The following is a 136,358-nucleotide window of genomic DNA, read 5'->3' as shown; positions in this document are numbered from 1 at the left end:
ATTAACGTTTTTATAATTGTTTCGCATATAGGTGATACCTACCCCGAGGACGAGTGTGGTCACTCGAGGCTAGGGGGCTACGACCCTTCCACATACCAGTGAGTAGGCTTTTGGTTTTCCGTATATACTTATATACTTATACTTTTCCCAGAAATTGTTTTAGAACGTTTATTCGTTTATATGCCATGCATTATGTTGCCGTTTGTTTATGCATTGTTAGTTGCATATATATACATATATGTGTATTGGTGTTGTGGACGCACAGGTAAGTACCAGGTGAGTTATAATTACGTTTATGTTCAGTAGTGTTTTGAGATGCATATAGAGAGCTCATAACCTGCACCCCCGGTGTCAATGCTCCCGCCCAGAGTTGGGCACAGTCTTTCACGTGATGTTCACCTCCCGCACCACATGCTCATCTTGGATCCAAGTTAGGTGCACAGTCCTATCGTACAGACCACTTTAGGTGGTTCCGACTCGTATGTGACCCGCGATTATTCGCCCAGCCTTCACGTGATTGTAGCACTTGAGAGTACTTATATTACACCCAGGCTTGTCGTACAGACCACTTTAGGTGGTTCCGACTCGTGTGCAGGTATAGTTAGTGAGATGGAGATTTGAGCTCTAGATTCAGCCGTACAGGTCACGTTAGGTGACTCCGGCTGACAGATTATATGATATTGATGCGATATTACCTGAGCACTTGCATTTTTACTTCGAGGTTTTGGCATAGCATATTTCTGAGCATGACTTATATATATATATATATATATATATATTCTATTTTCTGGGAGGTATACAGGTTTTACGACGAGGGGTTAGAACTTATTTATTAAATGGTTTTCGAAAAGCTTTGTTTTTACCCACTCACGCTTTTGTTTTGCGCCCCTCCAGGTTCTAGTTGGCTAGCATGTTTGGTGGCTTCCCTGAGGATTTTTCTCGGCATATCTGACAGACCACCACCAGTGTAGGACCACCTTCGGGTGTGCTTTTGTCGTGTCGTTTTCTTCTGGACTGCATTAGGCTTTCATGCTTTGAACTTAGAGTTCACACTTACGCTTACACATATCTATTAGTACTTTGTGTAAAGCTGGTTTTATTTATTCGTACTATTATTATTATTATTTTATTAGCTTCCGCACTGTGCACATGGTTACGTCACTTCCACGTGACTACCAGCATGCGCTGGTCTCGATCGGGGTGTGTCAACAGAGGAGTACCGTTAAGTTTCATGAATAGTATATTACTGTTAAATTTCATAAACAATGTATTAAGTTTTATAAACAGTGTATTAAGTTTCATAAACAGTGTAGTACTGTTAAGTTTCCTAAACAATTTAGTAAGTTTAATTAACAGTTTGTGCACGTCAATTTTTTTTGTTTTAATTTTTTAATATTAAAATTATGTATTTTTCATTAAAATTTAAGTTCTTTTGTCATTTTTATTAAAATTTAAGTTCTTTTGTCATTAAAATTTTAGTCTTTTTCATTAAATAAAACTATAACATTGTTTTTTATTAAAATAAACTTAACCCGAATCCTTTTCATGAAAATTCCCTTAAATCTTTACGTCTCCAACAGTGCCAAGCTAAATATAGAACCGAGCTCTTTTTCATTTTACTTCATCAAAATATATATAGTTTAAAGAATAAGTGCATGATTATAATTTCATTTCCAATTATGTAGGAGCTATATTTTAGTCTTTTCAATATTTGTTGATTTTTAGTATATTGAGAAAAACTATGGTAAAACACTTATACATTCTACTATTATGTATTATTCACGTGATTCAACTACTATGTATTATTTAAAATAATTAAACTACTATTATGTATTACTCATACATTCAACATATGATTTCAGATATGACACGTGTAGAATTGAGAACCATTTAGCAAGATTCCACATAAGATTTTAGTTCATAAGACACCTTATCATAATTAAATCTTAATTATTAATCAGATATGATTTCAAGTTTTACGTATCAATTCGTGAGTAACTCTTCAGATTACTGATTAAATTTTTGTCGATGTGACAACTTTTAAGTTTGGTTGAAAAATTAGATCAAGTTGAAGAACAAATAGCTGAAATAAACCAAGTTTTACATAAAGCATCTTCATCACTTCCACTATCTTTGTTAGAAAAATTAGAAAATTTAACTTTAAGTACAAATAATCATATTAGAAGACCTAAGATAAATCCTTTTGATAACAGAAAAATGAAACTCTTTAAGAGAAAAGGAAAAGAAGTTGTTAGAGCTGAAGATATTTACCAAATGAAGAAGAAGCACAAGAATTTATTAGAAGAGGTTTTGAAAGAACACATAAAAATAAATATAGTTCGTATCAATTAGGTTTATTTGAAAATAGAAGCAGAATTGTAAGTAGCATCAGTCAACATGAAGTTAGCTATATTGATAAAAAAGTTACACTTAATTTAATTAGTAAAGAAGCAGTTACTCATTTGAGAAAATCACATTTTAGTCAGATTCATATAGGAACAATATTAATTGGACTAGTAAGATTAACCAGAGCACAAGTATACACAAAAACTTTAGTGTGTGTGTATATATATGATAGATGAGATAATCACCAACAAGCAGCAATAGTAACAGTTGAAGTAGACTTAAGTTCAAACTTAGCAGTCATAGGATGTATTCCAAATTATGTGATGACAATTAGTGAATTTAGTAAATATATTAAAGTAAGTATAAGAACAAAAAATTATAATATGAAATGAAAGTATAAAAATTTGTGTATAGCTTAATGTATATTGGTAAAGTGTCTGATAGATATAATCATAAGTTTAATTTAGAATTTCAAAATTTAGTTCAAATATTTGGTAGTAAACATGTAAATATAATAGAAGCAAAACCCGTAAATAATAGTTTTTTAAAAGGAACTCAGTGGACATTACCTACTTTACAAGTAGCAAGAAATAGACAGCCAGATAAAGTACAAATATATGAAATTAGTACAGGTCAAGCAACAATTAGGTTTAATAATTACAAGAAACTAGAAAATATAGAAGAGGATGAGAGAGATAAAAAATGAGAGTATTCATATGACTTTTGATAATTTAGATATTAATTTAGTTGAGCAAAATTTTGATCATATTGTAGATAAACTTATAGAAGATATTGATCATTTAGATGAAGAAGAGTATTTAGAAAAATATAAGACATATGATTTAGGATTACATAAAATTTCAGATGAAGAGATGAAAAAAATTAATTTTAGAAATAGGAGTAGAACATATTTTAGGATCAAAAGAATATAATAATTTATTAGAATTGAAAGTAGAATGTAATCCAGCAGAAGAAAGTAGTACATCAAGAGTAGAAAATCCAAGACATTCAAGTAGAACTAATCAACAAATGAACAATATAATGAAAAAGCAAGAGTAGATTATATAGACGAAAGTATGATAAAACCACCTAGAAGAAATAGGATTCCATATTTGAGAGGGTTAGAACAAATTAATATAGCAGGAAATATATTAAACTTAGATAATGTAGATCCACAAGATTGGGAGAGAACAATTGAAAGATGGGAAAAAGGTTGCGTACATGCAGCATTAATGTTAGATTTTAGTAATTCATAAAATATGTTAGATTATTTTGAACATACTTTAGATGGCTTGGTTTTTTATTATTTCCAGTCATGGAAAGTTCAAAATCCAGAACAGCATCAGGCAGCTAAAACACATTTTAATATTGATGGTTTTGTTACTTTGATTAAACAAGAATTTTTACATCATAATATGTGACGGCCCGTCCGGAATTAATATATATATTTTATTCTCGAATGCGTGGAAATGACGATTGTGCCCTCGAGACTTGGTGACGGGGATGCATGTACATAATTTTAAATTATTTTTCCCGTGGATGTAATTGAATTGTACTTGACGTCACGAGAGTGTTGACGCGAGTTAGGGCCAAGTCAAGTTTGTAATTACAATCCAACCCCTCCAGCCTTCAAACACCATCAAACACTCACGGATCGAGTGATTGGAGGTAATCATCATCTTCCTTGCGGCTCCACGAATCTAGTGACACCTTTGGAACGAAGAAAAGTTCACGGGAACTCGAGAACTTAGGAGCTCCGTGGGGTACCCTATTTCCCCGATGTGATCATCGAGGTTCCACTTGCTTTTGAAACTCAAAAAGGTATCAACACAACTCCTTTGGTGTTTTAGATTAGTTTTGGTTAAGTTTTGACATCAGAATAAGCTCGATTGTGGGTTTCCAGGTTTAGCCGAAATTTCAAGGAATTTTTGGACAACTTCTCATCAATTATAGGGCTTCAAATAGGTAAGGTTAGGTTTTACTCTCTAAGAGCTTCAAATCCATATAAAATTCATGAATTTTGGTTGAAAAATGAGTGAGATATTGAAGTTTGAAGTTTTTTCCAGAAACCGGCGACACAAACAGCAGCCCCGGTGGATCCGACGAATCCACCAGAAAAAAAGGGGAATATTCCGTCAACTTTGGCGGAATATGCTGACGGTGTCAAGTAACACCATTAGTTTTTAAATAGAATATTCTAATATTTAACAGAATATTCCCTAATGCCGTTAGGGATTTCGTCAGTGTGTCAGGCATGTGCTTGCACATAGCCAGCGCATGTGGCCGTGCCTTGTCCAACGTGTGAGGGTGCGTGGAACATTGGAAAATTATTCTAAAAATATGGGGATACTCGTGGTCTTGAGTAGGCCATGACGGTATATTCAAACACACCAATTGAGCAACGTATGAGAAGTTATTGCACGATTTTGGTTATGTGCTTAAAATTAATGTTGAATTAATTGTTTTCACTTATAGGTGAGACGTTCTCGGAGGATGAGCGTAGCCAGGCGAGACTTGGGGGTTACGACCCTGCTACATACTAATGAGTAGGCTTTTGGTTTATATATATATATATATATATATATATATGCGTTTCCCAGAAAATGTTTTTAAATGGAATTTTGTTTAAAATGTCATGTCATGTTTGCTTTACATTTTAGCATATGCATTAGTATAGCTTTGCATAATTTTGCATGATGCTACGGAGGCCTAGGTAAGTTCAGGTGAGTATATATTGATGGTATGGTTGCATGGTAGTTGATTATGAGTTGATGCATGTAGAGCTCATTATCCTGCACCCAGGTGTTAGTGCTCCGCCCGTGCCCAGGGCCTAGCCTTCACTTGATCGTTCACCTCCCACATCGTATGCTTAACTTGGATCCAAGTCAGGTGACAGCCTGTTGTACAGACCACATTAGGTGGTTCCGACTCATAAGTGACCTGCGATTTGTTGCACAACCTTCACATGATCGTAGCACTTGAGCGTACTTATTTACACCCAACATGCGTACATAACACATTAGGTGGTTCCGACTTGTGTGCAGGTTTATTGCCGTACATGTCACATTAGGTGACTTCGGCTGGATTGATGAGCAATAGGTTCAGCCACACAGGTCACATTAGGTGACTCCGGTTTGCATATCACTTTTACATTGATTTACATCACTTGGCTTACATATTTACTGCTGAGATAGTAACATGGCATATACTTAATTTTCATTACTCTTGAGCTTGATTTCTATAAATACATATGTATTACTATTTTCTAGGAAATTATACGGGTTTTACGGTGAGGGGTTATTACTTTTGGAAAGAGAAATGATTTTGAAAAGCTTTGTTTTTACCCACTCACACTTTCTGTTTTGCGTTCCTCCAGGTTTTAGGTAGAAGTTCATGTTGGTGGCTTACGAGGATTCTACGGCGATTCTGACAGACTTCAAATAATGTAGGAACTTTACTTCTTTCATATTCTGTATAATTACCTGTGCTTTGAATATGTGTATTTACACCTTAAACACTTTCCCTCGCACTTATATATTTATCTAGTATAGATTAGCTAGTTTGGTTTTTATTTACCCACATTTCCATATCACTATCACTTCCGCACTGCGCTCATGGCTACATCACTCTCACGTGACGGTCAGCATGCCTCGATTTAGGTCGAGATGTGTCACAATAGGTTAGATGGCAGAAGCGAACAAGAACAAATAAGGGCAATTAGAAATTTAGAATAATTACAAATTTGGGATTTACTGTATATAGCTGAGTATACTACAGATTTCATTTAAATATTTAGGAAGAACAAGTAGAATTAGTGATACTAATTTATTAAATACTTATATGTCAAAAATTAAAAGACCAATAGGTGAAAAAGTTTGGAATGAATGGCAAAAACATCCAAAGAAAAATGATATTGCAATACGATCTAGAATTCAACATGTATATGATATACTTAGACAAAAGTGTAGTCAAATAAAAGCTAAAAGACAAATTAGGAAGCAATTTTATACGAGCTGTAAAAATATAGATTTACCACAACAATATGGTTGTCATAAGAAAAATAAGCATAAGAAAATATACAAAAAGAAATATAGGTCATATAAACCCTACAAATAGCATAAGACCTTCAAGAGCATATAGAAAGAGATAATATATTCCAAAACAATTTAGAAAAAGAAATGGCAGACCTTGTATTAGAAAATATAAAGCACCAAAAGATAAGAGTAGTTGTAAATGTTATTCATGGGGAGAGACTGGACACATTAGACCTAACTGTCCAAAATTAGGAAAACAGCCGAGAGAAAAAATACATTTAATGGAGTTATTTAAGTTAGAAGAAGATGAAGATATACAGTCAATATATAGCTTAGATAATTTAAGTGATAATGAGAGTATTTATAGTATAGAGAGTATAAATATGATAGATTCAGACTCGGAAGATTCAAGTAGCACAAATATTGATTTAGAAGAGTATATGTGCATTCATAGAAGAATAACATGAAGAAGAATATAAATACATTAATTTAGGTTGGCCAGAAAAATGTCATAAGTGTAGCAAGTTTGGTGCAAATAAATACTATAATACATATTCGATATTATGTGAAAAGTGTTATAGTAATAGATTATTAGAAGTTAATTCAGCAGAATCACAAAAAAGTACTGAAATATTAGGAAATATTGTTTATTGTATAGAAAAGCAAAAAAATAGTTCTTTAATTACTATAAATTGTGAAATAGAATTAGCAAAAGAACATAAGATACAAATAACAGCTATGATAGATACATGGAGTACAAAGAGTATCATAAAAGAAGAGTTAGTACCAGAAAAATATAAACAAAAATTAGCAAAACCAATGAGAATAACATAGTTTGATAAAAGACCAATTTATTTAGCACATTGTATTAATAATGAGTCTATTAAAGTAGAAAAACAACAATTTAATTTACCATTAACATTTGTTTCACTAGTAGGATTATATCCATTCATTTTAGGTTTAAATTTTTTGAGAAGTTTACAAGGTTTTTTTATTTATGAATCCTAACATAACATTTTTCAAAAGAGGATAAGCACAATTTAGTGTGGTGTATGCTCACCACCTTATAAGGGAGCATTTTTGCTTACCACCATTTAGTGTGGTGTATACTCACCATCCTATTTATCACTGTTAGATGAGTTTGAATTTGGAGATTCGTGTAGTGGATAAACACAAATCTCAAAATTTAAACTCATCTAACGGTAATAAATAGGGTGGTGAGCAAAAATGCACTCAAAGCATAAGTATAGAAGAATCTAGTAGTCAATATAATTATTATTTAGAAAACTCAAAAGCAAATGATGAGAATAATAATATAGAAGAGTTTGATGAAGAAATATTTGAACATGAATATCCAATTTTAGAAGAAGGAACCCGTATAGAAACATTACAATTAGATAGATCAAGGAACTATAATAACCAAAGAGTTTGGAAGAATTATTATAATTAGCAGAACAAACTAGGATTATAGGAGAAGACCCACAGTTACATTGGAGTAAAAATAAAATAATAGCAAAATTAGATATAATTAATCCAGATTTGACCATTAAGACAACTGACATGCCTTGTAGTTTAATAGATAAACAAGAGTTTGAGCAACAAATTAAAGAGTTGTTAAATTTAAAAGTAATTAGATCCTCTAAGTCTAGACATAGATCAGCAACATTTATTGTGAGAAAACATTCAGAACTAAAAAGAGGTAATGCTAGAATAGTTTATAATTATAAGAGATTAAATGATAATACATATGAAGATAGTTATAAGTTCTCGAATAAGGATGGATTTATAAATAAAATTCAAGAGGGTAAATATTTTAGTAAATTTGATTGTCAATCAGGATTTTGGCAAAGACGATTAGCAGAAGAATCAATTGAGTGGACAGCTTTTACTTGTTCAGAAAGACATTTTGAGTGCCTTATTATGCCATTTGGACTTAAAAATGCTTCATCGATCTTTCAAAGAAAGATAGATCAAATTTTTAAGAAATATGATAATTTTTGTAGTATTTATGTAGATGATATTTTAGTACATAGTAAAAATAGAAATGAACATAAAAAGCACTAAGAGATAGTTTTACAAGAATTTATCAATAATGGAATTGTGATTAGCAAAAATAAAATAGCATTAGAAAAGCAAGATATATAATTTTTAGGAATGTATATCAAATCAGGTACAATACAATTATAAGATCATATAACTAAAAAGGTCTTAGAATTTCTAGATAAGTTAGAAAATAAAAAGCAATTACAAACATTCTTAGGATTGTTAAATTATGTAAGAAATTTTATCTCTGAATTAGGAAGAAAAATAACAGTATTACACAGTAAAACTAGCAAAACTGGACAAAAGTATTTTAATAGTGAAGATATTAAATTAGTTCAAAATATAAAAGAAGAAATTACTAAACTTAAGCCATTAACATTATCATTAGATGATAATTACAAAATAGTTGAAACAGATACTTCATCATTAGGATGGACATATATACTATACCAGAAAAAAGCATAAGGAGTCACCAAAGCCTGCCGAATAAGTTTCTAGATATTCATCAGGAAAATTTAGTGATGTACAATCAAGATTACCATCAATAGTTTAGAAATTTTAGGAATAATTAACTCGCTTGAGGCATTTTATTTGTTTTTACATAATGAAGTATTTACTATTAGAATAGATTGTCAAAATATAGCTGCTCATTATAACAAGATACATGCTAATAAACAGGCAGCCCAAAGATGTGTTAATTTTGTTGATTCAATTACAAGAAATGATTTTAAACCAATTTTTGAACATATAAAAGATAATGACAATACATTAGCTGGTATCTTATCAAGATTAATTTGTTGAATAGGAATGAAATATCATGAACCATCATCCTCAATTGGCACAAGACCACAAGGCAGAAGGACATCTGTCAATAGCATAATGATGCATTATGGACCTCCACCATTTAATGGATTCCAAAATAGTATAAACAGATTAGCATTACCACCAGTACCAACTTTCAACTTTAATGGCAATATTGTTGAAGGAATAAAAAATCAAACTCTGAGGTATAGGTCAAGAATACCAGAGCTTTTTGATAGGCAGCAGATTCTTCTATATAATTTTTAGAATATCCAAATCAAACAGCCAAACATAAAGTTAGATCATGAAAAACTAATAAGAACCTTAGAATAAGAGTTTGATAGCTTTAATTTTAATTTCCATCAAAGCAAGCATCATATTCATTCTTTTGAGCATAACTTTCAAGTCATTTTTAGAGACCATGAGTCATTACTTAGTAAGTTTACCAAAATGAACCAAGAACTTCAATCTCTTAGAATACAACAACATGAAAGTGACACATTGAAAAGAGAATTCAAAATAGGTTTGAAAACTGATCAGCATAAGAATAAAAAAAAATAAAAAAAAGATTATTGAACCTATAGAACAAGTGGCTAATGAAACCAAAGAAGAGATTAAGATTGAGCTCTTAGAAGAATACATTGAAATGGAGCAGCATCAACATCTGAGTAACAAAGAAAAACAAAAAAAATATATGAAAGTTTTCTTAGGAATATATGTTTAGACTTAATAACAGATGATATCCTATTAGAAGAAATTTCAAAAGCAAAATTAAGAATAATGTCACTAGATATGCAAAATGAGATCCTGAGTAGAGCATCACAGTCTCTGAAAGTTACAATTACAATTACAATTACAATAACAATGTGTTTTGTATCAGTCCATCTTTAATCCAAAGCCAGGGATGAATATTATTACAAAGATGTATCCACCATGTCTTTGTGATAGTACAAAAAATTGTATTTATAAATCAGAAATTAGTATAGATGTGGTCAGGATTAACATGTGAGATTTTAGATCATGACATTTTAGTTATGAGCATAAAAAAAAGCATAATGTGATAGAAGTTACCTCGACCTTACTATTAGAGTTTGACTATCTTGATAAAATATTCATTAAGCATATTTCCAAACTAAAATCATTTCCTAAAAAACTTATAAAAGTAGCAGAAGATTATCTGGAAAGGTGGAAAGAAATTTGCATAAGCTTTATTAGTAGTCCTCCAGATTGGTACATACATATGCATAAGGAGAAAGCTAAACATATATCCATGATTAATGAGGAGTCATTTAGACTATCCCTATCTCCTCACATAGATGGACTCTTTCATACAAAAATATTCTAAAATTTCGAGGAATCCAAATGTTAGTTTTACATGAGTTTGAAGATTTTAGGTATGATATGATATTAGTAGCAAAAGAAGAAGAAATGCATATTTACAGTAAGACAAGGTTTAGTCATTAGCCCTATTAGAAGCCTTAAATTTTCAAAGAAGAAACAGCAGAAATGTACTATAAAGTGAAAGAAGATAGAGAACGAGATACAAAGCTAGTAGACGACAATGAACAGTACTGGAACAATTTGACAGAAGAAGAGCTGCGTAACATCGATAACATGATGAAAGCATGAAGAGTTGGCAGCAAATTAGCATAAGTCGAATATCATCATGTAAAATAATGTATTTCCAAACAAAAATGTCAACATCATGATGGACCTTACTACAATAATAAAATAATGACATAAAAGTACATAAAGAAAGGAAATTGATCCATTATGAATTTTTCATACATAAAATATCCTTTTGATTAATAATGAATAGTGCTAGATCATTTTCGTTAAAACTCCCCTTAATTTATTCCATATTAAGACATAGGTTGCACTGGAGAATCTCCAGACCCCGCATTTCCCTATTCCCCAGAAATCTGACTCCCCATATAAAAACACTCGGCAACTCTACTTTATCATACAGACATCAAAATTGAAGGGTAAACCTGCTTGAATATTCTAAGGCCCTACAAGTAACAAGATGGACGTCCACAAAAACACTGCACGAGTTTGCAGTCACTCGTTTTTGGCAGCCGCAACTTGTCTTGCACCAACAGAAAAGAACTCGGTGATAACTTCGAGGGGCATGCCTTTGGTTTCCGGAACCTTCAAGAAGACGAATACAAAAGAAATGACACAAACCACTGCGTAAATCCCAAAGGCACCGGATAGGCCCATTGAATCAAGCATCACAGGTAGCGAGTAAGTGATGATGATGTCCCCAATCCAGTACACCAAGGCGCAGATGGCAATGCACAGGCCACGCACCCTTGTGGGAAATATTTCAGAGCACAGGATATTTGGAATCGGGCCATACGCCATGACAAAGACGCAGAAATAGACGACAACACAAATGGTTGATAGTGCTGCATGAAGAACTGAACCCAAGGTCAAAAGGTTGGTAACGACGAGAATGATGAGTGATACTATCAACACTGGAATCGTAGTCAGCAGCAGCACCCTGCAACATGGAATGCACCAGTTAAGATTTGAACTCTACACGTGTTCCTTGTCAGTTATTCCAATTTATAAGCGATGTAGCTAAAGATATGACCTCGAATGTGAGCCCCTAACCCAAGAGTTTGAGCTCAGATTATAAAAACAAATAAAAGTAGAGAAGAATAAATCACCTTCGACCAGAGATATCCATGAGCTTTATGGCGACAGCTATACAAGGAAGCATCAACAATGTTGTGAATGCACTTATAAGGAAGGATGCAGACGTTGAACTGAGACCCAAGTCTGAAAGAAGTACTTCAACGCCTGCCTCCTCAAGAATTTGAGGAGTGTAGTAGAGAACCCCATTTATGCCAGAAAACTGCACAATTATTTAACACTTCAGTCATTAGCTTCAACCTAGTGAAGATTACAAATTGAGGTTAATTACCTACTGAAAGAAGAGATTAACTTAACTAATTGCCCAAAAAGGGAGATACTTTAACCGTGAATGTATTTGGAATTATTGTTTATAAAAAGATAGAGATGAAAACTTCAGAATTATCCGTAACGATTTACTACCTGCTGGAGAATCTGGATTCCCATTCCAACTAACAATGCATGCTTAACTCCTGGTTCAAGCAGAGCAGCCCATATTGGTCCTTTTGAAGCTGTTTCCGCTGGATGAACCATTGCAGGTCCAACAGGATGCTTATCTATGAGCTCTTTCGAATAAAGAGCCGGCTGACTAACCAGAGCAGCAGCCTGGATAAACTCACCTTCTGCAGGAACATCACCACCAGGAAGTGACACAAGGGACCCACGACGGGAGCCTGGGCCTCCCTCCTGATGCAAATATACCCTTTTAAATCCTCCTTCCTTCTTTCCATCCTCGCCTTCTCTCTCAGACCACTTCCATGCCAACTGCCATCCACCACCGATGCCTGTGCTGCCAACTGTCTCCCCTGTTCCTTGCATGAGACTGCTGTGCCGCCTCATGCTTAGAGCACTGCCATGGGAAGCAGGGGGCACTAAATCCTTTTCCAGACTTGTTGCCTGACGTGAAATCAATGGACTATGCAAATTGTCATCTGAGTCTCCCGCAGCACCATCAGATCCATAGCCCTCACCTTCCCCGTGCAAACTCTCTTCATCCCATTGGTCAGTCTTAGGCCGATCTGCTGTGCTGAACATGCTGCCAAAATTAGGGAAAAGCATGCTTCGGGTACTTGCAGTCTCTGGGAAATTTTCATGAACACTACCAAACAGAGTGACAAGAGGGTCCATTAAAGGCACGCCCTGGTTTACCATGCTTCCTTGGCGAGAAACAAGACTAATAAGAGAACCCTGTCCGGTGACAGGTCTGGCAACCCAGGAAAGGCCTTCTTCAGGTCCATATAACTTGATTTTATCTTTGTCAGCTGGATCCTGACTATCGCCAAGCTCATCAGCTGGGCCTATTATGTACTCTTCTATCGATGTTTCACCCCCAATTCCAAGACCTTCAACCAGCAAAGCCAGTTCACCTATAAACCATATGTGTTAGCAAAATTTACAATAAAGGGGCATAGATTTACACAAATGGAAAAACTTGACATTTCTATAAATGCTCAATCTTATATTAGAGTGTACTTGTCACTCTTAAAACTCCTAGTCCAGCACAATATCAACAGGTCTATGAAAACAATATTGATGTGCAGCAAACATATAACAATCTGAGCATTAATCTATATGTGGCAAAGAAAGTGAAAACAAAAAGTAGAAACAGCGATGACGAATCAGATTTTTATGTGAAGCAAACATATAACAATCTGAGCATTATTCAAGAAAGCGTTTGGATTCGATCAAAAAAAAAAAAAAAGAAAAGAAAAGAAAAACAAAATGAAAGAAACCATTGGACCTTCTTGTGAACATGTGCACACCTTCCTAATTCCTATACTTGTTTTTCTATTATGTTTATATATAACAACCAGAGAGCTGTGGTATGCTATACAGAAAACATCTGAGAACATAATTTCTTCTTAAGTAATACAGTTTCCTACGAGCATTAGTAAAAATTAACTAAATGTCTAAACCATTTTATACATGTGAAAAACTATTTGTCTAAATAAAAATAGCATTAAATGGGAAACCAAAGGAAGCAATGAAGGCATCTCCGAGCATCTTTTACACATAAAGATATTATGCAGCCTTTTAAACGCTCTGGTTTATCGTACTAAATTTCAGTGAATGCTGCATGAATTTGTGATATGATGAAGTTTAGCATGCAATACCAAGCGCAATTTAACGTATGAGTCAACGCTAATTAACAAGAGATAGATTCTATGCAATCTGAAAGTGGATCTATGCATACAAACAAAATATTGCAAGCCAATAGTAAGGACCAAACCAGAAACATCTTCAGTGCCACGTAACTGCTGGAGAACAATCTTTGCCTCAAGCATCCTGCCCTTACTCACAAGCCATCGAGGAGATTCAGGCAAGTAAAACACCGTTAACCCAAAGTAGATCAAAGAGGGGATGGAAAGAACCCCAAGCATCAATCTCCAGCTTGGTGAGTCCATTAGTGACATCCCAAAAACCATACAATACGACAGAAACATGCCGCCTGAACCAAGGAACTGCGGAAGAGTATTCAAGGATCCCCTTATATCTGGTGGGGCAGTTTCAGATATATAGAGTGGGACGAGAGTAACTGCTAGGCCGATTCCAAATCCATCTAACAGCCTTGCTATACATAGTACATAGACATTGGGTGACCACACCATTACCAAACCACTCACAAAATAAAAGACTGAGGATGCTATTAACATTGGCCGCCGACCAATCCAATCTGATATGGCTCCTGAGCAAGTTGTAATAAATGTTGCTCCGATGAGTGACATGGCCACAACAAGGCCTTCTAAAGAACTCCCCAAGGAGAAATCTTCCGTTATGTAAACAATAGCCCCTGGAAACGTACAAGCAAGAAATAACTATATATTGGCTCTAAACTGTGATTCGAATGAACAAACCACGCAAAATGACTGTGAATGGGCAATGCTTAAAATTCACTTCAAACATGGGTTAGTTTTAAACTCGAAAAGATATTGATATCGTAAATCTGTAGCGGATAAGTACCGGCAATTGTGGCATTATCCCATCCTTGCAGCAGGTTACCGATTGTAGCAGCAACAGCCACCAGCACGGCTCCCTTCTTCATCTTTTCGCCAATGAATTATGAACAAACGAATGAACGAATGAGACCACCAATCTCAAAAATTACCTGAAACGAAAAAGTAGCCACATCAGAGAACTTGAAAAATCATTCAAACAAGACCCAGATCCAACTCACTCATAAGTAGCCACTCCTCACTGCAAATGGGTAAATAGGTCTGCAATTGCATCTCCCATAAGCACTTCAAAGTAAGATGCTTGATGCTTACCTCTTCCTTCAGGGGGTCAGAGAGTTTCCTTTATGTCAGATCACTCACTACTGAGTTCAATAAAAAGGGCCGTTGGAGAGAGAGAGAGAGAGAGAGAGAGAGAGAGAGAGTGTGTGTGTGTGTGTGAGTGTGTGTGTGAGTGTGTGTGTGTACGCACTGCAATCTGTGCTTCCAGAGCAGCAGGGTAAATATCCTAAAAATGGGTGATGGGTGAGGACTGGCTTCGGTGGCTAGCTGGCTGGTCTTAGGCGGAATCTTGGTATAGAGACAAATCCAGCCTCAAGTTTTGCAATTTTTTACTAATATTATTTGCAGATTAAGATCCAGAATGGCTCCTCAGATTCCTTTTCTCAATCGAGACCGATCCACAGCAATTTAGAGAGAAGAGAGAAGAGAAACAGAGGGAGAGAGAGATGGGTTTAAGAAGCAGTTGGCCAACAACCCTTCAACATCCGTCAGCCACTTCACTCGGTCTCTAACTACCAACTGAGTTGAGTTCTGGATAACTTGGACAATTGTCAAACAATTGAGCAGGAGCCCACCCACAACCAGAATTTCATGTACTAATTTAAAGAACAGATGAACATTTAAAAAGGGTTCCTAACTTCCTAGTTCCTAATACTACAAATGCTACTGTACCACTATAACAGTGAGAGAGAGTGACAGAGAGGGAGGGGGGAGAGTGTGTGTGTGTTGAACTTACTCATCTTTGGAGTCCAATCATAAGCCAATTGCAAGAGTAGATGTAGATTGCTTCCACTTTTATTTTTTTATTATTTTTTAAGTGATTGAAGCTGCCAAGTTCTTGACTTGTCTTGTTGTCCGTCATTATTTTTATCTTTATTTCCCGGTCACCTGTTAATCAGTTAGTTTTGCAGCTGATATTTTTGGTTTGTTCGGACTTTTCTCCGATTCCGCCTTTCTCCGCTTCTTTTCGATTCACAAAATTAGTCGGGGCTCGCAAAAGAAATTCCCTTAATATTTGTTTTGTCCGAAACTTTGAAGAGGACAAACAATGACAGATGCTTGCATATTCACGAAGGAAGAAAAAAAAAAAAAAAACCTAAAATTAGAAAATAATGATGGGCGACGGACCGCAAATTCAATAAACTCATATCCGAATTTATCACGAATGATCTCCACTAGTTCCTCGCACCATTTTATTTCTAGTTCTTATTCGTATCAATCATCCCTTTAATCAAATAAAACAAAAAACATAACAAAATGAAAAAAATAAATAAATTAGTTTTGAATGACACGAAAATTGAATAACTTTTTTTGGTTAAAAAAAACAAAAGAAAATTGAATAACTAAGATTGAAGATATACGTGCATTGTAACAACAATTAGCTTTTTTCAAGTCTCTTTTATAAGTTTATTTTAATGTTAGAGTAATGTCAGGTGGACCTATAGCCTAAATTTATAAACAATGTGATTTGTTACTAATATGAAATAAGCATATTAATCAACACTTAATTAATAATTTAATCATCAATAATCAAATCATATAATTTTACAAAATATGATCTAAATAGATAACTTCCCTAACATTAATATTGTGTTTTACGTTATTACCCACAAGTTTACCTAATAAATTTCTATAAAAGAAAAGTTAACACATCAAGGTACAACTTTTGAGATATACATCCATCATGAAATTTTGTTGACATGTGGAAAGATATGAATTATTGAATAGGAGCTTATTGTGCAGAAGCACACAACGGACCGCACATGCACACACAAGTCGGTATTGGGAAAAGATTCCCTTCAAATCTCTCCCATCAAGTCCTAGGGATTCGGAGATCCGGATTCTTGAAATTTGATCTAACGGTTACAATTATTATAACTTTTAAAGGAGCCCATCAAATTTCAAGAGTCCAGATATCCGAATCCCTAGGATTTGGTAGGAGAGATCGTGAGGGGATCTCCTCCCGTTGGTATTGACGATATTCCCACCATTTTAACCGTCTGAGAGAAATAGGTATGAAATTTCACAAAAAGGCCTCGACAATATATGTGTGTGGTATCATTGCTCATAAAGTACTAAATAACTCTCCTTTTAGCTGATGTGGGATACAAATGTGGCTCTAATCTCGGATTTGGATCCCATCCGGATCCAAATTGTGGGGATCTTAAGGATCCTCACATTATAACCATTCATCGTACATTGTGTGGTCAGAAGGCATTTGAATTTTTTATTTAAAATTAAACACATATAGTACCTAACGAAAACTGATCGCACAATATACAATAAACGATTAGGATGTAAAGATCCTCACAAAAAAGATTCGAAGAGAATCCTCATGAGCTTCCTTGTAAAGTAGGAGATGGTCAGTCCATAGACTTTGTTCCGATCCTTACCTACCACTATCTTCAAATTTTTGAGTTTCTTCTTTCCTAGATCCTACCGATTGACACTTGTGTTAATGATATTACAAGTGCTCATGGTTGTTGGGATTTATATCTTATATACCAAGTTTTTCTAAAACCGCTTCCATTTTGTCGTGTCAATTCCTTTGCCTAGTTTACAAAATTATGAAAAATTGATTAGGCACCATCAAAGCAAGAGTGTTTATTCTGTTAAAGCTGGATATATGGTTGCCCAAGCTGCTGATGTATGAAATTTTGTCTTGGCTTGTATTGCATTTGGCTTATGACTAGCGGGTCAAAGGTTGGAACATAAATAGCATATCTCTAGTGGTAAAAGAAAAATATCTCATTTCATGGATTTGACTGCGGTGCTTCTAAGTAGTCGAAAGTTTTCGTTAACAAAGAAATTTCATGTACCTTGTAGATTTTAAAAGTTTCGTCACCAACACCTGCTTAGCAAGCCTCGTTAAATCACATTTTGAAAGCACAATTATCTTATTAGCTTGCTTCTTAGACTTGTAACGTAAGTCTGTAATTTATGTTATTAGATTTTAGGTTGGTCCTAATGTCTAGATTCATGAGTTGGAGGCTCACTCAGCAAAACAAAATAAGAGAAATCAGATCTCGTGGATTACGTAAGTTAAAACTCATGGGCATTCATAAGAAACTATAAATTAAGAAATTAAATTTTATTAGGAGAGTGTGATCAAATTAAACGAAATAAATGATAATAATTAAACATGAGTGAAAGAAGATAAAAAAGGTATATGAAAAATACTTCCCTATATATGTGTGTGTATAAATCAAAGTGAAAAGGGAAGAAAAGAAGGCAAATGACGTTTTACTGTAGTAGCAGAGGACAATAATATCTATGCACTATAGTGTAGATTTCATCCTGCCGATCCTCCTCTCTTCCACCATTGAACAATTTAATCTACTCGAGCTATTAAATTGTACCAAAAAAAAAAAAAAATTAAAAAAAGGAAAAGAAGAGATCTACCTGTCAAAGCGTATATGCCATAATTTGGTTCTTTGTACCAGGCAGACCATTAGCTAAAATCTACATGCAACGTGGGTACCCAAGCAAAACTACAAAAATCGCACCGCCCAATACGTGCCACGTTGTTTCTAAGTTAGGCATATGACATGGACATGGGAGACGGATTTGATTTGAAACCGTGATATTGTTCTCAATTGACTGATAGGTTGTTCTTTGGTCGCAGATCCCACCTGCCCAAATTCAACAAGTTCATATAAACCTTTTTTCCACACAGATTTGCGTTTCAATATAAAAATCAATACTCCAGATGACACATGTTACTACCAATTTTTTTTTTCGGTTCGTCACATGTTACAACTTTTGAAGTTTGAATTATATTCCTTACACGAAGACGGCAATCCAATTCAATCACACCATTAATTACTGAATACATGCATGATATTCAACTGATACTAATTTCATATTTACTTATCTAAAATAGAAAAAAAATCATGATTCGGAGAAGGAAAAGAAGGAATCAGTATGAATCAATTAGCATTCCTAGTTGATCTAATTCCCAACTCTTCTATAACTGGAATATATTATGAAATTCACGGAAGAGGCGATAATTATGTATTTATTTTATGTGTTTGTAAACACTAGGGAAGTAAGGAAATAGAATCATTTTTATACCAATTTTTAGTAAATTATTTGTACCATATTTATTGACTGCCTCTCTAATAGAGGTGAATTCAACCAATATATATTGGAATGAGCGGAGCCACAAATTTAAATCTGAAGGGGCACCTCATAAAGTTCAATATATTTTTTTGTTATGTATTCAAACAATATGTTTTCACAACTGAATCTAGTTAATATATCATAATGTAACATGTATGATCTAGAACTATCCTCTTAACCTAAGAAGCTCGAGTTAAAAAAAACACAAAAATATAAAGCTCTTGCACAACACGGTGTAACAATTCACTAAAATATATAAAGGTAAACATACTATCGGACAAAGCAAAAAAAAAAAAAAAAAAGGTTATTCGATGGCACAATGTCGAAAAAACTTCAAAGGTGTTGAACCAAAATCAACCGATCTCCAACATATAGACCGAACTCAACCGGACATGTTAAACAGCAACCAACCGAACCTAACTATTAAGACATTCGATCAACCAGGTCCGAACGCCCTTGGCGACTACATTTCAAGTTTTTGTTCAAACCAGTAATTTTCACTTTATCTCAACCCTAAACATTACATAATCAATCCAAGCTGTATTCATACCCAACCAATCTCAAACTCGTTAATATGAATTTAAATTATAAGTTTTAAGATCTCCAATATCAACTCTCCAACCTAGTAAACTCATACTACCAATATATTGAGGAAATTAATGAAAAGTTATACATTTAAAATGGTGTTGGATGTGAAGAGATTGCTCGACGTCAAGAGTTAAAATTGGATGTGACTAGAAGCTTACAATAAAAACTAAAATCATACCATTGAACCTCCTCGTCCCACCCTTTTTAATAGGACTTGTACCTGAACTACGGCTGATAAGGAAAAGCTTCTCGACCTACCACTGACCAAGGGAGCAAAACCTTGCAACTAAACCGACCCAACGAACTGAACTCGACGACGAAAGACATCATGCCACATTTAATATCGACAGAAACCTTAAACCCCAAAGTGATTAAACGGTCGATCGGAAAGGGTCAACGTGGTAGCCCTCATTTTTTTATCGAGAAAAAAAAAAAAAAAACCGTAACTTTATGATACTAACCGTCTAGTTTAGTGCTCAGACAAGATATGTATTGTCACAACAAATTAATTATAAGATTTATAAATGAAGTCCTCAGATACCCTCATTGCTTATTCTCTAAGAAAAAGAAGTTCATGACTCGTAGGCTTTCCACCTCCAAGTGGCATTACTCCGCCAGGCTTTCGCCCATGGTCTAAAGCTGGAGGATTGGAAGGCTGTCGCTGGGTTAATTGGATGCATTCGGTTATCGTTTCCAATTGGATGATCCATTAGTCCAATTGACGGAGGATTATAAATGGATCAATTTTTTTTTTTTTAAAATTCTCTTCCTTACCATTTTTGTCCCGTGGCATCCACTAATGACGGAGGATTATAAATGGATCATTTTTTTTTTTTTTAAATTCTCTTCCTTACCATTTTTGTCCCGTTGCATCCCTTCCTTTCATTCTGGACAGTTCAAAAGAAATTTGATGACTTGAAGCTATGTCACATATTTAATGAGCCTTTTTTTATTTATTTGATTGTTTTTGTTCAATAAGAAAAATTAAATAAGGCTTGTTAAATATTTGGCACAATTTTAAACCATCAGATTGCTTTTAAATGGTCAAAATTAAAAGTTGGGGATGAGAGGAGACAAAAATAGGAGGGGACAATCCTCCTCCTTTTACATAACGAATCTTTCCTATACCTATGTGTTTGGACCTGATTTTACACAATCGGCCCAAGCGATCGAGGCCGTTGAGTAAGCATGGTTCTTAATCGTCGAATAAGAAAGTTACGATAATTTGCTATTGTTAAGAGATAATATTATGGTTTTTAATCATAATAATTATCTTTAAATAAATTATCTTAATTTTCTTATACAAAATAAATTATACAGATTCTTAGACACTTCACATGGCCTAACATGGATATGCAAGCCGAAGATAATGGTGAATAGGAAACCTAATAAGGTTAGGTGATGGATGTTAGCTTGGTATCTAGTCGGCTGCATGGGGTTTATGGTTGAATGGACTCGCGTACAAAGCCACGTGGAACAATGGGAAAAGATTTTACACGTGGTGGTGATAAGGTGGCAATACAATTTGATCAAAATTGGGATACGTGGTCTTCATGTATGCATGGGTAACTTGCAGATGAGATGAATTCGAATTGCAAATTGGATAGGCATTTGCAACATGTGGGGGATACGGATTCTTGAGAAAAGTAAGGTGATTGCTTTGGGAAGTGAACTGTCTTTCCAATTAATTATCTTTCCAATTAATATGTTAAGCTAATAATACAAATTGGAGCACAGTATTGACACTTTGACTAAGGCGAAGTGATATTATCAAAGGGTTTTATTAACAATATCCGGATGTAGAAGAGTTAGAGTGGAATTGGGAAAATCTATTTTGGCAACGGGGCACTACGAATTCTATAAATACAAGGCTTTGAACGCTGAGAAGGCCACCTCTAATTCAACACACAATTGCCCTGTGCAAACCTCTCAAACATCTTGTGATTTTTTATTTTCTTTTTCCGCCAATACATCTTCAGTTTGGATAAACAGCATTGTGAAGGCAAGTGGCGAACATCTTCAGTTTGGATAAATAACACTGTTGCCGTAGAATCAGCCGACAGAGGAGCACCTTCAGTTTGGATAAACAACACTATGTCGAGGCTGACTGGTTACCTATCCAAGTCTCGGTCGAGAAGGGTTTCCGAATCCTTATTGGCAAATGTCATCTTATTAGCCTTCCCAGCGAAGTAAGGTGTTACAAGTTTACATTAGGTGCATTGAACGCTGAGTGATTTTATGATTGGATACTCACAAGTGAGTTTTAGAGTCGGCATTCTGATGGCCGAACCATATTTATCATCAAGACATACATCTCCTTTGAGTACTTGTGTCCATATAGTCTGGTGTCGATTCGACGTGCTTATACTCTTACGAATATAATAATTGTGACCGAATCCGGCACCTACGATTCGTGAACTTCGCAGAACTAGCAGCTTTGTCTTCAGGCTCGAGAACCTGAAGAGTGGGCACACCCCGCATCAACCGAAGGACGTAGTTAACTCATTAGTTACTTGGCATGCGTGCCACGTTGGCTTTGTAATTTTTAGAGTCAACAATATGTCATAATCAAAACTGTTTATTTCTTAAATCATCATTTCAATATCATTTGTGCAAAAATTCAAATAAATTAGTGATAGTTTAGTCCTACATATGTCATAATATTTGAAATGCCTAGCCTAAAGATGTCTAAGTAATGTTTTATGGACCGTCAATTTTTTTTTTTTTTTTTTTTTGGGTTTTCATTTGGATGTTATTCACATATGAAGTTCTTTTACATGAAGCTCCAACAGAGAACCTATGCTGGGGCAAGTCCACTCTAGGCAGTTGGCCATCATTAGATGAAATTGAATGTGTAAGTATGATTGGGAAAAAGTTGAGGGATTTGGTTGAGCAGGTATGCATAGGTTCTGCATACAAATTGGTTTATAAGCATGTAATGCACAAGCTTCATTATAAATATGCTACATCTTTTCTTCGTGAGCATGTTCATTGATCATGAATTAGAATTTCAAGATGACGACAAAAAAAAAAAAAAAACAACCATCCTACCTATAATTATACGTACCACTCAATTATATAAGTTTTTGTTTGGGCCCAAAATAATATTTTTAGGCCAAGCGTAGGTTCGACCCAAAGCTTTTCCAGATATACTATGGGCTGTCTGGTGGTCCCGGGCTGTTCAGTAAAGGTGGTCGAGTCCTATTGCAAGAAAGAGTAGTTTGGATGAGTAGATGGGTCAAAGAAGTCCCAATACAATAAGGGGGCCTAGTGCAATATGGATTCTCGACCGGCAATGAATACGGCCTGAAAATGGGGGTGAGTTCAAAGTCTTAATAGGAGTAGGATTGGTCGAGATAAAGTTGGAACAGAATAAGAAGTTCTAATCTGAATGTGGGTTCAACTTGATCTCAAGGAAGATTTGTTGCTATAAATAAAGAGCAGAGTGCATCATTCAGACGACCTCCAATTCAACATACAATTGCCCTGCGCAAACCTCTCAAACATCTTGAGATTTTTTATTTTCTTTTTCCTCCAACACATCTTCAGTTTGGATAAACAGCACTGTGAAGGAAACCGGTGAACATCTTCAGTTTGGATAAACAACATTGTTGCCGTAGAATCAGCCGACCGATGAGCACCTTCAGTTTAGATAAACAGAATTGCGTCAAGGCCGATTGGTTACCTATCCAAGTCTCGGTCGAGAAGGGTTTCCTAATCCTTATTGGCAGAGGTCATCTTATTAGCCTTCCCAGTGAAGTAAGGTGTTACAAGTTACTACATTTAGCGCATTGAACGCCGAGTGATTTTATGATTGGATACTCACAAGTGAGTTTCAGAGTTCAGCATTCTGACGGCCGAACCACATTCACCATCAAGACATACATCTCTTTTGAGTACTTGTGTCCATATAATCTGGTGTCGATTCGACGTGCTTATACTCTTACGAATATAATCACTGTGACTGAATCCGGCGCCGACGATTCGTGAACTTTGCAAAACTAGCAGCCTTGTCTTCAGGCTCGAGAACCCAAAGGTCGAGATTTGTTCCTTCCTCGGCCGCAGTTGCAAAATCAAGGAGTCAGCAACGCGCTCAACGTAACATTAACAAATTTTACTCCTCGGCTAAGCTCGGCTGACTAGTTGGCACGCCCCGCATCAACCGAATGACGTAGTTAGTTCATTAGTTATTCGGTATGTGCGCCACGTAGGCTTTGTAATTTTTAGTGTCAACATTTTGGCATGCCCGGTGGGACCCAGTGCTAAAACCTTCGGAGTTCATGACTATTGAGACACGGTCAGTAAAAAGAAAACAATCATGGGAAAGTCAACAACAGACTTGCCAGTACAAGGCTCTGGTCAAGATTTGTTACAGTTGCAAAATCCCCTCATTACTATGCCACCCAAGGCTGCAAGTGTGACACACCGAGAATAGGAAGTTTGTCTCGGCAGCCAGCCTCGCAACGCAGAAATTCCCAACAAAACTATAGGCATTTTCATCGAAGGAATAATGGAAGATTGTGACGAAGATGGTGGGGAAGGTTCTGATCCCCCGATTAGGTCGTTTCTTCGAAGACGACTTGATGAGAAATGTCGGCAAGTTGAACAGTCAATTGGCCAGAAAATGAACAATTTGCTCGAAGCAATACAAAACAATAGTGATACGTAGACTAGATTGCTTGAACTATTGGTCATTAAAGCCTTCGAAGATGGCCATGTCGGCCAACCTTGACAACTTCCATTTAAGAATGTTCTACTACAAGCCGAGACAGGATCCGCTCGACTCCAACCAATTGACTTGGAAAAAAGAGGGGGATTTAGCAGTAAAACAGACGGGCTCGACCAGGGAATGAAGACAACATCCGTCAATATGATCGAGGTCCAAAGGATGATAGACTCAGCCTTAAAAAAGGGGTCGAAGTTCCCAAAGTTCATCCATTCGTACCCGGCTTATGTGGAGAAGTTCGAATATCCTAAAGGCTTCAAGATCCCAGACTTCAGTCTTTTCGCTGGAGAATCATCCTTATCTTCGTTAGAACATGTAGCTCGTTTGACTGCGCAATGTGGAGACGTTAATAGCGACTTCCATAAACTACGACTAGTCAACTTCTCACTAACAGGTTCAGCATTTGCTTGGTACATCAACCTTCCACCTAACTCCGTCCAGAGTTGGGAGGAATTGGTCGAAAAATTCCATGAACAATTATATCGACCGGGAATGGAAATGTCAGTCTCATCATTAGCTAGGATGGCTTAAGCCTCAAACGAGTCGCCAATTGAATACTTGACAAAGTTCAAGTCGACCAGAAATTGGTGCCGAGTACCTCTCCCTAAAGTTGAATTCGTCAGAATCACTCGAAATGGCTTGGATGTGGAATACAAAAAGAAATTCCTGGGGGTAAATATCTGAGATATGTACGAACTGGCACAGTGCGTTGAGCAGTATGATTATTTGCTTCGAGAAAAAAAGATCTCAAAGTTCCCATCCTGGGGAACGATATACAAGAATCCCACAGTTAGTTACGCATTGGCCGAAAACGATGATCCCCAAAACGCCAATGTCGACACGATTGAAATAGTCATAGATAAACCATATGTTTGCAAGGCATTAACTCAAATCAATTCCAAGGATGCCAAAACCCGCTCGGCCTCTGAAGAGACGATTAAAACATCGAAAGTCTACACTTTCGATATCACCAAGGCCGATGCAATTTTCGACCAGTTGTTGTTAGCAAAGATCATAAAACTTCGGCCAGGACACAACATCCCTAAGGCCGAAGAGTTGAAAGGCAAAACATATTGCAAATATCATAATTCAAACAAGTATACCACCAATAATTGCGTCGTGTTCCATGATGCGATTCAAAGTTGGATTGATAAAGGTAAGTTCAAATTTCCTGAGAAACAGATAGCGATTGATGTCAATCCCTTTCCTTAAATGACAAATGGCATGGTGGATGCTCATCTACCTAAAAACAAAGGGAAAGGGAAGGCTGAGTTCGTCCCAGTACAATATATCCATACGTAGAACTCTCAGCCGAGACTTAAGATTGATTTATTTTCAAATGAACCGCCCATGGACTTTTCGGGACAGGCCATAGTCGAATCTATTTTAGGTTCTAATTTCGAAGAAACTGATGAACCAATGGTTTTATGCGATTGTTGTAAAACATGAGTTGTCCTAACTGAACCTGAAGAAAGAATACCTCAGGCTCCAACTTCATGTCAACCGTCCACAGCCGCAGCAAAACCGCTGAAAGAACTTGGTGCTGGCCAACACCAGTAGGTGTTCGAGAGACTCGGCCCACAGGTACAAACAAAATATCCAACCCCAGTCAGACGACGTCTTGACTTTGATGCGCCATTCTATAATGAGAATTATTACTCGTGTAACTTCATCAATGCGAGTTCATCGGTGGGCCAAAAAACCTTCAAGCCACCTAAGCCACGCAACCAACGTTGGTATAGTTACAATTCTCTTACTGGTATATATACGGCGTTATCTAAGCCTCAAAAACGTCGCCACCAGCAGATAGACTGCATGGCCCGACGACTGGAAGCACAAGCTAATTCGAGTACCTGGTGGCAGCCAAAAGAAGCAGCGGGAATCAGCGACGACTGACCTACCCAGACCATTATGGCCGAATTACTTCAAGAGAAAAAGACAGTTGATCGCGACTTTAAAACCACCATTGAAGAGTCCGAAAAACGCATCAAACTCCTTCTTCGACCTGGAGAGATGAAAGCTCGTCTCGAGCATTTCAGACAAGAAGCCGAAAGCAAGTTTTCCTCGTTACCACCGCAAGAACCGTTAATAAAAGTTCGACGAAATCTACACCCTCTATTTCTCGATGAATCCTTGGAGTACATGCGAGAATTTCATAAGAAACATTCCGCCAATAACTTGTACGGACTGCCCAAGGTACGTCAAGAAGCCCTCGACGTAGCACTGACCTGTCCTGATGCTGAATAAATTATCCAGGAAACCACCGATCCAGCAATAAAAGCTAGGTTCCAGCATATACATGAGGCTCGAGTCCTTGGCTTTGAGGTCGACCCATACACAGATATAGACACTGTCGAGCTACCTTTTTCCTCTAAGACCTTCAGCACTTGCGATATCATTTCGAAGTCTTCTTGGTCATGTCTCTCTTCTGCATTACAGCCGATAAGGAGGATCATGTGGCGAGTTTAGATGCATACCTGGACACAAAGAACGCCCGAATCGCCTACGAAGAACAAAATCACTCTTCGGCAACAAACAAGTTCGAGGACGACGACCGGAATGAAATAGGTTAAGTCAACGTGCCACAACAACAGGTACATAACGGGGAAAAAGATGATTTGGACACTTTAAAGAATGATACCACACTTGCTAACCTGGAAGATAACAACCAAGACTCGATAGGTCATTTGGTCATCGAGCCCTTGGAAATCAGCATGGTCCATGTCTTGTCGGCTGAATTTCAACCAACCACCCACCAATCAAATTTTTTGGATGGGGACGTGGTTTCCGAAGAAGTAACACAAGTCGATTTCATCGCTACTAAGAAGGATGGGGAAATCAATAAAGACGACAAACTTAAAGCAGCCATAGCCGAATTGTTTCCCCGCTCTCCTTCTATTAATCTCCAACATCTAAAGCCATTATACGTCACGGCTCAAATTGAAGGATACCCCATTTCCAATGTGTTTGTTGATTGTGGAGCCACAGTCAACATCATGCCGATTTCCATCATGAAGGCATTACGTCGCTCAAATAACGAGCTCATACCATCAGGAATAACAATGTAAGTGTTGTAGGTCACAACCACATGACTGCATTCTTTATAATTGATTCAAAGACTGAATATAATGCATTGCTTGGCCGCGACTGGATCCATCAAACGAGCTGCATTCCCTCATCGCTATACCAAGTTCTCATCTTTTGGGACTGCAAATCGGTGGTAGTCCATCCAGCCGATAATCAGCTGTTCGAGACCAACATGTTCAGGCCCACTATTATGACGATCACGTCGGCCACATTACCCTACAGGGTTTTAATGAGGATAGACGATCGACTCGGATCTTAGTCCAGAAAGCCATTGAGGTAGGCGCCGAGACTGTACACCAGGATTCAGCGAGACTCGGCTTAGCAGACCTAATTACCAACACCGATGACTGACGCCGCCAAACAAGAAGGTGTTTGGCCACAGTTTCATCCACCATGGAACGTCTGCTGGCTCATTGGTATGCTATTTCCAAGCAACCACACTCAGGCATAAACTTAATCAAATTTTTAGCTGAGGGAGATAATAGCCCAGTTTTATCGTTAGACAAAGTTCAGACTGCACCGGCCGAACTCGAAGACAGTCGGTCCCAAGTCAAGGACCCATTAAAAGAGATAAATGTTGGCACAGCTGATGAGCCTCGGCCGTTGTTTATTAGTGCGTTGTTGCCTCACCCTATGAAGGTTGAACTTAGTAAATTACTCAATGAGTTTAAAGATTGTTTCGAGTGGAATTATCATGAGATGTTGGGCCTTGACTGAAACCTTGTCAAACATGAGTTACGTATCAAAGCTGGTTGTAAGCCTTTCTGACAACCTCCTCGCCGATTCTCAACCGAAGTACAGCTCGACATAAAAGACGAATTAGTTTGACTTTTAAAAGTCGGGTTTATTCGGACCGTTCGGTACGTCGAGTGGTTGACCAATATCGTCCCAGTGCTAAAGAAAAATAGAGCCCTAAGCATCTGCATCGATTTTCGTAATTTGAATCTGGCAACTCCCAATGATGAATATCCGATGCCGATATCAGATTTGTTAATTGATGCCGCAACCAATCATGAAATATTGTCCTTCATGGACGGCCATGTCGGCTATAACCAGATCTTTATCGCTGAAGCTGACGTTCACAAAACTGCCTTCTGTTGCCCGGGGGCACTCGGTACATACGAATGGGTCGTCATGCCATTTGGCCTCAAGAACGCCGGTGTCATATACCAACGAGCAATGAACACGATATTCCATGATTTGATCGATAATAGAAGTATATATCGACGAAGTGGTAGTAAAATTAAAATGTCGCTGAACGCATCTAGATGATCTTCAACAAGCATTCCTTCATATGCGCCAGCATAATCTAAAAATGAACCCGGCCAAATGTGCATTCGATGTATCGACCGGTAACTTCTTGGGTTTTCTTATGCACCATCGTGTCATCGAGGTCGACGAAAATAAAGCCCGCACAATCATTAACGCTCCACCCCTGATGACCAAGAAGCAACTTCAGTCGTTACTCGGGAAGATAAATTTTCTCCGCCATTTTATAGCTAATTCGGCAGGCAAAATAAAGCATTCTTTACTCTCTTGAAACTTAAGGACTTAGATAGGTTTGAGTGGCGAGAAGAACATCAAGCGGCTTTCAAGCAAATCAAGGTATCCCTTACCACGCCACCAGTACTAGTACCGTCTCACCGCGGTGGGCCTCTCAAACTGTACATTTCGGCAGCTGACGGATCCGTCGGTTGCCTCCTCACACAAAATAACGATGCTCGACGTGAACAAACTATCTTTTATCTCAGTTGGAATCTGAATTCGCCTGAAATCAATTATTCACCCGTCGAGAAACTTTGCTTGGCTTTGTTTTTTGCCACATCAAAACTTTGACATTACATGCTTCTATCAGTTACACAGGTCATCGCCCAAACAGATGTTATTCGTTACATGCTTACATGGCCTATCGTAAAAGGTCGAATTAGGAAATGGACAATGGCATTATTAGAGTTCAGTTTGCAGTATGTACCCCAAAAGGCCGTCAAAGGTCAAGCCCTAGCCAATTTTTTGGCCCAACACCCATCTCCTTATGGTTTTAGAGGTAGCGAAGTCGACATCGATTTAGTCGAAACACAAGACAACTACTGGATAATGCATTTTGATGGTTTTAACACCTCAACCTCGGCTGGCGTTAGCATCGTCATTCAATCTCCCGACCACTACCGCTGATATTTCTCTCTCAAGTTAGACTTCAGCTATACGAATAATCAGGCCGAATATGAAGCTCTCATCATCGACCTTCACGTCCTCCACGACTAAAGAGCAACCCGTGTCCTTATCCTTGGTGATTCCAAACTGGTGATTAACCAACTAAGCGGCGTTTTTGGTTGCATGAGTTGTACTTTGGCGCCCTATCATATGGTTGCCACCTATTTGGCCGAGTAGTTTGAAAGAATTACATTTGAGCACATTTCACGTGTTAGAAACATTGACGCAGATGAACTCACCCAAATAGCCTCTGAAGCATAACTCTATGGGGCAAGTTAGGCCGGGCAACACCCATAGAATGGCGATCTTACCCAGTCTTGGTTAATCAGCAAGTTCTCTAGCATAGTCAAGTGATACGTGCACGAGTGATTTCTTTACCATCATTGCTAGAGCGAGGAGACCTTGTAGATGCATGTGTCGTTGAGACGTTGCCAGATGATTGGAGAACGGCAATTATACGATATTTCGATAACCCAAGCGACAAACACGACCGCAGGACAAAAGTACATGCCATAAACTGCGTGTCATACCATAATGAGTTATATCGAAAGGGTGATGATGGTTTTTTGTTGTTATGCCTCGACCGCAGGCCAATCAATGGCCGAAGTACACGAAGGGATTTGTGGAGCTCACCAATCCGGACGTAAAATGCGTCACTGACACGTCTACTTTTAGTCGAGTATATTGAATGATTGCATTGACTATGCACGAGGATGCATACAGTATCAGATCCATGGACCTATACATAGAGTGTTAGCCGAATTACTTCACTCAGTCACCAAACCATGGCCGTTCAAATTTTATAATGCCATTTCGAGAGAAAGGTCAAACGTTTGATTTTCAAAAGCATTTGATTTTCAAATTTTAGGGCGCCATCGACCGGGAAATCCCTAATCATTATGGGTATCTTGGGAATCTCGGGGGAAAGATCGAGGTTTTCATGGTTTGAGAACGCACGATTGTGTGTTACAACGGATTTAAAACATTAATGTGGAAGAGATGTTTTAGCTAGCGCATGCTTTCGAGGGTCATGATTAAGGGCTACTAGGTTAACTAAAGGATTGACACGCGGCAAGACTTGTAGGGAAATTCGGATCGTACGATCGTGTGTCGTAAATGTGCTTGACAGTTGAGATGTGTGAGGCTTTTCATTATCCCGTAGTTATCTTCTGGGGTTCGCTTCTTCAAGGTCGAAAATCGGCTAAGGGTTTCTAGGCCGAAGACTTCAGAAGCGAGGGGGCAATGTTTTGGCCCAAAATAATATTTTTGGGCCAAGTGTATGTTCAGCCCAAAGCTTTTCCAAATATACTATGGGTTGCTTGGTGGTCCCGGGCTATTCAGTAAGGTGGTTGAGTCCTATTGACAGAAGGAATAGTTTAGATTAGTAGATAGGTCGAAGAAGTCCTAATACGATAAGGGGGCCTAGTGCAATATGGATTCTCAACCGGCAATGAATACGGCCTGAAAATGAGGGTGAGTTGAAAGTCCTAATAGGGGTAGGATTAGTCGAGATAAAGTTGGAATAGAATAAGAAGTCTTAATCCGAATGTGGGTTCAACTTGATCTCAAGGAAGATTTGTTGCTATAAGTAGATAGCAAAGTGCATCATTCAGACGACCTCTAATTCAACACACAATTGCCCTGCGCAAACCTCTCAAACATCTTGAGATTTTTTATTTTCTTTTTCCGCCAACACATCTTCAGTTTGGATAAATAGCACTGTGAAGGCAACCGGCAAACATCTTCAGTTTGGATAAACAACATTGTTGCCGTAGAATCAGCCGACTGAGGAGCACCTTCAATTTGGATAAACAGCACTGCATCGAGGCCAACTGGTTACTTATCCAAGTCTCGGTCGAGAAAGGTTTCCGAATCCTTATTGGCAGAGGTTATCTTATTAGCCTTCCCAACTAAGTAAGGTGTTACAAGTTACTACATTCAGCGCATTGAACGCCAAGTGATTTTATGATTGGATACTCACAAGTGAGTTTCAGAGTTCGACATTCTGACGGTCGAACCACATTTACCATCAAGATATACATCTTGTTTGAGTACTTGTGTCCATATAATATGGTGTCAATTCGACGTGTTTATACTCTTACGAATATAATCACTGTGACCGAATCCGGTGCCGACGATTCATGAACTTCGCAAAACTAGCAGCCTTGCCTTCAAGCTCGAGAACCTAAAGGCCGAGATTTGTTCTTTCCTCGATCGCAGTTGCAAGATCAAGGAGTCAGTAGTGCGCTCAACGCAACATCAACAAATTTTACTCTTCAGCCGAGCTCGGCCGACGAGTTGGCACGCCCCGCATCAACCGAATGACGTAGTTAGCTCATTAGTTATTCGGCCTACGCGCCACGTAGGCTTTGTAATTTTTAGGGTCAATAGTTTTATAAAAAAAAAATTAGTTGTTGCAAATATCCATTATATTCTTATATACGAAATCTAATCATTATTATTTTATTTGTACAGAGCAGTACGTACTATGAAATAGAGAAAGAAAAAAAAAAGATAAAAACAAAAGAATTAATGTGTCATTTGCGCAAAAAGCAGATACCATGTATTCCTCAAAAGAACCTAGCCATCTGGAGAGCATGCATGCTAATTAAAGGAACCCAATCCCAATCTTATATCAAGCTAACATCAAAATTGTACGACCAAATCTTACAGTGCCTTTGATACTCATGGCGTCACATTGGACACAGAGAAAACCCAGTTGATCTTTTAAGTTAATTAATTATGAGTTTTTATCACTATTAACAGAATGTACACCTCAACACTCAGTTAGATTGTACACCTCAACATTTGGTTAACATAGTTACTAAGTTTTCTAATATGACAGTTGTAATTGTGAAAGTATATATAGTTGGATAACCAATTGTAAACATTAAAATTCTTCACAGTGAAATAAATAGCTTGTTTCATACGATTTTCTCTCTCTCTCTCTCTTGTTCTTAGCTTTTCTGCATTTTCTTAATATCTTAAATGTCTGAGATCTTAAGATCATGATTTCTTCTTAGTTATCATGGTATCCAGAGCTTAGGTTCAGTGAATCTAAGGAGGTTTTTAGGTCGTGATTCTTGGTGTTTTTGTCGCCAACTCGAAAATTGGGATTCATCGATTCAAGTTTTGTTTTTCTTTGATTCTTCTTCGTAAGTCTCATCGCTCTTTGTGATAATTCTAGAGCTCTCTGATTGTGTTGTTGAGTATGTTGTTTGTCTGAAGATTGATGTGGCGATTTTCTAGGGCACGAAGCCTTTGAATTAATTGTTTGCGATTTGAGATTGATCTATGGAATTTGAGCACGAAGCTCCTTATAGTTTTCAATTTGTATGCAAATAAGTCTCTCAGTGTTGATTGTTTGATGAATTCTGGAAAATTGTTGCCGTATGAGTTTCTGTGGAATGTGTTAGTGTTTGGCACGAAGCCATTTGTTGATGTTTGATTGAGCATGAAGCTCTTTGAAGACGTTAAGTTCGATGTTGTGTTACGATTTTTCTCAATTGTTGATTTGAGATAAACTGCTTGTTCATCTTGTTGTATTCGATCCAAATTGGCGATATGGCAATGAATTCTATCAAGCTGGATGGTTTATTGGGTATGATGACTATCAGACTACAGGATGATAATTTTGTTAAGTGGTCTTTTCAATTTAGATCAGTGTTAGAAGGATATGATCTATTTGATCATTTTGATGGCTCTTCTATCAGTCCTCCAAAGTTTGTGTTTACTAAAGAAACTAGTATTACTACTGAAATCACTACCGCATATAAGGAGTGGATTAAACAGGATAAAGCTCTTGTTAGCTTACTACTAGCTACACTTGGAGATGAAGCAGTTGAGTACGTTGTAGGTTGTAAAACTGCACATGAAGCCTGGAGAAACTTACAAGATAGATATGCCATAGTTTCTAGGGCTTGGATTAATCATTTGAAGACTGAGTTACATACCATAAAGAAAAGTGCTGATTGTGTGGAGAAATATATGCTCAGATTGAAAGCTCTTAAAGATCAACTTATGGCAGCAGGAGAAGTTGCATATGATAATGATATTATTGTGGCTGTTTTGGCTGGTTTACCTGCAGAGTTTAACATGATTCGTAATGTGATTATGGCTAGAGAGACTCATATTTCCTTAAAGGAATTCAAAGCACAGGTTCTGGCTGCTAAAAGAACTGCTGAAGAATCTCATTCTACCTTAAGTTTTTCTGGGTCTGCAATGTACTGTCAAGGTGAATCATCTAATACAGGTCAAATTTCTTCTGATTCTTCTCAGTATTTTAATGGTGGGTTTGGTTTTGTAATTGGTAGTAGTGTTGTCTCTCACTTTCCTGCTTCTAAACCAACTAGTGGTGTTGTTTTTCAAGCAAATTTGCCACAGTTTTATCAGTATGGACATGGGAATTTTCAGAATTAGAGAAGTTATCAGAACTATAGAGGGACTAATGGAAGATTCAACAATAGACCACGGTTTACTGGAAATTCTGGCAGGTTTTCTGGGCACTCCAACTATTTTCCTAGCAGTTCAAGCAACAATGGAGGTTCTAACTTTGGCACAAATGGAGGATCAAATTGGCAGAAGTGGAATGGCAATAGTGGGTCAAAGTCTACATTGATTCCTAAGTGTCAAATTTGTAACAAATTAGGACACATTGCCGCAAATTGTTATTCTCGATATGATGCAAGTCTAGCACTGCTCCTCCAGTTGTTGAGTGTCAAATTTGTGGAAAGAAAGGGCATACTGCTCTTAATTATTATCATCGCAACAATTATGCATATCAAGGTGCACAACCTCCAACTTTTCTCACTGCACAAACTCAACACAATTTTGGATCTTCTTCTCAGCCCAATTGAGAAAGTGCATACTGATGTATGAGGGCCTTCACCTACCATCTCTGTTGAAGGTTACAGATATTGTGTAATCTTTGTTGATGAATGCACAAGATTTACTTGGATTTTTCCTCTTGTGAATAAATCAGATGTGCATGCAATGTTTGTTAAATTCCATGCTCTTATTGTTAATCAATTTAAGACAACAATCAAGTTTTTATAGTTAGATGGGGGATGAGGATATATGAGTGGGCTGTTTAAGAAGTTTTTAGATTCACATGGTATTGTACACCTGGTATCATGTCTATATACACCCCAACATAATGGATTATCTGAGAGGAAGAATAGACATATTATTGAAACTATTGTAACTCTTCTTAGTGCTGCATTTTTACCACAACAGTTTTGGTTTCATGCTTGTTGTCATTCGGTTTTCTTATAAATAGAATGCCATCTCAGACCTTGAAGATGTATTCTCCTTATGCAAAACTATTTGGACAATCTCCTTCTTTAGCAAACCTTAAGGCCTTTGGTACTGCTTTGTATCCTTATTTAAGCTTTATAATGTCAATAAGTTGCAGGCAATGAGTGATATGTGTGTATTCCTAGGTTATTCAGTTGGTTACAAATGAGTATTGTGTTATAATAGGGCTACAAAGAGATTGTTGTTGTCTAGACATGTAGTTTATGATGAAGGTGTTTTTCCTTTTCAATCATCTGGTTCTTCAACTTTGCATCAATCTCCAGTTCTGTCTTCTTCTCAGAGAATTCTATCTACAATAGTTCTTATTGTTTTACCAAGAAATGTAAATGGGTTTGAAGAACAATTCCAAAATGCTAATGAGTGTAGTCAAAATTTGGAAATGCCATCACTCTTATCTCAGAGTTCAAATGTTTATGCCAATCCAATTAATGGGTTAACACAAGCTACTACTTATGTTACTACTTCATCATCAAATCCTTCTTCCTCTCATATGTTGCTTATCCATGCTCATTGTCCAATTCAGGTACCTTCTTTCTCTACAGAGTCATCTCCCATAAATGATTTGTCAAGTGCTCAGTCATTTAATTTGAATGATATACATGATCAGTCTCATACTATCATTCCTGGTACTGCCACCTATGTTTCTACACATAATATGGTTACTTAGTTGAAAAGTGGTACAATACAGAGACAAAATTATGCAGCTTATCCTGTCTCTATGTCTGTTCCAGAAGTCTCTCCTAACTTAGATAATGGTGATGTTGCATTTTGTTGTTTTACTGCTATCTTGGATATTCATGATTCTTCTGAGCCCACACATTATAAACAAACAGTCATGTCTGAATCTTGGAGAACTGCTATGACAGAAGAGTTTAATGCTCTTCAAAAACAAGGTACTTGGGAATTGGTACCTCATCCAGAAAATAGAAATGTTATAGGCAGCAAATGGGTGTATAAGATCAAGAAGGATTAAGAAGGGAAGGTTTCTAGATACAAAGCTAGGCTTGTTGCCCAAGGCTACAGTCAAGAACAAGGGTTGGACTATGAAGAAACTTTTCAGTCCAGTTGTTAGCCATACCACAGTTAGTCTTGTGTTGTCATTGGCAGCTATCTACAAATGAGAATTAAGGCAATTAGATGTTAAGAATGCCTTTTTACATGGAGAATTGCAAGAAGAGGTTTTTATGAAACAACCTCAGGGATTTCAAGATCTTAAGTATCCTACTCATGTCTGTAGACTTCTAAAGTCCCTGTATGATCTGAAACAAGCTCCAAGAGCTTGGAATGCAAAATTTACAAGCTATCTTCCAGCCTTGCAATTTCAATCTTCTCATTCAGATCCCAGTTTATTTGTGAAAGTTAGTGGCAGTAATGTGGTGATCCTTCTACTATATGTCAATGACATTATCATCACTGGATCATGTTCTAAGTTGGTGCATCAAGTATTAGATGATTTGGCCACTGTGTTTGATATGAAAGTTATGGGCAGCAAATATTAATACTCGAAGGTCAACAACTGGATATGTTGTTTTTCTGGGATCTAATCCAATTTCTTGGAAATCTAAGAAGCAAGGAAGTGTGTCTCGTAGTTCCACAGAGGCTGAGTACAAAGCCTTAGCCAATATAGCGGCTGACATTGCTTGGATTCGATTGGTTCTTAAAGGTCTTCATATGTTTATTCCTTCTGCCCCGTTATTACATTGTGACAATCTCTCCACTTTAGCTTTGTGTTCTAATCCGGTGTTTCACACTTGTATTAAACACTTAGACACTGATTTCCATTTAATTCGTGAAAGAGAGCAAAAAGGAGATTTGGAAGTTCAATACATTTCCACAGAAGCTCAGATTGCAGATGTATTGACTAAAGGTTTACACAGTTCATTATTTGTTCATCATTGTTCCAATCTCAGGCTAGGATATCCCAGGTGTTAAGGGGGAGTATTAACAGAATGTACACCTCAACACTTAGTTAGATTGTACACCTCAACATTTGGTTAGCTTAGTTACTAAGTTTTCTAATATGACAACTATAATTGTGAAAGTATATATAGTTGGATAACCAATTGTAAACATCAAGATTCATCGTAGTGAAATAAATAGCTTGTTTCATACGATTCTCTCTCTTCATCGTAGTGAAATAAATAGCTTGTTTCATACGATTCCCTCTTTCTCTTGTTCTTAGTTTTTCTGCATTTTCTTAATATCTTGAATGTCTGAGATCTTGAGATCATGATTTCTTCTTAGTTATCAAACACAAATGTTTTTTTTTAAATATTTTATTAACTCATCAATTTAATTTTGTATATTTTAAACTTATTAATGCCGTTTTTTATATTGATGAGTTGACAAAATATAAATAATTATTTGAAACAAAATCCTAAATTAATTACTCCCTTGCATTTTGATTAAAGCGCAACAAGTGTTCAACAGTGCATAGATTTTATCGACCCAACGAGGCTACAACGACCGTTGGACGTTATTTGGTAGAGATTATCCAATTTATTGAACCTCTAAGATGGCCCACTAAAATCATTATACATATCATATTTTAAAACAAATTAATACAATTTCTTCTTTCACTTGTAAGTGAGAGGTCTTAAGTTCGAATTTTGCCAAAGACGAATTTGAACCACATTATTGCTAACCTATTGTGAGACTAAGCCTACCTCATTTCCTTTAATGTAGATAATATTATTTGTTAAAAAAAAATTTAATACAATATTCTTGTAACTAAACATTTTTAGAGCATCTTCAAATGAGATGTCAAATTTTATTTATTTATTTATTTTTGTCACTTGGTGCTATAGTCTAGTGATATTCCTCTTCACTTGTAAGTAAGAGGTCTTATGTTCGATTCTTGCCAAAGATGAATTTGAACCACATATTATGGTGCTCATTGTGAGGCTTAGCCAACTCTCCCACCCCTTAGTGTAGATAATATCATTTGTTCAAAAAAAGAAAAAGGGAGATGTCCAATTTAAAACATTAAAATGATATTTTATGACTATTGGGCAATTTGACATTTTGCAATTTTTTACTCCACCCTATATGTTAAATAACAATGTCATTCTATAATTGTTTTCATTTATCGAAACAACCAATCAAACACTTGAAACACAAGCGGGATGTCAGGGGATGGGCTTAGCCTCACAATGGACTAGCAATAATAGGATTTAATTTCACTTTTGGCGAGAATTTGACCTAAAAGAAACCTCACTTACAAATGAAGAAGAATACTACTACGTCTTAGTACTAAAGGCCCTTTAGAGATGCTCTTGAACACCTAATAAAACATCTTGTGGAGCCAAAAATAATCAAGAGGCAACACGTGGATTTTTAGGTGAAGATGACAAAATTAACCTCGAGACACACCGGGTTTCCTACATGTGAGTAGTGGAGAATCATCCATCAACCGAGTCAAGAGTGCCCAAAATAGGTAACAAGTTCAAATTTATCTCATTCATCTTTACTCCATATCCTCTACAAGGAAATCATTCCATAACCTTCAAAACCTTCCCTATAAATTAAATTAACTAGGCTAATTAATAGATTAATTCCTAATTAACCCATTAATCACCAAATTAATCACCATTACACCCTAAAAAAACATCCAAGGGCCGGCCACTCTCTTCCAAAGAGGGTCATCCATGCTCTATAAATTGGACTCCATTTTCTTTGAAAGGGGAAGTCCACACTCTTGTAAAACTCCAAAAACTCTCCAAACACTTTTTCTCTCTAAATTCTAACTTTGGCATCGGAGGTTCTTCGACCAAAGCTCCCCCCCCCCCAATTCATCGTGGGCGCGTGAGGCTCTTGGCCTTGACATAAGGTGTTAATTGTTTTGTAGGTGCAATTTTGTCCAAGATCAAGAAGGCGAAAATTTGCATCCACAAATTGGTGCTTTCATTGAGAGGAGAGAAATACACACTCATAGAAGACTCTCACATAAAAGGTTTTTTTTTTTCTCTATTTTCTAATTTATAGTCCACTTGTATATTTTCGTATGTTCTTATTATTAGAATTTTTTATTTGCAAAGATTCTTTGATAAAACGTAAAAGAGAAGTACAATGGCTAAAAATTTAGAAAATTCAACAAGTGAAAATTCCAACATTCAAGAGATGGGACTACAGTGATCCATGAGGCTAAATATGATAATAGGTGAAGCGGCACCACCACCACGAGTTTCCACCACGGGAACCACCGCGGTGGCTACCACGATAGCCACCCGTGGCGAGGTCCATGGTGTCACCACTACCATGACCCGAGCCGTGCCACCAAAGCAAGCCCAACGCGAGCCCGATGCATTGCCAAGCCCAGCCTAAGCCTCGCACTCGCATGCATCACCCATCGAGCAGCCCACTATTGCAGCCCAGCTTGCTCCCGCCGAGCAACCCACTCTTGTGGCCCAGCCTGCTCCTGCCTAGCAGTTTACTCCCATGACCCAGCCTACTCCCGCGGCCCAGCCTACCCCCTTGGCTTCCCAAGCAACCCAAGTCGGCCCAAGACTATCTCAACCATTCGGACCTACCATCAAGCCGAGGGTATTTTCACCACATTTCTTCTCAAATTTGACATTTCCCAACTCAAATCTCAAGCCCGAAGCCTACCACACTTCCACTGCTCAAGGAGGTATATTCCTTCCAAGCTCTTCCAATCCAAATGGCGAACAACACCTGTCTCGACAAGTCATAGAGTTAACGAGCGCACTTGCACAACAGACAACCTTGGTGAATCAACTCTTGTAACGCACCAAGATCCAACGTGCCCCGGACGAGGTGTCTCGAAGTAGGACAAGGGCAGATGAACCTATCTACCAACGTCCAGGCAAGCGGCCCATCAACCAGCCACAATCTGAGCGTTCTGGTAGTTTACGCTCCCGCTTGGGTCCTTGGGATAACATATATTCTCATCTTAGCGCGCAGATGAGCGTATATTTTCGATCAAGCCTATGGATGAGCATACGTTCACGGTTAAGGTCACACTCCAATTATCAACATGGACAACCTTCCAAACGAAGTGTTCATTCACAACTAGGCTCGCAAGGAGTATTCTCCACCTCACATTGGAGTAGGCAGCACAGCAGACGGAGAGAAGCAGTCACTCAATCTGACTCAAGTTCAACCGGTAGCTTACGAGCAGCCCGTTCGCCAGCCAGGAACATGCCACATGCATCGCAGTCGCGACACAAACCAATCAAGCATAGGGAAGAGCAGCCCAAACCCATAGGTCACGACCGAGGGCAGTCAAAAGTTCCACTGCCCCAACAGAGGCAAATTCAAGAAGAAGTTGAGAGGCTCCTAAATGAACGATTGCGTAATTTCCAACGTAATGAGGATGCTGACGATGTGCTTCGACGAGACATTACCAACATAAACATGTCACCATTCATGAATGAAATCGAGTTGACAGTCCACTTCGCAGGTTCACTATGCCTCACTTCATTCCGTACAAGGGAGACGAAGATCCAGATCGACATCTCAAGCACTACCGCAGTACCATGATCCTCTACAGGAACAACGATGCGCTTATGTGCAAAATTTTTGCCACAACTCTACAAGGCGAAGCACAAGACTAGTTTCACACTCTACCGCCGCAATCGATTCGGAGTTTCAACTAACTTTCCTTTGTTTTCACTAAAGAGTATTCGTCTAACCGCTCAATCAAAATGACATCCAACCATCTTTTTAGCATCGTAAAAGACCCTTGGGAGACAATTCGCGACTATGTCAAGAGGTTCAAAACGGAGAAGGCCAAAATTGTTGGCTGCAATGAAGACATAGCAATGGCAACATTCAGAAATGGGCTTCCCACCGAACATCCTTTATTCGGAAAACTGATCATGGGAGAAGAACTGACCCTAGCAGCTTCGTATGCTTTGGCAGAAAAGCATGCATTATAGGACGAGGCTAAGCAGTCTAACAAAAACGAGTCGAAAAAGAAGCACATGGAACATTCCCGGACTAGAAAAGACTCAGCGCCTGACACATTCACAAAGTTCACAATTCCAATCGGCCAAATTCTCTGCAAGCTCAAGAACAAACCTTGGTTATAACTGCCGCCACCCATGAAAGGCGATCTTACCAGGCTGGATCACACAAAGTATTGCGCATTCCATCAAGGACGGGGCCACACTACCAACAGCTGCCTGAAGTAGAAGCAGTAACTTGAGAAGCTGACAAATGAGGGCCGATGTGACGAGTATCTTGACAGGTCAACAAAATGGCCTACACAAGCAGTGGAAGTCTCCATCACCCCCTAAACCTTGTTTGGTTTTTTTTTTCCCCAAATAAGTTCGAAGTCTCAAGCAGCTCGACGAACAAAGCTTCACAAGCTGAAGATTATCCAGCTTGTTATGCAGTTTCTACCTTCCGACACAGTTGATTTATTTCTTTATTCTTAATGAAGATTCAAGAAGTTATTCATAAGCCTGGCTCAACTGCTGTCCACAAGAACTGCTCAAAACCTTTTATGGGTCTGCTCTCCAGTGCGAAAGGATAAACTAATTGCTCTCTAGTGCGAGAGGGTAAACTAATTCCCCGACACCCGTATGGGTCTACTCTTCAGTGTGAGAGGATAAACTAATTGTTTTCCAGTGTGAAAGGGTAAACCAATTCCCCAACACTCGTATGGGTCTACTCTCCAGTGCGAAAAGATAAACTAATTGCTCTCCAATATGAGAGGATAAACTAATTCCCCGACACCCATCTAGGTAAGCTCTCCAGTGCAAGAAGGCCACATAGCTTAAAAGATCGAATACTTAAAGATTAACTAGGCAGCAAATGGTGAGGGGGCAGCAACCATTTTTGCACTTAACAGTTCACTCATCTGACACTTCATCTTCAGCAGCTCTGATCTGGGTAGCTTTATCCTTGACTGCTCCATCTACGACAGCTGAGAAATCAAACTTAAGCAGTTTCGTCATTTTTGACAAGCAGCCCAAACCGTTGCCCATACCACGCCACTTCCTCGGCCCATTCCGAGTAGCACAAGCAATGGCCCATGCCACACCACCTCCTTAGCCCATAACAAACCGACTCCTAGCCTCTGCCAACCGACGTGCCGCACCACCCCAACGGCTGCCCTGTGGCAGCATCTCCCAAGAAGAAGATAAGGAGAATTAAGCTTTGCGGCATGAAGAAGACGAAGAAAGCAACGAAAGATGGTCCTTTGCACGGGTAAGTGTAGAAGATTGCTAGGGGAAGGGGAACAAATATCCTCTAAGCTTTCTCTCTCTTGTAGGGTAGAATAAATCGCTCTCCAAAGTTGATTTAACAACCCACTTAAGGTGGACTTAAATAGGCTTTGAGAGAAATTTATTTCCCTTTCCTAGAAGGATCTAATTTCATATTAAAAAGGGAATCTACATCAAAATAGGAAGCAGTCCTAAGTTTCCTAGAGCAAGAAGATCTCTACACCTGCTGCTTTTTCCTACGAGCAACCCAGTAGTGTGGGGGCATCTGTGGAAACAAAAATAATCAAGAGGTGACACGTGGATTTTTAGGTGAAGAGGACAAAATTACCCTCGAGACACACCGGGTTTCCTACACGCGAGCAGTGGAGAATCATTCATCAAACGAGTCAAGAGTGCCCAAAATAGGTAACAAGTTCAAATTTATCTCATTCATCTTTACTCTATATCCTCTACAAGGAAATCATTCCATAACCTTCAAAACCTTCCCTATAAATTAAATTTGTTAGGCTAATTAATGGATTAATTCCTAATTAATCCATTAATCACCAAATTAATCACCATTACACCCCAAAAAACATCCAAGGGCCGGCCATGCTCTATAAATAGGACTCCATTTTCTTTGAAAGGGGAAGTCCACACTCTTGTAAAACTCCAAAAATTCTCCAAACACTTTTTCTCTCTAAATTCTAACTTTGGCATCAGATGTTCTTCGGCCAAAGCCCCCCCCCCCTCATTCATCATGGGCGCGTGAGGCTCTTGGTCTTGCCCTAAGGTGTTAATTGTTTTGTAGGTGCAATTTTATCCAAGATCAAGAAGACGGAAATTTGCATCCACACAACTAACTTTCTTTTCTCTCCTTTATTTGTCGCTCTCCCTCCCTAACATGACGGTTCATCTTTGACCGTCATTGCCATCAAGGAGAAAGAGAGAATAGGTTGGGTTCGAGGTCGCCGAAGAAGATAGGGATTGAGGGTTGGGGTCGCAAGGAGAAATAGAGAATGAGGTTGGGTTCGAGGTCGCCGAAGAAGATAGGGATTGAGGGTTGGGGTCGCCGGAGAAGGGAATGATTGAGGACTCACTAGTGGCATTCATATTCTCAACAAATGAGTACCTAAGTATTGTCCTATTTACATTACCCATGTAATAATGGGCTAACCTTAGATAAGGGTTGGTAAATTGGGTACTCACCGTAGGCGTGAGTTTTTAACATAAGTTGACTTTGGTGAATTATCGGGTTTTGTTACTATTTGGTTTCCTTGCAATTAGGCTAGGCCTTATTATTTATTCTTGCCATATTAGTTAAAGTTGTATTATATATCTTTGCCTCCTTTGCTAGAACGAATACACATTTGAAGAATTAAACCCAAATCCTTTATGAGAACAAATACACATTTCAGGAATTAAACCTAGGTTTAGCATTCACTAGTCCCTAGCGGGTACCAAGTATTGTCCTATTACATTACCTGCATGTAAATAATATATATCAAAATATATAATATTGGCTGGCACACATGATCCAGCATTAATGATTATGCATAGGGTCGGCAAGATTCTCCAGGGAGTTTGATGGGAGGAAGATCTAACATGGTCTGAAAGCCGGCCCTGGTGAAAACAACTGAGGGAGACGTGTCATGAGCATGAACAGCAGCAGTCGCAGTACTAGTACTGGTAGTAGCCTCTGCTGCTTCTGCTGATGAGAACCCCAGCACACTAGTACTGTAGTCCAAATAATCAAAAGGCAGGAGATCATTGTATTGATCATGAAGATGATGGTACGGGGGGTTTGGCTGGTATTGATGATCATGATTCTTTTCCAATTCCACCACAAAGTTCAAGTCATGCAAGTTGTTGCGAGTGCTATTATTATTGTTATGACTGTTATCCGGTGTTTGGAAACGGGAGAAGTAGTTGGCGAGCTCAGTCTTGCACTGTTTGGGAACAGTACTAGAACTACTGTTGCTGTTGCAATCTTGATCGAAGAGGGATTTGAAGAGGAGGGATCTGGAGAAAGAGGGTAATTGGTGGGTTTGGAAGGCATTTATTGCTGGGAAAGAGGAGAAGGTATCATGATTTTCTTGGTGAATTGGAGGAGGAAGAGCTTGCAATTGTATTGGATTCTGATATTCATGGCATGATTCTTGCAATAATAATGCTGGAGATGGATCCAGCAATGGAGGCAGATAATTGCAATTTGAAATTGCTGAAGCAGCAGCTTCGTGATCAAGTAGTGGGCTTTTCTTCTTCCCGGATTTGTGATTTATTCTGCATATCACCCATTCCTCCTGCAAAAACACAAGCATTTATTATTATTTGAGGACTACAATATCACAATTTCATAAATAACTAATTTAGATGATTAGTTAAGAGATCATTTGAGAATCATTTTGTTTTCATTTTACAATTTTGCTTTTTGGTTTTCATTCTTTGAGAAGTGGAATTGAACGTTGAATTTTGAAAACTCAATAAAATAGTTATGAAACAAGTTTTTAGTTTTAACAAAATAAAACCATCCTAAGCTAAGTAAATAATTTATTAAGGGTAAGAAATATGGCAGCGTTCAACTTTTTGGCACCAAGACAGATGTATAGCAGGTTAATTGTTTTTTTGAGTTAACTGGTAGTGTTAGTAGGTTAAAAATTAATTTTTTGAAAAAATAGAACCTAGTGAGAATCGAATCGACACCGATGCACTTGAATACTTTTTTAACATTGCGATAAAGCGCGCGATCATATAGTAGGTTAATTGTTAAATCAATCAAATCGCATTCAACTGGTGATGAAAAGGTAAAGTCCACAAATAATAAAAAGCGACAATGGTTTAGTGAAAATACCGAGTAAGCAAATGTCAACCCCGGAAAGCGACAAATGAGAGGGTAAAATATGCAGTTGCAGCAAGTGAATCTATAAAACGCAAAGCTAAAATTCCAACCCCTCCCAACGCCCTAGAGTGTAGATTAGACAGGTAAATTGGATTCCCACGTACAAACACGGGGAAACTTAGGTCATAGGTGTGCATGTGCACGGGTGGAGGTAGGGGTTGTGGGTCCATACCTGGCAGTCGTGGCGATAGGACGAGAAGTGGCCGTCGAGACGGTACTCATGCATGACCCACTTAGTCTTGTGGCCCCTCGGAGCTCTGCCCTTGTAGAAGACAAGGGTCTTCTTCATGCCAAGTAGGGCTCCGGTCGACGCACTGAAGACCTGTCTATCTTTGCCGGTGGCCTTCCAGTAGCCGGCTCCGGTCGCTCTGTTGGTTCTCATCCCCGTTGGGTACTTCCTGTCCCTCAAGCTGAAGAAGTACCACTCTCTTTCTCCCATCTTTGCCACGTCTGCATGCACCACCATCATCAACAGTTAAATCACATGAAACAAAGAAAAGACTTGGATGAAATAAATTCATCGCCCCACTCTAATTATGTTTGCTATATGAACAGTGTGCATCTTTATAACATCATCGGAACAGTAAACTCGTTTCATACGATATTTTGCATGATACATAATTGCATGAATAGATAGCTGCTTAACATAGCCTAGGTAACTAGAGTAATGTTATTCATATTATGTTTTTGTACTATATTTTCATATCATTTTAAGTGGTATCTGATGTGGACAGTTAATCATTTAAAAAATTTGCAAAATCCAAGAAAATGAAGGAGAAATACTCCTCGTATACTATAATCATCATTTAATTAACTAATTTTTCTTAATTATTAATTTATTAAATAATCAACTAAATTTAAAAAATCTAATTAATTCAAATGATGTAATTATCTACATCAAATATCATTTAAAATAATATGAAAATACAATACAAAACAGGAATGAATATCATTAATAAGCCAAACTAAAAAGAGACGACACATTTATGAAGTGATTGAAATTTGTCAGATCGAGCATTAAATAATGAGGTGGATGACTGCTCTGCACTACTGGGTGTGCAATTGCAGGAGGAGATAGATTTTCTGGCCAGAGCCATAAATATTTTGCATGTTCAACTGCCAAATATATATACATATATACATATATTTACATTCAACTGAACAAGGAATGTATTAACCGTTGGTCTGAGATCTATATATGAGATAAAATGATTGTTTGTCTTGCTCCAATCATAATAGAACATTTATTACTTGGATTTGCTAGATATCTAATTAATTTTTCTCAGTCAGTACACTGATATTTTTTTATTAATAAAAAAAAATCAACAATATCGTATAATTGCCAATCTAATTTGGTATTAAATTATTTGAATATAAGATCTTTTACTTTCAAATGAAGAGGAATACCACCAAATCGTAATACTGAGTATCAGATATCTAATGAATTAATTACCACAAATCCCATCTACAGTTTTGAGTAATAACATAATTTACCAACTAATTAATTTAAGACAAACTAATGGAAAATAATTAACCCGAAGATAAATGCATAGGAAGAACTAGTCAAATTGATTAAAGTAGCGTACTCAGTCCTCTACGCCCAAAATCGAATCGCAGCATAATTTAGATGAATTTTCTTCGTGGACTTTGTATACGAATGAACTATCTTAATTAGCTCATGCAGAAATTGCTAAAAAGAAAACAAACAAACATGCATTTCCATTTTCCCACCAACAAAATAGATATATAATATTATACATTTGACATCAGAAGAGAAATATTTAAGAATAGCGCTAGCTGAGGATATATACCTGGCAGCTCCCATGGTTCGCATCGGTTAAGGTCGACCTCAGCAATGCGGACGCCGCGGAAAGAGCCGTTGTAGACCTTGGAAGCCAGATAAAAGGTTATGAGCTCCTCGTCCGTCGGATGGAACCGGAACCCTGGTTGAAAACCTTGTCCGTTTTCATCCTCCCCATTCATCAGCTCACTCATAACTTCTTCCATTCCCATTCCCAACATTATATAATCTAAATATATTTTCCAAACCAAATATAATACTGATTAACTAAAGCAACAGACTGCTCTGGATATTCTTAACTCTTTAATGCGATGAAGGTAAAGTGATCGTTGCAATGCATATATAAAGGAGAAGAGTCTGGGATTTGGATAGGAGGGGGCGGTGCACTAAAACCGAAAAATAATGCAAATATATAGCGAATGGATCATCAATGAAAACGACTCCTAATTGTAAAAGCAAGAGAGATTGTTGTGTGATCAGTGCAGATGATGAGTGTTGAGTGATGAGAGAGGACTGGTAGGAGTAAATGCAAAAGCTCTTTGCAGAGATTCATGCGTGCGTGTGTGAGTATATCTTTCTTTAACAGCTATTTAGGCAGTAGGTACACTAGCTAGTCTACGGTCCCTGCCCTAGTCTATATTAACCTTCAACAGTGACGCCATACATATATCATCATTTGAACAGATAATATAAGATTAACTATATTAAGTAATGATTATTCTCTTTCTTTAATTAAACAATGATTGATGTATAATTTTAATTAGGTGGAATAGTAAGTAGACTCTTTCGAAATAGGGGCTTTTTATAAACTTTGTGTCATTTTATAATTTTAGCGCATAATTGATGTTAACTTATGAAGTGCCAGAGTTCATAAAGAGTTCCATTTTGAGAGAATATTTCTTTAATTTTATGTTATTTGCATAAGCAAAATGCTAAGTATACTCTACCAAGGTATGACTTTTTATAGTGTCTCCGCTATCTCATATTTTTTGTAAAATATTTTTTAAGATTTGCACGAAAATTTGCTATTATCATATCCGTTTATCAAGTTAAAAAAAATGAATCATCGTGGTTATCTATACCCACATTAATTTCTTTCACCCGGCTCGTTTGTGGATGATATCACTTGATTAACATAGCTCTATTTAATAAAAAAACAGGGTTACGTTTTTTATATATATTTTTTTTTCAGATTCCGCAAAAAGATTACTACTCGATTCAGGACTTCTATGAAAGCACTTTGATCTGATAATGAAAATGAATACATGAATCATGAGTTGAACAAGTATTTGGATCAACTATCAACGTTTCTTTGTTTGTGTATTTTTATTTCTATTGCTCTCCATATCCTTTCGTACCATGAGCTCCTTTGTGAGGATGAACGCAGAGCTAAGACGCCGCATAAGCTAGTTAATTATATACTTTCGTACATTCGTCTTTGTTAAATTATCGATCAACAACCGACCAGAGTGTAACTTGGATTGCATATATGATATATCATTACTTTAGGAAAACTTTATTCGAGCCTATATTTTGTATCTCTACACTCATTTTAATTTTTTAATGTCAATATTTGTTAAGGGTTTTAATGAAAATGGCTTCATACAAAAAAGCTTTCGCATAATGAACTTTTATTAATAATAACGATAGAAGTAAGAGAGCAATGACAATATCTAAATAAGTAAAATTTGAGTTTGATAATAGTATAAAACAGTTGAAGCGCACCGAGTATTGTCCTCCATACATCTTTTAGTTATGAAAAAACAGTTGAGAACGAAAAAATCGTGCTTCGAGCCTACAATGTAAATTGTTTATTGGTCTTTTTCCTCTTGGTCGGAAGTCTTGTATGTTTACTGTTTAGTAACTTATCGGATATAAATTTTTGAGAAACCTATTCCGCCAGCACCACAAAATGACAAATATGTGTAAGTTTTACTCAGAATATGATAGTGGTGTGTTTAGGTAAACATGAGGACCTACAGTGGTAGTTCATCAGAATGTGGTCCTTTTCCTCTTTTCCTTTGGTTAACCTAATTAATTTGCGGGTTGTGGGGGGAGGGAGGGAGGTGGTGACAATATTCAATGGCGTCGGCGCTGCACCTGAAGCATGAAGCCTGTTTCGTCTGGGTTTGGGTGATTACGACAGTATAGTATAAACGTACATAATTGATTTGTGCTCCACACTTAAAAGATAACAACGCCCCCACATAGCTAGCTTACATAAGCCTACATGCATGACGTCATTCTTTAGCCAATCTTTGCTGCATGCAATTGTTATAATGTAATGACCTAGCTCATCGAATTGTTTGGGATGCCGATGTCAAATTAGTGTTGAAAGTTTAAATGAAAAATAAGCTAACTTCTTTTGTTCCGCGTCGATGAAGTGAAGTTTTTTCAACAAGAATTTATAAGCTTATGAGAATATGACTTAGTAAATTGGCTTGCACGCTTGAAGAAGTTTAAGGTTTAGGCGTAGTTAAATATTAATAGTAAAAAAGATGGGGCCTTCATTGATATTTTATCCTTGGTTTTTTATCAAATCAACCTTTCATATTTAAATTCAAATTTTAAATTGACTTTGGTTAGAGGGATTCATCCTTTTAACAGAAAGGGCACAACTGCCAGTGACACACTGACACTTGGTTAGTCTGATCGGAAGGGTTCTTGGTATTAGGAACTTGAATTAGATAAAGTAGTCGTGGTGGACAAGTATATAAAATTAGATAAAGTAGTCGTGGTGGACAGATTCAAATTCTGTATATAAATTGTTGAAGCGCAATTAGACGTAATTTGTTATATTGTTAATAAAATTGTTATAATTTTTTTTAGTTTGTAAGACTAACGTGATAACCACTACACCACAGCAACTTTGTAAAATTGTTATAATTTTGATTTTGACTGTTATTTTCAGTTTGTTAGTGCACTCTAACAATTGGCGTATTACCATATCACGCATCTTTTTTTTTTTTTTTTTTTTAATCGAGCGATAACGTTAGTAAGTTAAATGTTAGATTAGTTACCGATGGAGTTTGAACTCACGCCATCATACAATGACACAACACTTTTCCGCTATTGTGGTAAAGGATCACTTGCAATATCATGCATCTATTTGCCACTCATACTTAACAGAAGTTAATGATAACTAACAAGTATCACAACGTGTGCACAAGCCTTGATATATATATAATCCACTACTTATTTTTTATCTCACTCAAATCTGAGCCTATAATTAATGTACAGGACATAGACATATGCATAATTCTAAACATAATTAAAACACACGTTGAAGGAAAAATTACCCAAAAATATTTTTCTTACCATCCAATCATTATTTGTACTATCTCTCAAGTAAAGATGAGACCTGCATGTGTAGTGGATCATACTCTATTAGATATGTTACAAATAATCGTACAAATAGATGGGACGAGTAGCATTATAATTCTGAAGCGGCAGCAGTTACTCTTCATCATATTCCTCATTCTCTTCTAGTGATTTGCAATTGGTTTCGGGTGTGAAAAAATACGTTACCATCGTTCCCAAAATGCAAACTCCGCCCAAAATTACCAATGTGACCGTCATCTCTACCGGATGCTCCTCTGTTTTACCACGTGAGACTAACGCAAACCCTATAACTCCAACAATGGCCCCAACCTTCCCAGCGGCCCCTGATATCCCATGACAAGTCGATCTGAATCGTGCCGGAAAAAGTTCAGCAGGCACTATAAAAGTAGTGGTGTTTGGTCCAAAATTTGCGAAGAAGAAAGTGAGGCCGTAGAGGACCATGAAGCCTGCATCGACATGCGTTACCCAATAAAACTTGTAGGGTATCCCTAGCGCGAAATAAACCAATGCCATGGCAAGAAAACCCATCATTTGGATTTTGCGTCTTCCAATTCGATCGATGAAGTAGACAGTGAACCAGTAACCTGGAATTGTTGAGCACATTGCAACTATGGCTTGCAGCAGTGCAACAAATAGAGCATCTTGATAGGCGTTGACTTTGTATTTTTTCGGGAGGAATTTTCCATATACTTGAGATTGGAAAAGGTTGCTGCTGTAGAAGACAACATCGACAAGAAACCATGAAGCAGAACAAGCGAAGAGATCACGGCCGTGGAGACATAAAAATTGCTTGGAGAGAAGGGGATAGGATGGTGGATCTTGTGGCAATGACAATGATTCATCTTCTACAATTTGACTCATTGAGACATCCAACACTTTCTCCATGTCCTTTGCCGCTTGGAGGACATTTAGCTCAACCAGTGCTGTATATCTGATCATCAAACAAAGTAATAATAAGGGATTCAACCTTACATAGTTACAAGAAAACGGAGGCATGCATGCATGCATCCATGTCATCCCTTTTACACTTTCATATATATGGTGTTACCATCTCAATTCAATATTACATTTACATATCTAAATGAGTAATGTTATTCATACCATGTTTTTATACCACATTTCTATACCATCTTAGGTGACATCTGATGTGGATAGCCATATCATTTGAAAAAGGGTTCTTTAGAAAAAGGCCCTTGAAACTCTTATTTTCCAAGCAAAAACCCACATAATATTAAACTTCCAAATAAAACCCAAATTTCAAATAGAATACCATGTAGACAAATATGTAACCAATTATCATCACATATTTACAACTTATGCCACAAAACTCTAGTTATGTCAATAAATATTATTACCCACCCTAATTATGATTAGCAATTAACCCCATATGAAAATTTTACCTTTCTTGTATGATAAATATTAGGAATATATATATATATATATATATATATATATATATATATATATATATAAATTTAGCTATGTTCATAAACAATTTATGGGCACATTTTTCTTTTGGAAAGAAAAATCCTTTGTACAATCAGTTATTTAGCATCAAATAATAATATTGTTTTATAAAACAACAAAAAACCAATTAATATTCTTTTATGTTGTAGGTAAATTATTTTACCTAGATTATTACATACATTAGGCATTTTTTGTTTGTTATCATATATGCTTGTTAAAAATAATTTATCTATATTTATATTTAAAATATAAGTAAATTAATTTTGAATCAAATAGTATTTATTTTGTAGGTAAATTAAAATAGTAGTTCCATTATTTTGGGAAAGTTAAACAGTGCATAAATAATTTCGTAAAAATTAAACCAAGACAAATTATCTCCATTAAAATAAAACAGTACATATTCGACAAAAACAAAAATAAATAAATAAATAAATAAAATAAAATAGTAGATACATTATTTTCTTATAAGATTAAACAATAGGTAAATTATATTGTAGGTACATTATGTTTGTAATATAAAAAAAGAATTGAAATTCATAAACAAAAAGCAATAGATATATTAATTTTTAATCAAATTTCCTTTATTTGTTGGTGAATTATTTTCATGCATTATTATATATATTGGGCATATTTTACTACTAATATATATGTGTGGAAAAATTTACCTATATTATCATATAAAATATAGATAAATTTATTTTGAATCAAATAACATTTTTTATTCTATAATTAATTTAATTTTTTTTTTTTTTGAGTTGAAATGATAGCGACTTTATTAATGTCAAAAAGACGACATACAATAATGCAAGAGTTGAAATGATAGCGACTTCATTAATACATTTCTTTTTATTAATTTCTCCCTTCAAATATGCATAGAATTAAATGTCTACATCAAAACGGTAATTAGGGGTATTTTAGGTATCTAAAAAATGAAAAATGTGTAAAGGCAAACAAAATTAATGAATTTACTTATGTGGAGCCTAGTCATTGGGTTTTATTCAGATAAAAAGACTATGTCGGGTTTTATGTAAAGAAACTTGAGTTTCAGGGGCTAAAGTCATATTTTCAGTTTGAAAAATTTGCAAAACCCAAGGAAAGGAAAGAGAAAGACTCCTCGTATACCACAATCATCATTTAATTAACTAGTTTTTCTTAATTATTAGTTTATTAAATAATGAACTAAATTTAAAAATCTGATTATTTCAAATGATGTGGCTACTCACATCAAATGCATACATTTTTTTGAACTATTATGCCACCTATCATACATAAAAATAGTTCAAAAAAATTTATTTTCCATACATTTATAAGTTCATACTAGTATTAGTATATATGCTGATATATAATACCTATAACATAGATTAGTCGACACAATTAATTTGTGATGGAGAAAGAAAAAAGAATTGAGATACAAATTTGGAGCAGGAAAAAATATTTAATCCTAAAATTAAGGCAAAATAAACCTATAAATAAGGAATGATATCGACCACAATGTAATTAAAAAAAAATAATAATAACTGAGGTTGATAATCAGTGAAAAATAAACTCAATAATGGAAAAGGATCCGGCGAGGATCCTTTTTTTAGGGATCCTAGAGATTTCGTGATCGTGATCGTTTATCGTACATCGTGCGATCATAAATTATTTTAAATTTTAAAATTTAAAATTAAATATGAATAGTACTTAATAAAAACTGACTGTACGATTTATAATGAAAAGTCACGATCACGATTACGATCACCGATGCCTAGGATCTCAAGGATCCAGCGAGTAATGTCTAATCCCTATCCTGAGGCGCTTGCAGTTGCAACATTTCAAACCATTAATTTATTCAACAGAAGGAGGGGAACACTGATGAAGAGTCAACCTTACGCACGCTGATGCACGCAGGCCTAATCAATTTTCAGGAAATCAAATTTCCTAATCAAATTTCATACATTTCATTTGTCAAATTATCAATGTTAACCCTGCCGGTCTCTCTCACGCACACATATATATACAGCCAAGCGACCTGGGACGCACAGATATTGACGAAACCTAATGATAACCATATAAAACCGACCCCAAATGTCACACTAATTACTCGATTGATAGCAATAACAAATTAAGATAATTAGTAATTAAGGGAATTACCTGGCAGTTTCAGGCATCATCATACGCCAATAATACGTCATGGCAGCAGGAATGGCGCCCAGCATCAGTATCAGCCTCCATGCGACGTCAGCTTGGCTGGGAGTCTTCTCCTTCCCCTTCGCATTCGACGGTCCGTCGAAGATCCCGCACACCGTCATCGTCACGAGGGAACTAGCCAGAATCCCAAACCCTTGCATGGAAAACACGGCTGCTATGAACGAACCGCGTGTCCTCTTGTTGGCAAACTCCGACATGATGGTGGCGGAGAGCGGATAGTCCCCTCCGATCCCGATCCCCAGCATGAACCTAAAGAACCCAAGACTCACCAGAACGCAGCCCGGCGACGTGCACACGGAGAAGCCGCATCCTAGGGCGCTGAGCACCATCACCATCAGGGACAGCCCGTACACGCGGCGCCTTCCGATTCGGTCCCCTAGTCTTCCGAAGACGAGCTGTCCGATGACGGTTCCCAGGAGAGAGACGCACAAGAGCGCCGCAGCCACATCAGTGCGAACGAAGAAGTTATTGTCGTCGTTGTCGAAGGATTGGTCTCGGAAGATTCGGTCTTTCTGGTAGTAGACGCGGCCGAGGAGTCGCAAGATGGGAGGGATGCAGAAGAGGTCGTAGGCGTCGGTGAAGAGGCCCATGCCGGCGACGATGATGGCCTTGAAGTGGTACCACTGCGTCTTCGCCGTGTCAAGAGCAGAAAGGACTTTTAACGCCATAACTTACTATTATTTGCCTCAATAGACTACCTGTATTAGTGTGCCTTCGTACTACGGACTGAGATTATATATAGGCTTTGATAGTTTAAGAAAGAAAAAAAAACTAATGCAAAGCTATTTTTAAAGGTATAGTAAATAGTATTAGGGAAATGTATAAATATAATTTTTCGTTAAAAGTAAACAGTACCGAAAGTGTTTTGTTAAACCTTCCTAAAAAAAATGTTGTTCTTACCATGTTTTTACTACATTTGTATTATATCTCTAATAAAATGAAGTCCAATATATCTTAAGTCCATTAAAGAGATGATAAAGATGTAATATAAAAAATATAATAAATGTAGCGTTAACACAATACTCGAGTGTCACCAATCAATACCCAAATATTACTGAACACTTACATGGACTAATAAAATTAAGATACGTGTAATTCTTGTAATTTCACGTAGGATAATACTTGGGTACTGACTAACTAGTAACAAAATACTCATGGACCAATAATATTGTAACATCTGTCTCTTGCTATGTGGATCACCAAGCCCCCATCTTCTTTCTTCTTGGAAGTCCTAGTCAATCCCTCTCTTCCTTCAACCTTTGCCTCTGTTGTTCCCACTCAGTCTCCTCCGTCGACCCAACCCCGCCCCCTCCATCGTTCCCACCCCGTCTCTACCATCGACTCCGGCCCCAATATGTCCCCTTATTTCTCGTGGCAGCCATGGCAGCGGCGGAGGAAGGTGGCAGCGAATTATGGAATGGTTCTATGGAAGGTTTTGTTTTGATTGACATGGAAGAAGGTGAGGCTGTTCAGGTTTGCAACGACACGGGTAAGAGAAAACCGAAAAGGGTGTTTGGTTACGTGTACAAATTGGGATTGGTGTTTGGTTGTGAATATTAAATGGACAGGTGTTGCAATACTATTAGCCATTTAATAGGTCAGTATATTTTGGCGGATAATACTTGGGTACTCACTGAGGAGGACACTATTTACTGACCATCGTATGTGGCCTAATGATTCTGAAACACTAGTCATTTTAATTCTCTTCCCATATTTTGCTATCTTTGGAACCAAACACCTCTCTTCTTCTCCATCTTCTTTCCTTGCCATGACACATCGTTCTGCTCCATCCCAACCACCCGCCTCCAACTTCTTTTCTCCAATCGTCGACTCCATCTCCGCTCCCTTGTCCAACCGTCATCCCAACTCTTCCAACCGTCTACCATAGCGGCACACCTCCACTCTATCCATCTCTCCTCCGTTGATCTGAACCCCATCCACTTCTCCAAAGTCTCTGCAACATCAATCAGCAAGTGATTTCGACAAAAAAATTGGTCAACCTGTAACAGATTTTGATGACAAGGGATAAGAGACATGGGTGGTTGGGCAGACGGAGAACCTTTGGTGGATCTGCCATGGTCGCCGGAGAAATAAAGGGATTGGCTGGGCAAGAAAAGAAGATGGAGAATAAGAGAGGTGTTTGGTTACAGAGATAGCCAAATATTGAAAGAGAGTTGAAATGCCAGGTGTTTTAAAATTATCGGATCAGATAAAATCGTCAGAAAATTGGGCACTCTCTGTTGGACACAGATCCTTTCCGGATCTGATATTAGAGATCAATAGATCGGATCATATAAATTTAATTCAACGACTACAAATAGGGACCTTCCTAAAAGTTATAATAATTGTAAATCAAATTTTAATGATCCGAATCTATTCATCCCTAGGCTCAGATCCGGAGAGAATTTGTTTCCTTCTCTGTTGAGTAATGAGTACCTAAGTATTATCCTATTTTGGATACCGAATAGTGTGTACCTAAATATTGTCCTTTCATAAACCAGGATCCAAACATACTTGTGAAACCAAACAAACATGTTCTCCTCTACAACACACTCATTTTCCAATATTTTCGCCGGACAAAATTGGGGTTGGGGTCGCCAAAGAAGAGAGGGTTAGAGTTGACAGAGAATAGATGGACCGAGGAAGATGATGGGTGTTTGGTTACGAAGGTAGCAAGTGTTTGAGAAAGTTTAGCTACAACTGGTGGACTATTTTCTTTGGGCCAGTTCATGAGGTCAGTCTATTGGTACTGGCTACAGTGAGTTCCCAATATTTTCTTCAAATGCTATTACTTATACAAAAGAGCATATAATATTAGTAATAGAATAATACTTGCATCTCTCTGCTGAGAATGCACATATCGTACCTTGTGAATAACATATATTTATTGTACAAATTGTATAATTTCGATGATTCAATTTCTTAACCTTCATTGAGGATTATTCTTACAAAATATCATTTAAATTTAAGATTGTTTAGTCATTTAAATGTTTAGAAAAATGGACTAGTTAATCATGAATATGTTATTTGGTAATTTGTTGTTTCTTATATTTGAATGCTTAAAAGATTTTCGATTCAAATTTTTTTGTAAAAATTATTAAATTTATACAATAAATATATGTTATTAGGAAATGGTACTGTGTCTGCATTCCTCGTAGAATCATACGAAATTAATTACAAACAAGGATCCTCTTCGGATCCTTTTTGTGAGGATTCAGGGATCAATTAATCTTATTCATTCATTGTACATCGTACGGCCAGTTTTCAGTAGGTATTATTTCTATTCAATGTTAAAATAATTTCTAACTGCTTAATATACGATAAATTGACATAATTGATTGATATTCCGAATTCCCACCAAAAAGATCCAAGGATCCTATTCCATTAATTACTAGGTTGGAGGGTGGGGATTGTGGGGCTGGGGCGGCGCCCCGGGGGAAAGGAAGGAACGAGGTTATTTCGCGAAGTTGACATTTGATGTGATCAAAGGTTGAGGGACTGCAAATGATGCCATTTTACTTTATGATTCCACGAATATACGGAATCATATGAATTTCAACTAATACTTAATTTTGTGACTTTTTTATTTTTTTATTCTGTTGTCATTTTCACACGGTTATGGCTACATCGTGTTTCTTGTACCGGCTACAGCATATAATTAAAAAGGATATAGTTTGTTTTACTCTTAAATCTTTTCCGAGGATAGATGTTGGACTTTTCGGGGAAATATTAGAAAAAAATTTCAATGCATCTCATCAATAAATAGTACCAAAAGACTGAGAACATACGATACAATACAAGTAGCTGAAAAAAAATAAATTTAACGATTAAAACGTTCGTAATATTGACTGATACATAGCATTAAAATCGCACTTAAAATACTAATACATTGAATGATTCAATTACAAATCCATATTGATGAGTGATGGCGATGTTGACTTGGGATTCAAGTTTCAACATTTTGTTTGCTCTACAGCTCTACAGCTGCTGCCAATTGCCAATTAGTGGCCAAGTTTTTGGTAGAATTGGTCAAGGAAAAAAGAAAGAGACATTCAAGAATTACAAGTGCCAAACATACATTAAGATTTTAGAGCCCGCGTGCTAGACCCTTAGAACGTATAAATCTTTGATCATTAAACGCGTAACCGATGTGATTTGTTGCTTGTAGATGCCCATTGAACCAAATGGAAAGCTAATACTAAAATCAAAATAACGCACTAAATCGAAGTGGCATACTAAAAATTTCCCAAAAGAAAAGAAAATTACAGAACTGATCTCCATACTTTGCCCTAACTTCTGTCGATTGTCTAGACGACGTCACCACGTGTCAGCACTCATCTAGCATGAGTATCCCGCCAAATTCTACTCAGACGGCATCGGCATACTTGATGTTGGAAGAGGATCACTTCGTTAAACTACATCCTAGTCCTACCAATACTTCTCTACACCATTTACGCAAGAGCTACTAAACTACGAACTTAGTAACTGGGCAAGTAAGAAAATTCTACCATTTCGTCGACCGCTGCTACATCAAGAATGTATGTAACTCGGCAACATATATCACTCGTCTTTTACGATAACTCCTTCAAAAATGCCATCAGATCCGAAGTGTGGTGCGAAGAGCCTTGGATCAACAGGTCCCGGGAGGCTGAAGGAGAGAGTGAATGGTCCAGCCGGGCATAATTGCTGCAACTTCATCTGAAATACACGCGAACGTTTCCTTATGGGATTTCCACCACTTGTGATGCCTTGGAGATGAACCTTCCCATTAGATTCAATCTCACAACTAAACTGACCTGTTGCCACAAATAATATCAACTTGTAATTTTGAACAAACATGAGCTCAAGATTTCTTGTCAAGAGAGCATAAATGCAAGAAAATCTTGAATCATGGAAATATATATATGGGATCCAAAGCCACTTTTACATCTCCTTTACATCCCGGGAGATGTAACTTTTGATTTCGATCCAATGCATAGATGTAAATGAGGAGATGCAAATTTAATTTTCATGTGTAAATCAGTATCTTGTTTTTTAGCTCAGATACACTTCATGGGTTCAAACAAATTCCCGGCAGTCACTTAGCCTAGAATGTGGGGAGGGGATAATAAACCCTCCAAGAGGCTTTCTGGTGTTCAACTTATTAGAAGTACGAATTGTTAAGAAAATTCTGTCTAGAATATTCATACAGTGCTATATCTTGGAGCAATGGGAACATTAACTGCAGATTAACTCTGTTTTACTCAATGCACTGAGGTACAATATCCTATTAAAGGTAGAGGAGGTGCCTTGAGAACTTAAAAAAAAAAGGGGGGACACTGAACTATAAGCATTTTAATAGCATAAACCAGCACGAATAAATGAAAAGAAATAAGGAAGGGAGAACATACAAAAATCCTTCCTGACCCCTGGTAGAGCAACCCGGAAGTAATATGCAACCTTGCTAACACCAATGTCCACTAGACCAATTGGTGGTCCAACTACCCCTTTCCTGGCAGTCCCAGACAAAACAATAGAAGAATCAGAAGTAGGTTCTTCCATATTAGGAAGAGAGATAAGGGGCATCAGGGCAGGGCCATCTGGATTGCTCATCCATGAAGATCCATCTTTGTTATAATGCTTTGATTCAGAAACAACTAGGGGAGATGCTGGCTTTGCTAGAGAATGAGAGACGCACCTCCTCTTATACTTTTTCAGAAACCTTTCTGATGAATTACCATTTCCATTAGACATATTTTCTGTCTTTGTTTCCTTGCCATCGTCATTCAAGCCATTAGACTTACTTTCTCCACCATCCAGGTACTCATGTTGATATCGTATAGTTTGACCTATATCAATTTTCAGGCCATCTATACCAGATAAAGATTTGAACTTTTCAAGAACATCTTCTTCCATAAATGATGTAACAGGATCATCAATCAAAACAATCCCCTTAACAACTCTGAAGCTCTCTGGGTACCATATCTGTTCATGAAGAGCCAAAGGAAAAACATCTGTGAACTGGTGCCAACGTTCTTTTGTAACCCCTGAACTTGGTAAGGTTAGGCTGCCCTTAAAGTACTTATGCAACATATCTGGTCTCAAAATGAGACTAGGGTGAGCATTTCTCAGGATATAGTAATATAAACTCTCCAAAAAAGACACACTGACATATGATGGCCCCAAATCACTTGACATATATGGAGGCAAACTTTCCACTATCCTTTGAAATGCTGAGTATCTCAGGCTATCAATATTGACATCAGGACCCAAGTAATTTCCCATTATGAAGTTGACTAGAAAATGCTGGTCCGCAAATGACGGTTTCAATGAAGCTTTACGAGGATCGTCTTTTGGTTCTAAGTCCATGCTCCTAGCTTATTCTTCTAAATCTAAAATACCAAAATTATTGAGATCCATCTACAAATGTAAATCCAACTAACTTCATTACATAAATAAATGATTCAAAAGAACATACTGAAATGAAATTTCTCTTCATAGTTTCAAGATCAGTAGATTCCACATGCATAGAATATCTATTTTCTTACTTCCATATGGTTTAAAACTGAAAAGCATAACTTTTAAATAGAATTTGCATTTGTATGGGTTACACTGATTACAGGTCAGATTCTTACATCAACTCATACCCCAAATGCAGCTTGGCTAAAAATAAATTCTTTCGTTTGAAAATTTAAAAATGGGATTCTGGGTATATAGAATCTAACTCAAAATTTAAAATTTCCTTTAAAATAAATAAATATGTCAACCGAAGATAGGGTTTTTTTTTTTTTTTTTTTTTTTTTAATTTAAACTTTTTTTTTTTTTTTAATTTGTTTAGTTTCGAGTTAGCAAATGCATAACAATGAACTGAGAAAGCAGGAACATTTGAATAAAAAAGTAAAAATAAAATGGAAACCACTAACCAGAAAATGTAATCTACATTAAACCCTCAATCAAAAAGCAATTAAGAATCAGAAATTAAAGAATCAGAATTAACCTGGGGTTCGTAAATGAGCCGATTGAAGAAGATTAGAAGAAGAAGAAAGACCAGATAAGGGGTTACCAGAGAGAGGGCTGGAGCTGGGTTAGTTAGAAGTAAAAACTAACAGGAAGATAGAGAAGTGAAGCAGAAGACGTGATCGCTGCCGTCTGCTGAGGTTGAAGAAGAAGAAAGCAAATGTCAGAGGGCGGGGCGGTGGAGGGGATGGGCTGAGTCCATGTTTTGCAACAATTAAAGAACCCAGGTACTTTTTCTGGCCCAAAACAAAAACCAAGTATTATTGCACAAGGGAATCGGTTAAATCAGAAGAAAACTAAACTACGTTTAGACGAGGAAATTTAAGATTTTTAAGGAATTTTAAAGTTATGAATTTTTTTTTTCTGGAATTCGAAATTGTAGAATTTATTTATCTAAAATTTGAAAATTTTCTCTTTGGTTAACCTAAAAAAGAAAAAAAAAATTCAAATACGAAATTGAATGAGTAATAAGAGTCATTAATATAATGTGACAGATAATAGGATATGTACTAGCGGAGTTGATAGTGGTGATGGTGATGACGATGGTGGGTAGTGGTTGCGGCGACATAGTGATGATAATAGGTGGTGATGATAGCGGCGGCAATGACGATGGTGGGTGGTGTTGGCAACAGTAGTGATGATTGTGGGTGGAAGCGGCGGCAACAAGGGTGGGAATGACATTGATAGTCACTCACGGCCAGGTTTTTGTTTTTATTTTATATTTTTTAAACTCTCATTTATAGAAATTAACAACAATTTATATGGAATTTAAACTTGAGAATTTGAGGTCCAAAATTTCAAGTTTTTTTTTTTTTTTTTCACGTGGGAATTCTAAATTTCGATGCTTATAAATCCAAACAAGAAAATCAGTGCATGTTAATTATAAGTTCTAACTTTTGTTCAAATTCCAATATTATTTTCCTCATCCAAACAAAGGGTGTAAGCATGAAAATCTTGTAGCAAATCAAACAAGAATACATGTACAAAATAAATGTATTGTATTAATGAGTTTAAGGTTACAATTTCTGTTTACAAAGTTTTCTCTGATTCGACCTCTGAAGATGTGTAGATGTGTGTTGTTGATCCGAGGGTCGCGATGACTTGATCTTGGATGAGCGATTGCCGCATAGATTTGGCTTGTGGCGATGGAAAAACCGGCACGGGTAGCAATGCTTGATGATTTTTCACGTGTTTGGCAAAGAATGTGGAGGGTTTTTTGAGTCTTCTTAAGTGTTTGAGTGTTTGGGAGGTTTGAGTGCTTGAGAACTTTAGAGTTTCAATACTTCAGTGTCTGAGCGTGAATGATTTTTTGGACCATTTTTCTTTGTCTTGGAGCCCCCTATTTATAGACACTCTAAGCTTTTCCTACGGATGGATTTGGCCTTGATCGTGAGCTTGATTAAACGACAAAAGAACCATGACTCAATTTGTGGGCCGGTTCGTGATTTGACTCCATCAACTAATTTTTTATTTAATTAAATTAAAATCAAATAATTCCTTTTCGCAAAGTGTTGACACGTGTCCTTCTTGACGACTTGTCTGATTTTGATAAGTCACATCTATGTGTACAACTTGTGAGACACATGGTACATGCCACTTAAGCCCTCGCCTGTTAAAATTTAATGTGTTGGTGAACATTTATTTTCACCGAAATTTGCATGTCTACAAAGGGTAAAAAGCAAAGTACACACGGGTGTGCATAAATTATTTCCTTGCACAAAATATAGTAAAACCTCTCTAAAGTAATACTCTTTATGGGAAAAACCTCCTTAAATTCATAAATTTTTTATGTGTTTCCAAACCACATGAAGGTGATATATCACATTTCTACAGTTTATTAATAAAATATTAATTCCACATGTTACCCTGACAAATTTCTCGTATTTGGGGTTTAGAATTGTAAATATGTTTTCTTAATTTGAAGTATACATAATTACCTCTAGTTTAAGAATTGAGGAACTTTGTTTAACACAAGCAGAAAAGATAATCGATTATGGCTTATGGCGTCCTTTCCATTAGGGCTGTAACGTGGGTAGGTTAGATGGTCAACGCAATCCTAACCTAACATTCATAATTCAAGTTTGGGTTAGTTCAAGTTCATCGGGTTTCTTCTAGTTTGGGTTTCAACTGGGTTCGGGTTTGCCCATTTTTATAGGGTTCAATCTTGAAACACCTCATTTTATCAGATTTTTAAATTTGATCCAAACAACATCAATACTGTTCAATTTTACACATCCCACACAAAAGTTAACCAAATATTGTGAAGACCATTTATAATGTTTCAACCATACGAACTTAAAATAAAATTACAAGAGAATACCAAAGTTTCAACTTCAAGAATCGTAAAAGCAACATCATCGTTCATTGTTCCAATAAAATGAAGCGAAATGGGTCACATGTGCATGAAGGAATTCGGGTTGGGTTTGGGTTGGCATGAGCGTACAACAAGTTGGGTTTGGGTTGGCATGAGTGGACAAGGCATCAACGCAACCCAATAAATGATTTGGTTGGGATTGCGCGGGTTTTTACTTCATTCAAACCTACCCAATCAGGTTTGAAATTCAGTTGGCGTGGACTAATTCAGGGTGCTTCAATTATAGCTATCCAAAACTTAAACCAAACTTATATAAAAGAGAAAATTAGAATTCCCCACTCTTTTTTTACATAATTTTTATTAAACATTTGTTTCTTTTAAAATTTTGATTAAGACGCATTAACTAGTGTCCACCTAATCATTTTTAAATTTATAGAAAACTAGATTTTAATCCCTAAATAAGATGAAGTTTAAAAAAATGTCTTATACAAGATTAAAAATTAATTTTAGTCCCTAGACTCTATTTAATGTCAGCATATGTATTCGATGTTTCTTTTTTTAATTATAATTTTATGAATTTAAATTTTAAGAAAATATTATAAATTTTAATTCTCATTATGGTAGGCATCTTATATAAGAAAATATTTTCGTAGAAATTTTTCGGTAACTTATGTTTTTGCATATTTTCTTATCTGCCACTAATTCATAAAAATATATTTAGGTATGAACATTTCGGTACACTAGTTTAGTATCATATAATTAGGTACGGAATTTTGGTACACTTACGTTTTTACATATTTTCTTATCTGTCACTAATTCACTATAATATATTTAGGTACGAGCATTTTGGTACACTAATTTAGTAAAATATATTATGATATGGATGTTTAGGTACACTAATTGGAGAAAGTTAAATAAAATTGTATAGTAATAAATTTAAAATTTAATGTGATAACATTAAATAAGTTATCTATTAAATATAAAAACTTTGACAAAAAAAAATCTATTAAATATAAAAACAAAATTATAATATGAATTTGAATTAAGTACACATTAAGGGTCTAAAATCAATAATCAATCTAACACCAGGTTTTTTTTATTTTTTTTTATTTTTATTTTTTAATTTTAATCTTCTTGAAGGATTAAAATTCAAAAACTCCTTAAATTTATTCTATTTACATGTCATTAGTTTTTTTTTTTTTTAAATAAAAATGATGTATGTTGATTTCCCACTTTATCCTTTTAGTTGATAAGGGGATTTTTTTTGGCTTGTCAGGATTTATACCTTTTTTTTAGGGATATTATTAATGACTATTAACTAAATCACCAATATTATCTATAAACTTTGAATTTTGAAATTTTTTTTTGGCGTCAAGGTTTATACTCCTTTTGTTGGCTCGTTCACATCATAAAATTATTATTGAAATATAAAAGTTGTTGATAAAAACGATGAGTTTGGAGGCTTTGGATTGACATTAGTGCTATTCGGCATGAGATATATAAATGTGAATTTTAAATTGAAATCAATTTGAAACGTATTCAGGTCAATTTGAAACGTACCGATACTAAATTGAAACGTACCGATACTAAATTGAAACGTACACATATATAAATGTGAATTTTAAATTGAAATCAATTTGAAACGTATTCAGGTCAATTTGAAACATACCAATAACAAATTGAAACGTACTGATACTAAATTGAAACGTACCCATATATAAATGTGAAATTTAAATTGAAATCAATTTGAAATGTATTTAGGTCAAATTGAAACATACCAATAACAACTTGAAATGTACCTATGCTAAATTAAAACGTACCCATTTCACCTTGAAACGTTCAATGCTAAATTGAAACGTACCGATGCTAAATTGATACGTACCCATTCTAACTTGAAACGTACCCATTCTAACTTGAAACGTACCAATATATTGGTTTGAAACGTACCAAATTATCCTTTAAAATAAAATATACCACTAAATTCTATTTCCCAAATGTACCATGGTACATGAAAAAGATGGAAAGATGGGGTAAAAAGTGTGCTAAAACAAAATATATTGGTTTGAAACGTACCAAATTATCCTTTAAAATAAAATATACCACTAAATTCTATTTCCCAAATGTACCATGGTACATGAAAAAGATGGAAAGATGGGGTAAAAAGTGTGCTAAAACAAAAAACATACCTTTTGATATGGATACTCAGATCAAGAGGTGTGCATAAAATGAAATATGAAGAAAATGAATATGACCAACAAGGGAGAACGAAAGAGGGTTTGATTGGCCGGTCGAGGAAAGCAACGACATGAAAAAATTGCTAATGGTTGTAGAAGAAGATAGCACGTTAGTTACTTGTATGGTGTGGAGTTAGGAATAAAATGCACGTTAGAAGCATAATTAGATCAGGTTTGATGTGTTAAGATTTTTAAAACTAATCTATTACATTTTAGGAGATTTGGGATATTAACATGATAATTATTAATTAATTAAAGGTACATCATAATGGAAAATCGTGTAATATGGCATTAAAAAGATGTTACTTATAAAATAAGTGGCACCTTAATTGTAGGAAGAATGTTTAATCAAATTTTTAAAAGGAACAAATGTTTAATCCAAGAAATTAAAAAAAGAAAACACCTACATCAAAACTACCCGAATTAACCCACTCTAAATAGCACCCCTACTTTCTTTCCTTTGGCAATACAAGTGCGCATGTAATACTAATTAATCTGAAGAAAAAAAAATGGGGTGAGAGAGGCTCGAACTCTCGACCTCAGGATCACTCAGAAGCTATGAGACCTACGCGCTAGCCAACTGCGCCACCACCCCAGTTGTGTTTGTTGTGTTTCGGATGTTAAATATTAGTTATGAATCTTTATTTATTTTTCTTTTCATTTAATTGCACAGGTATCTTTATTTATTCGTTTTTGTTAGGCTACCATTTGCCTACAAGTTTACAACCAACCGGCCCTAGTAATTTGGTTACTTAAGATGATTAGGACATTATGTTGAGTTTTTATTTCTATGTTGTTTGGTTAGACCTATTAACACAGAGAAGCTGTGAACAATGATGGATACCAGAAACGAAGAAGAAGATGAGGAGAGATAGAGAGGAAGAAAGAGAGAATGTATTAATACTTTCAGAAATTCTTACAATGCTTTCTTACCTCAAATGAGAACCCTATTACTCCTTATATACCATAAGGACTAATTACAACAGTACCCTTCTACCTGTATTAACTAACCCATCTTCTAGATAATACCATGTGGCAATTCTGTTATATTGGTTATTACTCCCCCCTCAAACTGAACATGGATCTGCCAGGAGAAGTTTGAAATAGCTAAACACCTAAAACGGGATCTAAAACTGGACCTGAAACAGCAAGAGCAAGGTGTCGGCAGTGCTTTACAAACACAGGACCATGCAGGCCTTTGGTGAATACATCTGCAACCTGTTCTTCAGTAGGTATATATTGGACAAGTAAATCACCCCGTTGGACCTTTTCACGAACAAAATGATAGTCGGTATCAAGATGTTTGATCTTCGAATGAAAGACAGGATTGGAGCTTAGAGCTAAAGCACTCAGATTGTCACAGTAAAGGACTGGAGGCACCAAAATTTGCTGATGCATGTCTTTGAGAAAAGATCGAATCCAAAACAAATCAGCTGCAGAATGTGCTAAAGCTTTGTATTCAGCCTCAGTAGAGCTGCGAGATACTGTGGATTGCTTCTTAGACTGCCATGAAATGGGATTATCGCCCAAGTAAATCACAAAACCAGTTATTGAACGTCGGGTATTTATATCGGCTGCCCAGTCGGAATCAGAATAGGCCAGCAAATTGAAATCCAAGCTCTTTTTGTAATGCAAACCATACTCAAGTGTTCCTTTCAGGTACCGTAAAATGCGTTTGACAAGATGCATATGAAGATCAGTCGGAGAAGTCATAAACTGACAGACCATGTTAACAGCCTGAGCAAGATCTGGCCGAGTAAAGGTCAAATATTGGAGAGCCCCGACCAAACTTCGATAATGACGTGGGTCAGAGAGAAGAGCACCTTCTTGTTCAAGTAATTGTGCATGTGGTTTAGACGGTGTGGATGTAAGTTTACATGTCTCCATTGCTGCCTTCTTGAGGAGATCTTGAGCATATTTCGATTGGCTGATAAACAATGAACCATCTTCTTTATACTGAATCTGCAACCCCAAGAAATAAGACAATCTGCCCATGTCTTTGAGATCAAAGACTTCTGCAAGGTCACTGATCACTGCTTGAACTGTTGTAGGGTTGGAACCAGTGAGTATAATATCGTCTACATAGAGCAATAAGATAACAATATCCCCTTTATCTACTTTAACAAATAAGCTTGTATCAGATAAGGAAGTTGTGAAACCAAGGGATGGAAGATAACTCGTGAACTTCGAGTTCCAGGCTCTCGGGGCTTGTTTCAAGCCATAGAGAGATTTAATGAGTTTACACACATAACTTGGACAGGAAGGATCCACAAATCCTTGAGGTTGCTGCATGTAGACCTCTTCCTCGAGATCACCATGCAAAAAAGCATTTTTAATGTCTAGTTGTCGCAGATTCCAACCAAGCTGTGCAGCTAAAACAAGAATTAGTCGAACAGTAGTGTGTCGAACCACAGGACTGAAAGTCTCTGAGTAATCCAGCCCGTGTTCTTGAGTGTACCCCTGAGCAACTAACCGAGCCTTATACCTTGATATTGTTCCATCTGGATGTTTCTTTATTTTATACACCCATTTGCTACCTACAATTGTTCTGTGAGATGGAGGTGGAACTAGAACCCATGTACCTTGAGCCTTTAATGCATCATATTCTTCTTGCATAGCATGCTGCCATTCATACTTACACGATGCTGCCCTAAAAGTTTTAGGTTCTTCAGGTTCTGTGATATCAGCTAGGAATGAAAACACTCCAGGACAAGCACTAGTAATCGAACCAGAGCAGGACATATCAGAGCAAGACTCCAGTATTTGTAATGAATTTAACTCAGGGAAAGTTGCCAAATGAGCTGCATAATTCTTTCTTGAAATAGCACCTGTTTGTAACCGAGTTTGGTGTACAAGTAAGACATGTGAATCAGTGCTAGATGAATGCTCAGACAAAGGTAATAATACCTGAAGTTGAGCAGGATCGAGGACAGGAAGCAAATGAGGTGGAGTTGGTGTATCACTTGTTGTAGAGTAGGAACCATGAGATGTTGATGCTAAAGAGTCTTCACAAATGTGATTCTGTGATATCTGACCATGCTCAAATCGACCCCTTGTAGACCTCATGGGAATAGGAAATGGTATAACCACAGAGCTAGTTTGATTAACTGTCTCAGCAGATGCCACATCACTGTGAGAAGGCCCCAACCTTGCTGGAAATATTGACTCTTCAAAAATAACATGCCGTGATATAATGCATTTCTTAGACTGTTGATCATAACATATTACTCCCTTATACCCCATTGCATAGCCTAAGAAGATACACATTTTGGACTTAAACTGCAATTTATGATTGTTATACGGCTTGATCCATGGAAACACAGCAGTTCCAAAAATTCTTAAGGACTGTACCTCAGGCACTTTGTTGTATAGTAGCTGATAGGGAGAACTAAAAGACAAGGTTTTACACGGCATTTTATTAATCAGAAAAACTGCATGAGCACAAGCAAAGTACCAAATCTCACTACTTAGACCAGAAGCATTTAACAAAGTAAGAGCCGTGTCCACCACATGTCTGTGTTTCCTCTCAGAAATCCCATTCTGTTGAGGTGTGTAAGGACAAGAAATAAACTGTAGAATGCCTTTTGCAGCCAAAAAGGACGTAAACCGCTTGCTGGTGTATTCACCTCCACCATCTGTTTGCAAACCTTTAATTGTTAACCCAAACTGAGTATGAATGAAAGCATAGAACTTGAGAAAAATTGCAAACACATCAGATTTGTTGCACATGGGAAATATCCAAGTAAATCTGGTATATTCATCTACAAACAGTACATAGTATCGAAAACCTTCCACAGATTTTACAGGTGTTGGACCCCAAACATCGGTATGAACTTTCTCAAAAGGAACCCTACAACTGTCATTTCTAACAGGAAAAGGTATCCTAGACATTTTACCCCTAATACAAGAAATACAAGTAGTATAAGTCTCATCTAACTTGTGTAAAACCTTAGATTGCCTTAACATTGCAGCTACAATATCATGTGCAAGGTGTCCCAACCTTTGATGCCAAATATCTGATTTCACCAGTTTCCCCAAGTAAGCCACTGGATCTCTTGTAACAAACTTGTGCCCTCTAGAAGCTTTAACCACTGGAATCTGAAATAACTCTTCTGGTTTACTCTTTCCGTGATACACCACCTCCCTTGTCTTCTTGTCCTGCACAAAGAACTCACACTCATCACATATAAACCAACTATTATTATCTGCACACAATTGTTTAACTGAAAGAAGATTTCTGGCAATATTTGGAACATGAAGAACTTGACTGAGAATAAGAGAATGATCAGGAGTATGAATTGCAGAGGAACCGATATGCTTAATTGGTAGACTCGAACCATTACCAATGGTTATATTATCAGAACCTTGATAAGGAGCTGCTTGATTTAATGCATTTATATCTGCAGTCATATGGTGTGAAGCACCTGAATCCACAATCCACAAATCCTGAGGAGGAGCCTGAGATGTTTGTTATGCATTCATGGCAGACAGTGAGGCTGGAGGTGGCTGACCTTGATATGTGTAGTTGGCCCGATGAAAACAGTCAAGCGCAGAATGTCCTCGTTTCCCACATATCTGACACTCCATAATGAAACCAGCTGGTGTATTTCCTGTATTTCTGTGAAAACAGTTCACTGCAGTATGACCTCTTTTATTGCAGATTTGACACTCAACTACAACATTTGTTCTAGCTTCTGTATTGCCGGACCACGACCCAGTAACATTCTGACCTTGTCTTGTCCCTGAAGAGTAAGGACTATTTCCACCATAAAACCCTCTTCCTCTGAAATTATTACCAGTTCTATAGTTGCTGCTATTATTCCTGAATTGACCACCATTTCCAGCCCTATAACCCCCATTGTAGGTCTGAGATTTGAACCCATGCTGCTGACCAGAATGAGATTGAGCTACAAAACCATATCCACAAGATTGATCATGATGCCCTGGAGGAAAAGTATTCGAACCAAACATCTGAGACTCCACACCATGTTGATGAGCATTATTAAATGAACCATGTGGTTGCTGAACAATAGTGCCTGCTGTAGTAGCAGGTATATGAGCATGGTGTTGAGAATTTGACGAAGATGCACCACTCGAAGATCCACCTCCATACATGACAGAACCCAAACTAGTATTCTGCCCAGACTGAGAACCCTGAACAAACAGAGCAGCCATATTCTGAGGCAGCAGATTCATTTCCCCTTCAATCTCCTTTTCAGTTCCAAGTAGTTGAGCACGAAATTCCCTTAAGGTAATGGAAGATTCCCGTGCCAAGATAACTGTGCGAATAACTCCATATTCCTTAGGTAAACCTGCCAGCCCAGCAATGATAATATCATTGTCAGAAACTGTCTCCCCTGCAGCCATTAACTGATCCCTGATATTCTTCAAACGCAACAAGTATTTATCAATGTTATCTGCCCCCTTCTGAATTGTATGCAACTCTGTTTTCAAATGATTAACCCGAGACTTCGAAACAGAAGCATATCTTTCAACAAGATTTGACCATACTTCAAAGGCAGTCCTGCACCCCAAGACATACTCCATTGCCTCATCTGTTAGTGTAGCAAGTAGCAGACTAATAAGAGCCATATCAGTAGACTCCCAATCAAGAAACGCTGTGGTAATCTCCCTTGTAACACCAGTCTCTGAACTGACAACATACTTTGATGGACAACCAATCGTACCATCAAAATGACCAAACAATTTGTACCCTTTAAGAACCGACTGAAACTGAAAGGCCCATTTGGCAAAATTATCATCTCGAAGTTTTATAGTCAGCATACCCAACAAATTCTCAATCTTGAATGAAGAAGACGCCATTGAAACGAATTCAATCAACCACAACTCTGAGCAAACCAAAAAGTTACCAAACAAGGAACACACAACTGACTTCGAAAAATTCACAAAACAATACCCAAGTAAGGAGAATGACACTCCAAATCACAACTCAAATTGCACACTTCAACTAAAGATACCAAACCAGGAGATTGATACTCCAAGATTCATAGAAAGAATGACACTTTCTTGTTTTAATCGACAAGTCCTAGAGAATGATACTCCAAGGAACAAACACAGCTTAGGAGATTGAAACTCCAAGATTCATAGAAAGAATGACACTTTCTTCTTTAAATCGACAAATCCTAGAGAATGATACTCCAAGGAACAAACACATAGAATAACAAGAACAGAAATCAACACATCAAGATTTTACCAAAAAACCCCAAATCTTCGCTTCAATCGAATTCCAACAAATTGAATCACAGCCCCAAGAAAGAAACAAATACACCTGATTCGCTGAAAAACGCACCACCAAATCGCCGTTCCAGATAACCACCAAACACCCAATCTTCGAGCACCCAATCTTCAAGACAGCACCCAAACCAGCGGAAGTCTTCACCAGAACCGAAAGTGGCGACGAGCCTAAACCAGCGATGATACCATATTAACACAGAGAAGCTGTGAACAATGATGGATACCAGAAACGAAGAAGAAGATGAGGAGAGATAGAGAGGAAGAAAGAGAGAATGTATTAATACTTTCAGAAATTCTTACAATGCTTTCTTACCTCAAATGAGAACCCTATTACTCCTTATATACCATAAGGACTAATTACAACAGTACCCTTCTACCTGTATTAACTAACCCATCTTCTAGATAATACCATGTGGCAATTCTGTTATATTGGTTATTAAGACCTCCTTCCAAATGATTCTTTATGTGTGTGTTCTTTTACCCAAAATAGTAGATGGTGGATAATTGAATTTAGAATTTAAATGAAGCGAACGTTCTAAAGTAATTAATTAAACTACAAGCTCCAGTTTAAGCGTGTTTGTTTTTAAGAAAAAAAGGTTCACTAGATGAGGATGACACACAAGCACCAATTCAAATGTTCCCTTAAAACCGTAGCATCTAATATTGATGTGGTAAGCAAGCTAGGTGCATAGAAGAAGGAACCCAAAAATTCCAAACTTGCAGACTAGTATATTTTCCATGCTTGAGGTTTTAATTTATTCTCTTTTCTCTTTTACCTTACTCCTTTTTCCTTTTCCCCACCTTGCAGTTCGCAACGAGGACAAGTATGAAGCATGCTTGGTCAATGCAACATTACATGGAGATCGAGGGATCACTTTGTCTTTATCAACTAAAGAGTATATAGCTAGCATAGGTAAACATGCATGTCACCACACATACATATAGTTTCTTTTTCATGTTATATTGAGGGCTCTCTTAGATAACCTTATCCGAGGGATATTTTGTGGTACCAGCTGCTTCAATTTTTATTTCAATGATCTGAATAGTCGGTTTTGTAATTCATTGATCATTCATAGATAATTCTTGGAAAAGAAAAAAAAAAAAAAAAAAAAAAACTAGACGAATTCAAAATCATTTAGACATCAAATTGTAGTGAAAAAAAAAAAAAGAAGACAATATTCAAAGAAAACACGAAAATGACAACCAGTTATCATATGGTTAAATAGATTCAAATTCAAGTGTGCTTTTTAAGATAATCTTTAAAAAAAGACTTAAAAATTAGACAATTCAGATTATTGAAATACTATGAAAGCTCTCCAAACATTGTATATGCATGCCGCAGGATTTCACTGGTTGATGATTTTCCCTTGAGACAATCCCCATTGTTCCTAGTTCCTAAGCCCTAATTCCTATGTCCTATAAGCGAAAGAAAAGAATAAGGGAAAAAAGAAAGGTAAGTTGGACGGTCAAAGGCAATAATTCCCTAGAAGCTTGAGCTTCTTGTTCTGGGATGAGGATGGGGGTTAATTTTGAAAAAGCAAGGCAAACAAAGCAGATGATGGTTTTGTGGGGAATACCAAAAACCAGCATCACTCACTTTATTACTGTTTCCCTGTCCCCCTTGCCCTCCCCCTCCTCCGGGTATAAAATGCCCTGCGCTCTATCTCTATTGATATTTAGGTTCCCCATTCTTTCCTTCTATACCAATTGAAAATATTATATATTCTCAAGCATCATATACATACATCATCAGTTAATCATTTCCAGTCTGCAAAAGTATCTCTCTCGACAATGGAGGTAATTACATAACAACGTATTTTTATTGCTCGATACTCGGTTATTGATCTAATCATCTACAAAATCTGTTCTTGCCCACCATTTGGTTAATTTTAAGGAAACCATAACCACACACATTTTTGCACCCCTTACGCACTACTGGTTAATCCTGTTCATTTTTTTTTTTTTGTTGATTTATTCGATCACACTGTTAAAAATAAAGACGTGTGTAGAACAAGAAACGACTTGTACGGTTATCATTTCACTTACAAGGTTATTCCCCTTCAAGTCTTGTTAATTTTACAGTAATTTGACTTTGCAGACAGTGGAATTGAAGGTGGAGATGGTTGGCATACATGAGAAGCGACTTAGAAAATGCCTTTCAAAATTGAGAGGTAGTCCATCAACCTTCATGCATTGCATTACTCATACATATAGTGATTACGTAGGTGGTTTATAGTACAATTAATATTTAATTGACTTATTAATTACTTGGTAATATTAGTGGTGAATGTGATTCATTTGATTGCATGGTGCAGGGATAGAAAAGGTGGAAGTAGACGCATACAGTCAGAAGGTGGTGGTAACAACAGCCGCAGGATATCTGCACAGAAACAAATTACTGAAAGCGATCAAGAGAGGAGGACTGAAAGCCGATTTCTGGTCTCCACAAAACGAGCTCCTCTCTGCTTACGCCAGCGCCAGTTATGGAAGCTTGATCAGATTCAACAACTTCAACTTCTAGAATTTACAACTTCCTTTTCTTTTTCTTTTTCTCTTTATTGCAAGTTAAGAAAAGGAGTGCCTATATATAAATATGGGTGATACATTTAAATAGATATAGATCGAGCGAGTGAGACATTATATTTAGGTTAGTGCTATTTACACAAAAAATTTAGCTCTTACACGCTTTTGTTAAGTTATATCATTTGATCTTATTTAATTTATTCGATTTAACGGTTGAAAATTAAAAATATGTGTGTGGATAACATAACCTATATTTATGCATTCAAAAATTAATTATAATACATAGCTTTTTTCTTCAACTCATTTTCATTAACAGCGAGCACGATTATAAAAATACCCTGACGGTAAGCAAGTCGAAACAAAGAAAAAGTAATAAGCCACCACTTTTGGGCACGATAACAAATAGAGAGAACCAAAAGCATCATCCATCTGTATTAGCCGAGGAGTCCCAATATAAAGGGTAAGTTAGGAAGATTAAAATTTTAAATTAAATTTACAAATTAAATGATGTGTCACTAATAGAAAATAAGTATGTTAATCAATATTTAAGTAATAATCCAATCATCAACAACCACATCATTTAGTTTACAAAATTTAATTTAAAAATTAATTTAGTCTCACTGGCTTACCCCTACATAAAATGCACAACAAAGTCGAAAAAACAAACACAAGTAAGAATAAAAAACATCATCCAGAATCTTCCACTGCGAAAAAAATTTAGGTGAGACGTAAAGGAAAAGTGAAATTAAGGAAAATAATATTAATAAAAGCAATTAATAAACATACCAAAGGAATATAGTGCTTTGTAGCAACAAAGCAAACTGTCAAATATAAGAATACATTACTCCGGTAATAAGTATTTGAGTGAACAAAAAAATGTTGAAAAATGAGTAATTCCAAGTTCCAACAACCTTTTAATTCAATCGAAATGATATGTTCTTGAACATTTTTCTGTTACAAATTATTGTATAGAGCATAATTAGCATCTTATAGGTATATATTGGTTGCCAATGTACTAGAAAGTCTCAGTGGCTTTCTTATTCCAGATCCACGATAAGACTTGTTATTGATAGGCTTTTGTTCTATAGCAGCACCTTTGAAAGGGATTTTTTTTTCATTTGAAAGTTAAAAAGGTCTAGGTAAGTAATTGGAATAGTCATAATCCAGTGTTACGTTTAAAATTGAATTGTAATTTTGCGTCTCGTTTCATAAACTCTATTTTCCAATGTTATAGGTTAAATAATGGAAGAAAAATATCGTGACTGTTCCCTACTTGATTTTCCATTCTTGCCGGGATGTGATGATCATATTGGTTCTGTAATTGAAAATGAGCTTGTTTTTGTGGTTACAGAGGTAGTCACTACCCTACTCAGATGGATTGAGGAGCCACACAACGACATTTTGGATCCTAACTCGGGCCACATGTCTAAGATACTTAAGTTTTTTTTATTAGGATGTTCTCATTGGTTGTTCGTATTTAGAGTCCCAAAACATTTTTGACTCTCCATGGAACACCAAAAATGTTTTAAAATTTTAAATACGAACAACCAATGAGGACATCCCTAATAAAAAATTTAAGCATCTTAAACATGTGCCCCGAGTTGGAATCCAAAATACCGTTGAAGTAGAGTAGTGACCTTTGTCGCCACAAATACGAGCTCATTCATAGTTACGGAACCAATAACCTTTAAAAGGTTCTCATGGTGACATTTGCTACTATATGATCATCCCATCCCTGCAACTTGCAAGAATGGAAAATCAAGTAGGGAACAATCACAGTCTTTTTCTTCGATTCTTTAACCTATAACATTAAAAAATACAGTTTATGAAACGAGACATAAAATTATAATTCAGTTTTAAACGTAACACTGGATTGTGACTATTCCAATTACTTACTTAGAACTTTTAACTTGCAAATGAAAAAGAAAAAAAAAAATCCCTTTGAAATGTGCTGCTATAGAACAAAAGCCTATCAATAACAAGTCTTATCATGGATCTGGAATAAGAATGCCACTGAGACTTCCTAGTACATTGGCAACCAATATATACCTATAAGATGCTAATTATGCTCTATACAATAATTTGTAACAGAAAAATGTTCAAGAACATATCATTTCGATTGAATTAAAAGGTTGTTGGAACTTGGAATTACTCAGTTTCAACATTTGTTTGTTCACGCAAACACTTATTACCGGAGTGATGTATTCTCATATATGATAGTTTGTTTTGTTGCTACAAAGCACTATAATCCTTTGGTATGTTTATCAATTGCTTTTATTAATATTATTTTCCTTAATTCCACTTTTCCTTTACGTTTCTCTTAAATTTTTCTTCGCAATGAAAGACTTTGGACGATGTTTTTGATTCTTAATTGTGTTTGTTTTTTTCCAACTTTGTTGTGCATTTTCATGGCATACACAAGTTTATAGTAAAAAAAGTTATTAGGAGAAGAATTTAAAGGTAACACCAATTTATTTGTCTTTACCTTTTTTGTTTCTGATTTTAAGTCATTGTTATGTGAATGTGTTGCTGTTTGCAGGTCACCAGACACCTAAATTTTACAAGCAGGCAAGCTGATGCACATTATTTTTTAATATCCGAAGTACCGAGGGTGATGCGCGAGGGATTTGGGCGTAATTGTTGTCCGCTCGAGGTTTTGGGATCATCAACTTGTTACTCGAGAGGACAACAATTAAGCCCAAATCCCTCACACATCACCCTAGGTACTCCGGATATTCAAAAATAATATGCATCAGCATGCCTGCTTGCAAATTTTAGGTGTTTGGTGACTACAATCAACAACACATTCACATAACAATCACTAAAGTTCAGAAACAAAAAAGGTAAAGATAAATAAATTGGTGTTACCTTTAAATTCTTGTCCTAATAACTTTTTTTTACTATAAACTTATGTATGCCATGAAAATGCACAACAAAGTCGAAAAAACAAACACAAACACAAGTAAGAATAAAAAACATCATCGAGAATCTTCCACTGCGAAAAAAATTTACGAGAGACGTAAAGGAGAAGTGAAATTAAGGAAAATAATATTAATAAAAGCAATTAATAAACATACCAAAGAATTATAGTGCTTTGTAGCAACAAAACAAACTGTCAAATATGAGAATACATCACTCCAGTGACAAGTATTTGCGTGAACAAACAAATGTTGAAAATGAGTAATTCCAAGTTCCAACAACCTTTTAATTCAATTGAAATGATATGTTCTTGAACATTTTTCTGTTACAAATTATTGTATAGAGCATAATTAGCATCTTATAGGTATATATTGGTTGCCAATGTACTAGGAAGTCTCAGTGGCATTCTTATTACAGATCCATGATAAGACTTGTTATTGATAGGCTTTTGTTCCATAGCAGCATCTTTCAAAGGGATTTTTTTTCATTTGTAAGTTAAAAGGTTTAGGTAAGTAATTGGAATAGTCATAATCCAGTGTTACGTTTAAAATTAAATTGTAATTTTCCGTCTCGTTTCATAAACTGTATTTTCCAATGTTATAGGTTAAATAATCGAAGAAAAATACCGTGACTGTTCCTTACTTGATTTTCCATTCTTGATGGGATAGGATGATCATATAGTAGCAAATGTCACCATGAGAACCTTTTAAGATTATTGGTTCTATAATTGACAATGAGCTTGTTTTTGTGGTTATAGAGGTAGTCACTACCCTACTTAGATGGATTGATAAGCCACACAACGACATTTTGGATCCTAACTCAGGCCACATGTTTAAGATACTTAATTTTTTTTGTTAGGATGTTCCTTAATGGTTGTTCGTATGTAGAGTCCCAAAACATTTTTGACCCTCCATGGAACACCAAAAATGTTTTGAAACTTTAAATACGAATAACCAATGAGGACATTCCAAATAAAAAATTTAAGCATCTTAGACATGTGGCCCAAGTTGGAATCCAAAATATCTAAGATGCTTAAGTATTTAAAGTTTTAAAACATGTCTACTAAAAAATTTAACAACATTTTGGATTCCAACTCGGGCCTCATATCTAAGATGCTTAAATTTTTTATTAGACACGTTTTTAAACTTTAAATACTTAAGCATCTTAGACATGTGGCCTGAGTTAGGATCCAAAATGTCGTTGTGTGGCTCAACAATCCATCTGAGTAGGGTAGTGACTACCTCTATAACCACAAAAACAAGCTTATCGGAAATCTATCCTCAAAGATTCTAAACCAACAGTGACACGTGGTGCGACAACATTAGTTAAAAATCTTATCTAAAATCTATCCTTAACGATTCTAAACTGGTAACGACACGTGGCTCGAAGGAATTGGATAAAAATCTTATCGAATAAAAACATTTGGCATGACAAGATCGATTAAAAATTCTATCCTAAATTATAAAATAAAAATATTTTTTTTATTATTTTATAAAATAAACATGGGGAATGCTTTCCCATAAATTGCTTTTCGCAAAACGAAACGGAGCCTAGGAGCTACATTCAACTATATTTCATTAGTTGACGCGATAAACACTATTTTAAAATTTGTTAAACTATTTATTTTCTTAATAAATTTTAAAATATAATTAAAATTAGCATTAGTTTTAGTTCATGCCACTGTATAGGAAAATGACAGATTAAACAAAAATAAAAAATGAAAACTATTGAAAGTGTTACTGTTTTTGGGTAAATAATCAATGAAGAATTGAAAGCGTATCTACTAATGTGATACAGCTGCCCACATCAATTTCTTACTCTTTTACTCCTACGTCACAGAAATATTTGCTAAACAAAAATAATAACAATATCAAAGACCCAGAACAAAGCAGATTCCAAGTGCACCCCAGCACTAAAACAAAATAAAATATAAGATTCATAGGATATAAATAAAACCCAATTAAATTTATTTAAGAATTTAAAAAAGTTTAAGAATTTAAGAATTGAGAATGGAAAAGGAAGGAAAGGTTACCCAAAGCATCCAATTGTTGCTTCTTGGAAAAACCAGGTGGTCTGCCTCTTGATTTCTTGGTGGAAGTGGAATTGGGTGGTGGTGAGGCAGAACCTCCTCCAAAAGGAGGGACAGGAGCAGGAGGAGAAAATGCTCCACCACTGGGCCGGGTGACGGTCACAGGCGGGGCTCATGGTGATAGGACCAATGACATTGTGCCATCTGGCCCATACTTCCTGGACCCCCTCTCTTCTTCTTCATAGGCTCAGTACCCATGTTCATGTTAAGCCCAGCAGTAGCATCAGCAGTGGCCATAACTGCACCCTCTCCGGCGCCCCCTGCACAACAGCACCTCCGCCGGAAGCGGCGGCTGAGGACTGATAAGCAGTTGATGTGGCCGCGGCGACAGGTTTGTAGAGAGCGGAGCCGCCGTCAGGACTGAAGTTCAACCGCATGCTCTGAATGGCGGACTGTGACTGAAGAGGACTTTTCTGCAGAAACGGCTCCCTACTGGTCATCACTCCCGTCTCAGATCCTGACATTTTTTCTTTTCTTCTTCTTTTTTTTTTTTTTTTTTAAATTTAATTTTTTTTTTTAAATTCGCAATTTTTACTTGTACTAAAATTCCATCAAACCAAAATCCCTGAACAAAAAAAGCAGATCAGTACAAAGAAATTTACCATTTCCTTATCACCGCAATTTACAAACCCTAATCTAAACACACGTAACGAATAAATAAATAAATAAAACTTTTCTTTCAAACAGAAATTAGTATTATTCAATTTAGTATCTGAATTCTTCAAGAACCAGTAAAACAAAATGGAAAACCAAAGTAGAAGCAGAAGAAGAAGATGGTGGTAGATTCGAAGTAAGCTCATTCTGCCAAAAGTATCTAAACCCTAACCCTGACAGCAACTACCCATCAATCTGGGAGTAAAAACCAAAAGCCCAACTTAATTTACACAACCAACAACAAACCCTAATAACTTCCAGAATTACAAGACCTGGAAAAAAAAAAAATTACATTTGTTTTTTTTTTTTTTTTTTTTTTTTTCAAATATCAGCACAGATCAAGCAAAATTCAGCATTTTACTTCCACCAACGAACAAATCGGTTTTTTAGAAAAATAAGATATATTTTTTGCCAATTTACAGTGAAAGAATCATTAGGAAAATTCAGTAAAAATTAAGAAAAATCGAAAACTAAACCCTAAACGCTAAACCCTAAGGAAAATCGAAAACTAAGCCCTTTTTCTAAGAAATGCGAGAAATCTGAATATTTGGTTATATTTTAATTTAGATATTTTTTAGGAAATCGTTATTAACATTCCAAAATTTTCATTTTACACTCCAAATTTTTTATATTTTGAAAGAAAAATACACGTGTCGAATAAGAATTTTGAAGTGTCTAACACTTCCCATTTTTTAAACTATGAAAAAGGATAGAGAGATAGATTTGAGAGATTTTGATTTTAGTATGTGATTTCTTAGGATGAATGATGGATTATATGGAGAAAAAAATAAAGAATTAGGTTATAGATAATGTCACGTTACACGATGTGATTTGTTAAAAATATTATCGAAATCTATTTTCAAAGATTTTAAACAAACAATAACATCTGGTGCGGTGGGATTGGTTAAAAGTTTTATCAAAAATCTATGCTTAACAATTCTAAATAGGTAATGACACGCGGCTTGATGGAATTGGATAAAAATCTTTTCGAAATCTATTACAAAAAAATATATGCTTTCGGATAAAGACACGTGACGTAATGAGATCAGTTAAAAATCCTATCCAAAATTACAAAATAAAAAAATACTAATATTTTAATATGAGTTACATGAGCTATTCAATGTAGGATGAAAATGCAATAGACAATTATTATTCATTAAAGTTAGTTATTCACTTAAGGGGATTTAATTACATATTACTAATAGGATAAGAATCCATGTCAGATTCTCTTTGTGGGATCCCGGAGATCAAATAATCATATTCATTCATCGTATATCGTGCAATCAGAAATTATTTAAAATTTAAAATTAAATATAAATAGTACCTAACGAAAACTGATTACGATGAATTGACATAATTACTTGATCCCAAAATCCCCAAAAAAGAATCAGGCGGAGATCCTGATCCTTGCTAATGAGAGCCCTTACGCATTGGAATTGCGCTTCATAAAAAACATGGGGAATGCTTTCGCATAAATTGCTTTTTCGCAATCCAAACGGAGCCTAAGAGTTATATTCAGCTATATTTCATTAGTGAAAAACACTATTTTAAAATTTGTTAAACAATTTATTTTCTTAATAAAATTTAAAATAAAATTAAAATTATCATTAGTTTTAGTTCATACCGCTGTATAGGAAAATGACAGATTAAACAAAAATAAAAAATGAAAACTATTTGAAAGTGTTTTTGGGTAAATAATCAATGAAGAATTGAAAGCATACAGACTCGCCACATCAATTTCTTTTGTTGTGATCTGATTTCTCACTTTTATTGTGATCTGAGTTGGGAGTTCTGATTCGATTAAACAATCTTACTCATTCACTCTTACAGAAGAGAGAGAGAGAGAGAGTGAGAGTGAGAGAGAAGATGCACCTGAGCGAGAACGAAGGCATAGAGGGCAACACTTTTGTGGTCAGCGGTGGGTTGGGCTTTGTAGGCTCCGCACTCTGCTTGGAGCTGCTCCGGAGAGGTGCTCACCAAGTCCGAACCCTTGATCTCCGCACAGCCTCTCCTTGGTCCGATCGCCTCCGCCAGCACGGCGTCCACTGCGTCCAAGGTTCAGTCTTCCTCCCAATTCTAGTTTCGTTTCGTTTCTTTTCCCTTCTCTTTTTTCTTAATCTAATAACCATTTCGTTTTCAGTTCCTGTTTTCACTTTTGGGTTTTATTGGAAGCTTTTATATTTATGAAAATGTATGAATTATGAATGTGTAGGGGATGTAACCCAGAAAAAGGATGTGGAAAAAGCTCTGCGGGGAGCAGACTGTGTGTTCCACCTTGCTTCGTATGGCATGTCAGGAAAAGAAATGCTGCAGTTTGGTCGTGTCGATGAGGTCAACATAAATGGAACCTGCCATATCTTGGACGCGTGTCTCGAGTTCGGGATTCAAAGGCTTGTTTATGTGAGCACATATAATGTTGTGTTTGGGGGACAGGAGATTGTCAATGGGAACGAGGCCTTGCGCTATTTCCCTGTCGACAACCATGTCGATCCATATGGCCGGAGTAAATCAATTGCCGAGCAGTTGGTCTTAAAGTACAATGCTCGTCCTTTCAGGTAAGTTAATATTTTCAATTGCAATCGTTCTTAATGTCTTATTCCAGTAAGTGTTCGATAGTGTTTGTTAGTAAGGACACTCTAGTGTACTTGGAATTTGTTTGTCTTTGGTGTACGAGAAACGAGCAAGAGATGGTGTTGGTTACTTTATGGTCATTCTAGTGTAATGGGAATTTGTGTCTTAGGATATGCGTGTGAGCGAAAGAGTGTTGTATTCGTGACACAACCTTTTCTGCGCGTGATGAATTTGTGTAACTTAGGATATGTGCGCAAAGGAGTGTTGTTTTCGCTTCTCCCATAATTATTTTATCTTAGCTTGATTATATATTGAGGACTGGTTGTTTCAATCTCATATAGGAAGAAGACTGGGAAGTGTCTTTATACCTGTGCAGTTCGTCCAGCTGCTATCTATGGACCAGGTGAAGAAAGGCACTTTCCAAGGATAGTGTCTCTGGCAAAGTTAGGCCTGATTCCGTTCAAAATTGGTGAACCAAATGTGAAAACAGACTGGATTTATGTGGATAATCTAGTACTTGCGCTGATAATGGCAAGCATGGGACTTTTGGATGACATTCCTGGGAAAAATAAAGAAGGGCATCCCATAGCTGCTGGCCAGCCCTATTTTGTGTCTGACGGTAACAACGCAGCCCTTACATTATCTCTATTAATTTAGTTGCTTTTATTTCTCATCCTGTTAACTGGTTTGCCAATACGGATAAGTTTAAAAGTCTTAAGAGTCTAGATACATATTATTGTACTAAAATCTCTCTTTCTTAGACATTATGAGTAATATTATTATCTGAAATGTAAAAGAAAAAAACCAACCTTTCTTACAGGGTCTCCAGTCAACAGCTTTGAGTTCATCCGACCTTTGCTGAGAAGCTTGAAATATGACCTACCTAAGGCTTCTTTGTCTGTACCTCGTGCGCTTCTTTTGGGAAGGGTTTTCTGGGCAGTCTATACTCTATTATATCCATGGTTGAATCGATGGTGGCTTCCACAGCCTTTCATCCTTCCTGCTGAAGTTTACAAGGTTTGCTTATTCCTTCCTTTTCTAGTGTTTGGCTGAATAGACTTGGTTAATGCATATATCCATTCAAAATTCTACCCTCTCAATTTTCAACAATAAGGTCTGCAATGGAGAGAGTTAATATAATTTTGGTTTAAGTCGAAAAGGCTGTCCATCTAGCACACATGACTTCCCTTGTCTTAATTATAATTTCTTATTCACTGGACCGTATTTACTTGTTCAAGTGATACCGTGGTTATGTTCTTTTATCTCAAGGGCGTGGCAAGCTTCTATATCCTGATTATCAGTTTCTCTTGGCTATATGATTCATCCCGAGAGAAATCAAGCTCTAAGAAATAGCATGACTCGAATCATATGAGAAAACCATCAATTGATTAAAGGGACACCTCACACTCAGATATTTTTGTTAGTTTGGACGTGGTATTATTGATTGAGACTGTACATCTATATCGTATGTAGACACGTGTTGTGAATCCAATTAATTTTATTCAGTCACTGCCAACATTTGCTGAATTCGTTATATAATTTACAGGTTGGCGTTACACATTACTTCTCTTTCCTTAAGGCTAAGGAGGAACTTGGATATGTCCCAATGGTGACTCCTCGAGAGGGCATGGCTGCTACAATCTCGTACTGGCAAGAGAGGAAACGGAAAACTCTGGATGGCCCAACAATTTACACATGGCTATTTTGTGTGATCGGAATGGCCACGCTGTTTTGTGCTGCTTATTTGCCAGACATTGGGCCAGTGCCACTCTTCAGAGCTATTAGCCTCTTCGTCTTCCGGTCAATGCGAGTATTAAGGATTGCATTCCTTGCAGCTGCAGCACTACACATCGTAGAGGGTGTGTACGCGTGGCACCTGGCCAAAAGGGTGGACCCTGCTAACTCAAGAGGATGGTTTTGGCAGACATTTGCGCTTGGGTTTTTCTCCTTACGTTTTCTGTTGAAGAGAGCCCGGAAGGCAGGAGCTCCTTAATCAGCGGCATGCCTGCAGTGTAGTACAATTGTATGACGGTGGTTTTATGTATGTGTTGTGTAAAAGAACATGGCCTCCATGACTTGAGAGGTAGAAAAACAGCTATGTTTCCGAAGAAAGTTGAAGCAATACTATTCTCTTCGTTTCCAAGTTTCCGAAGCCGGAAACAAATGCAAATGATTGTTGTTTTTGGTTCCTTTAAGCATTCACATTTGTTTCTCGTGGTGGGGGAAAATAAAACTGAAGTTACTTAGGAGCAGGGATTGGATAGAAATTTCAACAATTTTAAGTTCATGACAAGGACATGCGCGTACGACTCTTAACCGTTGATTTAGGTGAAGCTCACAATATGGGCAATGATCATTTCTAATAACTTCACACGACGTGTAAATAAAATTAAAGCATATTACATTAGAGAACAGGTCGAAGTTGAGCAGGATAATCCAAGGGTCAACAAAGATTACAACAAGCGAAACGCGTGATAAACTAGATCACTAACTCATCCTAATTAATCATTAATCTTAATAATTAAGTCCTACAATCACAAGACTTAATCTACTTTCTAATTCACACACACCTCTTGCTACCTGGTTGACACTTTTCAGCCGGCCATTTCTCCTCTATAAGGTCAAGCTGCAAAGTATTCTACATTCCTTATTCTACTAGTCATACAACACACGGCGCTGAAACTACAACGGGTTCCTGCCCTATAGACTCGAATAAAGTTAAGAAAAACAACATCCGCTGATCATGCCTACTGCACAAATTAGTGAAAAGGCCTGCCTCGAGTTTTACCAAACCGTTCACTTCCATGGCATGCTTGACATGCCTTGCGGGTTATTGTTATTGCAGGTTCCTGTGCTCTGGTTAAGCGGACTTCCAGGCCCGCCTGAAGATTCACTGAGAGTTCCACGTGACTGGGAGCTACTTGCCCCTGTTGGCCCACTGCCCGGATCAAACTTCGGTGCTACAGATGAAGGCTCCATTTGGTTTGCCGTCTTTGATTCTTTCCGACCATCTGCAGCAAAACTTCCGACTACCACCTGCAATGGATTGGGAATCCCCAAAATCACTGATTCTATTATGGAAAATAAAATATGGCTCGTACTATGTCTAGATTCAAAATTTATAAACCCACACATCATGGAAAATCTTCCAACATGCTCCATTTCCTTCAACTATTAATTTTCACATAACAAGTACAAACTAAAAATAAAACATACCTGAACAGGGCAGGCAGCAGTCAGAAGACCTGCCACACCCCCACCTAAAACTCGGCCATCTGGGCCAGATAACGACACACTTAAGCCCCCAGTTCTACTCCGTTGACCACCAATTTCAGATAGAAGAAACGAGCCTGAGAGTGACAGAATTTCAAACCTCCCCTGCATATGAAAATTCATATGATAAAACGGAATTAGCAGGAGAGAACTCATAGGTAGAAATTATACATACGATGAACCCAATCCCCATGGTAATTACCAAATGATTAACAGAAATTTAACGATAATTACTCATGGAAAAACAATAACTTCGGCGTTTTACTCAATTTTGTGACGAATTGTGACACATACTGAATCTTACATCTAACTGAAGAGCAAACAAGCTTTTAATTACATGCTCCTAGAGGGGAACCCGGATAGTAACTATTTCATTAATTTAAACCTTTGGTGTTCCAAAGTTCTCAAACCAAACATAAATAATCATGTCAGAACATGGCGACATAAACTCATCAGTATAGGCGTAGTCATGTATCCTAACATAAACACAACTGTTCCTAGAGAGACTTGGAATATTAATCCACAGTAAATGCTCCCAGAGAACAGCTATTGAGGCCCAGCATACAACAAAACTGTATGAAAAAGTCAACGTATCATATGTAAAAGTTCAACTTGGATACAAGGAAGGGCCAACAGACAAGACAAAGCAATCTTACAAACCTCATATGTTACAGTTCCACCAGATGTGGCCGGTTGGCGAAGAGTCACATTAGAGATGGCTCCAGTTGCAGACAAGATGCAAACAGCTCTAGGACCATTCTGAGAGAATGACATTATTTTTGACCATACATCCTGAAAGGTTAAATGCATCAAAATTTAAATTCAATATAGTGTAATCAACTAGAAAAATGACGAGTATGCCATCCAAACAATAAAGCAGGTGCGCACGTAAAATTAGCGACATGCAATCATATTAGCTGCTAGCTCACTGATGATGAGCTCTTGAGGTGGGATCTGACCGTGACATGGCAAATGATACCCTCAGGAGAACTTTGTGATTAAAGTTGTAAATTCCCAGAAAATTGTGAAGGAAAGCATAATACTCCGATGGCCCAATTACTCCCTAAATAGTAAATCTAGATGTTCAGTTCCTATGTTATGCAAATTTAAGAAACCGGAATTATTTGAATTTGGAACTAAATATTTGAATTAAATGTACCCAGCATTGCCAACCATTGGAACTAAATATCGTTAATTTCAACGGACGAAGCAGTCAGAACTTCAAGTTCACAGAAAAAAAAGGAGCTTAACAAGATTCAGTGAGTGATATATCACACATGCATTTACCGTATCGAAGGACATGCATAATCAGTCAAATAAAGAAGTTCATAATAAGAAAGAGATCAGCTACTCAGGATATAGAGAACATGGAAACTGTAAGGACAAGAACTAGTTTAAAGTCGCAGAGAGATATATTATGCAATCAAATAAAATTTCTAGCTCAAAAACTACTCAGACTAAGCATGGATGCATTGATGATCAACCAGGGAATACGAAAACAAAGTTATTAAAGAAAGAAAAGGGCAAGTAGAAACCTCTCCAGCTTTTACAGTGATAACATGTGGCGTAAATCCAAATCCCGGAGATCCTACAAACAGTAAAACAAAGTAAACCATAGTACAGTAATCATTATATGGTTATTTGCAGCGAAAAAGCAACATTAAAATTGGGCTTAGAAAGGGAAACATTAAAACAAGATCCATAGCCACTGGAAGCATGCATCTGTAAGTTATATAATGAACCAGTAAAACAAATTTTGTTTAGTTGACAATACAGCAATCCAGGGCAGATAAGTAAATTTGATATATAAGAATCTCAAGCAAACCACCTTTGTTGTACCCCTTTCTATTTATTAAAGGCCATCCGCAAATATATCCCTTATTATTAAATCCATTCATTTGCTGTCAGAAACCCAAACGGGAACAACTTCCAGATTTCCATACAGATGATATTAAGTAAAAAATTACAAAAAAGTACATACAACTAAGTTTTTTCTTATCCGGATACATAAAACTAAGTCAAAGCCACTGTAAAGTTGGCTGAAACCCCAACCTACGTCACAGAAAATTTGCCAAACAAAAATAATAACAATATCAAAGACCCAGAACAAAGCAGATTCCAAACGCACCCCAGCACTAAAACAAAATAAAATATAAGATTCATAGGATATAAATAAAACCCAATTAAATTTAAAATTTTAAGAATTTAAGAATTTAGAATGGGAAAGGAAGGAAAGGATACCCAAAGCATCCAGTTGTTGCTTCTTGGAAGAACCAGGTGGTCTGCCTCTTGATTTCTTGGTGGAAGTGGAAGTGGGTGGTGGTGAGGCAGAACCTCCTCCAGGAGGGGCAGGGGCAGGAGGGAGAGGGGGAGGAGAAAATGCTCCACCACTGGGCTGGGTGACGGTCACAGGCGGGGCTGATGGTGATAGAGCCAATGCCATTGTGCCATCTGGCCCATACTTCCTGGGCCTCCCTCTCTTCTTCTTCATAGGCTCAGTACCCGTGTTCATGTTAAGCCCAGCAGCAGCAACAACAGCAGGGGCCATAACTGCACCTTCTCCGGCGCCCCCCTGCACAACAGCACCTCCGCCGGAAGTGGCGGCTGAGGACTGATAAGCAGGTGAGGTGGCGGCGGCGACAGGTTTGTAGAGAGCGGAGCCGCCGTCAGGACTGAAGTTCAACCGCATGCTTTGAATGGCGGACTGTGACTGAAGAGGACTTTTCTGCAGAAACGGCTCCCTACTTGTCATCACTCCCGTCTCAGATCCTGACATTTTTTCTTTTCTTTTTTTTTCCTTTTAATTTAATTTTTTTTTTATATATTCGCAATTTTCACTGGTACTAAAATTCCATCAAACCAAAACTCCTGAACACAATTAAAAAAGAAAAAGAAAAAGCAGATCAGTACAAAGAAATTTACCATTTTCTTATCACCACAATTTACAAACCCTAATCTACATTATACACACTAAATGAATAAATAAATAAATAAAAACTTTTCTTTCAAACAGAAATTGTTATTCAATTTATCTGAATTTTTCAAGAACAGTAAAACAAAAATGAAAACCAAAGCAGAAGCAGAAGAAGAAGATGGTGTTAGATTCCAAGTAAGCTCATTCTGCCAAAAGTATCTAAACCCTAACCCTGACAGCAACTACCCACCAATCTGGGAGTAAAAACCAAAAGCCCAACTTAATTTACACAACCAACAACAAACCCTAATAACTTCCAGAATTACATGACCTGGAAAAAAAATTACATTTGCTTTTTTTTTCAAGTATCAGAACAGATCAAGCAAAATATTTTAACATTAAAGCTTAAACGAAACAAAATTCAGCATTTTACTTCCACCAACGAACAATTTGTTTTTTAGAAAAATAAGATATATTTTTTGCCAATTTACAGTGAAAGAATCATTAAGAAAATACAGTGAAAATAAAGGAAAATAAAAAAAAAAGCCCAAAAAATACGTTCGACTTACCAATAATTCAGAAAAATTACGGCGACGCGCAAATTCTAGGGTTCCGGACCGAAAACACAGAGCGGCTCCGAAGCCCTTTTTCTAAGAAATGCGAGAAATCTGAATATTTGGTTATATTTTAATTCGGATATTTTTTTTTTCTTTTTATTTCGTGCCTTTTCCTCTACGGACTTTAATTAGAAATTAGCCACTTGCACACGCCAAAACGTGTGTCAATTGATATTTTATTTTTATGTTAAATTATATATTTTTATTTTTAAATTAAAATATTTTTTCCTTATTTCAAATAATAGTAATAAAATAAAGATTATTTCCAACTTTTGAATTAATATTTAAAAATTCAATATATACTAAAACTGAAAAACAACTGAAATGCTGTTCATAAGCACAATGTTCGTTCAATTTTGCCCTCACATACTTAACCAAATTTCGATTTTGTCCCTCGGATTTCTTTTTTATTTTATTTTTCTTCCTTCTCCCCTCTTTCTCTTCCCTCTCGCTCGATCCTTTTTGCTTTTGGTCATTCTCTATCTCCTCCTTCGCCAAACCACAATGCCGTTTCTTCTCATCGTCGACGTCGCCCACCTCGGCGACCTCGCCATCACCCGACGAGCTTCCTTTCACCGTCTCGACAGCGCACCTCACCCAGCTCGATTCACTAACTCTGAGGAAGACTCTCAGAAATCCAAAAGAAAAAAATTAGCTTGGTTTTGATCTCTTAATTTGGGTTGTGTAGATTTGGTTTGATCTCTTAATTTGTGTTGTGCAAATTTTGTTTGAACTAATTTGGGTTGGGCAACGGAAGCAAATAATTATTTGAATGAATTAATTTAGCTTGGTTCGTGCATATTTCGTTTGAATTAATGTGGATTATAGATATTTCGTTTGAACCGACTCTCATCAGATTTCGTTTGAAATTAATTTGGGTATTTTCAAAGGAACGAATGTTTGTTGGTGGCTGTCATGAGATCATGGATTTTTCTTTATTTATTTATTTGTAATATTTAAACTTCCTAAGATTTGGATTTATGTTTGGTAGTTTTCTGATTCATGTTTGTATTTTGAGTTTTGAATTGCAATTTGTAGGTATGTGAATCGCAAGTTTAGCATTTCAAGGCATATAGGATACGAACTTTATGTTGATAAATAGTTGGGTGGGATTAGAGGAGACAGTTGGTGAAGGAAATTGGGATTGAATTTGGTTCGCAGCGAATCAAGTGGTTTTTAGTGAAACCCTTTTCTTGGTTTGCTTATACTTTTCATTGGAAAGGTTTTTACTATTTTTATGTGTGAGTTCAATTGTTTAGATTTACCCAAATCATATATTGCAAGGCGGCTTCCTTATAGTTTGTGTTAGGCTAACTATTTGAACTGTCTACCAAATCTTTTGCATGTAAATAGTATGTACGTACACATCAATTATTATCTTTTGTATGAAAATAGTACTTTATACAAAAAATTTATATGATTTTTAATCTTGCAGCATCGCGTGGGTATCATTTGCCAGTTTTAATCTAAATACAATTTGCTGCTTCAATGGTGCTGGGTAAAACTTTTAGCCCTAAATTATTAAGGAATGAAATTTATGCTAAATTATGTCCATTAAAGTACTTTAAAAAAAAAAATATTACGTAGACTATCATAATTTAACTTTATGAATATTTAATTTTAAAACATTTAGATTTCGATAAATAATGAAAAATCACTAAATTGATTTTTTTTTAGTACAACGATATATTTTACACTCAGGGAATGGTGAGTTGATTAAGTCACACAATACACAGCCTAATTTGACATCAAATTAGGTCATCTACATGATTTGAACCTAAGATCCCTTACTTACAAATTAAGAGTAATACCACTATACAGATGTATTAAGTGGCAAAGAGACTATTTTTAGAAACAAAGTGTTGCACTTAGCTGTTGATTAAGTTTTGGGCCGTTAGACTTTTGTTTTTTTTTTTTTTACCTTTAGATTTAATCACATTCAATATCACCTCTTGAATTCAATATACTTATAAATTCAAAATTTAAAATTAAATATTTTTTAATCTGAGTTGTTGGAGCAACCAACGGTCCAATAATCCATGACGTTCAATCAAAATAAAGCAATCAGGATTGCACATGGGTAGTTGAAAACACCTTCATGCTGGGCCCCACTTCCCCTCAACGTTGTCCCCTTTTCCTTGCATTTGGCACGTTTTCTTGCTTTTAGCGCGTCAATCTTTTGCACTCTCTCTTTGTCTAAGTGCGTCCTCTTTCTTGGGTTAAATTTGCCAAAAAATTAAAAAAAAAAAAAATCAAATTTTAATCCAAAATTTATTTTTGGCCCAAAGTTGGAGCAACCTGGGGGTTAACATCTAAATTTTAGGTTTGGTGAATTTGTTTGAAAATTATTATTTTAGACGTAACTAATAAATTTTTTTAAATTTTAAAGTTCTAATTAAGAAAAAGACAAAATTTAATATTTTGAATATTTTATTATTTTTGTCCTTTCTCTTAATATACAGAGAAGCAAGTAAAAGCCAAGGCCTAATTTGCAGTTTTGCATTCGTACAAAAATAAATAAATAATTTAATTTGCATTTACTCTCCAACGCCTTCATTGCCATCTGCTTTTTCTTTGGTTGACCAACCAACAATTCCTTTTGAAATTGAAATATTTGTTTACTGCCTACGTGGTCCTTCAAATCAAGCGAGTATCTTGAATTTCTTGCACTCCACAATCAACTCTCAGCCTATTTGGATGTCTTCTTTTTTTCTTTTTTCTTTTTTTTTTTGTTGGCAAATGTGACTTCATCAACAACCCAACATCTATACAAAATAGGAGGCTCAATTACAAGTCCAGGACAAAATAAAAATAAGGTCTCCAAGCAAAACAAAGCCCAAACAGGAAACAAAAAATGGAAAACTAATGGAAACACCCTACAAAACTTTCATTTAACCATAAGGACAAATAATTTCAAAAATGTCAAGGTTGCCCTTGAAAACCTTTTGACAGAAAAAGGCAAAAGTATCCCAATCTCCAACATCCATTGAAAGTCACATGCTCTTCATCAAAGCAAATACAAATGACAAAGTTATGGGCTCCAGGAGACAAGCTGACACACCCCGACTGAGATCAGGGCATGCTGGCCGTCACGTGGAAGTAACGTAACCATATGCACAGTGCGGAAGCTAATAAATAATAATAAAAGTACAGAAAAAAAAAACCCAACTATGCACAACGTAAGAACATACATGTGCAAGCGTAAGTGAAAAACAAATTCAAAGCACGGAAGACCTAATGCAGTCCGGGAGAAACAATACTACATAAACACACCCAAAGGTGGTCCTACACTCATGATAATTTGTCAGATATGCCAGGTAAATCCTCTAGGGAGCCACCAAAAGTGCTAGCCAACTAGAACCTGGAGGGACGCAAACCAGAAAGCGTGAGTGGGCAAAAACAAAGCTTTCCAAAAACCATTTCATAAACAAAGTTCTAACCCCTCGCCGTAAAACCTGTATACTCCCTAGAAATATAATATACATATATATAAATCATGCTCGGAAATATGCCATGTCAAATGCCTCTAAATAGAATGCAAGTGCTCAGGAAATGTCAAATCAATGCCATGTAATCTATCAGCCGGAGTCACCTAACGTGACCTGTACGGCTGAATCTAGAGCTCAAATCTCCATCTCACTAACTATACCTGCACAAGAGTCGGAACCACCTAAAGTGTTCCGTACGACAGGACTGGGTGTAATATAAGTACGCTCAAGTGCTACGATCACGTGAAGGCTGGACGAATAATCGCGGGTCACCTACGAGTCGGAACCACCTAAAGTGGTCTGTATGACAGAACTGTGCACCTAACTTGGATCCAAGATGAGCGTGTGGTGCGGGAGGTGAACATCACGTGAAGGATTGTGCCCAACTCTGGGTGGGAGCACTAACACCGGGGGTGTAGGTTATGAGCTCTCTATGCATCTCAAATCACTACTGAACATAAGCATAAACCATACTCACCTGGCACTTACCTGTGTGCCCGCAGCACCAACATACAGATATATATATATATATATATATATATATATATATATGTATGCTACTAATAATGCATAAACAAACGGCAAACATAATGCATGGCATATAAATGTATAAACGTTTCCATTCACTTTCTGGGAAAAACGTAAGTATATAGGTATATACGGAAAACCAAAAGTCTACTCACTGATATGTAGAAGGGTCGTAACCCCCTTGCCTCGAGTGACCGCCCTCGTCCTCAGGATAGGTCTCACCTATATGCGAAACAACTATAAAAACGTTAATTTTAAAGCACATAACCAACATCACGAAATAACTTCTCATACAATGCTCAAATGGGGTGTATGAATACACCAACGTGATCTACTCAACCTCAGGAACATCCCCATATTTTTACAAAAATTTTCCAACACCGCACGCGCCGGCCAAGGCATGGCCACACGCGCTGCCCACGTGCAGGCAAGTGCCTGGCACACTGACGGCGTCAGTTAACGCCGTCAGGAATATTCCGTTAAATCTAACTGATGTCGTTAACGCCGTTAGGAATATTCCGTCCAAACTGACGGAATATTCCGTCATCTTCTTCGGCCAAACTCCGGCGCCGTCGCCGGCGCTGGAAAATCGGGAAATTTTAAAACCTTGTATCTTCTTCGTTTTTCAACCAAATTTCACAAAATTGGTACCAAAATGAAGCTTACAACAAGAGGAACAAATCCATACCACTTTCAAGCACTAAAACCCATTGAATCTCGCCGGGAAAACACCACCAACTCCGGCCAAACTTGTAACTCACGATCCTGACGTCCAAAACCTTCAAACGAACCACCCCGAGCCTCCTAAGGACCTCACAAAGTTTCCTACAAGCTTGAAATTTCCAAAAATGCAAGAATTAACGTGTGCATGAACAGTGACCAAATCGGGGGATCCCGAGTTCGACATGAAAACGAATGTATCCTTACCTGAAATGGGTATGGTTGAACTCCTAAGGACCTCACGAGCACGAATATGTAATTTTTTTTCCTCGATATGTAAAGGGTTCAATGGTTTTGGGTGTCGTCTGTACAAAAAGAATAGGAAAGGGAGAGAGAGAGCTCGGGACAGGGCATAGGGAATAGGGGAGATGGATGATGATGATGATGGATGTGTGGCTGGGATGCAACCAACCAAAAACCCAAAACAACCACACAAACAACAATTATCCATTAGGGGCAAAACTGTCATTTCACCCATACGGTTCGAAAAATCCGGAACGGGCTGTCACACAAGCCATGCACAAGTTGACATGCAAAAAGAGACAACCAAATTCACATGCAGTCATCAAAATAAGGCAAAAGAAGACAAATAAGTTAGACCACGTTTCAGAAACAGTGCTGACAATTTTAGCAACAGTAGAAACAAAGTGACAAATGACAAGTACCAAAGATACGTCTACACCATTCATTTGTAAAGAATTTTAATACCATAGTATTCTCATTCAGTATATATAAGGGGAATTCCATTCATTGTAAGGACACACCTCAACACCAAATACACACCATACACACACCATATACTCACACCATTCTTCAATCTTCATACACTCAAGCATCTGTAGCCTTCTTAGCATCCTTTGTAAACACTTTTCTTTGTAAACATTTTATATATCAGTAAAAGTTCAAGTGTATAGATTCAACTAATCTCTAAGTCTTAAGTAAGTTTTCTTTCTTTTTAGTGTGTTTGTTTAATTAGACTTCTAGTCCAAAATAGGGAAACACTATTGTAGTTATATTATCAACCTGCCAAGACGATCATACTTTGTTCGAGCACTCTGTTATAGTTGAATGCATGTCATACAAATAACTAGACATTCACCAGGGTATCTCTAAGTTCTTCGTACTTCTGAGTTCAACCGTTAAGGCCTTATACCTGCATTGTGAGTGACCGTCATGCTGAAACATGTCAAGTTCCATATGCGAGGTTTTATGTCTAGTTGTTATAATGGTCATTCGACTATTTAACCGGGTTTGCTTAACGAATTTATTATCAAAGCCAAGTTTAGCATTTTAACAATATAATTATAATACTAAAGTACTTTGAGAATGGAAGTCATTAACACAACTGATATCACACTCTTTTATTTTGTATGAACAACGTATATTATTGTCCTTGTCTTGTCAACCACAATCACCAGGTATTTATTGTCCTAGACACCCAACTATAACTAGCATAAAGAGAAGATTAGCATATATATCCAAAAGAATTAGCAAGACTTTGAATAAGCAGAAGTTTTATCTTGGTTATCTTGAACATCCTTCATTTATTAGTAAATATAATAATACAGAAGTGCAGCATAAAATTTTAGAAGCAAAAAGAGCAACATATCAAGTTTTATGGACTTTGAGAGAAGAAAGAGAGTTTCCAAGAAACCAGTTAGCCGTAACTTTAGAGAAAGGTGGACTGTAGTTTATGATAAATTACCTTAATTTAGAAATTAGCGAACCACAAAAAAGAAAAATAACCTTATTCCAAAATAATTTAGTTTGTTATTTTCCATTAAGGAAACGTAATCATATTTGCATAGTGAAGAAAATCCATAAGCCAATAATATTGTATATCTTATTATCAGTCAAGCAGAAAATATAAAATTAGAAAATAATAAGCATAATCAATTGTTAAACCAGTTGTTAGAGCATTTTCAGAAAAACTCCATAAAAACAATTAGACAAAATTTAGATTATATTACATCTCAGTTAGAAGATAATAATAAAAATATTCAAAGGTCTCCTAGCAAAAGAGAGATAAAAGAGATTATCAACCTCATAGATAGTAAGCCTAAGCAAGTAGAACTTAGATCATTAGAAATAGTTGAGCATTTAAAATTAGAAGTTCAAAAAATTCAATTAGTGCAAAAAAAGTTGAGTGAACAAGTTGATAAGTTGCATAATAAAATAGATAAATTATTAGTTTAATGACCGATTCTAGAACTGGTAGAAAATATATTCAAGTTTTGAAAGAAATTAGTAAGTTAGATAAAGAACCAATAGGTTTAACAGATTTTTCAACACAAGTAGCTAGTAGTAATATTCCCATTATGCAAAATCATTATTCAATTAGTTTTAAGTTTGACTGAAAAATTAGATCAAGTTGAAGAACAAATAGCAGAAATAAATCAAGTTTTACATAATGCATCTTCATCACTTCCACAAACTTTGTTAGAAAATTAGAGCATTTAAATTTAAGTACAAATAATCATATTAGAAGACCTAAGATAAATCATTTTGATAACAAAAAATGGAACTCTTTAGGAGAAAAGGAAAAGAAGTAGTTAGAGCTAAATATATTTATCCAAATAAAGAGGAAGCACAAAAATTTATTAGAAGAGGATTTGAGAAAACACAGAAAAATAAATATAATTTGTACCAATTAGGTTTATTTGAAAATAAAAGTAGAATTGTAAATAATATCAATCAATATGAAGTTAGTTGTATTGATAAAGAAGTTACACTTAATTTACTTAGTAAGGAAGCAGTTATGCATTTGAGAAAATCACATTTCAATCAGATTCACAAAGGGACAAAATTAATTGCAATAGCAGGATTAACTAGAGCACAAGTAGACACAAAAGCTTTAATATAATATATGATGATAGATGAGATAATCACCAGCAAGCAGCAATAATAACATCTGAAGTAGACTTGAGTTCAAATTTAGCTGTCATAGGATGTATTCCAAATTATGTTATGACAATAAACGAATTTAGTACATATAATAAAGTAAGCATAAGAACAAAAAATTATAATATGAAAGGAGAGTATAAAACTTTATATATTAGTTGAATGTATATTGGAAAAATGTCTAATAAATATAATCATAAGTTTAATTTTGAATTTCAAATTTTAGTTCAAACATTTGGTAGTAACTAGTAAGCATGTAAATATGATAGAAGCAAAACCCGTAGATAATAACTTTTTAGAAGGAACTCAGTGGACATTACCTAATTTACAAGTAGCAAAAAATAGACAATTAGATAGAGTACAAATATATGAAACTAGTACAGGTAAAGCAACAATTAGGTTTAGTAATTACAAGCAACTAGAAAATATAGAAGAAGATGAGAGTGAGAACGAAAATGAGAGTATTCATATGGCTTTTGATAATTTAGATATTAATTTAGTTGAGCAAAATTTTGATCATATTGTAGACAAACTTATAGAAGATATTGATCATTTAGATAAAAAACAATATTTAGAAAAATATAAGACATATGATTTAGAACTACATAGAATTTCAGATGAAGAGATGAAAAAAATTAGTCTTAGAAATAGGAGTAGAACATATTTTAGGATCAAAAGAATATAATAATTTATTAGAATTGAAAGTAGAATGTAATCCAGCAGAAGAAAGTAGTACATCAGGAGTAGAAAATCCAGGATATACAGGTAGAACTGATAAACAATTTTTTAGACCAACAAATGAACAATATAAAGAACAAGATGGAGTAGATTACATAAAAGAAAGTATGATAAAACCACCTAGTAAAAATAGGATTCCATATTTGAGAGAATTAGAACAAATAAATATAGCAGGAAATATATTAAATTTAGATGATGTAGATCCTCAAGATTAGGAAAGAACAATTGAGAGATGGGAGAAATGTTGCGTACATGCAGCATTAATGTTAGATTTTAGTAATTCAAAAAATATGTTAGATTACTTTGAGCATACTTTAGATGATTTAGTTTTTGATTATTTCCAATCATGGAAAATTCAAAATCCAGAACAACATTAGGTAGCTAAAACACATTTTAATATTGATGGTTTTGTTACTTTGATTAAGGAAGAATTTTTAGATCATAATATGTTAGATAGCAGAAGCGAACAAGAACAAATAAGAGCAATTAGAAATTTAGAACAATTACAATATGATTTACAGTATATAGCTGAGTATACTACATATTTCTTTAAATATTTAGGAAGAACATGTAGAATTAGTGATATTAATTTATTAGATACTTATATGACAAAAATAAAAGGGCCAATAGGTGAAAAGATTTGGAATGAATAACAAAAGCATAAAAAAAAAATGATATTGCCATAGGACCTGGAATTCAACATGTATATGATATACTTAGACAAGAGTGTAGTCAAATAAAAGTTAGGAAACAAATTAGGAAGCAATTTTATATGAGTTGTAAAAATATAGATTTACAACAACATTATGGTTGCCATAAGAAAAATAAGTATAAGAAAATATAAAAAAAGAAATATAGGTCATATAAACCCTACAAACAACATAAGACCTTCAAGAACATATAGGAAGAGAAAATATATTACAAAACAATTTAGGAAAAGAAGTGGTAAACCTTGGATTAAAAAATATAAAGCACAAAAAGATAAGAGTAGTTGTAAATGTTATTTATGTTGAGATTGGACACATTAGACCAAAATGTCCAAAATTAGGAAAACAACCGAGAGAAAAAATATATTTGATGAAGTTGTTTAAGTTAGAAGAAGATGAAGATATTCAGTCATACAATTAGATGATTTAAGTGATAATGAGAGTATTTATAGTATAGAAAGTATAAATATGATACATTCAGACTCGGAAGATTCAAGTAATTTAGACAGTGTTTTATAAGAATATATGTATGCATTCATAGAAGAACAACATGAAGAAGAGTATAAATATATAAATTTAGGTTGACAAAAAAAATGTTATAAGTGTAGCAAGTTAGTTGCAAATAAATATTATAATACATATTCAATATTTGTGTGAAAAGTGTTATAATAATAGGTTATTAGAAATTAATTCAGCAGAATCACAAGAAAATACTGAAATATTAGAAACTATTGTTTATAGTATAGAAAAACCAAAAAATAGTTCTTTAATTACCATAAATTGTGAAATAGAAATAGTAAAAGAACACAAAATACAAACAACATCAATGATAAATATAGGAAGTACAAAGAGTGTAATAAGAGAAAAGTTAGTATCAGAAAAATGTAGACAAAAATTAGCAAAACCAGTGAAAATAACACAATTTGATGAGAGACCAGTTTATATAACACAATGCATTAATAATGAGTCTATTAAAGTAGAAAAACAACAATTTAATTTACCATTAACATGTGTTTCACTAGTAGGATCATACCCATTCATTTTAGGTTTAAATTTTTTGAAAAGTTTGCAAGGTGTTTTTATTTATGAATCTTAACATAACATTTTTCAAACCAATACTATAGAAACATACAAAAGCATAAGTATAGAAGAGTTTAGTGGCCAAGATAGTCATTATTTAGAAAACTCAAAAGAAAATGATGAGCATAATAATATAGAAGAGTTTGATGAAGAAATATATAAGCATGAATATCCAATTTTAGAAGAAGAAACCGTATAGAAATATTACAGTTAGATAGACCAAATAATTTAGAAGGATTATTACGATTAGCAGAACAAATTAGGATTATAGGAGAAGACCCATAGTTACATTAGAGTAAAAATAAAATACTAGCAAAATTAGATATAATTAATCCAGATTTAACCATAAAGATAACTGATATGCTTTATAGTTTAATAGATAAACAAGAATTTGAGCTACAACTAAAAGAGTGGTTAAATTTAAAAGTAATTAGATCCTCTAAGTCTAAACATAGATCAGCAACATTTATTGTGAGAAAACATTTAGAACTAAAGACAGGTAAGGCTAGAATAGTTTATAATTACAAGAGATTAAATGATAATATATATGAAGATAGTTATACATTACCAAATAAGGATGAACTTATAAATAAAATTCAAGAGAGTAAATATTTTAGTAAATTTGATTGTAAATCAGGATTTTGACAAATATGATTAGCAGAATAATCAATTGAGTGGACAACTTTTACTTGTCCAGAAGAACATTTTGAGTGACTTGTTATGCCGTTTAGATTTAAAAATGCTCCATTGATCTTTCAAAGAAAGATGAACCAAATTTTCAAAAAATATAATAAATTTTGTAGTGTTTATGTAGATGATATTTTAGTACATAGTGAAAATAGAAATGAACATAGAAAGCACTTAGAAATAGTTTTACAAGAATTTATCAATAATGGAATTGTGATTAGCAAAAATAAAATAATATTAGAAAAGCAAGATATAGAATTTTTAGAAATGTATATCAAGTCAGGTACAATATAATTACAAGATTATATAGCTAAAAAAGTCTTAGAATTTCCAGATAAGTTAGAAGATAAAAAACAGTTACAAGCATTTTTAAGATTGTTAAATTATGCAAGATATTTTATCCCTGATTTAGGAAGAAAAATAGCAATATTACATAGTAAAACTAGCAAAACAGGACAAAAATATTTTAATAGTGAAGATATTAAATTAGTTCAAAATATAAAGGAAGAAATTACTCAACTTAAGCTATTAACATTACCATTAGATGATAGTTACAAAATCGTTGAAACAGATGCTTCATCATTAGGATGAACATGTATACTATACCAGAAAAAGCATAAGGAGTCACCAAAGTTTGATGAACAAGTTTGTAGATGTTCATCAGGAAAATTTAGTGATGTATAGTCAAGATTACCATCAACATATTTAGAAATTTTAGGAATAATTAACTCACTTGAGACATTTTCTTTATTTTTACATAATAAAGTATTTACTATTAGAACAGATTGTCAAAATATAGTTTCTCATTATAACAAAATACATGCTAATAAATAGGTAGCCCAAAGATAGGTTAATTTTATTGATTCAATTATAGGAAATGGTTTTAAACCAATTTTTGAACGTATAAAAGATAGTGACAATACATTAGTTGATATCTTATTAAGCTTAATTCGTTGAACAGAAATGGAATATCGTGGACCATCATCCTCAAATAGCACAAGACCACAAGGCACAAAAGCATATTTTAATAGCATAATGATGCACAATGAACCTCTATCATTCAATGGATTCCAAAATAGTATAAGTAGACCAACATCACCACCAGTACCCACTTTCAACTTTAATGACACTCTTGCTGAAGGAATCAGAAATCCAACTCTGAGGTATAAGTCAAGGGTATCAAAACTCTATGATAGGCAACAGGTTCCTTTAGATAATTTTGGAATATCCAAATCAAATAGCTAAGCATGAGGTTAGGTCATGAAAAAATAATTAGAGTCTTAGAACAAGAGTTTGATAGCTTTAATTTTAATTTCCATCAAAGTCAGCATCATATTCATTCTTTTGAGCACAACCTTCAAGTCATTTCTAGATATCATGAGTCATTACTTAGTAAGTTTACCAAAAACTTCAATCTCTTAGAATGCAGCAAAAAACAAGTGACACCTTGAAAAGAGAATTGAAAATAAGTTTAGAAATTGATCAGCATAATAATGAAGAAAAAGAGGTTATCGAACCCATAGAACAAGAGGCTAATGAGCCTATAGAAGAGATTAAGATTGAGCTCTTAGAAGAAGACATTGAAATATAGCAGCATCAACATCTGAATGACAAAGAAAAACAAGAAAGATATGAAAGTTTTCTTAAGAATATATCTTTAGACTTACTAATAGATGATATCCTATTAGAAGAAATTTCAAAAGTAAAATAAGAATAATGCCACCCGATATGCAAAATGAGATCCTGAGCAGAGCATCACATTCCATGAAAGAGTTACAATTACAATTATAATGTGCTTTGTATCAATCCATTTTTTATCCAAAACCAGGGATGAATATTATTACAAAGATGTATTCACCATGTATTTATGATAGTACAGAAAGTTGTATTTGTAAACTAGAGATTAACATAGCTATAACCAGGATTAACATGAGAGATTTTAAACCATTACATTTTAGTTATGAGCATCATAAAAAGCATAATGTAGTTGAAGTTAACCTAGCCTTACTATTAGAGTTTAGCTATCTTGATAAAATCTTTATTAACTATATTTCCCAACTAGAATCATTTCCTGAAAAACTTATAAAAGTAGTAGAAGATTTTATAGAACAGTGGAAAGAAATTTGCGTAAGTTTTATCAATAGTCCTCCAAATTGGTATGCACATATGCATAAGGAGAAAACTGAGCATATAACCATGATTAATGAAAAGTCCTTAAGACTATCCTCTATCTCCCCACACAGGTGGACTCCTTTATAAAAAAATATTTTAAGATTTCGAGAGATCTAAATGCTAGTCTTAGATAAGTTTGAAGATTTTTGGTATGATATGTTACTAGTAGCAGAAGAATAAGAAATGTATAATTACAGTAAGACAGGAATCAGTCACCAGTCCTACTGGAAGCCACAAAATTTCAAAGGATAAACAACATATGTGTTACAAGGTAAAAGAAGATAGAGAAACAGATGCAGAGCTAGTAGAAGGCGCTGAACAGTACTGGAACAATTTGATAGAAGAATAACTGTATAACATCGACAACATGATGGAAGCATGAAGAGTTGGCAGCAAATTAGCATAAGTTGAATAGCATCATGTAAAATAATGTATTTCTAGACAGAAATGTCAATATCATTGTGGACTCCGCTACAATAATGAAATAATGACATATGAGTAAATAAAGAAAAGAGCTTAATCCATTATGATATTTTCATACATAAAATGTCATTTTGATTAAGAATAAATAATGATAGGCCATTTTATTAAAACTTAAAACAAAAAAAGACAACAAGCCGAAGCAGGCTGCACCACAACCGCCATCGATCGGAATGGTCTGCAGAGCCCAAATTGAGTGAGACAGAAGAAGGACAAGGCGAGGGTGGATGGATAGGATGGGGAAGAAGAGGGGATCATAGCTAGGAATGCAGGTAAATTGGGCCGAAACAACGAGGACAAAACACAGGCCAACAAGCATGCAGAAAAGAAAAGAAGAAAAAGAGAAACGGGAGACAGCCACCAACCTTGGACACAGCTAGGGCCGACGACGGAAGAGGGAGGAATCAGTTAAAAACAAACTCTCACAAGGGGAGAAGAAACTCTCACGAAGGGAGAGAAGGAACTCTCACGAAGAGGAGAGAATATTTTTTCTTCTTTTCCTCCTTTTACTCGTACGAATAGATTGCACATTCAATCTCAAAGGCATGTCGTGCCTTTCGTTATTTGTTCTATTTTCTAGTTTTGGCATTGATTTCCAAGATACGAGGAGACAAGTTGTGCTTGGGACGACGCTTGCTGCATTTTCTTTTCCCCAACTTATTTCAAATGCATTGGCAGAGAATGGTAATTCCACATATAATTAGTTATACATCTCTAAATATTTTGCTTTTTAAGAGTGTCGTTCTCTTGGTCCCTTGGTGGCCAAGGATTTTGTTCTCTCTAGCTTACATAATATATATAGGAGCATTTTGATTTTTCATTGTTTAAAAGTATTGAATTGGATATGTTGAATTCCAAAGGAAAATGTTTTGTTTGAGTGTTTTTATTTTTTTATTTTTTATTTTATTTTATTTTTAATCAATTCAGATGTACCGGAGGGTTTTTGAATTTACACTGATGATGTCACTAAATTCAAGATATTGATTCTCCAAGGTGAATAAATACTGGTTAAATTCCCAGGTGAAATTTGCATTGGGGATTATATACTTAATGGTTTGGTATGTACTTTTACCTTTTGGAGACTGGCAAGTAGGCGCAGGAGAGCCAACTGGGTTTAAATCCGTCGCTGCCTTCTACCCAGAACAAGAGGTTAATCGCTCAAGTGGGTATTCTCAGTCTCAATGCTTTCGATTATTCGATATTATTCGGTTCTGTTGCATACATATGTATAGAATGGCATTCTTTCTGGGGCTGCTGCCTCAGTTAGCGTTGTGATCACGGGGCTTGGTCCGGATTTTACAAAGATGGAATCCTTTGGTAAAGTAGAAGCTTTTGCAGAGACTGGTACTAGCCAGCCTTCATTTCTCCTAATTTTGATTCATTTTATGCATAAATATATTTGACATGGCCAGTGGAAGCTTTTGTTAATTTACTCATTAGTTTTGCATTAATTTTAATTGCATATGGGACTTCAAAGGTTAGTGGATTAGATAGGAGCTGGCAAAGGCCTGCAGGAGTGGCAGCAAAACTTATAGATTGCAAAGCATCTAAAGGTAATTATTCTCCACTCATAGTCATACATACCAACTCAGGATTGTTCATGAGTTATGACGGCTTGAATTTGATGACGATAAGGACGATCGTCAGTGCTTCTGAAATTATTAAATTAAAGAAAGGATGAGATCAATTCAGAAGTACTTTTTTTATTTAATTTCGAATTACTTCATCGAGTATTCGCTACAAAAACCCGGTAAAAGTTGCAAGCACCTGTTTTCAGCACTTGGGATGGCAACCAACGGCTGGTACAACACTGTATACAGCACCGGACTGGTATCTATTCGACATTGACAAGTTTGTTTCTAAGTTGTACAGTGTGTTCTGCTCTGGAATCCAGATTCTTTATTTCTCATGCCAAATACTGCGATATCTTTCTGCAGTACTTGGAGGAGGAATCAGATAAATACAGTTCCAATATTAAGGAGGTGAGCTTCAAATTCGACGCTTAAATTAGACAATCTAGATAGGATGGTGCACAAAACTGAATCCCGTTTCGTTTACTGCAAGTGCGAAAGCTGTATTTGGTTTTGCAGGCTGTCAAATTCTTCAGGTTCATTTGAGGGCTCCAGACAGTTTTACGCCGATTTTGATTGAGTCAGTACACTCGGTATTTTGCGGTAATCCAACGAAATAGCTGCCAAAGAGATTGTTAACCTGTGCAAGAAACGCAGATAGTCATTGCAGCAGCATTCATTCCATTGTAAATCCAAGGATTTTTTAAATATTGAAGTTAAACCGGTCTCTAATTTTCGAATCATTAATTTCAAATGGAATAAAAAATCAGAGTAACTAATTTGGTGGATGTTTGGGAAGAATTGTATGTACATCAGTTCTATTTCCTTTCTTTTACCCCTGCCATTCTTTCTCCATCTGTAATTCTAACACCTCGAAGCAAACAATCTTCTGTTGAATCTCTTTCATCTGCAAAACTTGTGATGGTTAGGACATACTATACAACTTTATAAGATCACAGACAATAACCCAGTATTTCACATACCTGTACCTCTGTAATCCCAGAAATTGCTCTCTCGATATTCATTCCTTCCTTCTCAAGCTGTAAATTTGTATCAACGAAAGCCCCTCCCTGCACGTCTAGGTTGTTGTCTGCATCCAATGGAGCATCAGCTTCTGCAAAAGAAAACAAGTCATTATTCAACTTAAGAGTTTGATGGTCATACAATTGTCTCCTCAGAACGTAAATTTATAGGATTGTCCTCCCATCTCTTCATCGATTCACCGTCCTGAAATCTGAAGAAGTGCCACCAATCTGATAACTCCCACGAAAATAGCAGCTTGAACATGGAGTCGTGCCGTACTGGTCCCAACAAGGAGTGACAAGGTCAGTCGCAGGAGCCACAAATAAGAATGTTATGCATGCAGTAACTGACGAGTATTGTAAATTGTCACACACACACACACACACACACATATATATATATATATATTTATTTATACGAATTAGACAAATGGTGAGTGCCCAAGTTTCTTTACCAGAAAAGAGTGCCCAAGTTGAATTCAGGGACTGCAAAGACAGCCGAATGACATACCTTTTTAGAAGCAAAGCAGGCAATGCCACAAACAGACTTGCAACCATGGGGCACACTCTTCTTGGTGGCTCTCCTTGATGGGAATGGAAGAGTCCTTGAGAGAACATGCAAGGGCTTCAGTGCCCAGAGAGGCAGCCTCACCGCCCTTGTCCTCCCACCTCAGAAACTTGTTGAGCACGGAGGGGGAGTAATTGATCAAACCCTAGGTCTCAAGAAATTTGATGGAGGGATTCAGGGATTACAGTTGAATAAATGAGAAATCTGCCGTCCTTCGCGGTGGTAAGGCCCCTTCGAGTGTAGAGCATCGATGGAGTTGAGATTGTGAGGAATGTGTGCAACGTTTTCAGGAGCGTGCCGGTGAGAGTTTGGTTTGGGGACTTCTAGAGACATTTATTAACAGCTTCTCTGCCTTTGTTTCTAATTTCTCTCTTCAATTTTGTGGTTATGAATCCTTTATGTGTGGGCAATGGGTCTTGATTTCACTCCGTGGATAGTTCCTCCAATTTTTTTCCCATCATTTTGGCAAAGAGGACCATGTCACACTGTTTTTGGGACGAGTCGAACATCGTGTTGCATGATTTGTGAACTCTGGATCGAGTGACCATGATCACCCTTTTTATCTATAACATAACGAGCAATCTTTCAAATGATATACAAACAAGCATATCCTTCAAATCATAAGGATCAATAGGCGAGACACTGTTTTACTATATATGTATAATACACCCAAAAATTGTTCTTTCCAAATAAACAGAACATGCCTGAAGCTTCTCCCCTTCTGAAGCCAGGCACTCTTAACTCTCTAAATCACAGGATTTTCCGAGTTGAATGAAAATCCTATAACTAGTATGCACAAATACCTGAATGACATTACGCGTGTGATGGGCCGCCCACCAACACGTGACACCAGACTATACACCCAAAATGCCGGGACAAGGCAGACTATAAAAGAATCATACGTTGATTCTAACATGTTTTTTCAGACTTGTTTTAGTCCTATCTGGCTGCTAGAAACCTGCTTCTAGCACCCACCAATCCATGACAACCTGCCACTTTTCCTGAGTAACACGGGTTTAGATGCACCGAGGATTAATGTCGCACTGGGAGGGAAGAGCAGCTGGCATCCTCCATCCTTCTATGCCATCTGGAGTGACACTGACATCTGACCTCTCTGGTGACCATGACTATGTATGACCTGCGAAAAAAATGTATGTATAAGACAGAGGGCATAAATCCAGAAACAAAGACTTTGGGATGCCAAGCCTTAAATCATAAAATCATAACTAGACTGAAAGCACATCCAGATCAACACAAAATGAAACCAACAAAAACAAGTCCAGCTATACATTCTTTTAGGCCTTGTTTGGTATCTTGGATTGGATTGGAATGGAACCCTCTAAATACAAGTTATAGCGAAGGTAGAGGAGAACGATTTTTCACTTTCAGGGGATTAGAATGAGATTAGACATTTAGAAAGCTTCTCCCTTCTAATCCTACCATTTTGAGGAGGATTCGAGCGGATAAGTTTTCTACCACATCGGTCACAATTTTTTCATTTCTTCCTCAACATACTTGAAAATTGTGATTTATCCATTCCAATCCCATCTTCTAAACCGAATGAGGCTTAAGGTATTGGTAATTTAATCCAGTATGCAAATAAAATGTGCCAAGAAGAACCACTCTCCCTTACATAATTATTGAGTAAGCACTACAACGTAAAGTTTATTAGGTGAAGAATCGGAGTGCTACTAATGGCGATGGAAAATCACAAATGAATATTGGAATGAACTGCTACAGGTTAATGAAAACAGCAATCTAGTAAATCATCCCATTAAACTAATTTGCACGCGGACGTCCAACAAAGACAAACAGAACAAATGGATCATAGTTTCTGAGAAAAATGTATTCTCACACTTTGTTGCCACAGCCTCATATAGAACCATTTGCAACTTTAAATGATAATGATATATGCAACTACATTATCATCAGTTGGCTATCAAGGGCCTGCTGAGAATAATATTATTCATTTTGCATATCTTTTGCCGGAAGAAAAGGTTTGTATAATCAGAACTTGCAGTCCTATAGGTAAATCTTGCATATGTACATAGAATGACCAAATATCCTTACCTCTAGAATGCAAAATAAAATTTCCAAGGCTCGACCTGAAGCCTGCCGCTTAATTAGCAGTTTTGCTTCTTTTAGTCCTGCTGCAATCTAAGGATACCTGCAAAGAGTAAATAAAGAATCTCAACACGAACCTAGTGGCGGATGTGTCCCTTTTTTCTTTTCTATTTTCTCAAAGAATAGGTATAGGACTGCAAAGCACACCGTAATCTATTCTATGATGTGGCACTAACCTTAATCAACCCCTCACCCAGCTCTTTGCTCAGAACCACTACCCTGCATATATTGAGGAGGAGCAGATAATATAAAATGTGGTTGTGCCACAACACTTGCTACCATACCTGATTAAAAAACACAGAATTTTGTCGATTAAGTCTTATCTATATACTCCATGGTACATCGATCTAGATGAAAAATTTATCAAATTGTCATTACGTCTCCATCATGAGACTCTGAAGAATGCTTGTCATATTAGGTACGTGTCTGTTCTTTGTCAAAAAAAAAAAAGTTCTTTGTATTTTATAGAATTGAAAGATAGAAATCAAAGACTTTGAGCAAATCTGTGTTAAAAATAATTCTTTATTAATTAAACAAATCACATGCATACTATTCACTGTATCGACAGGGGGTGAGCCTTCTAAGCAAAAAATGTGCATTATAAAGGACTAAAATTTATCATGATCCCACATCCTCATAGGTAGTAATAATTTGATCAAGACAGTGGTCAAGCCCCAGGTTGTGTTGATTTCACATAAATTATGAGTTTGATGAGTTGCATGTTTAGTGGTACAGCTTCACTAATTTATACTGAAAGATGAACAATCATAATTTATCCCCTAGAAAGGGGGACACCAGAGTTGTGAAGAAAAAACAAAAGAACAATAGTTTCAGGACAGAGAGATGTACCCGTAGGATATGCTGCTTGAACTTGAGGGACTGGGGAAGTTGTGACTGCATTAACACTGGGTGCACCAAACTGGATTATCTGCTGAGCAGGCATTGCATATCCATGAACTGTTGGATAACCCTGACCACCAGGAATGGTTTGACCCAGTTGTTCGTAAGGATAAGGAGAAGTATTAGCTGTCCCTGGAAGTCCGTATATTTGAAGATATTGCTGACCCACATAAGGGTTGTATAAACCCTACCAAAGAAATGGCGCGCAAAGTGAGGGAGCAAGTCAGAATAAAGCAACATAATATCTTCACTCATAAATTGAAAAGAAAGACATCCACCTCATGCTGCCATTTAATAGCATTACTGACCTGTGAATAAGTGTAGTCAGGTCCATATGTTGCATACCTGCACGGATAAGACAACCATTACAACTGCTGATATAATAATTTCTGTAGACAATTTGGAAGAGTTAATGTACATCATGAAAATACAATTACAAACAATGCAATGCATGGAAATATACAACACAAGACACCAAAACTAATCCCTTACAATGCAAGAACCAAGGTGTTGAACTAAACTAAGGCTGAAGTGCTGCTACACTTGAATGAGAAATCTCAAGTATGAGATCAATCAATAATGGTGAGACTAGAAAACCCAATTGTTGGTCCTCAATAAAAAACACTAGTCCTAAGTCTTGCCTGTTCAATAAACATTGATCTGGGCACATATCCTCTGCAACTATCACTTTTTCGTCTCCTGCAATTACCAATCATGCCATGTCACATCATCATAGTCCAGACAAAATGAACCCTGAATGCCAAGGGAAATGACGAAGAAACCTGATTTTGGAAATCTACATGGCATTGCATATTTTGAATCGCATGCACTACACAAGAAACAATGGAAGAGAACTAAGTTGTTTACTGAGATGTCACCGATCCATGGTTAACCAAATCAAATATCAAACGTTGACAACTTATATACAACACAAGTGGATGCTCAGCAAATATTACACAAGTACAATTAACTCGATGGCTATCACCTAATCCTATAAATGCACGACTCACCCATATGGAGGATAAACTAATCCTTGTTGATAGTTGTAAGAAAGAGGCTGCTGGTAGCCATATCCTCCAATGTAAGCCCCACGGGTAGCTGGCACGCCTCCAATGTATGGAGAAGCTGGTCTTGGACGTCCTGCAAGTAAAAAAATATCATGCGTAATGTGTTTGTTTGCTATAGTAAAAACAATACATGTAGATTTTGGTACTTTGAAAGGTTAACATGAAAATGTGATGGAAACCAATGAAGATCTTAGTTCTTTTTTTTCTTCAAATCCATATATATAATTGCTGTGTTTAAAACAAAGTCAATAAAACGTTGGAACCTAATAAAAGAAATTGATAGCACAAACACAAACATAACCAGAAAACAATGAACTAGTTGCAATTGAGCATGAAACTGGAAACTACAAAGCGGGACTAAATTGTTAGTTATCAAACCAAGAGCATAAGAAACTATACCATAAGGCAAAGGTGGCCTGGACTGCCGGAGTGAAGCCAAATTACAATTAGCGCGCCTGCCATCGATAATTGGAGTTGGATCAGCACAGGCCCGAGCAGCGGCCTCTGGTTCGCGGAAAGTCACCTGAACCCTCCATGTAAATACAAACAGAAACCAAGTCATTCTAAAAGTTGTGAGTGAGACAGAACAATCCCACTGCCATTGATTCTTTATTTGCAAAACAAACTGGCATAAAGTGAAAAGAAGAAATACTCACAAAGCCATAACCTTTGGATCGGCCGGAGTTCTTATCAATAATAACGACGGCCTCGAGAATCTGGCCGAACTGGTCGAAATGGCGGCGCATGGTATCGCTGTGCGTCTCCCAGGCGAGCCCCCCAACAAAGACCTTGGTGTAGGTGGTGTCACCAAAAGGGGAACTGGAATTGGGGAATTGGAATCCAGAGGGACTAGAACTCGACCCAGAACTCTGATACGCCATCAATCAATCACAAATTATTCAATTCAATTCAATGTACAAACAGTAGTACTAACCCGAAATAGAAAGATAATAAAAAGAAAGAAAAAACCTAGAAATAAAAAAAACCCTAGCTTGAGATGTGGTGGAGATGCATATACCATTGAATTTTGAAGTGAGGTTGGGGGAATCTCGGATGGTCAATTTTGGTAGGAAAGAATGAATAAAGGTGATTAAACCCCAACACAACCCAACACCCCAATAAAGCTTAATTAGGCTTAATAAGAAGGAGTTTTGGAAGAAAAAAAAATGGAGAGAAAATGGAAAAGATAAAAAGAAAGAAAGAAAGAAGGCCCCAGCAGCAAGAGCAGCAGATGGGCCAAGAGAAGGACGACCTAGGCCGGTGGAAGTGGTGGGGATAGGCTGGCTGGCTGGGGACTCGAGAGAGAGAGAGAGGGGTTGGTGGATGGTGATGGTAAAACTTAGCACTAGTAAACAGACTAGTAGTAGCAGAGAAATTGACAGCAAGAAATAGATGAAAAGCATGGAGAAGGACGGATTCACAAAGATAAGGAAAAGGAAAAGGAAAGGGAAAGCGTCATCATTTCTTATTTTCCACACAAAACAACAAAAGAGACACAATTCCTCGTCAACGTTTGTTTCATTTTCTATTTGCCTGCACGTAAAAGAATGAATGCCTACGCGGAACTAACACGGATGTCGGCTTGGCTTTTTCTTTTTTTTCATGGAATCCATGAACATATTAGAGACTTGCCCGCACGCAGTAGATTGCCTACTCTTGTATTCTCCTCTTCTCAAGTCAAACATCATTATATTCAGCAAAAACCATCTGAATAATAAACCCAATCAATTTGTATTCCTAGGGCTGTAAGTTAGCTCGAAACAGTTTGGGCGACATTTTTAAGCTCTCTCGAGCTTTATTCGTATAAGAAAGAATTCAAGACTATTAAGTTAGAAAAACTTTAAACATAATCAAACTTCAACAAGATGGTATTCAATTTATTTTGAATCGCTTACAACTATACCATACTCTATATAAGAATGAGACCGTTTGAGTTTGACTTTTAAAGCACTATTGTTTTAATAGTATGAGTTTAACAGATGTAGGTTCTATTATTGATTGTGGGACTTGTCTATTTTTCCCAAACTTTAAATTCATCTTTAAAATGCTTATGCATGAGACAATGACGGATCTAGAATTTTAAAATAGGATGGGCAATCATCAAAGGAAAATTATTCGTTGATCCCGAACCAGACATATATATTATTAAAGGGGCTTGTTCATTTCTCTAATCCAAGACGCTAGCCTTCCGGAATCTTTCAATGGAATCAATAAGAGTATCCTTCAGTGGCCGGTAACTCCAACCTAACCTGTAACATCCCACATCGCCCAGGGGAGTGATCCTTAAATGTATATTCCCATCCTTACCTAGCACGAGGCTTTTTGGGAGCTCACTGGCTTCGGATTCCGTAGGAACTCCGAAGTTAAGCGAGAAGGGGGCTAGAGCAATCCCATGATGGGTGACCCACTGGGAAGTTGCTCGTGAGTTCCCAAAAACAAAACCGTGAGGGAATGGTAAGCCCAAAGCGGACAATATCGTGCTACGGTGGTGAAGCAGGCCCGGGTAGTGATCCGCCCCGGGCCGGGATGTGACACAACCTTTGCAATTTATCCGAGCTCACGTTTTTTTCTTCTTCTTCTGTGTGGCTAAGGCTGCCATAAAACACTAAACATCTCAACATGAATCCTAATAGAGGCGCATTCACAAACACATGAACGAATTCAATCACCGAAATGATAAACTTACTCGTGGGGATAATTGTAGTTAGGATATGCAACCCTCAAGTAGTTGTCCACCAAATCCTTAATTCCAATAGCATATGCTGTGCATATGTATCGTTCACCAGCCTCAGATTTCTTGTATACAAGAATCACTGCTTCAGCTACATCACGAACATCCACCACCGTCCAATAATTGTATCCAATTGACTCAAACCCGCCTAGGTACATAGCCACATTGCACAAATAAGAAACATATATACCCTCGTAACCTCAGTTAATTGGCAAAAGTGAGTACGATAGACTTCTCGGTCGTATTCAATTCTAAAGAAATGTGTACATATACGGTGTGGAAAATAAATTAAAGTAGGTACTACCTTCAAGAACCTTTGCTAGAAATCGGCCCCAAATTAAGAGAAGGTAGTAAAACAGTTATGATTTCAAGTCCAGTTCTTTTCCCAAACTCCAAAGCCTCCCGTTCTGCTAACGTTTTTGAAAGAAAATACCATTTCTATACCAGATAATCAATGATAAAAATTATATTTATGCTCAGCTTAAAAATAAAAATAAAATATCCTGCTTCCCAAAATTACACTCAAAACTGACTTATTAATAATGGTAGTGCAACATTGTAACTGATGTATTACTTTGACGCGCTGCTGAATATGGTACTACATCATTGCTAACTAATTAAGAGTAGACTAATTACCTTGGTTGCTTTCATATATTCGGGAACAGACCAACAAGTCTCGTCCTTGACTTGACCCTTAGGCCAGTCCGGGCTCACAAAAAGAGCGGATATAGAGGACACAACAACAACTCGTTTCACTTTGGCTTCTAGGCAAGCACTCAGGACATTCAGCGTTCCCTTTACAGCTGGTTCAATCAACTCTACCTGCAATTGCACCGCGCAATGATATATTGTGAAATGTGATTGACGTATATAACAATTTGTTAATTGTATTACGGACTCCTAGCTAGTCCTTTATCACTTCACATGGGATAGTTCCTTCTGTTCTGTTTTTAGTTGATCACTCTTGTATCAGTGAATTAGGTACTCTTGCCTGAGGATTTGTTACACTAGCACTAGGAATTACAGGGCTGGCAACATGGAAAACTCCGCTGCATCCTGCAACTGCCGAACATAGTGAATTGTAGTCCAGCAAATCTGCCTTGAACTGTTTCAGATTCTCTGATGCTTTCTCAAGCTTGCTCAAGTGAGCATACTTGCTATCCCCTGCATTAATTAGTCGTAAAATGAAAACAATTAACATCTGTACGAGTTTATTAATTTTCAGTAATATAACATGTATGAACCATTTTGAACATGAATTATGCTCCATCGGAACTAATTGTCCAATGTCATCAATTTCGCGCCGATGTTTTGTAGCCAGCCTCACAGTCTGTTTTTTAATACCGTCAGTATGCAACTGATACTACATCGATGGTTCTAGTAGTCAACAAAATGTACCAACATGTTATCATTGCATTATCAACAATATCACTACAACAAAACGTGGCAATACGTCATCGGTGCCTTACCAATAATATTAAAACAATGTAGCTGACATGTTCATCATTTAATTGAACTGAGAATTTCCGGTATACAAAAGCATTAAGGATGATCATAGTGGCATGCAGTAACAGAGAAAAAAATTATAGTAGACGACCTGGGGGGGTTTCGGACGGTTCCGTGGACAAGATAATCGCTAGAGAGAAGAAGCTTGACAATCCAAGAGCCCACAAATCCTCCAGCCCCAGTTACACATACTCTTTCCTTCTCCTCCTCCGCCGGTGCCGCCATCATCTCCATTGCAGACTTTTGCAGTTGGTGTCTCGACAAGGAGACTGATCAGTACAAGAAGATTGACTTCTCAATTTCTGATCGAGCACTCTAATCTTCCGAACGAATGAAGAGGGATTATCATGTGAAATGTTAGGACGTGCCAAGTTGAAGGCATGCACAAGTGCGTCGGTACTTGGCATTCTATTGACGTGCCAAATTGAAGACGTGCAACCTATTGCCAACAAAAAGGTAAGAGTCCAACTTTTGGGCCAAGAAAAACACTCCAGCTGTCCAATTCTTGCCAAGACATGGGAACATGAAGCCCTCCAGCGGCTGCCCGAGCACGTCAGCAAGAAGAGCAACCTGAAGGACGTCAACGACATTTTCATTTTTCAAAACAGGCTCGTGTGAAGAAAAAAAAAAAAAAAAAAAAACCCTTCTCTTACTCGCATAATAAATAGAGAAATTATATTGACACATCCCAAATTATTTCTCTCTCACGTTTTTAATTTTTTATTATTTTCTACACACTACTAAAACTTGATAGAAAAACATTAAAAATTTTAAAAGGTATAAGGGAAGTAATTTGAGATGTGTAAATATAATCTACCAATAAATATTTTAAAAACACATCAATCTGAAATTAGCCAAGTAAACTTATTATTGGACGCTGATCATACATACTACCAGAGTAACAGAAGGGATTTTTATTTGGCTACTCCAAGACTCCAGCCTTCCCCTAGCTTTCAATGGAATCAATAAAAGTGTCCTCCAGTGGCCGGTAATTCCAAACCAATCTCTGCAATTTATCCGAATTCAGTTTTTCTTCTTCCTCCTCTGTGTGGGTAAGGCTGCCATTACAACAATAACATATCAACATGAATCGCCAATGACGAAAAATTGAGCAATTGTTTTTTCGCTGGCATCTGGCTGATAGATAGATAGACAAACTTACTTGTGGGGATAATTGTAGTTAGGATATGCAATCCTCAAGTAGTTGTCCACCAAATCTTTTATCCCAATCGTCTGTGCCGTGCATACGTACCGTTCGCCGCCCTCAGAGTTCTTGTATACAAGAAGCACTGCTTCAGCTACATCACGAACATCCACCAATGTCCAATAATTGTATCCAAATGACTCAAACCCCCCTGCATACAGAGTCACATTGCACATGAAGTAAGAGACATATATACCCACATAACCTCTATTAATATTAACAACTATGCATAAATCTAACAATACGGATCGTTAATATTAGCATAAATGACTACGTACTACAAGAAAAAAAAAATCCTTTTGTGCCGGTAAAATGTCGTAACAAACTTTTGCGATGGCTGAGCAACTGCAATTGAGGGGGCAAACTAGGTTGCAACACCAACGGCTAGAAGCCGTCTCTGTATCGACATTTGAAGCATTGGGGTCACCATATGAGTTAATTTTGGGAACTTTATGACTCCTTGGTCATATTTCAATTCTTAAGAAACATATACATATTACCTGATGTGGCAAATAAGTTTAAAGTAAATATTAGAGCGTCTCCAACAAACTCTTCAAATGCATTAGTCACATCAGCAAAACAAGCTCCAAGATACTCTTCAAACGCAAATATCAAACTTGGGACATCTCTCTACAAATTTAGAGACCTCCATCCCACTCTACAACTTAATATAAAAGTGTGCTGCACAGGGAGAATACAAAACATAAATATAAATAATAACCAAACAATCAAATTTGAAGAGTTTGTTAGATTGCAAGGTAACTAATTTTACTCTTCAATTCCCACATAGGTCAACAAAATAGAATTTGAAGAGCGAATTTGAGAGACTACCTTGGAGATGTTCTTACCTTGAAGAACCTTAGCTAGAAGCCAGCTACTCGCATTCATGGTGGGTTGTAAGATCGGCCCCAAAATAACAGAAGGACAAACAGTTACGATTTCAAGTCCAGTTTTTTTCCCAAACTCGAAAGCCTCCCATTGATTCTGCTATTGTTTTTGAAAGAAAATACCATTTCTGTACCAGAAAATCAAAGATCATAATCATATATAGGTTCAGCTTGAAACTGACTAATTAATAACAACAATGCAACTGGTGTATCTCTTTGACGTGCAGTTCACTAACGAATAATTACCTTGGTTGTTTCAATACATTCGGGAACAGACCAACAAGTCTCGTCCTTGACTTGACCCTTAGGCCAGTCCGGGTTCATAAAAACAGCGGATACAGAGGACAAAACAACAACTCGTTTCACTTTAGCTTCTAGGCATGGATTTAGTACATTCAGTGTTCTCTTAACAGCTGGTTCAATCAACTCTACCTGCAGTTGCACCACATTTGTATGTTTATGGTTTATACTGTATGAGATTTATAACAAGCAATTAAATATTGTGAAATGTGAGATTTAGAAAGTTGTAGTTCATTTGTGTTTGTATTTTCTTTATGCATCTAAATGATAGAATAAATTGATGTGTGAAAACTAAAAAATAACATATTCATGATGAACTGTCGATTTAGTGTATGGTGAACCTCTAAGTTAGAGGGATGGGGTATAGTATTTTTTGTGTGTCTAGCATGCAAAATTCGGTGATCCCAATCTCTCTACACTAGAATTTCTCCTCCATAGGGATGCAAATGTATATTATCCAATTAAGAATGCGTTTAACTTTCACAATTGGCTTGAGGCTAACTCCTGCTCTAATAAGGACTTGGACTTATTATGCTAGATCGGGTCCGACCCCACTAAGTAGGCTGAACTAGGTCACTCTCAAATTTTTTTTTTTGAACAATCAATGTTATCTACACTAATAGAGAGGGGGTGAGCTTAGCCTCACACTTACAAGTGAAAAGAAATACCATTAAACCGTAATACTAAATGTTAGGTCACTCTCATATTTTAGAAGTTCAGTTTACACCTAAATTTATAACCTCATCTTCTCCACCCATAACAAGGTGCATTCTCCACAAGCCATCGCCTTCCATTTTGATATCCATGTTCTCAAGTTAGTGATTTATATTTCCATTGCTACTTTTATCACATATTTGTTTAATCATTTGTATCATCTCTCTTATAGAGATGAGACCCACATGATTGTGGACCTTATCTTTAATAGAAAGAGTACAATTGATGATAAAAATAAGCAATAAACGTCGCATTACTCATTTTTACTAGTCTTGCTCTTATCTCTCTGTAATCTCTGAATAATTGTTTTCATTTGTTTTGATTGATCAATAAACCATATCCTCTGTTTAAACAGGCATAGAAGCTTTTTATTTTTGGGAACTGGTTGAGTTGGCCATATGAGTTAAATAGACACACTTGGACCACGAAAACATAGTCTATGCCCAATGAAGAGAAATTCTATTTTAGCTGCTATTTGATGCTCGATTTTAATTTTATTTTGCTTTTGTAACTAAAAAAATCATAACTTTCCTCCGTGAACTCAAAATTTGTTTTACTACTCTTTTTTCTTCTTGAAACTCAAAGCCGCCATTTGAAACATACGTAATACCTACCACCCAATAAGACTGTGCCATATGTGCCAATGAATTTGATTATAAATCCCCACCATGCATTAACATTCAAGTTTCAACAATAAAAAAGTTTATAGTTTAAAAGAAGAAATTAAGAATTGGAATTTTTTTTTGGATTCCGTTCTTGAGATGCAAAGATGGGAGAAAAATGATGGGCCTGGTGGATATAAATCAAACTCATATAATGGAATTAAAATAATTAAGGCAATGTGGAGCAAATTTTGAGTTTTATAGAGTAAAATAACGACTTCTAAGTTCAAGGGGGCAAATGGGATCAAAATCGAGTTTCAGGGGCAAAGTGGAATGAATTTTGAGTTTTAGGAAATAAAATAACGGTTTTTGAGTTATAAGGGGCAATGTGAGATTAAAATCGAACTCCAGAGAGCTTAGTTGTAAACGAGCCTAGTTCACACTTGAGCCAAAAACCCCCACCGTGTAAGTCTCGGATATTAGGAAATAATTATTGCAGTTATTATAATATTATTATGATTACGATAATGACACACTCCGACTGAAATCGAGACGTGCTGGCCGTCACGTATCTCTATGCTTTTGTGCCGGCGAGGACACTAGGTTGCCCTTAAGTGGGGTGGATTGTAAAATCCCACATCGACCAATGGAGAGAGGGTATGTGCCTTATATGTACATGCTCCTCTCCCTATAGCACGAGGCATTTTGGGAACTCATTGGCTTCGGGTTCCATCGAAACTCCGAAGTTAAGCGAGTTCAAGCATGAGCAATCCTTGGATGGGTGACCCACTAGGAAGTTCTCGTGTGAGTTCCCAGAAACAAAATTGTGAGGGAATGGTAAGCCCAAAGCGGATAATATCGTGCTACGGCGGAACCGGTCTGAAATGTGACAATAATATCTTCCTGATTAAGTCAAACATTAGAAAAATATTATCATAGTTATTATAATCATTATAATTTACATTTTCTGGCATAAGTCAAATATCACAAATTATAGATCACGGCTTGCATGCCGTAATAGTGGAAGTGTCGTTGATTGTAATATTTGTATATAATACCTTGTACATAAATAATTATTCAATTGAAGAAATTCATTCAAAACCATCACACATTCTATTTTCTTGACATCAGAGGTGTTAGATCCGGATGGAATTTAAAGCGGCCCAAACGTATAGGGTAGGATTCAAGACGAGAGCATAACTTAACTTGCTGCTTATATGAAGCATATGTGTAGCCAATAACTAATGCTGCTGCTTATCATACTTAATAAGCAGAACTATTATTTTGTTGTGATTGTGCACAGCAGTCTGCATATTACAAGTAGCTAGTTAACTAGCTAGGGAAAATACAATACAAATACAGTAGTCTGTCAACTTTTCCTAACCCACGATTCCAGCCTTCCGGTGGCTTTCAATAGAATCATTAAGCGTTTCCTCAACTGGCCGGAAAGTCCAACCCAACTTCTGCAATTTTTCGGAACTAATGTGTTGTACTTCTTCCTCTGCGTAGGTAAGGCTGCCAATACAACCGGTAACATATATCAATAACATGAACATGGATCAATCGTTAATGTACACAAGCAAACAGAAGGATGAACTGAAAAAAGAAGAAGACCATAGTTAATTATTGAAGGGCTGGTCTAATGGATTAGCTTACTTCTTGGGGTACTTGTAATCGGGATATGTAGGCCTTAAGTATTTCTCCACCACATCTCGTATGCCAATTGAGTGTGAATGGCATATGTATCTTTCACCTGCAGCCTCAGACTTCTTGTATGCAAGAAGCAGCGCTTCAGCTAAATCACGAACATCCACGAACATCCAGTAATTGCATGGCAAGGACTCAAGATCACCTACACATTCGTACAGAGTCGTGCGCGTGTGCACACACACTAGCCCATTAATATTGCACAAACAAGAAACATGTCCTGTACCTTGTACTCTTAATATATGAATATGCACAGAGATACCTATTATAGTCATAACAATGAGAAAGCTACTGCATTTGCGAGTGGATTGCAAAATTGGCCCCAAAATGAGAGAAGGACAAACAGTCACAACCTCAAGTCCATTCCTTTTTCCAAACTCCAGAGCCTCGCGTTCTGCTTCCGTTTTCGAAAGATAGTACCATTTCTTGGTTGTTTTCATATATTCGGGAACGGACCAACAAGTCTCGTCCTTGACTTGATCCTTAGGCCACTCTAGGTTCATAACAACAGCGGCTAAAGACGACACAACTACAACTCTCTTCACTTTGGCTTCTTTGCAAGCCTTGAGTACATTCAGCGTTCCCTTTATTGCTGGTTCAAGAAACTCCTGCAACACATTCATTTATTCTACAATTTCAGTTTTTTACTCAAAACTGAAAGGATAATGCTTGTGTTCCTCTCATAAGAGAACTTACTTGTCCCCCAATTATAGTTAACATATTTTCACTAGACGAACATTAAAATAGGAACTGTCTTTTTCTTTATTATCATCTAAAAATCGTATTCAAAATATCATTCAATTTGGAGGTCCTTTAGACATACATGCGTGTCAAAACCAATCGACGATTTTGATATCAAGTACCCCCCTCATGATGAATCTTTTATTTGTTGGATGTATATGAATGACTAAAAGACTTCAAATTGAATGGTTTTTTGTGGATATGATATTTAGATGATGGTAAAGTGAATAAACAGTTCCCATTATGATTTTCGTATAGTAAAAATACACTAATTATAAGTGTAGAGACAATTATGTTCCCTCATGAAAGGAACACAAGCATTATTCAAACCGGAAGCCAAAATTTGAAAACTAAAAAAAGTAGCTTTCAATTTTTTTGTTTTTAGCTTTTAATCTTCAATTTTTTTTTTTCAAAATAAGTTTTCAAATATGGGGTCCATTAGCCGGCCGAATAGAACAATTATAGTTAAATAATTTAAGTTGAGTGAGGCAGGCATTAATTAATTAACATAACATAATCTGGAAGATTCTTGCCTCAGGGTCTGAGTCTTTAAGATAAGTGGGTATAGGGCTGGCGACATGGAAGACACCGCTGCAACCTTCAATGGCCAAACGAAGAGAGTCGTAGTCCAACAAATCTGCCTTGAACAGTTTGAGGTTCTCTGATGCTTTCTCAAGCTTGTTCAAGTGATCATACTTGCTGTCTCCTGCATGAGCGCACAATATATAAATATATACATATACATATACATATATATATATATATATATATATATTCTGAGACTATATACGATGAGTGATGGGAGTGACTGACCTGGTTGCCTGACGGTTCCATGAACAACATAGTCCTTGGACAGAAGGAGGTTGACGAGCCAAGAGCCAGTAAATCCTCCAGCTCCAGTCACGCATACTTTTTCTTTCTGATCAGTCGTCCCACCCGCCATATCTTTACTTGCTATATATCTTCTTACCAAGTTATATATTCAACCTAGCTAATTTCCTTACTCCTCTCAGTCCCACCTATCTTATGATTGATCTCTCTGCCTGTATCTTCTTGGTCATTCTACTTGTCTGTTTATACATGCGCTGGGGTTTGTCTAATATATGTTGTGACAAAAGATGAATGCCCACGTGGTGCATGTTTATTGGTGAAACAGTGATGTGGGTGATGTGGAGTCAAAAATAATCACAAGACGACATAGATTTTTGGATAAAAGATGACAAAAATACCCTTGAGGCATACTGGGATTTCTACGTACAAGCAGCAGACACTCATCACTCAACCAAGTCAAAAGTGCCCAAAATAGGTAAACAATTCAAAACTTATTTCATCCATCCTCATCAAATCCGCTCCACAAGGTAACCCCCAAAACATTCTTTTTAAATTATGTTAAATGACTAATTAATAGATTTATTACCTAATTAATCTATTAATGGCCAATTAAATCAGCAATTATACCCAAAAAAATACACAAAGGCCGGTCACCTTCTCTCCCAAGGGGACCGCCCATGCACTATATATTCAACTAGGGCTGGGTTCGGTTCTCAACGGTTCGGTTTTTTCTTAAAACCAAAACCGAATCGAAATTTCGGTTTGGTTCGGTTCGGTTCAATTTTATTTCGGTTTTTCTCGGTTCGGTTTTTTTTTCGGTTCGGTTTCGGTTTTTTTTTTTTTTTTTTTCCTCCAAAATTGAAAAAAAAAAAACATGGAAATGTGAAAGTTCACATTCAAAGTCACTTCTTCATAGTCATCCACATGAAAACCTACAAGTATGAAATCAATTTTACACATCTACATTTGAAGTGGTACTACTATCATAACCTTAGAGACCATATTCAACAACAAAACCACAATGAGAATCCAAAGTTTAAGTCTTCTAAGTTCCAACTAGAATCATCAATCAAGTCTTCCAATTTCCAAAGTCCAAACTTCAATAAACATCAAAGTTTAAGTCTTCCAAAAGTCCAAATTTAAAATAAACATTACACAAGTCAAATAAACCTTCAAGGTTTCATCATTTCATGTCTTGGCACAAATAAAATCTTCCAAGTCCTCAAGCTCAACGCTTAGGCGGCCTAGGCGGCAACATAGCACCTTTGTTTGAGTTTCCACTTGCCATTTCTACATACAAATAAAAAATGAAACAACATGATGTAAAGCAAGCATGCAACTTAGCATGTAATTAAAATAGTCTAACAAAACCAAATGCAATAAGTAAAATTACGATAATTACCTTTCTCAACTTCTTCACAAAATTCAATCTCCTCAATGGTTGGCTCATGATGTAATGCTACATGAATTGACCTAAGCCAATTTTGTGTACATATCAAAGCTTCCACCATTTTTGGACTCAAAGAACTACGATATGGATCAATTATTCGTCCACTTGTGCTAAAGGAGGATTCCGAAGCAATGGTTGATACGGGAATAGCTAAAATCTCTTTTGCAACTCGTCCCAAAATAGGATACTTAGAAAGCCCATTCACCCTCCACCAATTCAAGATATCAAAGTTTGCCTCTTCTTCCCCTTCATTAGGATCCGAAAGATACCTATCCAAATCATTGTGCACAATACGGGCTCTCTTTGCTTTTCTCATTTCACTTTTCTCTTTCAACTTTCTTTCAATCTCTGTCATGCTTGATAAAGGATCTCCACTTGTAGTTGCCGATTGAGAACTACCAACACTACTTGTGCTTTGTTGTGTATCAAAAGACAACTCTTCATGAATCTTGTAAAGATCAAACAACAAATTTTTCACCGCATTGGTTGCAATTTCAACTTTTTCCTCATCCTCGCCATATAGTATCTCATAATAATCAACCACCTTATCCAATTTATGGCGAGGATCAAGCACAAGTGCAATAAAAACATATTGATTCATATCATCAATTGATCCCCAATATTTGTCATATTTTTCTTGCATCAACATGGAGATCATAGACAAGAATTCATTATCTTTGAAAACCCATCAGGTAAAAATATGTTCGAAAATCTGTTCTTCATATATAAAAATATGTTCGAAAATCTGCCTTGTTCAAAGGTAACACAATGACTACACACATACTCTCTTCTTCATATATAAACTTAAATACAAGGTTCAGGGGCTATACAAGACTACAAGTAATACAAGTAATACTAAAAGTTTTTTTTAGTATTTTTCCTGTCCCATATTCTACTAATCATGGTGTTAATAATAATCCTGCCCCTCTAATAAGAAACATAGTCTCATTTAAAAAATAGAACAATGTAGGGAACAAGTTGCCTAATTATGGACTGCCTAATTATGGACTGCTTTCACATGTTTCAGGCTCCACCTTGCTTCCTACCAGCCAGACTAAAGTTCACCTAAATTCTAATCTCACCATCTTGCTACCCCAACCCCATCTTACATTTTGCACTCCTCGTCTACTTAAAGACCGCGTTTCTCAATAGAATCCCTAAACTCATATCAGTACAGGAAGCAAATACTTCGCCCATCAAAAGCAAGTTACTGAGAAGAAGCACTTATGCTCTCAGAGAAAAGCTGCTCAGCTTAATTTCACCCCCCACCAAACCAACCAAGAAGCACAACCCAGAAAGATCAATTCACTCAGTTTCTTTAACCAACATTAGTTCTAAGTGTCCCCATTTATTGGCATCCCCTCAACAATAACTTGGATGAAAAAAATTCAGTAGAAAAAAGGACCATCTTTTATGTTGGTTTTAATTAGGAAAACCCCTTACAACAGCAACCAGCTTCCTCCATAAAGATTATAAATGGTATGGGTATTGGTGGAATAACCAAATCATTGGAACTCACTTTCCTAATCACTCACAAATGCAGAATAAATCCCACAATAATGTCAATCTTTTGTGCTATAATAAAGTGAACCGAAATTGTATCAAAAGTGGTTATGTCATCTACTTCTACTCCAACAGGGGAGCAAATTGAACTGAAATGCTCCAGGAATTTCCTTCAAATATTGAATGAACAAAACAATAAACAATTGTGAAAAAATAAAAAACCCAAACCCCATACAATGATGCTGCAAAACAGATCCACTACCACACATGATGTTGCAAACCAACCTAAACCCTATACAATGATACAAATCATCCATCCAATTCATTCAACCAGCACTAACACTCCACAACTTTTATCAATTCAAAATATATAAAAAATGGTTACTCTCCGTCTCCAACATTACCAGCTCCCATTCAATGGTTATAGCATACCCATTACCCAATAGAAATGTCTATAGATTATAACCAATGAAATCGAAAAAAGAAAAAAAAAATCTGCACACAGCAAAGCAAGGTGACTGGGTGAGAGACTAACCTTGCAAAGGAGGGAATTTGTGGGTCAAGACTGGAGACTAGAAACGGCGAGAGGAAGTCGTAGGTCGCGCGCGGGTTACTGATCACAGGTCACGGGGGTGAGAGACTGAGAGAGAGTAAGACGGCGTCGCATCAGCGAGATGTGTGAGGCAGGTCGCAGTAGGTCGCAGGGAAGGAAGAAGACGAAGCAGAAGAGCGGCGGAGCTGGGAAGGAGATGGTCCAGAGTGAGAGTGCTGCAGAGAAGGATAAGGGAAAGGGATGGCCGGAGCGTTTAGGGTTTCACAGTTTCACTTTCAGATTGAAGACGAAGAGTGAAGACGACTAGACCTAGACGAGAGTGAGTGTCTGAGTGAGACACTGAGACGACACCGTTCCAGATAAAAAAAAATTATTAATTTATAATTAAATACAAAACGACGTCGTTTTGCCTTACTTCGGTTCGGTTCGGTCCGGTTTTCCAACCTCAGAAATCGAACCGAACTGAACCAGATTCGGTTCAGTCCGGTTTTACACTTTCGGTTCGGTTTTTTTTTTCGGTTCGGTTTTTTCGGCCTCGGTTCGGTTTTCGGTACGGTTTTTTTCGGTTTTCGGTTTTTCGAACCCACCCCTATATTCAACCTTATTTCCTCTAAAAACCTAGGTCTTCACTCTTGCTCAAATTCTCCAAATTTTTGAAACACTTTTCTTTCAAAATTCTAACTTTGGCATCGGAGGTTCTTCAACCAAAGCCTCCCTCATTGATCGTAGGCGCGTGAGGCACTTGGCCTTGACCTAATGTGTTATTTGTTTTGTAGGTCCAATTTTGTCCAAGATCAAGGAGGAAGAAATTTGCATCCACAAATTGGTGCTTTCATTGAGAGAAGAGTTACACACTCGTAGAAGACTCCCTCATCAAAAGGTTCTTCTATTTTCTTGTCCAATTGTAGATTTTTCGTACGTTCTTATTATTAGAATTTTTTATTTGCAAAGATTATTTGATAAAACGTAAAAGAGAAATACAATGGCTAGAAATTTAGAAAACTTCACAAGCAAAAATTCTAATACTTAAGAAATGGGATAGCTGCGATCCACGAGGCAAAATGTGATCATAGGAGTGGCACCACCGCTACGGGGCTCCACCATGGCACCACTACCACGGCTCAAGCCATGCCATCCAAGCTTGCATGGGCCCAAGCCGTACCATCTAAAGCCCACAGCACCAAAGCCACAACCCAAGCCTCGCACCCGAGTGCATCACACGCCGAGCAGCCTGCTTCTGCAACCCTACTTGCTTCCGTAGACCTGCCTACTTCCGCAACCCTGCCTGCTTCCATGGTTTCCAAAGCAGGCCACGTCAGCCCCGAGAATATCTCAACCATTTAGACCAACCATCAAGCTGGAGGCATTTTCACCATATTTCTCCGCGGATTTGACATCTCCCAACTCAAATCTTGCACCCAAGTCTACCACCCTTCACTACTCAAGGAAGTTTTTTCCTTCTAAGCTCTTCCAATCCAAATGGCGAACAACACTTGTCTCGACAAGTCATAGAGTTGACGAGCGCCCTTGTACAACATACGACCTTGGTGAATCAACTTTTGCAATGCATCGAGATCCAACGTACCCTAGATGAGGTGTTCTGAAGTAGGACAAGGGCAGATGAGCCTTTCCAGCAGCTTCCTGGTAAGCAACCACTTGACTAACCATGAACCGAGTGTTCGAGTAGTGTACATTCCCAATTGGGCTCCCGAGATAGCGTATACTCCCGTCTTAGCGTGAATCAACTTTTGCAATGCATCGAGATCCAACGTACCCCAGATGAGGTGTCCTGAAGTAGGACAAGGGCAGACGAGCCTTTCCAGCAGCGTCCCGGTAAGCAGCCACTCGACTAACCATGAATCGAGTGTTCAGGTAGTGTACATTCCCAGTTGTGCTCTCGAGATAGTGTATACTCCCGTCTTAGTGCACGGATGAGCGTGCACTCTCGACTAGGCCTAAGGGTAAGTATACACTTACGGTTGAGGCCACACTCCGATGGTCAACATGAGCAGTTTTCTAGGCAAAACATTTATTTGCAGCTAGGCCCGCAAGGAGTATCATCCACATCACATCGGAGCAGGCAACATGATGGATGGAGAGAAGCGATCACTCAATTTGGCTCAAGTTTAACCGATAATCTGCAAAGAATTCCCTCGCCTACCAGGAAATGACCATATGCCCCACTACAGAGGCGTAGATGAGTCGAGAACATAGAAGAGTAGCATAGACCGATTGGCTAAGACTAGGGGTAGCCAAGAGCTCCACTACCCTAACAAAGACAAATCCAAGAAGAGGTAGAAAGACTCCTCAACGAACAATTTCGTGATTTCCAACGCAACGAAGTAGCCGATGAAGCACTATGACGGGATATGACCAACATAAGTAAGTCACCCTTCACGAACGAGATTGAGCAGGCAGAGCCTCCATGTAAGTTTAGCATGCCACACTTTACATCTTTCAAAGGAGATGGAGATCCAAAGAGGCACTTGAAGCATTATCGAAGCACGATAGTCCTTTATCGGAGCAACGATGCCACTACTTTACAAGGTGAGGCGCAAGATTAGTTTCACACCTTGCCACCACGATCTATCCAGAGTTTTGATGATCTTTCCTTGGTTTTCACCAAAGAATACTCATCCCACCTCTCGATCAAGAAAAAGTCTGACCATTTGTTCAACTTCAAGAATAACCCAAAGGAGTCGATCTGTGACTATGTGAAGAGGTTCAAAGCGAAAAAGGCAAAGATCGTTGGATGTAACGACTCGATAGCAAGTGTAGCCTTCCAAAAATGATTCCCAGCAGACCACTCATTGTTCGGAGAGATGAACATGAAAGAATATTTAACTCTAGCAGACTCATTTGCTCTAGCAGAGAAGCATGCATTTTGGGACAAGGCTGGTGAGTAGAGAAAGCACCCGAGCAGCCTCGAAAAGAGTCGGCAGTGGCTCAAAGGAAGGAGGACGAGAAGCAGTCCAGCAAAAGTAGGCAAAAGGCCAAGTGTAGGGACTAACCCATGAACAAAGAAGGCTTGATGACCAAGAACTATTCTAAATTCTCAATTCTAATCCATCAAATCCTTCGCGACATCAAGAACGAACCATGGTTCAAGTTGCCGAAACAATCAAAAGGAGATACTTCCAAGTTGGACCATACCAAGTATTGCGCATTCCACTGAGGTCTCGATCACACAACTGACGACTGTTACACTTGGAAGAACTACCTAGAAAAGCTCGTGAACGAAGGCAAGGTCCACAGATACTTGGACAAGCTAGCTGCGCAACCAAGAAGGAATGTAGACGATGAAGAGCCACGAATTAAGACAATTCGAATCAATGGTATCTTCGCCGAGTCCGAGCACTTGGGGGCCACCAGCAACTCTAAAAAGAAGAAGATCCAGCAAGCTTTACTAGTGTCATAAGTCCAACCAGCCAACACTCAACCTGGACCCATTATTGACTTCACCGAGCAGGATGCAGAAGACGTTGATTTCCCACACGACGACGCACTAGTAGTATCTATCCAACTAGCCCATGCTATAGTTGACAGAATGATGGTTGATAATGGAAGTGCAGTCAACCTACTTCAGCTGTCAGTCATTCAGAAGATGGGCCTGGAAAACACAATCATACGTCGAGCAGAGGTACTTACCAGATTCAACAGGCACACCTCAACTGCCATCGACCATATCACACTTGATGTAAAGACATCACCAGTTGTTTCAAAGCAGACATTCATGATTATAAGCGACCCATCTCCCTACAATAGGATTCTTGGGAGACCTTGGTTGATCAAGCTGGATGCCGACACTTCTGTCAAGTATCAAAAAATCTGATTCCGCATCCCAGGAGAAAGAGTCGGAGAGATCAAGTCTGACTAGGCTGCATCTCGATGATGTACTGTGTGAATGTTGAAAGAGTCAAAGAAGAAAACCTTTACACCTGTGGAGGTTACCGAAGTCCAAAGGGACGAAGAAGCTACCAAATAGCAATTACAGCAAGCAAATTGAGAAGATGATGCTTAAGCAGACGAGATAGGATGAAAACCTGAAGAAGACGCCGAAAACATCATTCTTGATCCCCAGCAGCGGGAAAAAGCGGCTCGAATCAGCTTACGTTTAAGCCCAGCCGAGAAGGAATAACTCACGACTTTCCTTAGGGAAAAAACAGCTAGAATCTGCAACCGGGTGGAAACTTTCAATATCCTTAGAAAGTACAAGATGAAGCTCAACCCCACCAAATGCACGTTTGGAGTATCTTCAGGCTGATTCTTAGGGTACTTAGTAACCCAACGAGGAATTGAAGCACATCCCAAGCAAATTCGAGCAATCCTAGAGATGAAGTCTTCAACTACCTCGAAGGAGATCCAAAGCTTAGCTGCCCTCAACCGCTTTCTCTCGCGGTCCACCGATTAATGCAAGCCATTTTTCAAGGCTATCAAGAGGGCATAACGAGACAAATGAGATAAAGAATGTGAAAAAACCTTCCAAGACCTGAAGAAGTATCTCACATCACCTCTTTTACTATCTAAGCCGGAAGCAGCGAATGACTTATACATCTACTTGGCAGTCTTCAAAGTAGCAGTGAGCTCTGCCCTCATATGAGAAGAGCTGGGGGCCCAACTGTCGGTATTCTACACTTCTAAAACTCTTCTCGATGAGGAAACTAAATATCCAAGGATCGAAAAATTAATTTTGGCACTAGTTGTTGCGGCTCGGAAGCTTAGATCATATTTTCAAGCTCATACAATCATCGTCATGACTTAATGTCCTCTACGATCAATCTTACATGGTTCAGACGCTTCTCAATGAGTGATGAAGAGGGTGTTGGAACTTTGCCAATACGGTTTAGTTTTCCAACCCTGCATAGCGATAAAGGCCCAAGCCTTAGCAGACTTTATAACGAAATTCATGCCAAGCGTAGGCGATGCAACAGAACGGCCCAACAATGCCCCGGAGGTAGCCGAGCATGCTCTAGCTGCGCCTGTTCCACCCAATGGAGACTTTTGGTATTTGCATGTCGAATGGCGCATCCAACTACAAAGGTTCGGGAGCAGACATGGTCCTTGTCGCCCCTGACGATTCGATGCCTGAGCAGGCGATCACTATGGTTTCAAAGCATCCAACAACGAAGCAGAGTACGAGGCCCTATTAGTAGGCCTCCGAATTGAAAAAAACTTGGCGGTGAAGAAGCTCACAATTCATTCCGATTCCCAGCTAATCACCAGCCAAATTACTCGGGAGTACACTGCAAAACATTTGAGGATAATGCAATACCTACACGGCAAAACATTTAAGCAGCTTAAGGCATTTCAGACTTACACTCTCACTCAAGTTCTGAGGGCAGACAACACCCACACAGATGCACTAGCAGGCTTAGGCTCCGCCTTTGACCACCAACTCAAACACTCTATTCTGGTGGAGTATTTAGATAAGCCAAACATAGAGGCAGAGCCGGCTACTAAGGTGTCACAGGTTAGTATAACTCCTAACTGGCAAAGTTTTATTATAGACTACTTGGTCAACGGCACACTCCTCATAGAAAGATTGGAGTCTAGAAAGCTCCAAATAAAGGCACCACGCTACTACATATGGAACGACATTCTTATCCGAAGATCCTACACCTGACCATATCTTCGCTGCCTAGCGCCTCCTGATGACTTGAAAGTTCTAAGCTTAATCCACGAAGATGTTTGAGGAAATCACTTTGAAGGCTGATCTTTAGCACAGAAGGCTCTTAACGCAAGCTATTATTGGCCTACCATACACCAAGATGCTAAAGAGTTAGTACAAAAGTACGACCGCTGCCAATGCTACAAGCTGGTACCAGCCTTGCATGCCAACGAGCTACACCTGCAGACGAGTCATTTGCCGTTCATGCAGTAGACAATCGACTTGGTAAGACCTATGTCGCTTGCTACTAAGGGCAGAGACATGATGATCGTGGCAACCAACTACTTCACCAAATGGGTAAAAGCAGAGCCCATGACGACCATGACTCAAACAGACATAGAACGATTCATATGGAGGAACATCATGTATCGATTTGGCATCCCTCAATCCATCGTCACCGACAATAGCCAGCAATTCATAGGCAAAGATTTGGCAAAGTTTTTTCCAAAAATATGGCATCAAGCAGTACATGTCCACGCCAAGATATCCTCAAGGCAATAAGCAGGCTGAAGCATCCAACAAGATGATCCTCGACTATCTTAAGAAATACCTCACCAGCAAGAAGGGAAAATGGCCAGATGAACTCCCTAGATGTTTATGGGCATATCGCAACACCAAAAGACGAGCAACCAGTGAAACTCATTTCTCTTTGGCATTTTGCTCAGAAGCAATCATTCATCCCAATGTCATCAAGACAAGTATCACCGCTCTATTACCAAGCATTGAGCATAACTGTAAGGAGATGGCCACAAGCTTAGATCTAGCAGAGGAAAAATACGAGCAGACCATCACCCGCATCACAGCCTACCAGCATCAGCTCATTTCCAACTACAACAAAAGGGCCAAGAGTCGGTAGTTCCAGCCCAGAGATCTAGTCCTAAGAAAATCCTTTATCACTGCCCACAGAGAAGGCTACAAAAAGAAAGATCCCATACGGGAAGGTTCATACAAGATCAGTAGAGTAGGCGGCAAGAGTAATTACACCCTTGTCACCATGAAATGACAAAAAGATCGAAAAGCAGTGGAACACCTACAATTTGAAGAAGTACCATGTGTGACCTCCCGCTACATCAAAGCCCGAAAACTCAAGCACCTCGATGATCACCACCTCACAAGCCGATGACTATCCAGTTGTTATGCAGTTTCTACCTTACATCTAAGTTCTCGTTTGTTTCACTTGTTTTTTCAATGAGGAATTCAAAAGTAATCACAACTTGGCTTGGCTACATGTTTACAACAGCTGATCATTCCTGCACTTCAAAAGCAGACCGCTCCCTTCTTAGGGACTCATCGTAAGAATTGCGCCCCCCGATAGACCAACCATGCTCTCCAGTACGAGAGGGTAGACCAATTGCTCTCTAGCGCGAGATGGTAAACCAATTCCCTGACACCCACATAGGTTAGCTCTCCAAGACGAGAGGATAAACTCTACACTTCGATTATCCAGACGTGGATGAGCCGGGCTGCCCTAGTATAACTAGACGCACAATGGCTTATGTCGGGATTCCAAGAAATAACCATAATGGTCTTTTTCAAGGCTTAGCTAACTGAAGGATTTTGGGTCTCTTGGCCTAATCCATGGGGAACTAGGCCTTAGAGACGGAGGGGGCATATTACGCAATACATCCGATAAACGGCTGCCCTGGAACCCTAAAGCTGCTACCAAGTGCACTAAGGTAACCTACGATTTTCGGAAGACTGCCTACGGCTTACCTTTCGAGCAGTAAAGCCGCGCCAGACTTATACAACCACACATTCTTGTGAAAGGTTAAACAAGTTAGCACGCATATATGAAGCTTTATCCACTGCCGACATGCTATGTAGTCGATAAGCTTCACCTCTGCCAAGCGTGGAACAACTTACACCAAATCCTAAAGTGTTGTGATACTTGCTACGCAACCTACGGAATTGGAGAAAGCCAAGGTTAACAACCTAGTGGTTATGCGGACTTGTCTGTTTCTATAAGTAAGGCATCCAGCTGCCAACCCTATGGCCAACAAATTTGCAAAGTTCAACACTAACACCTACGGCTACATAGGCTACATAGGCCTATTTGCTTACAAAAAGGTAGCACACCTGCCACTGGTATATAAAGTCTAAAGGTTAAGGCATGAACAAAAGAAACGAAGATGAAAAAAATGAGAAGGAAGCATGTTATTAACAACTAGCAAAGGCCGAATGAGTTCAAGAAAAACAAAAGCTACAAGGAAAAACAAAGACAATTCTAAAGGCTACCTAGAAGACTACATTTAGCAGCTTGGACATCACACGACTACTCGGTTGCCACACCTTCAGCAGCCACGACGCTCTTAACAGCAGCATCATCCAGCGTTTCACCCCCGGCTGCCTTAGCCTAGGCACCAACTTTTCCAACTACTTCACCAATAGAAGCCTCAAAAGTAAAAGCAAACATGTATTTTGGAGAAATAAAGAAGGTCTAGAAACCTCGAGCTATCCTTCTCACCTTTCAGTTGTTCATCCTCCTTGAGCAGACCAACACGGACGCACTGCAGCTCATCCATTCCTTTCTTCAGACTTTCATTAATCTTCAGTACACCTTGAAGTTCCAATACTTAGGGTTCAAGCCTATCGACGATTCTCTTGAAGTGGATCACTTGATTATAAGCAGAAATCAACTCTTCATCCTTTGCATAAGCAGCAAAACGAATCTCAGAAACTGCAAACTCAAGATCTTGAATTTGAGGTATGTAACATCCAATTTCCTTCTTTGCATTTTCATACTTAACTTGGATCGCGGCAAGCCTAGTCTTCAAGTCAATCATCTCTTGGCGAGCAGTCTCAATTTGCAGAGAAGTAGGGGCAGAAATATTAGACCCCTTCAAAGCAACGAGCTCATAATCCAACCTCTTGATCTCCTTGGTCGAGGAATAAGCTTCAGCTGTCATAGTCTTCGCCACCTCCTTGGTAGCCTTGCTATATCTGCATCATAGTAAGCAGAGTAGTCCTGTTATGTTGGGTCGTATACTTCGTAAAGGAACTTGGGCAAACAACATTTCTAACACCATTAACAAACTTGGCACAAGTGTCCATATCTTCAAGAAGATCTGGTTTCAAAAGCACACAGATCTCAGTAGCCTCCCCAGAAGTAGGCTTAGTGGATTTCTCACACTTGCCCACGCGAGCAATCTCTTCATTCCCAACAAGGGAATCAGTCTCAGCAGCAAAAGGAGTGGGCATTGGCACCACTTTAGCAGCACAATCCACCTTATCGCTCTTCATAATATAAAGCCTCTCTAAAGGTGAACCAGACTTAGCTCCCAATTGATGTCATGATACAGATTTTGGCACTGGGGGCATGACTTGACCTCTATGTTGAGCAATCCTATCAGTAATCGTACTAGCTATTCTTAACATGGTAGGTGCCACAGGCTCAGATATACCAGCCTCATTTTTCTTCCCATTGGAAAAAGTCATGCGAATCACAAGCCTTTCGGCAGTACGCAGATCCTCACGAGCAACGGAGAAAGTCTTCAGTTTTTTCTCAACTGGCATCTCTTGAGCAGGAGTGGAAGATCTCTTCTTTTCACCTTCAATCATAGTAAGCTCCACGACAACGATCAGACGAGCCAATGCATCTGCCTTGATCCTCCTTACCTTATCTTTCAAGAGCAGCCCACCTTTCTCCCGGCGAAGAGAACTAAGCAACCAACACCATTCACCGTAATTAGTAGGGGAGCTCAACCCTGCATTCCAATAGCCCATGAGGCCCGTGACCTCCTCATTTCTCTCAATTACCGACCTGGCCTACGCTAGGTCCAATAGCCCAAAGGACATGAGTTATACAGCTTGCCTAGCATTACACTCTAGTGCCTCAATCTGCGGCTCCAGCCTCACAAGTTGCCCTTGGCTATAGCCAAGCCGAGCAACCTAAGCAGTGGTCCCTGCCACAACACCTCTTCAGCCTATGCTGAGCCGACTCCTGGCCTCTGCCAGCAGACATGCCGCACCACCCCAACGGCTGCCCCGCAGCAGCACTATCCAAGAAGAAGATAAGGAAAAAATTAATTTTTTCTTACCTCGGTGCGGCACGGAGAAGACAAAGAAAGCAACGAAAGACAGTCCTTTGCGCAGGCAAGTGTAGAAGATTACCAGGGAAGGGGGAACAAATATCCTCTAGCTTTCTCTCTCTTGTAGGGTAGAATAAATCGCTCTCCAAAGTTGATTTAATAATGCACTTAAGGTGGACTTAAATAGGCTTCGAGAGAAATTTATTTCCCTTTCCTAGAAGGATCTAATTTCCAATTAAAGAGAGAATTTACATCAAAATAAGAAGCAATCCCACGTTTCCTAAAGCAAGAAGATCTCTACACCTGCTGCCCTTTCCTGCGAGCAGCCCAATAGGTGTAGGGGCATTTGTGGAGCCAAAAATAATCACAAGGCGACACGTGGATTTTTGGATAAAAGAGGACAAAAATACCCTTGAGGCATACTGGGATTCCTATGCATGAGTAGCAGATAATCATCACTCAACCAAGTCAAAAGTACCCAAAATAGATAAACAATTCAAAACCTATTTCATCCATCCTCATTAAATCATTTCCACAAGGTAACCCCCAAAACATTCCTTTTAAATTATGTAAATTGGTTACTTAATGGATTTATTACCTAATTAATTTATTAATGGCCAATTAAATCACCAATTATACCCAAAAAATACACAAAGGTTGGTCACCTTATCTCCCAAGGGGACCGGCCATGCACTATATATTCAACCTCATTTCCTCTAAAAACCTAGGTCTTCACTCTTGCTAAAATTCTCCAAAATTCTCGAACATTTTTCTCTCAAAATTCTAAGTTTGACATCGAAGGTTCTTCGGCCAAAGCCCCCCCTCCCCATTGATCGTGGGCACGTGAAGCTCTTGGCCTTGACCTAAGGTGTTATTTGTTTTGTAGGTGCAATTTTGTCTAAGATCAAGGAGGAAGAAATTTGCATCCACAGGTGATGCCACAAAGTTATTTCCTAAAACTTTCTAAATTTTTCATAGCAATATTGAATGTGTGAAATCCCGTTCCCAAATTCACTATTTAATTTTACATATTTCGTATTTACACAAATTTACTTCATTTTCGTAATTAGTCATTAAATATTCGTAGAAATTTTCGAGTCACTTTTACTGTTTTCGAATAGAACTCGAGCGCTTGAACGCATGGACAAAAACCATTCGCGAATTAGAATGCTAATGAAGAAGGAAACAAAAGAATGAGTAATTTTGCTTTTTGGACCCCTATTTATGGAAGGTCCTAGATTCAGGAAGGGAGAACTTCCCATTTTAGAAAGTAGGTGCACAGTCGACTCAGTTGACCTGGAATCGCTCTGTTATTTTGACCGTTTCTAGCAAACTTTCAGATCCAAGTTTTGTGAATTTTGTCGATAACGATCTTAGACACCACGTGGGATAGACTCCTCTTGTCCCCACAGTCATTTCCTACCCAATATCGACCTAGTTTGGCTGTCATTCGTGGTGGATCGAGCCCTGAGAATTTTGAGACTTTGAAGCCGTCGATCTCCCTACTTCATTCACCTCAATGTCGACGACCACCTTTATTACACTCACCTTGATATGGGCTACAAGCGCTGAGTTTTTGATATGACGTTCGAACACCGTTGAAGGCACGACGAGGTACACCTTTTTCAGCGATCCACAACTTTACCGATGAAATTTAAGGTTTTTCGTTGATATCCAGACTCTGGCGAAGGTATGAATATTGCTCCACTCTCCACAAGTTTCATTTTGACATAAATGGGTCACTTTTTGTTATGGTAATCTGATGAATTGTGGTTGTCGACCGTCGCTTACGGTGGCACGTAG

General features: G+C 37.1%; 10 protein-coding genes, 1 non-coding gene and 2 pseudogenes across 17 annotated transcripts; 3 read left to right on the top strand and 10 right to left on the bottom strand.

The window, feature by feature from the left end:
- Window positions 1–10,974: 10,974 nt before the first annotated feature.
- LOC137710420 (monosaccharide-sensing protein 2-like) lies at window positions 10,975–15,781 on the bottom strand. 2 transcript variants are annotated; one of them, XM_068449435.1, is made up of 6 exons: window positions 15,040–15,781; window positions 14,826–14,915; window positions 14,095–14,655; window positions 12,288–13,231; window positions 11,900–12,087; window positions 10,975–11,730 (listed from the first exon to the last, which is right to left on the bottom strand). In XM_068449435.1, the coding sequence occupies exons 1-6, from the start codon at window positions 15,089–15,091 to the stop codon at window positions 11,286–11,288; spliced, it is 2,280 nt and encodes a 759-aa protein (XP_068305536.1). In that variant the 5' UTR covers window positions 15,092–15,781; the 3' UTR covers window positions 10,975–11,285. The 2 variants fall into 2 exon arrangements, with proteins under 2 accessions (XP_068305536.1, XP_068305537.1); XM_068449436.1 differs by having other exon boundaries at window positions 14,826–14,970; window positions 15,131–15,779.
- Window positions 15,782–43,797: 28,016 nt separating this feature from the next.
- Window positions 43,798–47,300, bottom strand: LOC137709888 (protein CUP-SHAPED COTYLEDON 3-like). Its single transcript, XM_068448868.1, has 3 exons — window positions 47,030–47,300; window positions 45,391–45,668; window positions 43,798–44,622 (listed from the first exon to the last, which is right to left on the bottom strand). The coding sequence occupies exons 1-3, from the start codon at window positions 47,238–47,240 to the stop codon at window positions 43,870–43,872; spliced, it is 1,242 nt and encodes a 413-aa protein (XP_068304969.1). The 5' UTR covers window positions 47,241–47,300; the 3' UTR covers window positions 43,798–43,869.
- A 2,824-nt stretch (window positions 47,301–50,124) lies between these two features.
- Window positions 50,125–54,707, bottom strand: LOC137711581 (probable inorganic phosphate transporter 1-9). The gene is made up of 2 exons (XM_068450833.1): window positions 53,962–54,707; window positions 50,125–51,292 (listed from the first exon to the last, which is right to left on the bottom strand). The coding sequence occupies exons 1-2, from the start codon at window positions 54,684–54,686 to the stop codon at window positions 50,476–50,478; spliced, it is 1,542 nt and encodes a 513-aa protein (XP_068306934.1). The 5' UTR covers window positions 54,687–54,707; the 3' UTR covers window positions 50,125–50,475.
- A 3,349-nt stretch (window positions 54,708–58,056) lies between these two features.
- On the bottom strand, window positions 58,057–61,188 carry LOC137711440 (increased DNA methylation 3). Of its 2 annotated transcripts, none has more exons than XM_068450684.1 (3): window positions 60,995–61,188; window positions 59,409–60,417; window positions 58,057–58,814 (listed from the first exon to the last, which is right to left on the bottom strand). In XM_068450684.1, the coding sequence occupies exons 2-3, from the start codon at window positions 60,364–60,366 to the stop codon at window positions 58,579–58,581; spliced, it is 1,194 nt and encodes a 397-aa protein (XP_068306785.1). In that variant the 5' UTR covers window positions 60,367–60,417; window positions 60,995–61,188; the 3' UTR covers window positions 58,057–58,578. The 2 variants fall into 2 exon arrangements, with proteins under 2 accessions (XP_068306785.1, XP_068306784.1); XM_068450683.1 differs by having other exon boundaries at window positions 59,409–60,389.
- Window positions 61,189–66,072: 4,884 nt separating this feature from the next.
- TRNAM-CAU (transfer RNA methionine (anticodon CAU)) lies at window positions 66,073–66,157 on the bottom strand. Its single transcript is given in 2 exon segments — window positions 66,073–66,108; window positions 66,120–66,157. It is a non-coding gene; the product is annotated as a tRNA-Met (tRNA).
- A 7,352-nt stretch (window positions 66,158–73,509) lies between these two features.
- Window positions 73,510–74,512, top strand: LOC137709726 (heavy metal-associated isoprenylated plant protein 28-like). Its single transcript, XM_068448710.1, has 3 exons — window positions 73,510–73,614; window positions 73,916–73,988; window positions 74,133–74,512. The coding sequence occupies exons 1-3, from the start codon at window positions 73,609–73,611 to the stop codon at window positions 74,336–74,338; spliced, it is 285 nt and encodes a 94-aa protein (XP_068304811.1). The 5' UTR covers window positions 73,510–73,608; the 3' UTR covers window positions 74,339–74,512.
- A 7,173-nt stretch (window positions 74,513–81,685) lies between these two features.
- LOC137711005 (uncharacterized) lies at window positions 81,686–84,743 on the top strand. The gene is made up of 5 exons (XM_068450193.1): window positions 81,686–82,058; window positions 82,215–82,557; window positions 82,915–83,192; window positions 83,394–83,590; window positions 84,120–84,743. The coding sequence occupies exons 1-5, from the start codon at window positions 81,869–81,871 to the stop codon at window positions 84,564–84,566; spliced, it is 1,455 nt and encodes a 484-aa protein (XP_068306294.1). The 5' UTR covers window positions 81,686–81,868; the 3' UTR covers window positions 84,567–84,743.
- A 210-nt stretch (window positions 84,744–84,953) lies between these two features.
- LOC137710547 (AT-hook motif nuclear-localized protein 10) lies at window positions 84,954–89,484 on the bottom strand. Of its 2 annotated transcripts, XM_068449608.1 has the most exons (6): window positions 89,330–89,484; window positions 88,088–88,714; window positions 87,382–87,434; window positions 86,507–86,638; window positions 85,790–85,951; window positions 84,954–85,609 (listed from the first exon to the last, which is right to left on the bottom strand). In XM_068449608.1, the coding sequence occupies exons 2-6, from the start codon at window positions 88,620–88,622 to the stop codon at window positions 85,370–85,372; spliced, it is 1,122 nt and encodes a 373-aa protein (XP_068305709.1). In that variant the 5' UTR covers window positions 88,623–88,714; window positions 89,330–89,484; the 3' UTR covers window positions 84,954–85,369. The 2 variants fall into 2 exon arrangements, with proteins under 2 accessions (XP_068305709.1, XP_068305711.1); XM_068449610.1 differs by lacking the exon at window positions 89,330–89,484 and having other exon boundaries at window positions 88,088–88,997.
- A 13,939-nt stretch (window positions 89,485–103,423) lies between these two features.
- LOC137711236 (psbP domain-containing protein 3, chloroplastic-like) lies at window positions 103,424–104,995 on the top strand (annotated as a pseudogene).
- Window positions 104,996–106,560: 1,565 nt separating this feature from the next.
- Window positions 106,561–111,552, bottom strand: LOC137710794 (uncharacterized). 4 transcript variants are annotated; one of them, XM_068449921.1, is made up of 11 exons: window positions 111,149–111,549; window positions 110,787–110,999; window positions 110,530–110,653; window positions 110,074–110,203; window positions 109,846–109,892; window positions 109,705–109,762; window positions 109,372–109,408; window positions 109,013–109,250; window positions 108,340–108,447; window positions 108,110–108,206; window positions 106,561–107,177 (listed from the first exon to the last, which is right to left on the bottom strand). In XM_068449921.1, exons 1-9 carry the CDS (start codon window positions 111,149–111,151, stop codon window positions 108,353–108,355), a joined length of 945 nt encoding a protein of 314 aa, XP_068306022.1. In that variant the 5' UTR covers window positions 111,152–111,549; the 3' UTR covers window positions 106,561–107,177; window positions 108,110–108,206; window positions 108,340–108,352. The 4 variants fall into 4 exon arrangements, with proteins under 4 accessions (XP_068306022.1, XP_068306021.1, XP_068306023.1 ...); XM_068449920.1 differs by having other exon boundaries at window positions 110,787–111,547; XM_068449922.1 differs by lacking the exon at window positions 108,340–108,447 and having other exon boundaries at window positions 110,787–111,552.
- Window positions 111,553–112,297: 745 nt separating this feature from the next.
- LOC137711234 (cinnamoyl-CoA reductase 1-like) lies at window positions 112,298–114,592 on the bottom strand. Its single transcript, XM_068450459.1, has 8 exons — window positions 114,456–114,592; window positions 113,847–114,018; window positions 113,498–113,683; window positions 113,176–113,299; window positions 113,074–113,112; window positions 112,817–113,012; window positions 112,669–112,722; window positions 112,298–112,379 (listed from the first exon to the last, which is right to left on the bottom strand). The coding sequence occupies exons 1-8, from the start codon at window positions 114,590–114,592 to the stop codon at window positions 112,298–112,300; spliced, it is 990 nt and encodes a 329-aa protein (XP_068306560.1).
- Window positions 114,593–115,289: 697 nt separating this feature from the next.
- LOC137711231 (cinnamoyl-CoA reductase 1-like) lies at window positions 115,290–117,564 on the bottom strand (annotated as a pseudogene).
- A 1,762-nt stretch (window positions 117,565–119,326) lies between these two features.
- On the bottom strand, window positions 119,327–128,537 carry LOC137711714 (cinnamoyl-CoA reductase 1-like). The gene is made up of 6 exons (XM_068450974.1): window positions 128,526–128,537; window positions 121,336–121,441; window positions 121,056–121,228; window positions 120,044–120,389; window positions 119,731–119,926; window positions 119,327–119,589 (listed from the first exon to the last, which is right to left on the bottom strand). The coding sequence occupies exons 1-6, from the start codon at window positions 128,535–128,537 to the stop codon at window positions 119,454–119,456; spliced, it is 969 nt and encodes a 322-aa protein (XP_068307075.1). The 3' UTR covers window positions 119,327–119,453.
- Window positions 128,538–136,358: the final 7,821 nt, after the last annotated feature.

Source organism: Pyrus communis, chromosome 12, assembly GCF_963583255.1.
Source record: "Pyrus communis chromosome 12, drPyrComm1.1, whole genome shotgun sequence".
NCBI lineage: Eukaryota > Viridiplantae > Streptophyta > Magnoliopsida > Rosales > Rosaceae > Pyrus > Pyrus communis.
This window is presented reverse-complemented; position numbering and strand designations above follow the sequence as displayed.

Excerpts from the sequence above, each read along its gene's own strand:
- LOC137710420 (XM_068449435.1), bottom strand. The coding sequence starts at position 15,091 with ATGCAATTGCAGACCTATTTACCCATTTGCAGTGAGGAGTGGCTACTT. Across the intron at positions 14,916-15,039 it reads TGAGGAGTGGCTACTTATGA|GCGAAAAGATGAAGAAGGGA; the intron begins GTGAGTTGGATC and ends CATAATTCATTG. Across the intron at positions 13,232-14,094 it reads TGGCACTGAAGATGTTTCTG|GTGAACTGGCTTTGCTGGTT; the intron begins GTTTGGTCCTTA and ends TATGGTTTATAG.
- LOC137709888 (XM_068448868.1), bottom strand. The coding sequence starts at position 47,240 with ATGTTGGGAATGGGAATGGAAGAAGTTATGAGTGAGCTGATGAATGGG. Across the intron at positions 45,669-47,029 it reads CGAACCATGGGAGCTGCCAG|ACGTGGCAAAGATGGGAGAA; the intron begins GTATATATCCTC and ends TGGTGCATGCAG. Across the intron at positions 44,623-45,390 it reads CCTATCGCCACGACTGCCAG|GAGGAATGGGTGATATGCAG; the intron begins GTATGGACCCAC and ends GTGTTTTTGCAG.
- LOC137711581 (XM_068450833.1), bottom strand. The coding sequence starts at position 54,686 with ATGGCGTTAAAAGTCCTTTCTGCTCTTGACACGGCGAAGACGCAGTGG. Across the intron at positions 51,293-53,961 it reads ATGATGCCTGAAACTGCCAG|ATATACAGCACTGGTTGAGC; the intron begins GTAATTCCCTTA and ends TTTGATGATCAG.
- LOC137711440 (XM_068450684.1), bottom strand. The coding sequence starts at position 60,366 with ATGGACTTAGAACCAAAAGACGATCCTCGTAAAGCTTCATTGAAACCG. Across the intron at positions 58,815-59,408 it reads AGGGGTCAGGAAGGATTTTT|GTCAGTTTAGTTGTGAGATT; the intron begins GTATGTTCTCCC and ends TTGTGGCAACAG.
- LOC137709726 (XM_068448710.1), top strand. Across the intron at positions 73,989-74,132 it reads ATGCCTTTCAAAATTGAGAG|GGATAGAAAAGGTGGAAGTA; the intron begins GTAGTCCATCAA and ends TGCATGGTGCAG.
- LOC137711005 (XM_068450193.1), top strand. The coding sequence starts at position 81,869 with ATGCACCTGAGCGAGAACGAAGGCATAGAGGGCAACACTTTTGTGGTC. Across the intron at positions 83,193-83,393 it reads GCCCTATTTTGTGTCTGACG|GGTCTCCAGTCAACAGCTTT; the intron begins GTAACAACGCAG and ends CCTTTCTTACAG. Across the intron at positions 83,591-84,119 it reads TTCCTGCTGAAGTTTACAAG|GTTGGCGTTACACATTACTT; the intron begins GTTTGCTTATTC and ends TATAATTTACAG.
- LOC137710547 (XM_068449608.1), bottom strand. The coding sequence starts at position 88,622 with ATGTCAGGATCTGAGACGGGAGTGATGACAAGTAGGGAGCCGTTTCTG. Across the intron at positions 86,639-87,381 it reads TCACTGTAAAAGCTGGAGAG|GATGTATGGTCAAAAATAAT; the intron begins GTTTCTACTTGC and ends TTAACCTTTCAG. Across the intron at positions 85,952-86,506 it reads GTGGAACTGTAACATATGAG|GGGAGGTTTGAAATTCTGTC; the intron begins GTTTGTAAGATT and ends TTTCATATGCAG.
- LOC137710794 (XM_068449920.1), bottom strand. The coding sequence starts at position 111,011 with ATGGCGTATCAGAGTTCTGGGTCGAGTTCTAGTCCCTCTGGATTCCAA. Across the intron at positions 110,654-110,786 it reads GATCCAAAGGTTATGGCTTT|GTGACTTTCCGCGAACCAGA; the intron begins GTGAGTATTTCT and ends TGGAGGGTTCAG. Across the intron at positions 109,409-109,704 it reads GATCAATGTTTATTGAACAG|GTATGCAACATATGGACCTG; the intron begins GCAAGACTTAGG and ends TTATCCGTGCAG.
- LOC137711234 (XM_068450459.1), bottom strand. The coding sequence starts at position 114,592 with ATGGCGGCACCGGCGGAGGAGGAGAAGGAAAGAGTATGTGTAACTGGG. Across the intron at positions 114,019-114,455 it reads GTCCGAAACCCCCCCAGGTC|CAAGTATGCTCACTTGAGCA; the intron begins GTCTACTATAAT and ends TGCAGGGGATAG. Across the intron at positions 112,723-112,816 it reads AACTACAATTATCCCCACGA|CCTTAGCCACACAGAAGAAG; the intron begins GTAAGTTTATCA and ends GTTTTATGGCAG.
- LOC137711714 (XM_068450974.1), bottom strand. Across the intron at positions 121,229-121,335 it reads TGGAACCGTCAGGCAACCAG|GAGACAGCAAGTATGATCAC; the intron begins GTCAGTCACTCC and ends GCGCTCATGCAG. Across the intron at positions 120,390-121,055 it reads TTAAAGACTCAGACCCTGAG|GAGTTTCTTGAACCAGCAAT; the intron begins GCAAGAATCTTC and ends AATGTGTTGCAG.